This window comes from Tricharina praecox (genome assembly GCF_024521635.1).
Source record: "Tricharina praecox strain CBS 144465 chromosome Unknown BZA05scaffold_19, whole genome shotgun sequence".
In the NCBI taxonomy this organism is placed as follows: Eukaryota; Fungi; Ascomycota; class Pezizomycetes; order Pezizales; family Pyronemataceae; genus Tricharina; species Tricharina praecox.
In genome coordinates, this window is record NW_026250421.1 from 1 (window position 1) to 125,174 (window position 125,174).

General features: G+C 54.2%; 41 protein-coding genes and 1 non-coding gene across 42 annotated transcripts; 24 read left to right on the forward strand and 18 right to left on the reverse strand.

The window, feature by feature from the left end:
• Positions 1-111: 111 nt before the first annotated feature.
• BZA05DRAFT_314095 (uncharacterized protein) lies at positions 112-1,249 on the reverse strand (the record flags this gene model as incomplete). The annotated part of the gene is made up of 2 exons (XM_051480353.1): positions 112-989; positions 1,072-1,249. Coding segments are annotated over 2 exons (1,056 nt in total), but the record flags the coding sequence as incomplete, so codon positions are not given.
• A 1,540-nt stretch (positions 1,250-2,789) lies between these two features.
• BZA05DRAFT_403354 (Tim10/DDP family zinc finger-domain-containing protein) lies at positions 2,790-3,488 on the forward strand. Its single transcript, XM_051484192.1, has 4 exons — positions 2,790-2,957; positions 3,031-3,090; positions 3,163-3,231; positions 3,296-3,488. The coding sequence occupies exons 1-4, from the start codon at positions 2,895-2,897 to the stop codon at positions 3,392-3,394; spliced, it is 291 nt and encodes a 96-aa protein (XP_051337658.1). The 5' UTR covers positions 2,790-2,894; the 3' UTR covers positions 3,395-3,488.
• Positions 3,489-4,356: 868 nt separating this feature from the next.
• On the forward strand, positions 4,357-12,734 carry BZA05DRAFT_403355 (cell morphogenesis N-terminal-domain-containing protein). Its single transcript, XM_051484193.1, has 3 exons — positions 4,357-5,910; positions 5,967-8,879; positions 8,938-12,734. The coding sequence occupies exons 1-3, from the start codon at positions 4,651-4,653 to the stop codon at positions 12,421-12,423; spliced, it is 7,659 nt and encodes a 2,552-aa protein (XP_051337659.1). The 5' UTR covers positions 4,357-4,650; the 3' UTR covers positions 12,424-12,734.
• Positions 12,735-13,558: 824 nt separating this feature from the next.
• BZA05DRAFT_375881 (uncharacterized protein) lies at positions 13,559-16,949 on the forward strand. The gene is made up of 2 exons (XM_051481800.1): positions 13,559-14,140; positions 14,194-16,949. Exons 1-2 carry the CDS (start codon positions 13,817-13,819, stop codon positions 16,702-16,704), a joined length of 2,835 nt encoding a protein of 944 aa, XP_051337660.1. The 5' UTR covers positions 13,559-13,816; the 3' UTR covers positions 16,705-16,949.
• Positions 16,950-17,039: 90 nt separating this feature from the next.
• Positions 17,040-17,951, forward strand: BZA05DRAFT_403358 (PHF5-like protein). Its single transcript, XM_051484194.1, has 2 exons — positions 17,040-17,435; positions 17,560-17,951. Exons 1-2 carry the CDS (start codon positions 17,138-17,140, stop codon positions 17,586-17,588), a joined length of 327 nt encoding a protein of 108 aa, XP_051337661.1. The 5' UTR covers positions 17,040-17,137; the 3' UTR covers positions 17,589-17,951.
• BZA05DRAFT_91897 (uncharacterized protein) lies at positions 17,873-18,439 on the reverse strand. The gene has a single exon (XM_051488799.1). The coding sequence runs from the start codon at positions 18,309-18,311 to the stop codon at positions 18,009-18,011; it is 303 nt and encodes a 100-aa protein (XP_051337662.1). The 5' UTR covers positions 18,312-18,439; the 3' UTR covers positions 17,873-18,008.
• A 128-nt stretch (positions 18,440-18,567) lies between these two features.
• BZA05DRAFT_340209 (uncharacterized protein) lies at positions 18,568-21,650 on the reverse strand (the record flags this gene model as incomplete). Its single annotated transcript, XM_051480962.1, has 5 exons — positions 18,568-19,926; positions 19,960-20,883; positions 20,941-21,089; positions 21,164-21,276; positions 21,340-21,650. The coding sequence occupies 5 exons, from the start codon at positions 21,648-21,650 to the stop codon at positions 18,568-18,570; spliced, it is 2,856 nt and encodes a 951-aa protein (XP_051337663.1).
• Positions 21,651-25,307: 3,657 nt separating this feature from the next.
• BZA05DRAFT_91955 (uncharacterized protein) lies at positions 25,308-27,675 on the forward strand. Its single transcript, XM_051488800.1, has 5 exons — positions 25,308-26,530; positions 26,600-26,689; positions 26,740-26,798; positions 26,865-26,990; positions 27,049-27,675. The coding sequence occupies exons 1-5, from the start codon at positions 25,623-25,625 to the stop codon at positions 27,441-27,443; spliced, it is 1,578 nt and encodes a 525-aa protein (XP_051337664.1). The 5' UTR covers positions 25,308-25,622; the 3' UTR covers positions 27,444-27,675.
• Positions 27,676-27,884: 209 nt separating this feature from the next.
• BZA05DRAFT_446517 (uncharacterized protein) lies at positions 27,885-28,653 on the reverse strand (the record flags this gene model as incomplete). The annotated part of the gene is made up of 2 exons (XM_051487082.1): positions 27,885-27,970; positions 28,149-28,653. 2 exons carry the CDS (start codon positions 28,651-28,653, stop codon positions 27,885-27,887), a joined length of 591 nt encoding a protein of 196 aa, XP_051337665.1.
• A 278-nt stretch (positions 28,654-28,931) lies between these two features.
• On the forward strand, positions 28,932-29,771 carry BZA05DRAFT_91958 (surfeit locus protein 5 subunit 22 of mediator complex-domain-containing protein). Its single transcript, XM_051488801.1, has 3 exons — positions 28,932-28,989; positions 29,058-29,122; positions 29,191-29,771. The coding sequence occupies exons 1-3, from the start codon at positions 28,950-28,952 to the stop codon at positions 29,473-29,475; spliced, it is 390 nt and encodes a 129-aa protein (XP_051337666.1). The 5' UTR covers positions 28,932-28,949; the 3' UTR covers positions 29,476-29,771.
• Positions 29,596-30,375, forward strand: BZA05DRAFT_403371 (dihydrofolate reductase-like domain-containing protein). Its single transcript, XM_051484195.1, has one exon. The coding sequence runs from the start codon at positions 29,660-29,662 to the stop codon at positions 30,302-30,304; it is 645 nt and encodes a 214-aa protein (XP_051337667.1). The 5' UTR covers positions 29,596-29,659; the 3' UTR covers positions 30,305-30,375.
• Positions 30,376-31,693, reverse strand: BZA05DRAFT_375895 (Cwf15/Cwc15 cell cycle control family protein). Its single transcript, XM_051481801.1, has 4 exons — positions 31,401-31,693; positions 30,836-31,340; positions 30,549-30,767; positions 30,376-30,489 (listed from the first exon to the last, which is right to left on the reverse strand). The coding sequence occupies exons 1-4, from the start codon at positions 31,415-31,417 to the stop codon at positions 30,472-30,474; spliced, it is 759 nt and encodes a 252-aa protein (XP_051337668.1). The 5' UTR covers positions 31,418-31,693; the 3' UTR covers positions 30,376-30,471.
• BZA05DRAFT_355811 (ribosomal protein S5 domain 2-type protein) lies at positions 31,682-32,790 on the forward strand. Its single transcript, XM_051481395.1, has 2 exons — positions 31,682-31,902; positions 31,972-32,790. The coding sequence occupies exons 1-2, from the start codon at positions 31,739-31,741 to the stop codon at positions 32,711-32,713; spliced, it is 906 nt and encodes a 301-aa protein (XP_051337669.1). The 5' UTR covers positions 31,682-31,738; the 3' UTR covers positions 32,714-32,790.
• Positions 32,752-36,290, reverse strand: BZA05DRAFT_403374 (chloride channel). Its single transcript, XM_051484196.1, has 10 exons — positions 35,771-36,290; positions 35,507-35,713; positions 35,400-35,444; positions 34,924-35,344; positions 34,800-34,873; positions 34,647-34,746; positions 34,123-34,596; positions 33,724-34,075; positions 33,172-33,666; positions 32,752-33,105 (listed from the first exon to the last, which is right to left on the reverse strand). The coding sequence occupies exons 1-10, from the start codon at positions 36,156-36,158 to the stop codon at positions 33,046-33,048; spliced, it is 2,616 nt and encodes an 871-aa protein (XP_051337670.1). The 5' UTR covers positions 36,159-36,290; the 3' UTR covers positions 32,752-33,045.
• A 6,671-nt stretch (positions 36,291-42,961) lies between these two features.
• On the forward strand, positions 42,962-44,671 carry BZA05DRAFT_340193 (uncharacterized protein; the record flags this gene model as incomplete). Its single annotated transcript, XM_051480961.1, has 3 exons — positions 42,962-43,258; positions 43,379-44,266; positions 44,327-44,671. 3 exons carry the CDS (start codon positions 42,962-42,964, stop codon positions 44,669-44,671), a joined length of 1,530 nt encoding a protein of 509 aa, XP_051337671.1.
• A 3,484-nt stretch (positions 44,672-48,155) lies between these two features.
• BZA05DRAFT_92356 (major facilitator superfamily domain-containing protein) lies at positions 48,156-50,758 on the forward strand. The gene is made up of 6 exons (XM_051488802.1): positions 48,156-48,617; positions 48,766-48,890; positions 48,950-49,037; positions 49,151-49,236; positions 49,293-49,522; positions 49,589-50,758. Exons 1-6 carry the CDS (start codon positions 48,379-48,381, stop codon positions 50,507-50,509), a joined length of 1,689 nt encoding a protein of 562 aa, XP_051337672.1. The 5' UTR covers positions 48,156-48,378; the 3' UTR covers positions 50,510-50,758.
• A 2,226-nt stretch (positions 50,759-52,984) lies between these two features.
• On the forward strand, positions 52,985-54,816 carry BZA05DRAFT_92412 (Cys/Met metabolism PLP-dependent enzyme-domain-containing protein). The gene is made up of 3 exons (XM_051488803.1): positions 52,985-53,380; positions 53,472-54,008; positions 54,067-54,816. Exons 1-3 carry the CDS (start codon positions 53,249-53,251, stop codon positions 54,679-54,681), a joined length of 1,284 nt encoding a protein of 427 aa, XP_051337673.1. The 5' UTR covers positions 52,985-53,248; the 3' UTR covers positions 54,682-54,816.
• A 442-nt stretch (positions 54,817-55,258) lies between these two features.
• Positions 55,259-55,329, reverse strand: BZA05DRAFT_t231. Its single transcript has one exon. It is a non-coding gene; the product is annotated as a tRNA-Gly (tRNA).
• Positions 55,330-56,439: 1,110 nt separating this feature from the next.
• BZA05DRAFT_446527 (uncharacterized protein) lies at positions 56,440-57,098 on the reverse strand (the record flags this gene model as incomplete). The annotated part of the gene is made up of 3 exons (XM_051487083.1): positions 56,440-56,626; positions 56,719-57,006; positions 57,070-57,098. 3 exons carry the CDS (start codon positions 57,096-57,098, stop codon positions 56,440-56,442), a joined length of 504 nt encoding a protein of 167 aa, XP_051337674.1.
• A 1,628-nt stretch (positions 57,099-58,726) lies between these two features.
• Positions 58,727-63,514, forward strand: BZA05DRAFT_340181 (uncharacterized protein; the record flags this gene model as incomplete). Its single annotated transcript, XM_051480960.1, has 9 exons — positions 58,727-58,975; positions 59,059-59,272; positions 59,331-59,501; positions 59,562-59,872; positions 59,969-60,585; positions 60,700-61,191; positions 61,549-61,820; positions 61,977-62,251; positions 62,414-63,514. Coding segments are annotated over 9 exons (3,702 nt in total), but the record flags the coding sequence as incomplete, so codon positions are not given.
• A 798-nt stretch (positions 63,515-64,312) lies between these two features.
• On the forward strand, positions 64,313-65,022 carry BZA05DRAFT_403403 (DNA-directed RNA polymerase). The gene is made up of 2 exons (XM_051484197.1): positions 64,313-64,510; positions 64,578-65,022. The coding sequence occupies exons 1-2, from the start codon at positions 64,494-64,496 to the stop codon at positions 64,918-64,920; spliced, it is 360 nt and encodes a 119-aa protein (XP_051337676.1). The 5' UTR covers positions 64,313-64,493; the 3' UTR covers positions 64,921-65,022.
• A 438-nt stretch (positions 65,023-65,460) lies between these two features.
• On the reverse strand, positions 65,461-67,855 carry BZA05DRAFT_475315 (uncharacterized protein). Its single transcript, XM_051488181.1, has 2 exons — positions 66,939-67,855; positions 65,461-66,889 (listed from the first exon to the last, which is right to left on the reverse strand). Exons 1-2 carry the CDS (start codon positions 67,696-67,698, stop codon positions 65,862-65,864), a joined length of 1,788 nt encoding a protein of 595 aa, XP_051337677.1. The 5' UTR covers positions 67,699-67,855; the 3' UTR covers positions 65,461-65,861.
• A 125-nt stretch (positions 67,856-67,980) lies between these two features.
• BZA05DRAFT_355837 (armadillo-type protein) lies at positions 67,981-71,402 on the forward strand. The gene is made up of 8 exons (XM_051481396.1): positions 67,981-68,272; positions 68,340-68,401; positions 68,462-68,626; positions 68,683-69,032; positions 69,092-69,695; positions 69,758-70,814; positions 70,879-71,156; positions 71,216-71,402. The coding sequence occupies exons 1-8, from the start codon at positions 68,146-68,148 to the stop codon at positions 71,246-71,248; spliced, it is 2,676 nt and encodes an 891-aa protein (XP_051337678.1). The 5' UTR covers positions 67,981-68,145; the 3' UTR covers positions 71,249-71,402.
• Positions 71,403-71,571: 169 nt separating this feature from the next.
• BZA05DRAFT_475317 (uncharacterized protein) lies at positions 71,572-72,939 on the reverse strand. The gene is made up of 2 exons (XM_051488182.1): positions 72,542-72,939; positions 71,572-72,490 (listed from the first exon to the last, which is right to left on the reverse strand). The coding sequence occupies exons 1-2, from the start codon at positions 72,883-72,885 to the stop codon at positions 71,866-71,868; spliced, it is 969 nt and encodes a 322-aa protein (XP_051337679.1). The 5' UTR covers positions 72,886-72,939; the 3' UTR covers positions 71,572-71,865.
• Positions 72,940-73,093: 154 nt separating this feature from the next.
• BZA05DRAFT_403410 (Saccharopine dehydrogenase-domain-containing protein) lies at positions 73,094-75,111 on the forward strand. Its single transcript, XM_051484198.1, has 7 exons — positions 73,094-73,509; positions 73,563-73,783; positions 73,836-73,960; positions 74,017-74,044; positions 74,107-74,435; positions 74,485-74,538; positions 74,591-75,111. The coding sequence occupies exons 1-7, from the start codon at positions 73,272-73,274 to the stop codon at positions 74,868-74,870; spliced, it is 1,275 nt and encodes a 424-aa protein (XP_051337680.1). The 5' UTR covers positions 73,094-73,271; the 3' UTR covers positions 74,871-75,111.
• Positions 75,085-76,156, reverse strand: BZA05DRAFT_446535 (FAD dependent oxidoreductase; the record flags this gene model as incomplete). Its single annotated transcript, XM_051487084.1, has 3 exons — positions 75,085-75,304; positions 75,357-76,076; positions 76,131-76,156. The coding sequence occupies 3 exons, from the start codon at positions 76,154-76,156 to the stop codon at positions 75,085-75,087; spliced, it is 966 nt and encodes a 321-aa protein (XP_051337681.1).
• Positions 76,157-76,562: 406 nt separating this feature from the next.
• Positions 76,563-78,030, forward strand: BZA05DRAFT_403414 (pinin/SDK/memA/ protein conserved region-domain-containing protein). Its single transcript, XM_051484199.1, has 4 exons — positions 76,563-76,736; positions 76,801-77,251; positions 77,311-77,379; positions 77,434-78,030. The coding sequence occupies exons 1-4, from the start codon at positions 76,717-76,719 to the stop codon at positions 77,824-77,826; spliced, it is 933 nt and encodes a 310-aa protein (XP_051337682.1). The 5' UTR covers positions 76,563-76,716; the 3' UTR covers positions 77,827-78,030.
• Positions 78,031-78,152: 122 nt separating this feature from the next.
• Positions 78,153-79,742, forward strand: BZA05DRAFT_403418 (Alpha/Beta hydrolase protein). Its single transcript, XM_051484200.1, has 6 exons — positions 78,153-78,366; positions 78,424-78,476; positions 78,532-78,556; positions 78,619-78,701; positions 78,752-79,253; positions 79,309-79,742. Exons 1-6 carry the CDS (start codon positions 78,288-78,290, stop codon positions 79,593-79,595), a joined length of 1,029 nt encoding a protein of 342 aa, XP_051337683.1. The 5' UTR covers positions 78,153-78,287; the 3' UTR covers positions 79,596-79,742.
• Positions 79,743-81,496, reverse strand: BZA05DRAFT_403420 (CTLH/CRA C-terminal to lish motif domain-containing protein). Its single transcript, XM_051484201.1, has 4 exons — positions 81,297-81,496; positions 81,113-81,195; positions 80,697-80,892; positions 79,743-80,484 (listed from the first exon to the last, which is right to left on the reverse strand). Exons 1-4 carry the CDS (start codon positions 81,297-81,299, stop codon positions 80,038-80,040), a joined length of 729 nt encoding a protein of 242 aa, XP_051337684.1. The 5' UTR covers positions 81,300-81,496; the 3' UTR covers positions 79,743-80,037.
• Positions 81,497-81,638: 142 nt separating this feature from the next.
• Positions 81,639-83,821, forward strand: BZA05DRAFT_403429 (uridine kinase family-domain-containing protein). The gene is made up of 10 exons (XM_051484202.1): positions 81,639-81,873; positions 81,941-82,039; positions 82,117-82,244; positions 82,316-82,460; positions 82,523-82,565; positions 82,621-82,651; positions 82,707-82,789; positions 82,838-82,879; positions 82,928-83,247; positions 83,298-83,821. The coding sequence occupies exons 1-10, from the start codon at positions 81,823-81,825 to the stop codon at positions 83,691-83,693; spliced, it is 1,338 nt and encodes a 445-aa protein (XP_051337685.1). The 5' UTR covers positions 81,639-81,822; the 3' UTR covers positions 83,694-83,821.
• A 1-nt stretch (position 83,822) lies between these two features.
• Positions 83,823-84,790, reverse strand: BZA05DRAFT_375939 (ETC complex I subunit conserved region-domain-containing protein). Its single transcript, XM_051481802.1, has 3 exons — positions 84,443-84,790; positions 84,069-84,376; positions 83,823-84,016 (listed from the first exon to the last, which is right to left on the reverse strand). The coding sequence occupies exons 1-3, from the start codon at positions 84,676-84,678 to the stop codon at positions 83,907-83,909; spliced, it is 654 nt and encodes a 217-aa protein (XP_051337686.1). The 5' UTR covers positions 84,679-84,790; the 3' UTR covers positions 83,823-83,906.
• A 55-nt stretch (positions 84,791-84,845) lies between these two features.
• Positions 84,846-85,754, forward strand: BZA05DRAFT_92754 (mitochondrial F1-F0 ATP synthase subunit F of fungi-domain-containing protein). Its single transcript, XM_051488805.1, has 7 exons — positions 84,846-85,024; positions 85,085-85,087; positions 85,158-85,224; positions 85,296-85,376; positions 85,450-85,481; positions 85,548-85,581; positions 85,640-85,754. Exons 1-7 carry the CDS (start codon positions 84,962-84,964, stop codon positions 85,663-85,665), a joined length of 306 nt encoding a protein of 101 aa, XP_051337687.1. The 5' UTR covers positions 84,846-84,961; the 3' UTR covers positions 85,666-85,754.
• A 416-nt stretch (positions 85,755-86,170) lies between these two features.
• Positions 86,171-89,688, reverse strand: BZA05DRAFT_420140 (Hamartin protein-domain-containing protein; the record flags this gene model as incomplete). Its single annotated transcript, XM_051485627.1, has 3 exons — positions 86,171-86,301; positions 86,362-89,618; positions 89,678-89,688. The coding sequence occupies 3 exons, from the start codon at positions 89,686-89,688 to the stop codon at positions 86,171-86,173; spliced, it is 3,399 nt and encodes a 1,132-aa protein (XP_051337688.1).
• Positions 89,689-92,173: 2,485 nt separating this feature from the next.
• BZA05DRAFT_403437 (uncharacterized protein) lies at positions 92,174-92,641 on the forward strand. Its single transcript, XM_051484203.1, has 2 exons — positions 92,174-92,326; positions 92,396-92,641. The coding sequence occupies exons 1-2, from the start codon at positions 92,238-92,240 to the stop codon at positions 92,574-92,576; spliced, it is 270 nt and encodes an 89-aa protein (XP_051337689.1). The 5' UTR covers positions 92,174-92,237; the 3' UTR covers positions 92,577-92,641.
• Positions 92,642-94,934: 2,293 nt separating this feature from the next.
• Positions 94,935-96,200, forward strand: BZA05DRAFT_403441 (replication factor A2). Its single transcript, XM_051484204.1, has 4 exons — positions 94,935-95,034; positions 95,087-95,196; positions 95,257-95,364; positions 95,424-96,200. Exons 1-4 carry the CDS (start codon positions 95,031-95,033, stop codon positions 96,045-96,047), a joined length of 846 nt encoding a protein of 281 aa, XP_051337690.1. The 5' UTR covers positions 94,935-95,030; the 3' UTR covers positions 96,048-96,200.
• A 196-nt stretch (positions 96,201-96,396) lies between these two features.
• On the forward strand, positions 96,397-97,804 carry BZA05DRAFT_403445 (ribonuclease H-like domain-containing protein). The gene is made up of 4 exons (XM_051484205.1): positions 96,397-96,637; positions 96,730-97,220; positions 97,283-97,521; positions 97,573-97,804. The coding sequence occupies exons 1-4, from the start codon at positions 96,492-96,494 to the stop codon at positions 97,708-97,710; spliced, it is 1,014 nt and encodes a 337-aa protein (XP_051337691.1). The 5' UTR covers positions 96,397-96,491; the 3' UTR covers positions 97,711-97,804.
• A 176-nt stretch (positions 97,805-97,980) lies between these two features.
• BZA05DRAFT_403448 (Zinc/iron permease) lies at positions 97,981-100,107 on the reverse strand. Its single transcript, XM_051484206.1, has 5 exons — positions 99,740-100,107; positions 99,546-99,670; positions 98,799-99,473; positions 98,473-98,740; positions 97,981-98,415 (listed from the first exon to the last, which is right to left on the reverse strand). Exons 1-5 carry the CDS (start codon positions 99,801-99,803, stop codon positions 98,279-98,281), a joined length of 1,269 nt encoding a protein of 422 aa, XP_051337692.1. The 5' UTR covers positions 99,804-100,107; the 3' UTR covers positions 97,981-98,278.
• Positions 100,108-101,126: 1,019 nt separating this feature from the next.
• On the forward strand, positions 101,127-102,743 carry BZA05DRAFT_403449 (uncharacterized protein). Its single transcript, XM_051484207.1, has 4 exons — positions 101,127-101,419; positions 101,516-101,598; positions 101,662-101,743; positions 101,805-102,743. Exons 1-4 carry the CDS (start codon positions 101,215-101,217, stop codon positions 102,392-102,394), a joined length of 960 nt encoding a protein of 319 aa, XP_051337693.1. The 5' UTR covers positions 101,127-101,214; the 3' UTR covers positions 102,395-102,743.
• A 1,796-nt stretch (positions 102,744-104,539) lies between these two features.
• Positions 104,540-107,018, reverse strand: BZA05DRAFT_475330 (armadillo-type protein). Its single transcript, XM_051488183.1, has 6 exons — positions 106,491-107,018; positions 106,325-106,437; positions 105,943-106,190; positions 105,062-105,891; positions 104,805-104,993; positions 104,540-104,755 (listed from the first exon to the last, which is right to left on the reverse strand). Exons 1-6 carry the CDS (start codon positions 106,902-106,904, stop codon positions 104,639-104,641), a joined length of 1,911 nt encoding a protein of 636 aa, XP_051337694.1. The 5' UTR covers positions 106,905-107,018; the 3' UTR covers positions 104,540-104,638.
• A 45-nt stretch (positions 107,019-107,063) lies between these two features.
• On the forward strand, positions 107,064-110,962 carry BZA05DRAFT_403452 (DNA mismatch repair protein Mlh1). Its single transcript, XM_051484208.1, has 9 exons — positions 107,064-107,205; positions 107,262-107,441; positions 107,501-107,673; positions 107,726-107,819; positions 107,879-108,013; positions 108,078-108,279; positions 108,327-109,315; positions 109,544-109,705; positions 110,413-110,962. The coding sequence occupies exons 1-9, from the start codon at positions 107,092-107,094 to the stop codon at positions 110,659-110,661; spliced, it is 2,298 nt and encodes a 765-aa protein (XP_051337695.1). The 5' UTR covers positions 107,064-107,091; the 3' UTR covers positions 110,662-110,962.
• Positions 110,963-112,565: 1,603 nt separating this feature from the next.
• On the reverse strand, positions 112,566-113,908 carry BZA05DRAFT_426371 (uncharacterized protein; the record flags this gene model as incomplete). Its single annotated transcript, XM_051486007.1, has 5 exons — positions 112,566-112,787; positions 112,883-112,964; positions 113,083-113,118; positions 113,342-113,476; positions 113,694-113,908. 5 exons carry the CDS (start codon positions 113,906-113,908, stop codon positions 112,566-112,568), a joined length of 690 nt encoding a protein of 229 aa, XP_051337696.1.
• An 8,534-nt stretch (positions 113,909-122,442) lies between these two features.
• BZA05DRAFT_92966 (uncharacterized protein) lies at positions 122,443-123,558 on the reverse strand. Its single transcript, XM_051488806.1, has 2 exons — positions 123,269-123,558; positions 122,443-123,205 (listed from the first exon to the last, which is right to left on the reverse strand). Exons 1-2 carry the CDS (start codon positions 123,278-123,280, stop codon positions 122,558-122,560), a joined length of 660 nt encoding a protein of 219 aa, XP_051337697.1. The 5' UTR covers positions 123,281-123,558; the 3' UTR covers positions 122,443-122,557.
• Positions 123,559-125,174: the final 1,616 nt, after the last annotated feature.

The following is a 125,174-nucleotide window of genomic DNA, read 5'->3' on the forward strand; positions in this document are numbered from 1 at the left end:
GTGTGACCTCCCCCCGCCGGTAGCATCAAAGCCCACTGTAGTTTCCCCTCCACCGGTAGCAGCTAGAGTTACATTATTCATCTCATCCGGCTTCGGCTCATAATGCCTCGAATGGGCGGTGAAGATATCTCCAAAAGTCTCCTCGGCCTCGGGCCTGATAAAAGGAACAAAAACCTTTCTCCCGTCATCGACATGCAGGAAAACCTTGCTCTGCGAGAAGAGCACATCTCCCATATGCGAGGCGATGACATCGCTGCCGATGAATATGCGGATCTTCTCGCCCTCCTTCGATTTCGGCGCGCGCACCGGGAGGATCGTGAATTCTACCGTTAGACGCGGAAGTTTGGAGGGACCAGTGATCCGGGAGTGCTGTTGGACTATCGCGTCCGGGAGAAAAACCGCAAGCTCGATCTTGGAGTCGCCGGAGGATGTGCGGATTATGCGGTCTTGTAGGCCGAGATGGGCGACGAGCGACATCTCTATGGATGATCTAGCTGAGCCAGTGCAAAACACGGCGTATAGAAGTGGCTCGTGGGAGGATGGGGCATCTAGCCAGCAGCGCACCACTGCGGGGGCAGGGCCTACCCGTGGGGCAGATGAGCGATGTAAACACGAATCCAAGATATCGGAGCCTCTCGTCGGAGGTCGGAATACCGTGCCGTGGTCCCCCTCATACGAGGAGCTAGCTCCTTCGCCGAATGACCGCAAGCTCTGCCTGCCGTCGGACCGATTGTCCGACTTGTGTGAGGATGACCTCTCCGTCAGGGCGTACCCGCCGATGCCACCCACCGGCCGCTGGAAGTAGTCGCTGGTACCGGGAGAATCGTGGATCCAGTGATTTGTAGTGGCGCTATCATCAAATCGTACACTGTTTGCTCGAGAAGCTCCCCGCCTCGGAACGTCGACCTCATCGAGCTGTAGCCCGGACAAGGCAAGATTGTGCTGCTGTTCGTACACGTTGAAGTTTCCCGGTTCGGCGTTAGGAGGTTCTAATCCACCCCCATGTCAGTCCACCATCGACCAGTCCACCCTCCGCCCCCCCTTCTCCTGGAGGTGATACGCAGCACCTACGTTGAGAAAAAGTCGAAAGCGGAGCCGGAAATGGAGACGCCGAGCTCCACAGCGACCTTATCCGCGAATCGTCATGTCGTTTCTCCAGTTTGCCCAAACGCTCGGAATGCTGCGAGAGACGCTCTGCATGCTCAAATTGCGCCACCTTCAATAATCGGATCTCCTCCTGTAACCCCCAAGGGTCGTATACTCCAGCGAAGTGCGGAGGCTCCATCCCCAACGCCGCCGGCGGACCATAAAATTCCCCCCCCACTCCGCGCCGAGGGACGCCCTAGCTCTGCCGTATGCCCGCTGGATGATGGACCGAATCGGAAAGAGCTTGCGGATACGATCGGCGGAAGTTAGATGAGTAGTAAAATCGTTCGTAAAGCCAGCGGGGTCTTCGATCGGGCGGCAGCGGCGGCGGCGATAGTTGGTCCGAAGGTAGAGTAAGTGGTTAGTAGCTCAGTACAAACGAGCTCTCTCTGCACTGGCGAGCAATGGACGAGATCCACAAGCGAGGGGAGCTGTCGATGTTCCGTTGATCAACTGACGAAAATTTGGACGTAGTCAGTGTGTATCCGCGAGAGGAAGGCGGTGACGGTAGCGAAGGCAAGAGGTTTGGCCGAATGGACAAGACAAACTGGTCGCTTCCGGGGGCAAACGAGGTTGTGAAAGAAGGCGCACGAAGCTGGTTTCAAGCTCGGCGCGGGAGAGGCACAATGGAATTCTTTTCTTTCTTCTTTTTTTCTTTCTTTGGCGGAGACAATATCCAAGGTATGAACGAATGGGAGCCAGTGCCAGTGTCAGTGCCAGTGTCGAGTACTGTTATTGCTATTGATTGTTGGTGTCGTGGTTTATTATTGGGCGTTTGGCACTCTGGGGGTGATGGTGGCCGTGGTGAGGGAGGGTTGTGGGGGAAGGTACAGGGAAGTTGGTCGGTCTCTCCTACTCCGACTTTCTGAATTCCCCGCAGGGTCCACCTAGGTTTGGTTTCAACAGCTCGCCATGTTCCGAAATCAACAGGCGTTGGCTACGAAAATGTCTATAAAAATATCCCGAACACGAGCATTCCTCATCTTTGTTTTTCTTATCATACGGAAAACGCCCAGAAAGCAGAATGCCATCTCAACTTGCCGTCCGGTCACTGCAGTGGGGGAGTCCTTTCGGATGGAGGGAACTGCAAAGGGGAGTCTCGTATGGAGCGAGAATGCTCTCATCTCTGTCCGTTCGTCTTCTCGACAATTCCCATGCCGTCGTTCATTGCTCAAGTCCTGCCCAATAGGGTCGCCATATTCGCAACCCCGCACTCATCCGCGCGCCCATCTGAACCGGTTCCTTTGCTTTAGAACCACATCCGCCTTTATATCCAGCGCCGACTGGGCTCCAGTGATGCCAATTGCTGGAGGTCGACATGCATCATAATATGGAGTGGCCCCATCATCGCGCGGTTCCGCCTTACCAAACGATGCGGTCCTCTTTCCGCAGAATCTAGCTCCCGTCGTTGCGTGCTATCGATTGTCGATATCCTACATCTTGTGGGGTTTGTGGCGTCCGGTAGTCTTGCTAAGCTGGCTGATTCGGGTTCTTTTCATGCTCAGACCTTCATTTTGTGTTGGTGATGAGAGCGATCATGACGGAGCAGAGAGACAAACGGACAGCCGCACACCCCATCGACGGTCGACGGAACAAACCTTCTTTCTAGAATAGCCATCCAGAGATTCCAGACCCTAACCCTGCGGCCAAGCCACCCGTTTGGATTCTTTCTCATCGTCATCAACCATCCCACTTCCACCAACCCTCCCGTACTCCTCCACCACTTCATACTCAACACCACCGAAACCATGGAGAACGTATCCGGAATGTTCGGGCTGAACGGAAATCAGTCCAAGGAAGACAAGAAGCAGGTACTTTGGGGACCTACCTCCATCCGGGAGTGTGAGCATCTACATTTGCTAACCACGGTTGGTTGCGACACAGATGTTGATGCAGACACTGCAGCAACAGCAGAACATTGAGAACGCCCGTGTTCTTATTGATGTGCGTCTCTATTCCCCGCCAATCCCGCCATCCCCACTACTGCAACCGCCCCGCTGAGATCCGACAACCCAGAAAATCAACTCCAACTGCTTCGAGAAGTGCGTGCCAAAGCCCGGAAGCAGCTTGTCCGGCGGAGAGACCGTACGTCCACTACATCCTGTTCACACCGGGGGCGGTCCTTCTAATGTGGTGTTGGTTACGGTAGACGTGCTTGACCAACTGCATGCAGAAGTACATGAACGCGTGGAACGCTGTCAGCTCGGCCTACATCTTTCGGATCAAGAGCGACCCGTCTTCCAACTAGAATATATAGAAAGTTCAATTCGACCATTGTCCCCTTGTGGGCTTAATACTGTACCATTGTGCCCGGTCATTGGGATTGTGTAGGGAAAGGACACTGTGAACGATGCTCTGTGACTTCACATCTGTCCACGCCTATTTGATGATACATCAGCACGGACCCGAGTCTGCTCAGGTATTCTTGCTAGTTGAGTTCTCTAAACATTCGTCCGTTTCTCCGGACGACATTGCCCTCCGCCAGGTACTTGAGATCTCGATGGGCTCTATTAGGAATATGAAGCCAAAGCTTCTCCAGGGCTACAAGCAGCTCGGTAACCCGTTGACCCAACACATTCTTGGGTGAGAGGGAGTGAGGGAGAGAGATACCACCAATCGGTTTCGCATACTGCCTTCCAGACCAATCATCACCAGGATCGAGTCAGTATCTATGATCGAGCCATTGCTGGGACGCCCATACTATCCAAGTCTAGCTCCGACCATATTTTCCTGCAGACCGCGTAGAGTACATGCAGTGAGAGCCGGATGATTCGGCAACGGTTCAAGCTTTCCATGCAGCTTTAGTGCAGTGCAATCTGGGGAGTTTCGCGGAGGGCCGGCGGTTGGCGGCTGGCAACTGGCGTTAACGGCGCATGCTTCAACTTACCCCGTCCTCAAGTGTCGCGGCCTCTCGGTCCTGAAGACGTCAATTTTCCATCGCGGATGACCGGCTCTATGGTATGTTTTGTACTGGTGCAGTTTGAATTCGCATGTTGATACGGGTTTGAACGTTTGAAACGCACGGGCGAAACCCTCGGATATCCTCACCAAAGAAGTGGTATGTAAGTACTTACATAATGTACCTGACTTGTTCACCGGGTCCATGGCAGTTCGACGAGGAGACAGCCCGTCGAGCGACCCTCTGCTGGTAATCAAAAAATTCGTCGAATGGCCATTTGCACGAGGGGCGCTTGCCAATTGGCTGTTTGATGCAACACAACCGAACCCTGAGTATAGCTCATCCTTGCCTCTCGCTCAGCTCAACTTCCGCGCTATCCACGTGATAACCACTACTTCTCGGAACATCCCCTCCTTCTGCCAGCCTTGGAATTAGAAGTATCTTCAGGTACTTTCTACAGTCACCCAAATTGCCAGAAGCCTCTTGTCTTTGCTGGCCCGGATATTCAGCCTTTAATCTAATCCTTTCGTCGCTTGACGCCATAACCGTTTACCGCGAAACGTCATTGTCCTGAAACACACCCCTATCGACCACTGTCGCCAGAAATGGCCGGCGTTCACCAGCCACGAAGCCAATCCCCACGACCAGAAAACGGGCGGTTAGAACGACGCCCCTCAAACTCGGCCTACGGTTCATCCCCCCATGCGCACCACAGGCAAACGTCGATCGTAAACGGTGTGCCGCACAGATCCGCCGGCGTCCATTCTCGCTCGGGCTCGTTCGTCAACTCTCCCGCGACGTCGCCGCTGTCCCCCGCCACCCAAGATTCGATACACATGTCGCAGGTCCCGTCGACCCCAATAACAATGATGAATATCGCCAGCGTCAGCAACGGCGATGGCAGAGCACAGATACACCTCCCCCAGATACCCTCGTCGCCAGTTACCGCGCCCTCGACGCCCTCAGCTATCGGAGCACGGCCAGGAACATCATCAGGAGCGGGGGTCGGCAATAATATGGGCGCACAACCGACAGAGCGGCCCGGGTTGTTTCCGCAACATACTACGCCGGCGGTAATGCAGATACAGCAGCCTCCGCGGCGGCATCACCACTCGCATTCGCACCACCATTCCAAGAGCCGAGAGGAGGAGTGTAAGACCCCCGCCGAGTACGCGCTACACATACTATTCACCAATTTCGTGCGGCTGGCAGAACGCAAAGTCAACAGCTGTCTCCCGCCGAACCATCCTCTCGAGAAAGAGCCCGATGTCGAGAGCATATGCGGGCCTGGCGTGGATCCGGCGTTCGACAAGCTCATAGGCTCTTTGGGGTATATTGCTAGGCACAAACCGAAGCCCGTCATCGATAGCCTTATGATCTGGCGCAAGAGTAAGAGCGACGCGGCAGCACATCAACGACAGGAGTCGGCGGCGCAAGCTCGATACGCTTTACCGAGGAGAAATACGGAGCCTAACGGGCCGATGGATGGAAACCCGGCGGCGCGAGAAGGCTCATTGGTGGCGGACAGACGGACAACGGTTGCAATATACATACTTTGTCGGGTATTAATCGAAGTAATTGGGCAGACGACCCTAGATCGCGTTACAGAGGATATGGCGAAGCTGGAGCACATCATCTTCAACCAACTAAAGTCCGCAGATCCAGACGTTCTGGCGAGCTCCCCACTGAGATTGGCCAATTGGACTTTGTTTGGTCAACTTTTGGGCGTGATGAGCAGCATAGACTTTGAGCGAGTGACGGATCGCTTCTTTGTCGATCTCGAGGAGTGTGACAATGCGGGAGCAGCAACCAACGAAGCCAAGGTAGCATTAGTCGTGAAGGGAATGAGCTACATCAAGTTGAAGGTTTGTAACCCCTGTCTAGCATTTCGGATTGTAGTTGCTGAACTCTGTGTTTGAAGTTCTATCCGGAAAACGTGCTTGAGGAGTCTGCAGAATTCATGGTATCACTGGCCAAATTTTTTGCGAAGGCGCCGGGTCCGACTGTAAGGACCGCATACTGCGAGATCTTCACCAAGCTCCTTCTACCGGTCGCAGCTTCGGCTACTACGGAACTCAACCATCCGACTTGGATGGAGTTTGTAAATCTCTTGCATCCTAGGCTGAACGAAATGATGTCCAAGCCACGGCTTTGGCACACTGCATTTCCAGTGATGGGAACCTTGCTGTGTGTCAGCCCGTACGAAGTCTTCACTCAGTGTTGGATGCCTCTCGTTGAAACTCATCTTCCAAAACTACGAGATAAGGACAGATCAATGAGGGTTCCGATTGTGCAGACCTTGGCGCGCTTGGTGTGGACGTATCTTTTTAGATGCTCCGAAAATCTCAACGTCATGACCAAGAAGCTGGAAGACGTCATAAACATCCTCCTGAAGAAGGAGAAGAAGGAGAAGCCTCTTGTTACGGCGGAGAAACAGGTGGTCGAGCCCTGCATACAGCTTATCAGATTCATTGGGTTCAAGCACCAGGATCTCTGTTTCAGAACCATCATCTTTCCGTTGTTGAATGTAGACCTCCTTTCCGGAAGTCACTCGCTGAAGCTGCAAGATTTGTCACCGGAGGGCATGATGGTGGGGATCCGGGCATTTTTGGCCATAATGTCGGATCTGGAAAAGGGGGATGCCGGTCAACCGCCATTTCCAGTTACCTTTGCGTCGAGTCACTCCGAGAAGATACCCCCAACATCCACATGGTTAGCGAAGATTGAGGCGGACAAGAAGGATGGACTCAAAGTGAAGGTCGACCGCCGGTCACAGGCAGTCGCCATCGACAAACTCGGCGAAACGGCCAAGGAATACTACGATCGGTTCTGCGAAGTGCTGGGCAAGATCATTGTGCTCTGCGACAGCAACTTTGGGGGCCAGGTTGTTCTGGACGAACGGCTAGCTGGTCAGAAGACCCCCCTGGAGTCCAAATTTCTCTTTGGCAGCAAGGACGATGCTCTCACTTCCGCCGAACAGAGCAAGGGGTTCTATGACTTGCTGTGTGTTGCCATCGAGGCACTTCCGCGGTGTCTACCTCCGAATATACCATTTCACAAGGTAGTCAGCCTTTTATGCAAAGGGACGGCGCATATCGACCACAGCGTTGCGATAGCATCGGCAAATGCCCTAAAGAGCATCGCCAGGCAGTACAACTCCCAGCAAGTTATTATTGGTTTTGCTCGGTTCATTTTCGCCTTTGACGAGCGGTATTCGACAATTTCCGACGGTGGCATGCTTGGGAATACCCACATTGAAAACACCTTGAAACTCTACATCGAGCTATTGACCATCTGGTTGGAAACGATCAAGCAGAAGGTCAAACGATCACAGGATGCGGCTGTGGCAGCAATGAATGACTTGGATGCATCTCTGGACGATAGGGGACTCGGGAACCGTAGTGAGGAACTTGAGTATTCTAGCGTTCAGGCGTATGTTGAGGAGATCGAGTCCAATGGTCTCTTCTTCCTGTGCTCTCAGTCTCGAGTGGTCAGAAGGTTTGCAATTATGGTCCTCCGGCTCATCACCGAGTTCGATGCGGTTCTATCAGATGTGGATCCGAATCAGCCAAAGCCAGGCCATTCGCGACAGTCGAGCAGGTCTACAGCCATTGAGATGTGTCCAAGAGTGATCCACATCTTGGAAGGCGACTCTCTCAATGTTATGAATCTCAATGACGAGAATCTACCGATTGCTGAGCGGAGTAGGCTGCAACGCGAGCTAAAAGGATCGAAAATGAAGGACGCCTTGGTACACATGGCGGTCAGTGATAACCATTACGACTCTAGCTTATGGTTCCGTATCTTCCCTAGCTTGATTCGGGTCTGTGTCGAGCGTTGCCTCACCACGGTCGTGCTCTGTCGGGATTTGGTGTGCGGTCGGTTGCTTCAACTGCATCAATCCATTTGCGCTGCCGCTCAGTCGCATACAGCTCCCGCGGCGGGTCCTTTGGAAATCGCCCGGCCAGTACTGCGAACACTGCCTCCAACCAGTCCGGAATTGATGATCGAGCAATGGAAACTATACCTCATTGTAGCATGCGCGACCTTGACTTCGACAGACGGAGAAAGGACAACGCCTCAACCTCACACTCCACAGCACAACCGAATACCATCGAAGAACCAGACACCACTGGCTCCAGTTCATTTGGACCGTATCACGTCGGCCAGGGCGGTCTTCCAAATGGTGATTCCACTATTGGCCGTTGATAATCTAATGATCCGGGAGGCGGTGGTTTCGGGCCTTGGGAACATCAACATCAACCTATACAAGACGTTGATCGAAAGCCTGCAACCTACAGTGCTGAAATGGGGAACGGATGATAAGAGGGGGCGCGGAATCCACTCACCGAGAAGGAACCGTAGACAGGATCGGCTTCGCGCTGAGGTTACGCACGTGTTTCAACTGACGTCGCATTTTCTCCAAAAGGAGGAAGTGTACAAAGACATCTGGATTTTGAGACATATGGTTGCCTTTATCAAGGATATGAAGACCTTCCTGAACGATCCGGAGGTTCAGAATGATTGGGAGCACCAGAAACTTCGCCGGTACTTCTGCGGGCTCACCGAGGAGTTGTACGAGGGTATCAAGAGGACTGACAAGCCGGAGGTTTGGCTACCCTTTGAGGGGAGATATTCCATATTCATCCTGATGCAAGACTGGTGTGGTCATGGACCCAACTACCAGGTGGTCAAGGAGAGGGAGGATCTGATGCGGAGGTCTCTCATGACCCTCCAACGAGACCTTTCGGACCCGGGAACCCTTTCGGCAGCGATGGAGATAGAAAAGAGGAATCTGAAGATTGCTGCCTTGAGTGCTATGGCTTCTCTCTGTGTAAGTAGTCTCCTCCCCTACATCCGCGTCAGAGAATACATTGGCTGATGAAACGAAGGCTGGCCCTGTTATGGAAGAAGTCGGCGCCGGAAGCAATGCGATGCTATCGTTCAATTTCGACGAGCTTTTCCGATGGATCGAGTCAATCTTTGCAACCCCAAGTGATCGGACACATCGGATCGGTCGAAGGGCACTGAAGAATATCCTCTTGCACAATCAGAAGACTACTCTTCTCAACGATGCTATACGCTTGTGCTATGTCTACGAGTCATCGTCCAAAGCAACGCAAAGTTACTTTTCGGTCATTTGCGAAGTTCTCAAAGAGGTCCCGAATTATTTGGATGGCATATGGAAGATCATGACTCTATGTCTCTTCAAGCTCGGAGACGAAAATGCAGATATTCGATTGCAGGCCGCAAAACTGCTCAGAGTTACCGAGGAGGGTGAATTCGGCATGTCTCGTGTCCAGGATTTCGAGGTTTCAATATCAGACAAGACGGTGGCTGTGTACAAACGAGCGCAGTTTCAGCTATCGAAGACGCTTTCGTTGTATTACTGTAATCTCGCCGTCTTCGTCTTCTCGGAGCTCACAATGTTCTTCAATCTCACGGAAGGCAAGGCACAGCGTGACATCCTCCATGCGCTATTACCCTGGATCCAACAGATCGATCTTACCTTGGAGCCAAGCGGCGAGCTTTCACCGTCATCATATATGGTTCTCGCCAACCTTTTTGAGATCACTGTGAAGTTCAGCAGCAAGATTCATAGCGAGATCCAAGCGGTCTGGCAATCCCTCGCAACTGCACCATACATGGGCAACGTTCAGGTTATCCTTGATTTCATCATCAATCAAAGCTTAGAGCGCCGCGAACAGAGCTTTGTGGAGTTCGGCAAACAGATCATCGTTTTTCTGTCGGAGACTCCGGCCGGGACAAAGTTGGTGGAGGCTCTCGCGATCTACTTGCAACCTAAGCTCATGACCATCGCCATGCGTGAGCCCTCGCCGATCCCAGATGGATCAATGTTCCCCTATGTCGCCAATTTGAAGGAGGCTGTGCCAGAAGGCGGGAAGCCAACGGGTTTCTCGTATGGTCATCTTGCTATGATTTTGATGGTCGACTTGCTGGTTGGACCTGTGCCACAGATGGCGGACAAACTCACACTTCTCCTGCAAGTCATCTTTGTGCTGTGGGATCACTATGTACCCCTAGTTCAAGAGCAGGCGAAGGAGATGCTTATTCACCTCATCCACGAGTTGGTCATTCCGGTCCTTCACGATGAAGAACACCACGAACAACGCCATGCGACCCTCGAGTTCATCGAGACAGTCCGGCAGAGGGATTCCAAAACCCACTGGAGCTACGACGATATCTCTTCGATAGAAGAACGCGGTCTCCGCGTGCCGGAATCTATGGAGCATATGATTTCGTCTGTTCTGGAGATGTTTTCGATCTTCCCAGAGCTCAAGGGCCAATGGGGCAAGATTGCACTTAGCTGGGCTACCACGTGCCCTGTCCGGCACCTTGCCTGTCGATCATTCCAGGTTTTCAGATGCCTTCTCACCTCGATCGACCACGTAACTTTGGCGGACATGCTAGCGCGCTTGTCTAATACTATCGCAGATGATGTGACGGATATCCGGATGTTTGCGATGGAGATCTTGATCACACTCAACGCTATCGTCTCCGAGATGGACGGGGAGTACTTGCTGCAGTATCCTCAGCTATTCTGGGCAACAGTGGCCTGCCTGGACACGATCCACGAGGCCGAGTTCATGGAGGCTCTGAGCATCCTGGAAATGCTTCTCGATAAAGTAGATCTATGCGATCCCGAGAAAGTCGAATTCATCATGGCGGCATTCCCGCCTAAGTGGGTGGGAACATTCGAGGGATTGCAGGCTTTGATTGACAAGGGCTTGCGCAGCTCCGTGTGCCTAAAACGGACCATGAGGGTTTTCGACAAGCTCAATGGAATCCCTACGAATGACCTTATGGGGGGCGAGACTCGATTGCTGTATGCGACCCTGGCGAATCTTCCTCGGTTCTCGCAGGAGATGGAGGAAGGAACACCGGGGGAAGCTGTTGTGCGCTGCGCCGAATGGCTCAAGTTACTTGCGGAAGCACAGGAATCGAAATCATTGGCAAGAGTGATGAGACTCTTCTCTGCGCAGCAATTCAGGTCACGGAAGGACTTTATTCAGCAAACCGTCAACGCCTTGAGAGAGACCTTCTTCCCGGAATACGAAGCTCAGGCCCTCATCTTCCTAGTTGGACTGCTGTCGAACGAGCTCAGGTGGATGAAGCTTAAGACTATGGAGGTTTTGACCGTCGTCGTCCCTTACATCGACATGCGGAAGCCCGCTTTCGCCGGTGTCGGTGCAGACCTCATATCTCCACTCCTGCGACTTCTACAAACGGATTATGTCGAGCAAGCCCTCGAAGTTCTCGACAAAATGCTTACCATCTCTGGCGGGCCGATGGATCGCCACGTTATGCGCATGAGTATGGGTGGTCGCAACATCCGCAAGGAGTACGAAAAGACACAGACGCTATTCGGGGTTCCCGACGAAAGCGGCTGGGCTATTCCGATGCCCGCGATCCACGCCGGCATGACTAGAGACAATGTACACGCCGTCTTCTATACTTGTCAGGATGCCATCTCGGCAGAGGAATCCGGCGTGGACGCACCACAGACTCCCGATGTCCAATTCCACATGGAGGACTATTCCTACACATCGCTACCAGATCGTACGGCGACTATGCTATCCGAGGATGGTCGCGGCGAGGGAGGATTCAGCGATACGGTGCTTCGGCTTGGAGATCTGGACGAGTTCTTTGGTGGCCACGACACAGGCACGTCGACGGACGCGGAAGGCGAAACGGTCCCGCAGCTCTACGATACCAGGGTGTTTGCCATCCTCAACACTGCCTCCATGGTCCGCACTCCAAGCGTCGCTAGCTTCCAGGCGAGTTTCGGCGAATCAACGCTCTTCCCCTCCTCTTCTACTTCCACGCCCGTAATACGCGAGCGCACACTCCTTGGCGACGATAACCGCCCCGGGATCATGACACCAACGGCGTTCACAGCGCCTGCGCCGCCTCCGATCACTGGTGGTGGAGGAAGTAGCACAGCTTTCAGAGGGTATGCACCTTTCAGACCATCATCTAGTAGTGCTGCTGCCATCCCCCCATCCTCATCCAATCACTCTTCACCGTCGTCTTCTCTGTCATACCAAAGCAGCAACTATTTCGGCCAGAACCAGAGGTCATTGGTTAAACAGAAACTAGGTACTAGTTTTGACGAGGCGGCTGAAGCGTCCGATCCCGAGAGTTTGCCTGGTGACCTACGGACGGCGACGTCGACGCCGACGAGGGGCAGGAATAGTCCCGAGATTGGTAGTGCTGGCAGTGGCGGGAGCAGTGGCGGTGCTTTCCTGCTGGACAATCTCCTCGACAAGTTGAAAGACAGTAAGAAGGGGAAGCGGAGTGCGTCTCGTGGCGCGTATGGAAGACCGGATGTTACTAGTGTTCCGAGAGGCTTTTGATTGATGATTGATACTTAATGATGATGATGATTTGATGGATGGGCGAATGGTGTTCTCTTTTCTGTTTCTGCTTCTGCTTCTGCTTCTGTTTCCGGGTGATGATAATGTTGTCTGATTCATGATTTTGCTTCTTCTGCTTTTGTTTTCTCAACCATGTATGTATGATGGTCTTGTAGTTTTTCCCATTGATAAGATGATTCTAGAGGTTGTAATGCAGAAGCAGTGCGGGATTTCCTTTCTTCTTTCTTTGATAGATATGGTAATGGTTTTACGACGGGGGGATAGAAAGATGTAGTAAATATAACGTCGACTCATAAGATTGTCTCGAAAAGATCGAGCCCATTTTTGGGCCCTTCAGGTTGGAACTTGGCATCAATACCGACACCGGCCCTTTTTTTTAGCCCGGCTGTCCAAATTTTAGAACAGACCGTCGTAATTTTAGGAGATTTAGACCATCACTCGTGTGATGTATCTACGACCCACTATTTACGTTTAGACAACGGGACATTTTACGGTTTACCAGGCTTTTTTTTTGTTTTCCTGGCGGCCCTGGCGGCATTGGGGTGCTCAAAAGCTTGTTTCCCCGCTAATGTAGGCCTTCCGTCACTGGAGCTTTCTTTTGCCTTCTTCCTAACGAATTTGTACATAGCAGATACATAAAATTGACCCCGTTCCCCAGCATGAGGTTTTCCCGAGCCGCTTAGCCATCCCCGGGGCGGGCCGTTGGATAGCGACAGCTTGTCAGCTTCCCCTCATCTATATTTAGTCCCTGTAGGGCCAGCTCTGGTCGGAGCTTTGACTTTGGACGAGTTTCAGGTATTTGTGCGGTCTACCATTGGGGTCTATGACGATTTGGAACCAAGAACATATCATACTTACATTTACCTATACAGTCCCCGCGGGGCCATCAGCGATCCTGCACTGGATTGCTTTTCGATTGGTACTCTAAATGGCTGCTGCCTTCTGATGAAAAAAAACTAAAAAACAAAGACAATTCAGCGGTGTCCAATCACCGCTTCCGCTGACCGTTACCGCCTGATAAAATGTTCGCCGGTCGACCCCAAACAGCGTCGCACAGAAGATATGACACACGTATGTACGGTACTGTGCAGAGGAGGCCTCGTGCGGGGTGTGAGGGGAATTGGACAAAAGGCCAGCCCACCCCCAGCCCCCATTGCGGACGGTAAAACGTTCAGCATCCAGCATCCAGCAATCTCAATCAAGCACTCGTCCAAACCCTCACTTTCTCGACAAATCACCTCCAAGGCTACATAGATAGTCTTTCTGCCTGACCGACGCTAGAGCTTGAGCTTCTATATACTCTACTCGATATAGTAGATAACCAAGTACCTTCAGCCTTAGATACCCGTATTCACCCCGCACACGAGCAAAAATGTCCAACCTTCCCCCGACGGGCCCACGGCGTTTCACGGGCCCGTGCAGATTCTTCCTCGAAAGCTCCTGCAACTTCGGCGAGAACTGCAGGTTCTCGCACGACGTCGCTGCGGCGCCGGCAAATAAACAACAGCGACCACCACCACCACCGACCAGAGGTCGGGGTTCGGGACGGCGTCGTGGAAGGGGCGGCAGACCAGTGCCGACTGGAAATAATTTCCCGACGAACATGAACCCCACCACCACCGGGGCGGCGCAGCTAGAAATGGCGATCAAGGAGCTTCTGGTTGGTGTCAAGAAGGGGAAAGAGGGGGAGATAACGGTTTGTTTTCCCCGGTGTTTGATATGTGGAGGCTGTGGCTAATGCGGACTTAGAGACGGTTTGTGGAGCAGCCTCCACGGAAGGAGCCAGAAGAGTCCCCGCACCAAGACAAACTGATGGGCGGGTACATGGCGGTCCGTTTCGGGCCCGGCTTGGAAATCTTAACCATCCAGTCCACGGACGTAACCTCGCCTTCGGCGGTGATCGAGGGCCTACCCAAGAACACGTCGATGCAGGAGGCGTTGACTATCGCACGCGAGTTCAAACCCGATCTGCCGCCGCAGGCGGTGAGGACCTTTGTGCGTGGGGACAAACTGCAGGCAGTGGTGAACTATGACGACGTCCTCGTGGCGGATGCCGCGATCAAGGCGTTGGATGGAAGGAAGTGGAAAGATGGGACGCTGGCGGCCAGGGCGTTGAAACCCACGAGCGCCAGTGATGATGTGACGAAGATCCAGTGCTCCTGGTTTCAACCTGCCAAAGCTGCGTATCTGCAGTTCTCGCAACAGAGCGAAGTAGATGCTGCGGTTGCTACGGCTGGAAGGATCAAGGAGATTCGCGGGCAACGGTATAAATGTCTACCGCAACCGCCGCGGCCGGGGACCCGGTCGCACAGGGTTTTGCTGGTCGGATTGGATCGGGCGACGACTGAAGTTGATCTGCGCGGTATCTTCACTTTCGAGTCGCTCAATATGAAGGAACCAAAGTTCGATGTCTCCCGCGATGATGTCGTGGCCTATGTTCGCAGCCTCTTTGATGGGACGAAGATTACAGACTGGAAGATTGTATCCCACCCGGCTGACAGCAAGCAGAGGGTCCTGATCGATGTTGAGAGCGCCGACCATGCCAGAAAATTCTACCGGGAGAATGATGGCAAGAAGCATGGCTTCTTGGGTAACACCACACTGAATATCAATCTCTCGTACAACGCTACCTTCCGCATCCCCGTCGACATCTTCAAGGCGGTCAAGGAAGAGGTGGTAGCTCTGGAGGTGGCCGAGCGGACGAAGGAACGAGAGATTGTGCGCGCAGGAAAAGCGAAGGAGTGGGACGCAGGCGACGACTCGCCGGCCCGAGTTGTGATATACGACCGCTACGTGCCAGTAACGGTGCGGATCTTCGGCCGAGGTCGTCCCGCCGTAGTCCGTATCAAAACGGCCATGCAAAAGCTGCTCCGCGGCGAGATAGTCTGCGATGAAGACGGACGAGCCATGTGGAATCCCACACTTAAGGGAATCGATGGTCACAAGGTCATGCGCGAAGTCAAGAACCGTACTGGTGTCCATATCAATCTCGACATCAGGAGCAGGACCATGACGCTTTACGGTACGCAAGAGCAGCGACAAGCGGCAAGGATGATATTGGCGGAGCAGTATCGGCTCCTGCTGGGTCAACAACATGATATCCCTTTGTCGGGACAGTCACTATGGCTTGTGCATCGAGGAGGTCTGGCCGGGGTTCAGAAACTTCTCGGAGCCGACAAGGTTATACTCGATCTCCCGAACAGGCGTCTCACCGTTACATGCAGCCCTGCGGTGATCGAGGAGGTCAAACGCCTTCTGCGCCAGCCTGGGGAAATCCATCGCTATGGAGGAGTGATGAACGGGGATGCCGCCACCGGAGGAGGGGAAGACGACTGTGCAGCATGTTTCTCCCCGGCCGAGCAACCTACCAAACCTCCCTGTGGCCACGTCTATTGCAAGCTCTGTGCGAGCGAGTACATTAACTCGACGATCGATACATCGACCTACCCTATCGTGTGCTTCGGCAACGAAGGAAACTGCAAAACGCCGTTCCCACTCGCCTTTATCCGCAGCCTCCTCACGAATGCAGATATGGACCGCCACATCACCCAAAGTTTCTCATCCTACATCCAAACTCACCCAAAAGAGTATCACTTCTGCCCGACGCCCGACTGCGGAACCGTCTACGGCGTGACCACGACCGGCAAAGTCTTCACGTGCTCACAATGCTTCGTGGGGATCTGCACCACGTGCTGCACCGAAACGCACGACAACCAGACGTGCGACGAGTTCATGAGCGCGACCAACCCGGAGATCAGCGAGCAGCTGTTCCAAGGGTGGCGCGGCGAGCACGACGTCAAGAAGTGTCCGACGTGCAAGAGCTACGTCGAGAAGAACGAGGGCTGTCACCACATGACGTGCAAGTGCGGCCAGCACTGGTGCTGGCTGTGCTTCGAAACCTTCCCCGACGGCGACCAAACAATCTACGCCCACATCGAGAGCGCGGCGTGTGTCGCCCGCCAGCGCCAGCAGACGGGGCTGCCGCAGGAGCCACCGCCGCCACCGCCGCCGTGGGAGTACAGGGCGGATTTCTTTGCGGAGCTGGGGCAGGAGGGTGTGGCCAGGGCGAGGAGGGAAGATATAGAGCGGATTAGACACATCCGCGCCGCCGCCGCCGAGCAGGAGGACGCACGGCGGGAGATGGCGGAACAGTTGTGGGCTCGCGAACGCCTACGGCGTGAGAGGATACGACAGGCGGATGAGCAAGCGGAACGTGAAAGGAGGAATGCCAGCGGTGGTGGGTTCTGCGCAATCATGTGAGAGAGTACCTACGTTGTACTTGTACTCCGCCGCGCGCGGGGTGCCGTTTCTGTTGCCTTCGTACTTGCTCCCTATATTGATCGAGGTTGGAATTTTCTCTAGCTATCTATCTATCTATCTTATTTATTTTTTCAAATCTGTTGGGTGTGAATTTGTCTTGTTTTGCTTTTGGACCATTCTGTCTGTCTGTCCGGCGTGGCGATCTGCGAGGAATCTAGTTAGGAATTTGAGTTTTATATTGAGTCAATCATAGGCACTCACTCTACAATTAGCTCAATCACGTGCACGCGTCTTCACTCTAGTCAAGCCTTGGTCACTTTACCTTCACGCAACCTCACCACCAACAACACTCTCCACTTCACTTCACTTCACTTCACCACCACCACCCTCACCACCCTCCTCCACCCACCCCCTCACAACAACCACCACCACCATGTCCCGCCACCACCCTGACCTAGTAATGTGCCGCAAGCAGTCTGGGATCGCGATCGGGCGTCTCTGCGACAAATGCGACGGCAAGTGTCCGGTATGCGACAGCTACGTGCGGCCGACGACGCTAGTGCGCATCTGCGACGAGTGCTCGTTCGGCAACTACCAGAACAAGTGCGTGGTGTGCGGCGGCGAGGGCATCAGTGACGCTTTTTACTGCTTTGAGTGCACGCGACTTGAGAAGGATCGCGATGGGTGCCCGAAAATTATTAATCTGGGCAGCTCGAGGACGGATTTGTTTTGTAGGTGCTCCCAATTGCGAGCCCCCGGTTCCCAGAATTGCAGACTGCGGAGACGGTGGTGGAGGCGGTGGTGGAGGTGTAAGAGGGAGAGGGAATACGTGCTAATACATGACGCGAATTGCAGATCAAAAAAAGAACTTCAGGAATCATTGATACGACGACGACCACGACGACGACGCGTACGGCCGATGCGCACCCCCGGTGCACGAAGACTGCGGTGTACTACCTTTTACCTCCCCCGACACCCACAACCACCTACGACCTACGACCTACCTCCACTACCTTTCTGTACTGTACAATAGGCGGGCTCGATTTCGTTTCGTTTCGTTTCTCTGTTGCGGCCTATACTTTAGTTTTGGCGTTCATACTACATACCTATGTCATACCGTGGGCTCTAGGATGCGTTTTATACTGTAATTGCATGTATTGGTTGTTGTCTGGCTTCTCTTTGTATTTGCATACTTGCCATAGCCATAACCATAGCATTGAGCGGGATCAAGCATCAAGCATCGTTCATCACTCAGTCAATGCGACGACATTTGATACCTAGATCAAACCAACCATTTCCCCCCTCTATAGACAGTAGGCATACCTAAGTAGAGCTGAGCATGATTCGTACACGAAAAACGGGAAGGAAGGAAGAATAAAAAAAAGCACACAAACCACAACAACCACCCGTTCCCCATCGCCACGCCCATCGCCATCTTCGGACACAAAAAAAAGGTGTATATTACAACAAAAAGAAACGAGGAAAAAAAGAATGAAGGAAGAGAAGAAGAACCGCAACCCCAGGCTTGAAAACTGAAACAGAAGAACCCCCCGCCCCGCGCGCCTCCCGCACCCCGCACTCCGCCGCCGCCCCCAACTCGCTCCCATGACAAAAAGAAAAAGGATGCTGCAGCCGCTTGGTATAAGAAATTTACCCGTAAATGACAAACAGAAGGAAAATCAAAGGATTGTTGGTGGTGACGGACTAAACGGAAATTATGACACAAAAAAAAGCAAAGGGGATAAAACGCCATGGACACACACAGATCAGTGTCGTGTCCAAATCTAAATCGCGGAGTAGAGTACAGTGGGTGGGTGGTAGTATTTTCGTGTTGGAAGGGAAAGAAAGACAAAACCGCATGACCTATGGAGCATGATCGGAAGTGGGCGCAACAACAACCTCAATCTCCTTCTGCGCTGCTGCCACCTCATCGTTCTCAGCCCCATTCAACTTCACGATCAACTTCATCTCCTCGACCGCACTGCTGACTTCGGGCACCTCGGCTAGCTGCTCCTCTTTGGTGTTACTTCCGCGGCGACTGAAGGACGGCTTGTGGACCAACTGCAGTGTCGACGTCGATGATGTTCCCAATTCCACATCATCCCTCTTCGAGACCGTCGCCTGGCTCTCACGCCTGCTGAAGCTCATGGCGCTGTGCATGCTCTCAGTTTCGCCGCCGCCACCACCGTGAAGAGTGCCTGCGTCGGAATCCGCTTGGGTAGATTTGTGACGCTTGAGGCGGTCCTCGGGCGATATGCTCTGCCATTCGGAGCCGAAGGTGATGACGCTCGCCTTCTTGCCGTGAACCGTGAAGCTACCGGCAACGCGCGCGAGTCCTTCATCGGTACTCACCTTCTTCTCGGGTGTGACGGTATTCTCCTCGCCGTTGGACTTGCCCCTGCGATGGCCGATTCCCTGGCTCTCGCGTAGGGTACGCTGGAGGCTTCTGCGTACACTGGGTCGGCTCTCTCTGCCTTTGCCTTTGCCCTTGTCCTTTCCGCTCTCCCGGTCGTCATCATCCCGGTCGACTCCCAGGCTGGAGTGGTGAGATCTCGCTGGGCTGATCGATCGGCGACTGTCGGTGGTATCCATACTGTTCTGTCGAGAAGACCGACCAAGCATCCTGGCTGACGAGCCTGAAGGTGAACGAGGCCTAGGCACAGCGGACAACGCCGACTCTCTTCCGGTGCGTTCGTGCGGCGAGCCGGCGTGATCGCGATCGGTGGAGGGAATGCTCTTGTGACTGCTCGTCACGTGTGAAGAGCGGGACGAGACGTGAGACAACTGTTCGGTGGCCTGCGGAGAAAAGATGGCTTGTGTTGGAGTCTGTGTTCCGGAACCGGTATCCATGGTGGGAGAGCCGTGCGCGGACGGGATCGGAGATATACGAGACGATGGAATCGGTGTGGTGATGACGAGATCCCTCTTGACTTGTTCCTGCACGGTCTTGCGTTCTTCGTCCAGGTCGAGAGCGAGGATGTCGCGATGGCACCGCAGCTTCCACATCTCCATCCGTACCCACTGCAACTTGGCCGCGAGCGTAGCTGCCGCCATGACCACCTGTTCTCTCGTCCTGGGCTGGATCGGTGTGAGGATGGTCAAGTGTCTACCGTTCCTGAGATGGGTTTGCAGTTCCCGGTTCGCAGTGGCCAGACGCTCCTCCGAATCAAAGATCCTCTTCTGGACGACCTCCCTCCTTCTGACGATTATCTCGGCGGCCAGCTTGTGATCGATCCCCCCTCTGATTATCGATACTTCCCCGGTGGGTGTGATCACCGAGTGGCCGTTTGGCGATTGCTGAGCGGTCTCCATCCGCCGGATTCCCCTCAGGCGTTGTCCATCATAGTTCCCACCGACGACCCCGCGCATGCGCACACCAGCCGTCCGGAAGGTAGCCGCATAGTTGAGTTTTGCCAGCCAATCGTTCATTTCCACCTCAGAATCCGCAATGAAATACTCCTGGATTCCGCCGTGCCTGATGAAGGCGAAAGCATTCTTATGCTTCTTGTAGTTCTTATCCAGCAGCGCGACGGCATCGTCGGTCGATATCTGTGCGTCCGCCTTAAAATCCTCGAGCGGCGGCTTGAAGATGACCGGTGTACCAGGCCCTAGCTTGTGATGTTGCTCGTATTGATGCATCAAGCTCTTGATCCAGGTGATGTTGCGGAAGAAGTACAGCTGGGATCCCGTCAGGATGGCACCCCACTCGTGCCATGGACTCCTCGTCTTCTTCTTCTTGAGCTCCTTCCGCCAGAGCAGTCCGACTTTCGTCACCTTCATCTCCACGACTCCGGGATCCGCTTGCTCGGGATTTTCCGTCGATTGTTGCGTCATGAAAGCGTCGGGTCGCGAACGTGCCGAGACAATCTGCAGTACTGCCGACTTGAAGAAGGCATTGTGCAGGGATGTCATGTCCAGTCGGGAAGCGGTCCCTGTGTACGAGTACGGGTCGTCGAATTGCACGACATCCTTCAGGCTGGCCCGCAAAAGATCCAGTCGGTTCTCAATGATCAACAGGTATGGGTCCACCGGCTCTTTGATCCGCTTCCCATCATACGAGTTGACGGCACGGTGAAACATGCTCTTCTTCGGACGATGGGGTACGATCTTCTGGCCATTGATATCGAACTCATCTTCCAGGCGAATGAACGGAGTGTAAATGATGTTGGCATAAAAGCACTTGAGAGGAAATATAAGTCAGCTAGGTGCTCGAGTGATACATAGTGATGACACTACCTCCAGAATGTCCTTCGAAATACCCTCCTTGTCGAGGGCTCTCGAGGTGTTTTTGACATAATCCGCCTTCTGCATTTTGTGCTTGTTATTCTTGTTGAAGAAATCGGTGTGAAGCATAATCAACGAAAAAGCAATGTAATATGCTTGATCTGCGGGACGGGGAAATGATACTCAGCAAAGCTAATCTCCAGGGATGACCATGAGAGGGGGATATTAATCTAACCTCCATCCTTGTAAACGAAAGGATTGCATTCGTGATAACGGTCCGCAAACGCCTGCAGGACGCGGTCTATCTGTTGCGTTTCCGAGGGCAATTCGACTTCCATGAGAAGTTTTCTGGAAAGCACCAATCAGTAAACCGAAACACACGGTAGTAGTAGTTTCAAGGAGTAGACCCACCGTAAAGCCATATCCATGGGATCGTTCTCAAAGTCAAATGTTTCCATGTATGCCTTGAGCACAGCCAGGTGGAACGTATCACCGTTTCGCGCCAATAGCGAAGCCACAACGCTCTTGCTCATCGCTTCGAACAGTTTCGACAGGTATACGGGCGGGGTATCTTCGTCATTCCTCTCCGGGATGGATATCTCGTGCGACGCTTTCCCGGATGGAGGCGCCGAGAGGGCAAGTTGTGGCTGTGGGGAAGAGGTCCGTGATGTGGAGCTGGAGAACGGCGGTTCACTATCCCGCCGTATTCGCTCGAGCAACATTCCGCCGAAACTGTTCCTCCCTCTGCCTTCACCGTGCTGTTCCAACGAGGACATGGTCGAACTCCGGCCCCGTCGTTGGAGGCTGCCCGCCCTGAGCGCTGGGGAACCCGGGCTGGAGCGGCCGGAATTCGCCGATGCGATCGAGTTGGACCGCAGGACGGGTACACTGCTCGCCGTCAACATGGTAGAAGTCGACGCCGGGTTATCGAAAGGGCCAGTTTTGGTCGGGCTTCCCGGCTGAGACATGGAAACCATGGAATGCCGGCGCCCGGATGCTAGTGACCGGGGAGTGGCAGAGCCATCGTGGTCGTCGTGGGACGAACTCGCGCGGACATCCGAGGGCCGACTCGGCAAGGGGAGTGGGAAGAGAGGCGCATCCTTCTTCCTGCGTCGCGGTAGCCGGAAAAAGGTGGTGGTAGTGGTCGTGTGTGTGGTAGTGGTCGTATGGAACGCGATGGTCTGGTCGCCCGAACTGACAGTCGAACGCGAGGATTCCGAGAGCCTTGGAGGCGGTAAGGGTAGCGGTAGCGACGAACTCTGATCGTCGTAAGGCGGTGGTTCCGTGGTCAACGAAGACAGAGTGGACTGGGCGGAGTGAGCACCACTGCTGCCGTCGGGACGTTCCGGTTCGTCAAAGGTGACCCTGCTGAGTCGCATGCTCGAACTGTTCCTACTCGAGCTCTGTGTGCGCTGTTTGGACAACGAGCTACGAAAGAGGGGCTCGGTATTACTGTGCACCGGCGCCCCCGCCCCTGCCGCCGGCCGCTCCTCCTTCTTGCGCCACAAGCGCATGGTACCCGAACGTTTCGGCAGCACGGTCGACGACGAGGAGGATGATGCCGCCAAAGGAGACATGAGATCGTCGGTACCGGATGTCACGTCGTTCGTAGGAGCCGTGGTGATGATCGCGGGCGGGTGGGGGATGGGCGGAGGGTTCACGTCGCGTGCTCTGAGGCCAAGCGCGGAGTCGGAAGCATTTCTGAATCGTGAGAGACTGAATCGCGGGCCAGCCTTATTGGACGGAGGGGATCCGAAGATCCTGATAGCGGGGGAACCCTGGAGGCCCACCGTAGCTGCGGATTGCGGTCTGCGATCGGCAACGGCGGCGGTGGCTGTAGCTGTAGCTGCAGAGGGGGCGACGGTGGATTCGGTGGTCTCGGGAAGAGGAGGATGGCGTGGGATATGTTCGCTGGAGCGAGCCTGCGCTAGGGCTCTGATGGCATCGAGACTGCGACGCGCTCGAAGGTCGGTATCGCTTTTGCGCTGATTTCGCTTGAACATACTTTCTCGACGGTTACTTGGAAGTTGATCGATCGACCGATCGATCGACCGACTGGCCGACTGACTGGTTGACTGATTGGGAGTTGAGGGTGGAAGGGGGGGGTTCGACGAAGAGAGTATCTATGGGGGGAGGGGGGTTCGACAGAGTTCCGAGAGATTCAGGAATATCCGTGCAGACCTGTGTCACACGTGGGGTGCAGAGAATGAAATGTTTCGAATCGCTAAAGCGTGTGTATACCGCAAACGGCGATGTGGTCGCCGTCGACGTTAGCAGCAGTGGTGGTGGTAGTAGTAGTCGGGGGTCCGGGGAGGAAGGATTCGGAAGGGGGATATAGGTGGTAGAGGCAGTATAGTATGTAGTGCCCGGGGAATGGAGGGGGGGTGGTGTTGGAGGTTCGGGTTGGTCTCTTAGGACATTCCTGATTCTGATTCTGATGTTTTTTTTTCTCCTTCTTTCTTTCGTCTTCCGTTCGGGGTTCGAAAGTATCACGATTGGAATGTCAGGTTCGGTCTAGGCATACTAGGGGAGCAACGAAGAACGGAGGGTGAGGTGGTGAAGGAGACGAGGCGGAGAACAGACGGCGAGGAAATATCATCGAGATACGTGGGAGGACGAGTGTCAGAGCGAAAGGAATGTACGTGGGTTGGGGGGGAAGAGTGGGGAGGGGGGATATGGATATGGGTATGGGGGGTGGTCAGCCCGTGGGCGTGGGTGGTGGGAGTGAATGAGAGTAAAGGTGGGAGGAGGTGGAGGACGACGGGGATGGGGAAGCGGGAATGGGGGGAGAGGGGGGAGGTGCAGTGAGGAGAGTGAGCGAGTGTGAGGTCGAGTAGATACTTCTGAGTTTGGTTTGGCTGTGGTCCAGTCCCGTAGCTAAGGTAACTTAGGGCCGTTGAAACGGAAGGAGTAAAGGGACATAACTCTAACAGCAATTGCAGGTTCAGCCAGCCTGCGACCCCAACGCTCTCGGACAGCTCGTTTACCGGTTGACCAGGAACTCATACAGCAATCCAACTAGTTGCCGTCTAAGCTCTGCGCGCTTTCATCTCCCATCTCCCACGTCCCATCTTCCTCCTTCCGCTCTGTTCTTACTACATACCGGCATCCCATCGTACGCTCCACGTGCGCCGGAGACGGTCCGGCCACCTGTCCGCCGAATTGCAGCGTGCTTTCCACCTCGTCGAGACAAATCTTCACGACGCAAGAGTGCTTTCGGCCGGAAAATTGGTTCTCTCCGACTCGTTCTCGGGATGTTTTCCTGTTTCTGTTCCGGATCCGTGATGAGTGTCCAACTATCTGTAAATACGGCTGGGCATCTGGTAGCTGCGTACGTACGCACACCGTTCGATTGCTGACGTCAGGATCACAGTACAGCACAGTATCTACGGTACGATACAGCAAAAGTACACGTCCGGCGTTGCGGTGGAGAAGATATGTAGATAGAAAGGTAGGTGCTGTACTTGGGTGCCCGTACAAGAATAGGCAGAGCACCTACTACGATCTATAATACCCTCAGCCCTGTAGCTACCTACTCTCATACATACACACCCCGAATCCGAAACCTCCACAGCTTCAGCTCGCTTCATCCACGAGTTGGCAACGAGAGGCCGAGACACCCCATTGACCAACGCAGTAACGAGAGTGGGCACAGGCCCCTCTTCAAGGAGGGAAAGTTCTGCGCACCACCAGTAGATAGTACTCGTAGCGACTCTGGATACTTATCCGCAGTGGCCATCCAGCGTCAATGGGGACTCTCTTTACAGGTTTCTCCATCTCATAGGTACATACATACCTCCATACCTCCATACCTCCATAGGCACCTCTACGCTCCTCCATCGCCGCCTTGCCATGGGATGCACCGTCCAATGGGAAAAATTCGACCGAATAAGTTTAAACGGCCAAACGAGATGCGCACCCTCGGCAGTATCCACGTGCGGAGTATATACCTTCTTGGTTACCGGTAGTCTACCGTGGTCTAGACGGATGGATGGTGGATGCATGTTGGAACCACGGTATGATATCTACCGCCCCCGCCCCAGATTCTCCAGAGCTCTCACCCACCCTCCTTCCCGGCTTATCATCCAGAAGGCCGTAGTACAATACACGCGCATACGTAGCCCGTCTATGTGGAGTAAGGTGCTCTAGGCACCAACGTCCCGGGTAAAACGAAAACGGCGAATGAGGAGGAGAGAAAAGTTTGAAGATGGGGAAAGAGTGGGGGAGAGACAGCTGTTTGTTAGTTACCGGTGTGTAGAGCGAAATACCTATCGACAACTACCGGTACTATGGCACAGAGTCGGCTTCGCCCCCTCCCCTCTATGCGGAGTAGTTACAAGAGGTGATTCTGTCTTCGCACGGAGTAATTCATCAACGCATGTTCCGTGACACTCGCACTACCACCGTGTAAGCAGGTTTGCGGCTATGCATGAATCGCTAGAGTACATACACGGCTGTACTGTTGGAGACTAGAGTAGGGACTCATAGCTATCATACCGTAGTGGACTCTGCACAGTGCATAGGGTGCCTATTCTAAGCGCAGACCGTCGAATCGACGTCAACCTGACCACCGACCAGTTCTCCCCCATCTACATACGATCACGACAGCAGATACCTTCGGAGATCGTCCGAATTCCCAACAACGATAACAAAAACAACACCACGCCCGAGCATACCATACGTGCGCGCCCAACATGCAGCTGCGGCAGTGCATCCTATTCGCGGCCGCGCTCCTGTTCCTCGAGTGTGTGGCCGCCGCCACCCTCCAGAAGCGGGACATCCCATTGCCGCCGACCTCCGCCGGCGGCGCGGACAAGACCTTGGGCTGGACGGACCGGCTTCGGCGGATATTCCTGCGGCCCTCTGGGGCGGCTCCGCGCGGACTACCGGCGGGCGAGCGCACGGTAGCGGGAGCGGGGCAACAGGCGTTCTCGCACAATCTCTCACGGTACGTCAATGACGTCGTGTTGCGGTTCAACATTACCGGGCGCGACGAGGCGCAGGCGATGGCCGAGGCGGTGAACATGCTGTACCTCGACGTGTGGTCGGCCACGAAGGACCACGTCGATATCCGCCTGCAACGCGGCACCGTGCCGCTGCTGCTCGATCTGCTGCCCGCCAGCATGCACGACTCCCATACCGCGCTGATGCATAACATCGCCCGCGAGGCGCTCGAGACGTACCCCGGCGGTATGCAGTCGCCGGTCCCGCATCCGTCGGTCACCAAAATGTTTGAGCCGATCGGGAAGGAAAAGGCAGAGGCCCTATTCTTTCAGGACTATCGTCCGCTCAAAGTCGCCGTCGCTTGGATGAAGCTGCTGGAGTCCCTGTTCCCCGCACATGTCGAGCTCATCACCATCGGCAAGAGCTTCGAGCAAAGGGACATCCATGCGCTAAAGGTGGGAACCGCCCATCCCGACGGGAAGCAGAAGAAGGCCGTCATCGTCACCGGCGCCGCGCACGCGCGGGAGTGGATCACCGTGTCGACCGTGTCGTATCTGGCCTACTCCATGATCACGGGCTTCAGTCGTGGCGATCGCGGGATCGACAACATGGTGAACCAGTTCGATTGGATCTTCCTTCCGACTCTGAATGTGGACGGGTTGGTTGCATCCGAACACCCCCTTTGGAGGATGGAAAAAAGAACCAGCGATTGACGGGGCTCGTTCAGATATGCGTACACCTGGGAGCAGGATCGGCTGTGGAGGAAGAACAGACAGCCAACGTCGCTAGCGTTCTGCAAGGGAATCGATCTCGACAGGTAAGACGGGTGCCGTATCCATCCGCTCCCGAAACTTACACGTTTACCAGAGCGTACAACTTCCACTTTGACGACTCGCCGCAATCGTCGTCAAATCCGTGTAGCGAGAGTACGTTCCTCACCGTTGTACACGTACACCCCTTCGCCGTCACACAGCGATACTGACATGTCTCAGTGTTCCCCGGCGGCTTCCCGTTCCAGGCAAAAGAGGCAAAGGTGTTTGCCCACTGGGCGGAAAAGCTCCTCAAGAACGGCACCAAGATCGTCGGGTTGCTCGATCTGCACTCGTACTCGCAGCAAAGTACGTGTCCCTGTTGTTGCTGTCGTACGGAATCTCATGACCTCTGACCACTGCCTAGTCCTGTACCCGTACTCCTACTCCTGCGACGTACCACCGCCCGACCTCGAAAACCTCGAGGAGCTCGGCATGGGGCTAGCCAAAGCGATCCGCCTGCGATCCGGCGAGCACTACGAGGTGACGTCTGCCTGCTCTGGCACCGGCTTCGCCGGGCTGATCCCGGGCACGACGGGCAGTGGCAGCATGCTAGACTACTTCTACGGGAAGCTCCACGTCCCATTCACTTACCAGATCAAGCTGCGCGATACCGGCTCCCATGGCTTTCTCCTGCCAAAGGAGAATATCGTCCCGACTGGTGAGGAAATGTTTAGTATGCTCAAGTACTTTTCCCAGTTCCTCCTCGATGATGGGAGTCCTACCCTGGCGAAGGCGGCGAAGGCTGCGGATGAGCTGTGAGCTGTGAGCTGTGATGATGTGGAAATTTTGGGGGTGGGAGTTGTGCTTGCTTGCTTTTTGTTTGATTGTCTGCGCTGAGTCACTTGTGGACGCCATCGTCCCCCCCTCCTCTCACAAACTTGGGGATGTGAATGTGGACGGAGATTGAGATTGAGATTGAGATTGTTTTTTTTATTATCCCCGTGTACTTCACTTTCACTTTCCGTGCATTTATGAAGGACAACCATCACCCCCATCCTTGGCTGACGATGAATGCGGAGTTTTGCTTTGGGGGTGCGCTCATGTAACTATCGCGCAATTGTTGATTCCAATCTACCTAATTGAATCTCGATACTTGTTGGACTTGCTGGTCTTGTGTAGTCGGATCATGATTTGTCAATCGTGTGGTGGAACCGATTCGCTCTTGATAGTGTTTAGCTATAAGGGTCTACGAGCTAGAACTTAGGCGTCAGGCTCACCAAATATGGGCACGAATCGCCGTCTGATGGGAGAAACACCATCTTCATCGTCACCGCTACCGATCACCACTGAATATCACTCGCAACATACCCTCCTCCCCTCCACCCCCCTCAAGTCCAGACCTGCTGGATTCCAGGTACCACTGCATAAACAACCTCACCTCCGCCCATCACTTAGCCCAGCATCACCACTTCAACCTCCTCCACCACCTCCCGCCCTTCCCCCCCACCTTCCCACCCATCCCACCCTCCGTCTCAAACGCCGGGTTATAATGCAGTGGCTCTCCCCTCCTCCTACGTTCATTCTTCTGCGTATTACTAATCCTAGGCGTGTACGCCTCTCCATAGTACTCCCTGGCCTCGTGCTCGTTCAAATACCTTAAGATATCATAATCCGAGTCCCTCGTCATCGCGGCATCCCTCGCGCCCGTGGTCGCGCCCTCAACCTTGATCTTCCCGCCGGCGGCCTCGAACGCCGCGTATGAGGACCGCAGTGTGTGGTTCTCGAAGTCGGCGAGGTACACGGTGATCCGGCACGCCGAGATGGGAGCGGAGAGGAGGTGGGATAGACACAGTGTGTCGATACCCGCCGCCGGGCCCATGATGAAGTTGTGGGATTGAGAGACTGCGAGCTGGAGAAAGGGGAGGTAGTGGGTTTCGAAGAAGTGCGCGGGTGGCGTTATGGGCCCGGAGATGAACGCGGTAAGCGGCGGCGGCGGTGGGGCGGGCGCGGCAGAGGCGGGGGTGGGCATGGTTTGTGGTTTGTGGCGTGCGCGAATGGAGCTTCGTAGGGCTGATGGTTGTAGATACATAGCGTAAGGGTTAATGGAGCGCCGCAGCCTGCAGGGCTGATGGTTTTCCCACGCTCGCTCGCTCGTTCGGTTGCTGCCTGCCGGGGCGCTATGCAGACTCACAGTGTGCGTCCGCCTGTGATGCCACGTGATTGCGTGCCTGAACCAGGACGGAGACGGGCTCACTCGTGCTGGTAAACCTTTACATCACACATCACACACTACACACTTGACATCATACATCACGATTCACGACGATGAGCTACGATCCCAACGCTGGTTACCGCGCGCTGCAAGGTGGCATCCCCCTGCCCGCCTCCCCCGCTACGACGTACTACAACCATACTAACCCCCTCCCGCTCCAGGCCGCGTAAACGCCGACACCGAGACCCTCTTGAAGCGGTTCGAGAACATCGCGATGCTGGCACCGGTCCTCCCCCCTCCCCCTTCCCCCTCCCCACATATTCCCCTCCGCTCTCCAACTAACACCCCCCGCAGGTTGAAAACAAAGACAAAACCATCGCGGCAGCAGAAGCGTACCAGATCGAGACGCACGCGTCGTCGATGATCCGGGCGGCGGAGGACCTAGTGGCGCTGACGCGGCAGCTGAAGGAGGCGTGGTTGTTTGGGCAGCTTGGCGGCGGGTTTGAGGGCGGCACTACGGGGGCCGATGCCGATGCGGTGGTCGTGGGCGAGATGCTAAGGAGGAGGGGGACGGAGAGGGTTGATAGTGAGGTGGTAAAGGAAAAGGAGGGGGGAAGGGAGGTGGTTATGGAAGGTTGAATCAAGTACCAACGTGAAATGACCGGACCGTGACGCGTGGAGTTATTGGCCGTGTAAAGTACATTGACGAACGGCGGCGGCGGCATCGTTGAACACCGCACGCCGCAGAGCCCCACCCCACCATACACCCCACCATCCTTCCCCATCCGCCACCACCTCCACCACCACCTCCCATCACGCAACAATGACCACGCCCAAACCACTCACCCTCATCGTCGCGGCCACGGGCGCGCCCACGCTCGGCATCGGCCGCAACGGCGCGCTGCCCTGGCGGCTAAAATCGGAACTCTCCTACTTCGCGCGGGTGACGAAGCGGCTCCCCGGTGGGTCCGCCAATACAGCGAGCACGGCCCAGAACGCCGTGATCATGGGCCGCAAGACGTGGTTCTCGATACCGCCACGGTTCCGTCCGCTGCCGGGGCGGATCAACGTCGTTCTCTCGCGCGATGCGGCGCTGGACCTTGGTGTGCCCGGCGGTGCTGGCGCGGGCGCAACCACCGCCACGTCGGTGGACGATGCGCTCGCAAAGTTGGTGGAGCGCGGCGAGGCCGTCGGTACGGTTTTCGTTATCGGCGGTGCGGAGGTCTACAAGGCGGCGCTGCTGCACCCGCTCGCGCAGAATGTGCTCCTCACTAGGATCGATACGGAGTTTGAGGTGGACACGATTTTCCCCGTGCAGTTGACGGCCGAGGGGAGTGGGTGGGCGAAGGCGAGCTGGGAGGCGCTGTGTAAATTTGTGGGCGAGGAGGTGCCGAAGGGCGTGCAGAAGGAGGAAGGGGTGAAGTTTGAGTACGAGTTGTGGCAGAAGCAGAAGGCAGATGATGAGTAGCATATGTAGCGATGGATCATGGCCTCACGAGAACGAATCAACCCAGATGCAAGCTGGAATTACATATGGCAGTCTGGTCTGTAAAAAAATAATCACTCCCGAAAATGAACGTAGAATGGAATGAACGCTCGCTATGGTTATACACATTTATCCCACTTTCCGCTCCATCAACGGACGTACTTATTCTACACGAGTTGGTCAGTCGATGGTAGCCAGCGGTAAAGGAATCCAGGATCGAACTCACCATAAACTTCTTGTGAAAGTCGGATCTCAAGAGATCGTTGACAAACTCCTTCTTCTTGCCCCTCTCATCCGTACCGCGCGCTTGGTTCTTGAAGATGACGTCGTCATCCCATCTCCGCTTAACGTTGAAGTCCGCCGCAGATTTCGGGTTCAGCAGCGGGTTTCCTCTGGCGATATCGAACTCCTTCTGTGCTTCTTCGGCCTCTTGTTTCTCCCGCTCCTACCACGTGCCACCGTGTCAGCATCGCCATCCCCTGTCACAACAGTCATCCCACCAGGAAAACAAACCTCCTTCTCCCTCTGCTCCGCACGCTCTCTCTTGATCTTCTCCAACTCCCTCAGCAGCTCCGCAGTTTCATCCTCCTCGTCATCACTGTCCTCCTCCTCCTCACTACTGCTATCACCATCACCATCGCCGCCCCCGCCCTCGCCATCCGAGTCCGCATCAATATCCCTCGTCTCCTCCAGGATCTTCCTCCGTTTGACCTCTAGATCGGCCTCAGCCCCGCCCTCACCATTCTCGTCGACCGGCGCATTCTCGAGCGCACGCTTATTAGACGGGCTAGCAACACCGCCGTCCTTCTCCTCCACGCTCTTCCCCTTCCCTCCCCTTTTCGCGATCGCGGCCGCCTCGGCGACCAGTAGCTCGGCGCGTAGGTCGCGGACTTCGCTGTCGGCTGCTCCGCCCTGCCCCGGCTGGCGCGTCTTCAGCTTCGTGTGCGCGGGTAGCAGGCGTTGGTGGTACGCGGGCCCTTTGGGAAGCTCTTTGCCGCGCGCTGGGTCGAAGGTCGGTCTGCACGGTGGATGGGTCAGCGGGTTTGTGCAAAAATGAATAGATGGGTGGGTGGGTTACCTGTGGGCTGTAGTCATTGTTGCAAAGGTTACTGGTTGTGGTGTTGGTGGTTGTGGTGGGCTGTCTTAGGAAATCTAGTGGTCGATGGTGGTGGTTGTGTTGGTGGTTGCTGCTGTCGTAATTATGTGTCTGTCCTTCCGTCTTTCTGCCTGTCTGTCGCGAAAGGAAAGATCCCCTTCTTGACGGCTTTCCTCGCGTGCAGCGTGCGGCTGGCTTATGTAACACCGCAGTGCCACTAGCACCCTAGCTTTCCCTTAGCGGGAGCGAAACGAAATGGGTAGCATGTATAGTGGGACACCTCCGTCCACCACCACCACCGTCAACCACCACAATTCACAATGCCAAAAGAGCTCGACCCCTCCACAAACGAAAAGCTCTTCATCCTCGATGCGCTAAAACAGGGACACCGCCTCGATGGCCGCGATTTCGACTCCTTCCGCCCCCTGGAACTCACGTTCGGTCGCGAATACGGCCTCGCCGATGTGCGACTTGGGAAAACACGGTACCGCCCCTCAGAACCACGCATCTCCTCCGGCTGGTATAGTTGGCGACTAACACAGCCGGCCTGCAGAGTTCTAGCGCGAGTCTCAGCGGACGTCGTCCAGCCCTTCTCGGACCGGCCCTTCGAAGGGATCTTCACAATCACGACGGAGCTCGGTCCGATGGCCTCACCGGCCTTCGAGACGGGACGATCGACGGAGCAAGAAGTGCTTCTAGCACGTTTGATCGAGAAGTCCATCCGGCGATCCAACGCGATCGACACAGAGTCGCTCTGCATCGTAGCGGGGCAGCGGTGCTGGCACGTCCGGGCGGACGTGCACTTCCTGAACCACGACGGGGGGCTGGTGGATGCGGCGTGCATCGCGGTCGTCGCCGCGCTGCAGCACTTCCGCCGCCCCGATGTCAGTGTCGACGGCGAGCGCGTCACCATACATACCCTTGCCGAGCGCGTCCCCGTCCCGCTGTCGATTCTCCACGTGCCGATCTGCGTGACGTTTTCGTTTTTTGAGGGGGAGAAGATGGAGGACGCTGAGGAGGGCGAGCCGCTGTTTCTGATTGATGCTGCGCTGCAGGAGGAGCAGCTGAGGGATGGCGATATGACGGTTACTCTGAACAAGTTTGGTGAGGTCTGTCAGGTTGCGAAGGCGGGTGGATTGCCTATTGAGGCCGTGGCCCTGCATAGGTGCATGCGTAAGGCGCTGGTCAAGGTGGAGGAGATTACGGCGTTTATTGCGAAGAGGCTCAAGGAGGATCACGACGAGAGGGTCAGGAGGGATAACCTTCTGGAAAGTACGGCCGAAAATGAACGGTAGATCACCATAAATGACCATGGCGCGAGTGAGATCACACACACACACACACACACACACACACACACACACACACACACGTACAAGTCACGATCACCAGCACATTGCTCTACAATCCCCTCCATCTCTATTGCAATCTAAACCTAGCCCGCCGCTGCTATCAAAGGGGATATCAAATGGACAAACGAATACAGGAACCAGTGAAGGTGAATTTGCTGGCGAGGGAATAAACAAAGAAGACGCCAATGCTATGCCCAGATGCATTAACATTATAACCAAAGACAAAATGCATACTGAATCCTACCCGCCTAGCCCATGCTGCCTCATCCCCGCTCTCATGTTGCTCGACCCTCGTGCACTTCCTTAAGATACTTTACAAACGCCTTCTTGTGAACCTGCGGGCAAGAACTATATTAGCAATGGGAATACTCCAGAAACTAGGAATAGCCACAATAACATACCACGCCAGCAAACTTGCCATCCCGTAGGACACAGAGATACCTGAGCCCCAGCTTGGCGAAGCACTCATATACCAGGTCCATGGGAGAATTCCTCTCGAGGGCCATGGGGGCAGGATCAATGTACGGGGTAAAGTCCGTAGGATCCTTGACAGAGCCATCCTCATCGGAAGACAAGTAATCGTCTCTAGGGGCCATCAAGCAGAACTCGTCTTCCTCCTCACTCAGCCTATCGAGGCCGTACTCCAGATCGGGAGCGGGGATCAAGCCGACCAGGACTCCGTCGCGGAGGATGGGAAGCCCACCGTCGAGTTGGCCGGCTGATTGCAGGAGCTTCAGCTTTGCGCGGAGCTCGCTGGCGATGATTAGGGAGGACTCTGAGATGTCGATTACTCGATCCATTTTGAGACGTGGACAGATGTCGGCCAGGTGCGATGAGAATACCGGTTTGGACTTGGTGTCCAGGTAGGGATACGAGTTCAGGTCGGTCAGGAGGTCCTAGCGGAAAGATTGTTAGCACCGAATGGCCTCGAAAAACCTCACAGCAAGACTTACATAGATACTCAACGGCTCAATCGCATCAGCAGTCCACTTGGAGACAAGAACAGCCAACGAAAACGGCAGGACGTGATCCAAACTTCCCGTCAACTCGAACAGGATTACCGCAAGAGTAACGGAGAGTCGAGTGACTCCACACATCACAGCTCCAGCACACACCATCGCGTAGACTCCAGGGACGACGCACTTGCTAGGCGTATCGACTCCACACGAAGCGAATATGGCCGAGTCCGGGAAAATGTAGTAAGCATACTCGACGGTCAGTCCCACAGCGTGCCCCATGATACCACCGATCACCATGGTGGGAACGTAGACACCGGCCGGGACTTTCGTTCCGAACGTGATGACGCTTCTTGACGTTAGAAAAGACCCAAGGAAGGATGAAAGGTCACATACGTCAGGAAACTCTTCAGAGCAAGGGCAATCAGGAGGTAAATGATAGTGCCGGGTATCTCATCGGGCTTTGGGCAGAGTCCCGAGTTCTCCGAAGGGTTTGCAGAGCAGGGACTAGCAAGTTCAAACAACAGCTCACTGACTGCCAACCTCACATATCGGTTCCAATACGAAAGGAGACCGGTGATCAGAGCCACGAAAGCCAGCTCCCAGACTGGGTGAGACTTCACCAACTTGTTTTTCCTGAAGGTCGTTGCCCAGTACTTGCTAGCCTTGATGAACATGGCACCGTAGACTCCACCACAGACACCGAGGAAGACGAAGACGAACAGCTCGAAGAAATGCCAGTCTGTGACGTAACGGACTTGGAACAGTACAATCTTTGATGTTCCATAGGGATTCAGGAACTTCAGAGACAGTGCAGCCACGATACAGCAAAAGAATGTTCGGAAAAGCGTCTTCGCCGGGAAGTAGTAACTGCCACGGCTTTTAGCATGGAACAACTGGCGGTGAAGCACACTACCCACCTCACTTCCTCCAAACTGAACAGGACACCTCCGATGGGCGCACCAAAAGCGACAGCCACTCCACTTGCTGCACTCGCACTGAGGATCTCTCGTCGTTTTGCTACGTATCGATGAGCCACCGCATGAAGACACAGTTAGGGGGTTTTTATATACCGTCATTGTGGTTGTATTTGGAGAACAATCGACAGGCAATATTACCAACACAGGTAGCGATATGGACAAAGGGTCTATAGACGTCAGGAACAGCCGCACACACACAAGACGTACTGATACTGACCCTTCTTTGCCCAAGCTCATGCCGGAAGACACACTCAGGATCAAGGCGAAAGTTTTGACTACCAGAGTCTTCAAGCCAAGATATCCATGGAGAACGAATCCGGACAGAATAACTTTGACTTCCGCAACTCCACTGCCAGCGGCTGAGTAATAACTAATAGGCTCGGACATGACTGGTTCGCGAACAGTTGACGAATCCGAGCTATTCGGAGGAGCGTTGATCTGCGACAGGTCCTCATCCACCGTATGGATTTGGAGCGCACCCGGGAGCACTGTCCGGGTGGTCATGGTGAGGAGCGATGCCAGAGTCGCCAAAAACACGGTGAGAAAAACATATACGGCAAAGTCTATCCATTCCACGGGTGTTTCGGAACCGGCGATGAGTTTTGACCAGTGGTTCCACATGGGACAGAATTCGTTCGCTGCATCCACATTAGCAGGTTTCACCGGGCACTAAGGTTAAAGGTTTCCACGAACAGTCCTCGCTCAAGCAGCATTTCCTCTTGCTGTAATACCATGCATCTGTAGCGCAACTGTTAGCGGTGTGTGTCGAAGACAGGGATCGAGACGTCTTTCGCGCGTACTCGTGCAATATCCATCTTTGTAATCGAAAAGGACATTCTCCGTGACGTCCACAAAGAATGCCACGCAAGCCGTCAAGAAACCAATGATCGCCACCAGAATCCAGCCCTGCGCGCCGTCGAACCAAGCCCAGAGCTTTCCCCGGATATCCTGTCTTGCTCGTAGCGCCTTGACGCGATAGGCGTCTTTGATCGCATCGTTAATCCAGTCTAGGGCGTGTGAGTAACTTTATCCGTGCGATGGGGGGGGAGCACCGCGCCACGCACCCGTCGAAGTAAACTGATCGTACCACACGCGGTCTTCCAAGTACGGCTCGTCGCGCTTGTTTTTGAGGTCATACGACGAGAGGGCTTTCGTGAGGCGCTGGGTAAACGACGGCGCTCTACTAGCCCGTGCCGCCATGGGACCCAAGTTGGAGGACTGGTGACGTGATAACCGTGGACGCGGAGTGCCCGGCACAGACGAGTAGCTTCGACGATTGATAACATCGCTGGCACTCAGCAAGCCAGTGTTCTCGTCCGGATCGTGCTGGCTGTTTTGACTCCTATAACTCTTCTGCGATAAGCCAGACGGTCGGCGCCGATGGTGCCGGCCGGCGTGGACATCCGGGGGCGACGTCTCGCGGGACAAAGCCGATCCGCCTCCGTCGTCCATAGGTCCGTCCGTCGGTGACGTTACGTGCGAGCGAGGTGGGGTCGACGGGAGGGGTTTGAGCGTGGCTGGCTGGCCGGCTGGGTGACTGACTGACTGACTGACTGACTGACTGACTGACTGACTGACTGACTGGCCCGAGACTGGTTTAACTTTGGCGACGATACGCCTTTTTCGAACGTGTTCTCAACTTAATGGAACAGACTTAGAACCAAACTCAGAGGGACAAAAAGCGAGAGAGTGCTCCGGGCTGCTGATGCATCTAGGAGAGGGGTGTGGGTGGGGGGGGGGAGGAGGAGCGATAGCGAGTATATGAAGGGGCTGGCTAGGGGTTGGTTATTTGCAGAGCAGTCCCTCGGGGATCCGTACGGTATGTGAGGATATCTACTATGGATCTAGGTATAGAGTAAGTAAGTTATCGAGGCCAGGAAGGTAAAGTAAACAAGCTAGCTCTTTACTATTTAGCAGCCTTAGCACGATATGCCTGTCCCATGCACCCGTGATGAACTCTGAGTGGTGGATGGCCATGGCACATGGCAACCAGTTCTTTTACGATGCGCCAAAAACACTCCCCCCCCGTGCACGCAAATCGTTTGGGCATGGCCAGGTGCGCCGGCTACCAGCTCGCCCGAAGTAACCCCGCAGCGCTATGGATCCACTGGGCGCTCTTGGCCCGGGGTAAAAGACGCGGAGAGCGGAGAACGGGCGGAGAATGACGTCGACGGGCAGCCCCGGGCGGCAGCTCAGACCCGGACCCTGTCGAGATCACGTGCGGCAGCCAACTAGCCTGGTTTCGGCAGGGCTACAACATGCGATGTCACTCGGATAGCAAGCAATGTGAGGTCGATCGTGAGGACGCCGCCAAAGAGGGGCCTAAGCTTTCAAAGAGTCGATACCAAGCATATCCCTAGATAGCTATCACCGCCAGACTGGCGGATGACCGGAAAGATGCCTGAAGATATCCAGTGCAACATATTTACATCACATATCACTCGTGTTATCGGACGGTGGGCCCTATCATCAAGCGCAGATATTGCTCTTCCGCATGGAAACAATGATTAAACAAAGAAACGTAACTATTGCGCCTGCCCAGACACTAACCTTGTGCGGCCCCCACGGCCCGTTGCGCTCAACAAGCGAATACCAAGGAAGATAGGCGGTGATCGCGTGGGATACGGTACGGTACCGGTAGGCACCTACCATACCGTAGGTAAGTACTACTCCCACACATGGCGAAGGGTGTTGCGCATCGTCTTTTGCATAGCATATGTACCAGTCACGGATCTTAGCCACTATGCAACACCCGGACTCCACAGAAAGAAAGCCCTATGATATGACGAATGACCTTCTCCTTTCCATGCACGGCAGAAGCGCATGACAGTTCGTACGCACGAACCGGAAGCGAACATTCTTCACATATTTAATCTATGCACTCGCAAGCAAGAGCCACACTCACACACCGAAAATCTTCGTGTATAGCGTGCTTGGAATATGTAATAATGTCAAGACTCGAGAGCGAGCGAGCAGCGGAGCGCTGCACACGCCGTCCCATCTTTTTTCTTTTTTTGCTTTCTTTCTTTCTTATTGTTTTTACGGCGAGGGATGGCCCGCGGCGCAGCGCAGCCCTTTTTCCCTTTTTCCTTTTTTCCCAGCCGCAGGATTGCAGAAAGTTCAGACTGCATGTTGTTATGTTGCAGAGTGCCCGCCCAGCGCCCGCAACTAGCCCCCAGCATGAAAAATCACACCACATACACTACACTGCCAAACCGAAAATTATTCAAAGTCCAGACTCCGCGTAATATATATGATATGATATGATAGATGAACTGCGCTCCGGTCCCCGGCGCTTGTAACTATGTACGGTAGCACAGGAAAGATCAGAAGGATGTTCCTTTATCTGTGGCACCCATATTTAGATGTTGATGTTGCCGCGCTAAAGAATAACAGTAACGGACCACGGTGCGATGTGCACACTGCAGTGTGGATATAAAAAACTAGTGCGAAAGTGCTGCGGAGTCGATCAAAGATGGATTCGTGCCACCAGACCCTCACTTCGCTCGTCACGTGATGGGCGAAGGGTGCCAAAGGCGAGACAAGATCGAAGCGCTCTCGTATACAAAAAACCCGCTTCCTTGGTTGATTCTCAATGCACCTGAGCATTTCGATCCCGAGACTGTCGGATAACCCACACCGAGAAATTTGATTTTTGTAGGATCACGGCCTACCAGCCATGCCAGTCATGCCAGCGATAACCCTCTCGATCTCGGCGGTCTCAACTTTCAAGTTGAGCTTCATCTGCTGGCCACCCAACAAGCACAGCACTTCTTCAAGCCTTTCTTGCCCATCCCGACGTGGTAACTGCGATGCTCCATACGGTATTCCGGCCAACACTGAACGGGATCGCCCGCGGCTCGTGGCCCGTGGACTGCCAGTAGGTATCCTTCCCATTATGCAGGTACAACTGTCCATGATGGGTGATTGCATTCGCACCCTCATGAACGAACGGCAAGGCCGTGCATGCCGTGCATGCCGTTCCTCTCTCCCTCCTTAGCTTCGGTGTAGGTACATAAGCCGGCGTCCTACATACCAGATGTGGCGTAGTATGTACCAATGCTGGCTGGAACTTGGACTTCCCGACAGCCCGAAGCCGGGGCCCGGGGCCTTTCGCGCCGTCCGTCCGTTCGTCCCTAAGCCGAAGCCGCTCGGGAAGTTCGTATTCCTCAAATCTGTGGGTTCGGCATCGGATAACGTATCTAGGTATTAGTTGGGACCAGCGGGTGTGCCGAACTCACCTGGAAGTTCAGGTAGGTCGGTAGTGGCCATACTCCTCAATGCCGTAGAATAATACCCAAAGCCTGCGTCTATGTTGCTTCCGAATCGATCGGTAGGTGTACCTGCTCCAGCTACATTGCCGCAGTACCGCTGTCAACACGGACGGCTGAGTGCGCAATGTGCTGTAGAATATCAATGACGTGGTGGGTTAGGTACTTCGGATGTCGAGACTCGAACTACCGTACCCACAGAGTAGATTTGCTGGTACCAGTACGTACATCCGGGAGGAAAAGTAAGGAGGGATGTATGTAGGATATGATTATGTTCCGCTTGATTGCAAGGCTCGAGCTGCCTGAAGTAAGGGAGTGGTCCCAGACTCTCAGTATCCGAAGGGGGCTTATGCGTGTCGAGTGATAAGTATGATGTGGACGGTGTTTGCAGGGGCATCCGTGTGAGATCCGCCATGCTTGTTTGTCATGGGACGTAATCGCTACTCGAAACAAAGCCTTCCCCAACGTACTCTATTATTTATTGTGGAGACGGCAACAGCTTCAAGCCCTTCCCGCCCCCCGCCCTCTCCCCGTCCCTGTCGTTTTCATCCACACAAGGACAAGATGGTTTCTATATGGTGGCCCGTGGACCAGGAGGGTGACCGTTGCTTAAGTAGAGAGATAAAGTAGGGTTGCCACTCGTTCGCTTCTTTTTTTCCTTCTACATGCTTCCCCGCAACTCCTTCAGCGGTGGCGACTCTCTACTCGAGGCATCTTCGCGATGAGGTACTTCTTCCTACAGCTCCTGCATAAGTGCGAAGACACGGGTTTGTGTGTGTGTTTGAGCTGCGACAATCTTCTTCTCCATGATAGGTACCACGCTAATCGTCAACAGTTTTTGTTTACACCGCAGCAGCAGAGAGTCAGAGACATGATCGAACGCGAACCCCGGCCAAAAAGCCTCGAGTTTCATGATGAATGGGGGGCTCTGGATCATCCCGCTGAACTCGCCGTGATCGCGGATAACTACCCAGGCTACCTATCGCTTACTACATACACACATACATTGGATAACGAGCGGCCTCTCATCCCAAGGACAAACATGAGATGCTCTCCACACCGACATCTACATACAGACATACAGAGATACATACCGTACCTATCCAGGGAGTTCATCGGTGCGAACGGGGGGTCCAGTGACCACCAGCGGATGGCAACACCAAGCATTCGATCGAACTGCGCTCTTCGCAAACGCCCTTAGTGCAGGAGCACGCATCCGTGGGTATGGAATGGAAAACCTAGATAATGCTGTGTGCAGAAAGCTTCCAGCGGCCAGCAGGCAGCTCTCCATCCCCGATCCGATCCACACCCCTCCTCCCTGTGTTTGGACCAGGTTGGACGCAACGGTAGGTAGGTATCTACTATCCAGCATCCCCCCGATCCCCCAAAACCCTGCAACGATGATGCAGTTGTTGTCAAGCACATCCCCTGCGGCCCTGCCTGCGGGGAGAAGCTTCGAGCATTGGATGCCGTCATCTTTGTTTGAACCGCAACGACCGAAGTCGGGAGCGACGTAGGCTTCTCGTTCCAAACATGCAGTCGGGCATACGGACGGACGGACAGGCGGGCAGAAACATTAGGGGAAGCTGGGATGGAGATATTCTTGTTGCGGGTTCTGCGTTCATCCTGGACTTTCATGAGAAACAATAGGAAAGGCAAAACCGGTAAGCATACGAGGAAGAAAGCCTCAAGGAAGCACGTACTAGTTATACTCGGGCAACGCAAGGGGAGTACTATATACGACCTATAGCGCAGTGACTACAGCAGCTACGACTAACGAGGACGCGACGAAGAAACGCGGAATTGCCGACTCAAGGTGTCTTCAGTGCGCGGGTGGCTGTCGAAAAGCCGCACTGTGGTTTGGTTGGAGCTCCGGAATTCGGAAGGGCAACGGTGGGTTAAGTCCCGGTATTCCATGTGGGCCCGAACTCGAATGCGAACGCTCTGTTTGCAGAACATAACGATGGGGGTTCCTATAGCACTATGGAGACCGCTTTGTTGGTAGGCTCCCGTCACGGCGCCATGGCTCACGACATCTGACTAACTGGTTCCATCCAGGCCTGGGCAATCCGATGGCACCAAGCTGCTCTGCCGCGTCGGCGTGCTTCCGCCCCTCCATTGCCGAGTGAGAGGCCACCTACCGTGCCAACAAAATCTTTCGTCGTGCCGATAGCCTGATACATGTACGGCAACCAACAAGCACTAGTTACTGGCTGGAGAATCAGCATCCAGTAGCAGAATACCGGTAGATACGTGAACGTCTAGCCCACAGGACGACCACAATTCTCTCTTTCTTTCTCTCTCTCTCTCTCTCTCTCTCTCTCTCTCTCTCTCTCTTTTCCCACGCTGTAAGTCCCCGGCCACGAACGAGATTAAGACCCGAATCCACGAAGGGTTGCAATATCGGTTAATTCTCGCTTCTCTGCAACATCGACCACCAATCTGCGAAAGCGCCGTTGGCGGCATCACTGGTCTGGCACGACGCGCAAGAAGAGAAGGTGGTGCAGCTGGACGACGGTCGGTCGAGATGGAAGAGATCCGGGACGACAGGGTGTGTGTGTGTTTGGCTGGCGAGTGGCAGCGCTCTGGACCACGGACTGTTTCCCGCGGCCGAAACCGAGCTGGATGAGGGAAGCAGGTATGTGGTACCGTGGTTGACGGTCGACGGAAGGAGTGCGCATACGCATACTATATAGACGGGGAGCAAATCCTCATCGTCGGAGCGGGACCGTGAGTGTGTGACTTCTGCTTGCGGGCAGGTTGAGGGAGCTCGAAAGAAGCTGCAGAGCCTCGACAGAGCCTCGATAGAGACTGGTGTCTCACCAACAGCGGGAACCCCTGCCCGGCTTCAGGAAACCCTACGACAGCATCCTCGTTGGCTCCACTGCTGCACTGCAGCTTCTCGACAGTTCTGCCCCTTGCAGTTCGTCAGGAGAACTTCCAACAGCGCGCGAAGCCGACCGTACCAAGTAAGTACTCGTACCCGCCGGGCAGGCTCTCGAGAACACGCCCGTCAATAACCAACGGCCACGGCGGCATGGAGGAAAGCGCAGTGGAGAAAAGGAAAATGGAAAGGAAAAGGAAAAGAACGACAGAACAACAGAACAAAAGAGCGAAAGAAACAAAGGAAACAACAGAAACAAAAGAAAGAAACAAGAAAATGTGTCGGTCGGTGGTGGTGGCCGAGACGAAACCGAACAACTGGCATCGCGAGCCTCGCGTGGTCAAAGGCCTGGGGCCCATGGCCAGTCAACCGGACGTTTGTCCTCGCATTCTGGCCGTGCCTGCCTGGTGCTTCATCTCCGCTTCCACCACCTCACCTCACGTCTACCCACACGTAGCGATGTAGGCTCATGTCGCCCCCACAAGTTCTCCACACACAAGCCCCTTGGAAATTGCTCTAAGCAGTTTGCGTCACTGCGAAGAGCATCATTTTGTGAGATAGTGGGATCTGTGGCACCCACATACGGTAGGTTGGCTGGTCACCGGCGCGAACGTACAGTATAGAGTATCTAGTACACATCTGGAGCATACACCATCCGCATGCTAGGTAGATACATATCCTATCGATTCCCTCCCTCCCTCCCTCCTCCTCCTCCCCCAGAATCCCGCCCACCACCACCACTACTACCACCACCCTTTGGCACCACCGCACCTCCGCAACCACCGCACCTCCATATCACCGCATCACCTCGATCCCAAACGGCCAAACTCGAATTGTGTGTGTGTGTGTGTGTGTATGTGTGTGCGTGTGCGTGTGTTGTTTCACGTCAGAGCCTACGACATTGCTCATCACCACCACGCCCCAATCATTGGGCCACGAAGCGCCGATTGCACCGATACGGCCTCAACTTCGGTCTCTGGGATTGGGTCGCTGGGACTGCCTTCTCGCGCTCGTCATTGGTCGTCCACCATCGTTCATTCCACACCTCCGCACCTCCCACAACACCAAGCTGTTAAACGCCCAGCGTATAAATCCGCGCAATGCCTGCTACGACAATTCCCACCCCGAAAACACGCGGATCGTCCCGGGGACATGCCCCCGAAAATCCAACAACAGCAGATTCTTCGTCGCAGAACATCGAGATACAGCGACAGTCCCTGTACGGAGTCGTCAATTCCTCGACCGAATCCCTTTGTACTGGGTACATGAAGGTCAACTGCTTTACCGGTACGGGTTCCAGCCGCAACGACAGCGTCCGTAGCGCCATGAAAACAGCAGCGAGCCCATTGATGGACTGCACTGACTTTGACAGTCTGCCTCCCGCGGTAAAAAGAAAGGTTAGTTTCGCGATCGCGAGAGAGATGCGGACTGAGACATCCCTAGAAGCTTTGGATATCCCTCGCTTCGCATGCATGGGACTGTTTTACTGACTTTTTCGTTCGTTTTTCTTGCTTCAGTATTTCTCCTCGCTGGAAAGATTACGATTTGCACAACACTCGGCCGCCCCACCGAAGTCAAGCGGGCATCTACGAAACCTGAGCAGTGCTAGTGGGAGGCTTATGGGCTCCAGGATGCGAAGTAGGCCATCCACCGATAGCTCGCGCAATCAGTTCCGGAAACATCGCAACGCGGCGGACGCGTTCGTGCTCTCTCAGAGCGACGCCCAATGGTTTTTGGAACTACCGGAGAACATCCGAAAGAAGCACTTCTCGAGGGAAGAGCGCATATTACTGGCAACCAAGTGCGAGAGTATCATTGTGGATGCCGCAGACGAGACCCTATACAGAATGAATTGCCGGCCAAAGAGCATGGATAGCATATCGACGACATCCGATATAGGCTCACTGTACCGGCCTTCATTCGAGTCGGACGTGATAAGGGCTAGGGAAGAGATGCGAATGTCGTTCCGGTGGATGGAGGAGGACGGTGACTTAGACCTGCGCCTTCAGCCGTTCCAAGAACGCGAGGTGCATTCGGCGCCGCCACCGAGGAACCGGAAACGGCGCACTCTGTCGCTGTCCTCCAAGAGAACCAATAGCTCGTCCTCCACCGCGACCGCGACAAGCTTAAGCCGACCGTGCCTGAGTCGGCGTGCTGCTTCCACCCCGAAGTCTTCTGGCGCGCCGCCTTCTTCGGCGTTCTCGTGCGATTCCGAGGCCACCTACTATCAAGACCCCGAGGCACGACTTAAACTACGAGTATATCTCGCTTCACCCCAAAAATTCGATGAGGCCATCGAATTTGGATTTCCATCTCAGACCGACGCGCATAACTTCTTCAAACTGCACCCAGGCATGCCCACCATCCGAAGAGTACCACCCGAAGATTCGGAGGACCCATTAATCGTCGACGATTTCTTCGCCGAGTCCGAGGACGCTGCGGAGCTTACCGACGACGACGAGGAGGAGGAGGGGGAGGATGCGGAGGAGGTGGCTGAGGTAGCCGACACGGTTCCCGAGTCACCGATGCGAATGCGAAGCAGTGGTTCGAATTCCTGCAGGGCACTCATTCCCGTGATTTTGGATCATTACCCGCACACTAGCCCGGGGAATCGCGAGATGACCTTGAAAATGACGCTCACGCGGAAAGACCTGAGGGATGACGATGGCCGCCACGCGAGCAGGGACGGCGCCCTGGCATTGGAGGAACTTCCCCCGGAGGGCGAGCAATGCAACGTCGATTGGGATGCCATCGACAAAGAGTCGGCATCAGGCCTCAAACGGCTCTGGCGGAAGGTGAAGAGGCATTGACGACGACAAAATATTTTCTTCCAGTTTCGTCTCGCCGTTTTTTTTTCCCAGCCTTGTAATGGGCAGCACACGGGGGAGCGTAATTTGCTATTCTCTGTTTTTTTTTTGTTTCCTATCCGTTCATCTTCATCTTCATCTTCAATTTTACATGGTTGGTCATCTGGGGGTTTTCGGAGCGGGAGTACAGCGTTGAATCTTGATGTTTTTGGTCTTTTTTTTTTGTGTTCCTTCCTTCCCCTTCTCATAAGTACTTTCTTTTTAACTTTTACCTACCTGCCATTCCATATTCTCTCGGAAATCATCATCATCTCTCCTACAGAAGATGTCACTGCCACACGTCACTCATTGCGCGTTCGGTCGGTTGCATGCATGCCTTGCTTAGCACATTCCACTCTTTTGCGTATTACTCTACGTATTCCGCCTTTCCTTTGCTTTGCTTTCCTTATCTTTTGTTTCCGGGTTCGTAAACACAAAATTACGGCGCTTTTCCGGTCGGTCCTTCTTCAGGTTGTTTTTATTTTTCGATTCTTTTTGTTTTCTTAGGCAGATTTTCATATGTGTTGGGGGAAGGTGGGTGGGCTGGCGGGATGGTACTGGTATCGGATGCGGATGGGGGTTAGGTATTCTATTCTATTCTATTCTATCGGTTGTGTGGGTTGTGGGGGAAAGGGAAAGGGAAAGGGGAGTTGAGTTCTTTTGGATGGATGGTCCCGAGCTCGGGAGGTTGTGTTGTATGTACATACATAAATGGACAAATATCTCGGACGTTGGTGCTTCACAGTTATCATACTCGGCATTGTCATGCTCGGTACATCGCAGTCGGTACATGTTACTCTATTTACCGTGAAAAGAGCTCGGGTTCGAAGAATCGTTGACATCTCCCACGTGGGGCGGTGTCGGCGGTGTGATCGACAGGCAGACAGGTCGAGTCAACGCTATATATGATAGGTACGGCAGTAAGGACTTGCACCCATCAACCATGTCTGTCGTCGGGGCCATCACCATTACCATCCACGTTTGGCTTGCCGTTTGCACACCTACCGCACTCAACTAGTACCTAGAGCTATCCTGAATACGATCCCCAGGGCCCAGTGGAGTTGCAAGCCACAGGGTCCTTCTTTCTCCACTCCCCAGGGTCCTGTCCCCACTCGCACCCACTCGCACCCGCGCACCCGCACTTTTTGGTTTTAGTTTTGGAATATCACTTCTGCTTTCACACTTTGTTCCACACTTTGTTTCTCACTTTTTCACTTCTGGGTCACATCGAGTGGTTATGTACTAGTTAGGCTCGGGGGTAGCATGTGGATCCCTACCATAGCACCGAGACTAACTGCTCCTGCTCCTGCTCTGTAGTAGGTACCGTACTCTACTGGTACATACTCCGGATGGAGGCTGCGGCGGCGGGCGGGCGGTCGGGCTGAGAGTCTAAGACCGAGTGAACCACCACAACGCCCAAGGCATGATCTGCTACGGTACTACGCCGAATGTCATGATCTGCTACCGGTACTCTACTATATACAGTACAGTGTGATGTCCGAGCAAGATGATAGATCGATGTCGTGATTTGCGTCGTGTTGAGATCCGTGTTGAGATCCGTGTTGAGACCTCCGATCGAGACCTCCGATTGGGCGCGGGTTGGGCGCGGGTTGGCGGGTCGGTGATGATCACGGATGGTCGGAGCAGGCGGAGGAGGGGGAGGGGGGAAAGGGAGGGTTCAGACTCGTCACTCGTGGAGGTGATGGCTGCTGCTGCGATAACCTCTTATGTATGTCACTTATACACACATACTCCAAATTGGGTGAAGACGGAGGGCTTCAATCGTACGACCGACTAACTATCTGTCCGTCGTAAAGCCCACAACCACGGCGTCCCACATGGTCAACTGGTCAACTGGTCATATGGTCTGGCTCCAAACCGGTGGCTGCTCTATAAGACTGTAATCACCCACCTACATGTACCCACCCAGCACTGTAGTTAGTCGATTGTGGAGACATCGAGATCAGCAATTTCCTTCGTCCTGGCGCCATACATAAGTATGCATCCGAGCGGCTTCTGCACTTGGCACACGGTGGCGGCGGTTGTCGTGGTTAACCAACCAATACCATCCAATACCATCCAATACCAAGGCGTTGCTATAGGTAGTGTCGGGAAGTTCACCTCCGAGGGGCCTCGGGACTCCGGAGAGACGATGGATGGAGGATGGATGGAGGCTGAGCTGGTTGTGTGTGTTTTGTTTTGTTTGTGTGGATTGGCGATGGGTGGATGGGGAAGGATGTTTGTTAGTTAGTCGGGGTACGGTAGCTAACGTGGAGGGGTGAGGAGCAGGGAATCGGAGGATGAGGGGGAAGGGGAGACGGAGGACGAGGACTGTTCCTTTTAATCGAACTATGGGCACCTGGCAGGCCCTCCATCCATCCCTACCTACGAATGTCACCGGCCATCAACCCTTCAGTCTTCAGCCGGCGTTCCCATCCCATCACCGCAGCATCTACCTACCTAGGCACGTATTTACCGTAGCAGCTCTCGCTCGACGTCCAAACCCGGGCCCAAACTCGGCTACCCATATAGCCGAACGCATATTGGAATCCAATAAGTTGCTACATAGAGCAGTTACCGAGCAGAGTGCTCGGATCACCAGTCTTCTGTCGGCGATAGAGTGGGGGTTCAATCTCGAGAGTCGAACCCCCCCGGCCCGACCCGGCGCCGGCTCCGTCATACATCACTACTCGGCGTTTCTGGATTGCTTGCGGAATGTACTGGTACCTGTGTATGGTGTTCGGATGTCCGTCGAGACGTGGGGACTGTTGCGTGGGATATGGCCGAATTCTTGTTGTCGCAAGTTGGAACGGGCGTTGTGGTCGGGGGAAGGTTGTTGGTAAGTTCTCGGTTCGGAGCAGCATTGACTTTCGACGATGGGATACCGTGGTTCGGATGGAAGAATATGTAGAAGACTTGCGGATAGGTATACTTGGTACTATGTATACTTGCCACCGTGCAATATCGGTTCGTCCCAGGCAACGGCACCCCTCATGTGCGCGTCATCAGGGGTTTGGAGTACCGGTAGCATCATCACGCAACGTTTCGTCTCCCGTCGAGTCAGAAACGCCGCGACGTGGTTGACCAGGTACTATGTAAGGCATGTTACTGTACATATGTGTGTACGGTACATATCGGTTCTGTGGTTACTCTGCAGGCGAAACGCCCTGGCAGGACTGGTGATGCTACTCTAACTAACGTAGATTTGATAGTAACTGTACCTAGCAGTGCCGCCAGATAGCAGACGCCCTTCAGGATTCCCCCCCTGAGCTTCCCTGCACCCCTGGCCAATGGCTCAAGGCGTCCAGCCAACCGTAGCCCTGTTGTGCTTTTTGGCCGCCAGTTTGCCTCCTCCTCCCTGCCCCAAGAATCCTGCTACGCCTCTGGTTACGGACACCGTTCGACCAAACCGACTTCGATACACAACGCTCATTTCAACAACCCCCCCACCGAGGGATAGTTACCTACTCCAACGACGAGGATCGACGTACTACACCAATACAGCAATATGATCTCTTGATTGGACTCGCTCTCTCAACACACTCATTTAAAACTATAACACTCCTTACAACAAATATCACAGTCCTTCTTTCTCTCATTTCAAAAATCAGTTGCGCCGGTCGCATTCTCGGAGTCGGGGTTCTATACATACATACAATAACACAGTCCTTATGTCGGTTTTGACGCTTTGCAACACGCGATCGCTCGGTGCACATGCGGTGGTGGTGGTGGATGAGGACTCAGGAGAGCAGGCTCTGAGGTCTTCGTGGGAGGGGGGATACGACGACGAGTACGAGGACGATGAGGAGGAGGAGGAGAAAGGAAGGGTGACGCCGTTGGCAGACGAGGAAGGATCAAACGTGTCGACGAAACAGCTGGCCCTCATCTACTCGCTCCAGCTCGCAGAAGCGTACGTCCCACACTGTCTCTTCGCATTGCCTTGCACAACACCACCACCACCACCACCACCACCACCATATGCTCCACTGCACACTCCCCGGGTTCTCGCGCTTGAAATCGGATGCACGAACCAAAAACTGACAACACCCTGAACACAGCATCGTGGCGGCCAGTTTACAGCCTCAGCTGTACGTGCTGCTGAGGAGCGAGAAGTGCGGAAGTGTCAATTCGGCATACTATACGGGACTGGTCGAGGCCATCTTCGCCTTCGGCTCGCTAGCCGGTACGTATTCGGCTTGCTTGAATTGGTTGGGGCCGCTTCGACTGACGACGATTATGCAGGTCTCTTCTGGGGACGGATTGGCGATCGACGAGGTCGCAAACCGATAGCGCTGATTGGCATGCTCGGACTCTCGATGTCCTGCGTAGCGTAAGGACCACCACCACCTTTATCATCATCATCATTCCTCTTGCGATGATTCGCCCGGTTGTTTTTTCTTCTTTTTCTCGGCATGTGCTCACATTGTGGTGATCGCGGTGTAGCATGGGATTCAGTGACGGCATCTTTACGTGTGCGCTGATTCGCGCATTTGCCGGTGTTATGAGCACGTCTATTCGGGTTGCCATGAGTATGTGGTTGATATTTCCCTCTTTCGGGTGAACGGTGTGGTTAACAATCATGCAGGCACCATGGTTGGAGATGTCAGCGTCTCGTCCCGTGCCAAAGCGCGCAACTTCTCCAGATTCCCATTGATATCCACCGGCGGAGTCATTGGCCCGCTCCTACAGGCGGCCCTTGCGCATAGAGCCGGAGACAGCGCATTCTGGCAGAGATTCCCGATTCTGAGCTCCCAGCTGGCATGTGCCGGTCTGATGCTCGTGCTATTCCTGGTCAACCTGGTGCTTCTGAAGGAGGTATGTACTGCAGCAGTCTCCTTCGATAAGGTTATCCCCCGAGCGGTCATGCTAAGCGATGTATAGACACTCCCGCGAGCTTCGGAAAGCGATCTTGACGAGGAAAAGCAAATCTTCACGTTTGGCCGCCGCAGGGGCAGCGAATCCTCTGATGAATTCGGCGAGCAGGACGCATTCCTCGGCCAACACACCAACAAGAACACCAGCACCACCAGCACCACCACCAGGATTACCGAATCCAACGATACGATTCAGCCAATCCGTCTATCGGATATTATCCGTGCACCCAGCTTGATGCTCATCGTTGCATCGTACTCGTTTCTCTCGGTGCACTCTGCGTCTTTCGATCAGCTGCTGCCACTTCTGGGTAACTCTTCGATCAAGCACGGCGGTCTCGGATTGCCATGTGCGTTCATTTCGCTGGTGGTTCTCTTTTCCAGCATCGCGGCCGGTGTTGTGATCCTCAAGTTCTTTGAGAGGTCGGTGCAACGACTGGGGCTCCTGCAGTTGTTCCGTCTCTGCAGCTGGGTCTTCCCGGTCATCTACATCCTGACGCCCCTGCTCTCGAAGCTGGCACAAGGATCGCAAGCGGGAATCATCGTCGCGTCTGCCACTTCCGTATTCGCCAAAACCCTAGTCACTAAGTTCGCGCAGACACTCGTGCTCGTGCTCGTGACCAGCGCCTCGCCAGACTCCTACAGCCTGGCGACCATCATGGGATTCATGCAGTGCGCCAGCGTATTCCGCAGTCTGGCGGTCGCGGGCACGGGAGTTGCGTTCTCGCTCAGCGACGAGTTGAGCATTCAGACCACTAATTACGGCCTGTGGGGGACCATGGCGGCTATGAGTCTCGGCGGCGCCGTGGTTGCGTACTTTGTGCGCGATCATCCAACCGTGAGGGATTACCGCGACATCCTCAAGTGGGAGGTCTGCTACGATTCTTCAGAAGACTTGGGTTACGTGAGTGAAAAGGAATCGGAGGATTGAGGCGGGGGAGGAGAGGGGTAGTCTTGTTTGCAATGTATGTGTGTATATATGGGGGGAACTTTTGTTGTGTAAATTCTGTTTCGATTTTTTAGGTATATCCTTTTCTTTGGCGATCCTTCTCCTGCGAGCATTCGCGTTTTTTTCAATTGCGCGGTTTTTCTTCTTCTTTTTTCTTCTTTTTTCTTCTTTTTTTCGTTTGTTTGTTTTTTATCTCTACTATTTCTCTCCTTTGATTCCCCATTCGTTCTCCTTTCTGTGTGGTGTTGCTTGCTTCCCTTCCCTTCCCTTCTGTTCGGACGCTCCTTTGTGTTACATATCAAATACCATCTCCACTGTCTCTCTCGACTCGGCTCGGCTCGTTTGGAAAGAATCGATTGATCGCCTAGGGTGCGTAATCCCTCGTGACGGATGGTAGGTAGCATACATGGAGTCGTGGACTCGACAGAGCCCGTCGAGCCGGGAAGGTTAGGATGTCCCGCACTCTGGATCCACGACTGTCAAAATGTGGGAATAAACTCGCCGGTCGGTCGGTTGATCATGAGCAATGTCAAACATGCCGTCAAGGTTGAAATGTACCGTACACAGTGTACGTAGTGTACCATACGTAGTGGATGTAATGTAAGTGTGGTGTAAGTGTGGTGTACGTACAGTACATGTATGCCGACGATATGCGCTGGCCGTCCGTCCAGTCCAGCCAGCCGGGCGCACTCATGTATGAATCTACAGTACAGATGTATCATATGTGTATGCAGTGAGGAATGGCCCCCGTGCGGCGTGCGGCGTGCGGCGTGCGGTATGTAGAAGTAGGCTAGTACCGGTACTCCGCCGTCCATCCCATCCCTTCCCATCCCATCCCAGTGGAGCAGTATCCGGCGAGCGAGCAAGCGCGGTACTGCACTGCACTGCACTGTGCAGTGTGCAGTGTGGAGGATTATTGTTGTTATTTTGCTTGCTTGCTTGCTGGCTTTCTTTCGTTCTTTTCGGGGCGGGCATCCGGTTAGGTAGAGTACTCTAGAGTACCGTATGTACCCCACATGTATGTAGATAGAGTAGAGTAGAGCATCGTGCTTTCGAATGTATTGGCAGAGGAGGAGGAGAGACAGTTCCAGTTCCACATGGGGGCGGGAGGGGAGGGGGGTATGTACGGTATGTAGGAAGGCGAATCTTCAGCGGAGAAGGGATCAACGACAAATCTACGGGACAGAGTGATTGGCCGCAGAAGCAGTCGGCGGATGGCCATGCATGTAACGTAACCTACTATATAGTGCTCTACTACGGGAACGGATGGACCTGCATACGGACGGAGAGAGCGCACAGCGTGGGGCAGCTGTGCGGAGCGGAGCTGCGGAGGGGAGGGAGGACACTGGAAGAAGCAAGACGATGGATGGATGTGTGGATGGATGTGTGCGCGTATTGCGTTGATTCCTCAGCCGCCGAGGGAATGATTTGCCTGGTGTGTGGTATGTGTGTGTGAGGGTGGGGCGGCGAATGGGTGGGTGGGTGTGTGGAACTCTTTGTTTGCCTCGAATTCGCCATTTATCATCGGTATTATTATTATTCAGGCCCGGAGCCGGACGTCACCGAGCATGCTTGCTTACTTCTTGGGGACTTCCTGCTCACTTGCTCACACCACACACACCACACACAGGCGACTGGATTATGATTGCCAAGCGATGTGTTGAATAAGCAAGCAAGCAGGCAAAAAAATCAATGTGGGCAGGAAGCCCCGACGGAAGGAAGGTAGGAGGAAGGAAGGTGGCAGCATGATGGATGGCCCATGGATGGATGGGATGATGTATTTGTAAGTCGATGGCGACATCTCGAGTATGAAATTGTGAATACTGCTTGCGTGGGATTTTCACGAGGGGGCGGGGGGGGGGGGGGGCGAGGGGGCTCATTGGGGTTTAAGAAGGGGGTTTAAGAAGGCCGATCGAGAAGGACCGGATTGAAGGCCTCTCTCTCGTCTGCTCTGTTCCCATCCATTCGCATCTCATCTGCCTCATCGCCGTCGCCCGCCGAAGCCCGCTCCGAAGCCCGCCAAACCCTCCCGTCCCCGGTATATAGCTTCCCCAGATCAGTAGTTCGCCACCACTGCCACCACCGCCACCGCTGCCACCACCGCCACCGCTGCCACCACCGCCACCGCTGCCACCACCACCACTACCACCGCACCGGCTTCCCGCAGGCAAGCTAGAGTAGCACCCGCGCATCTCCCATCTGCCTTTACCCTTTCCAGTGCCATCGGAAGCGTATCCAAGTAGAAGAGGAACAACGAGAACGAAAGAGACCTTGCACAATATTATTCGACTATTCTAGAGCTGCCAGCTGATCCTCAGCCCTGCGAACAAACGAAAGGACCTCCGAACGGAGTCGGAAGCGCTACCGGCAACCCCACCACCATAAAATTCAACCCGCACTCAACCGCCACCACCCACTCCTGCTGCCCACCACCACCCACTCCTGCTGCCCACCACCACCCACTCCTGCTGCCCACCACCACCTCCACCTCCACATTTACCTCCACCCCCCCTTCAACTCCGTGCTCACATAAACTCGGAAGTACAAGTATCTGCGAGTCCCGCCCACTGCTCCTCGCTAGAAAATAATTCCTCATCTTCTACTCGTTACCACCCCCACTGAGCTCGAGCATACAACCATCTGCCTCTGCCAGCTCCACCACTCCGACAAATCACCCCCACCAACCAACAACAAGCTTTTACTCGTACTATACAGCTCGAAATGACTGTCCTGCCTATCACTCCCCCCTCCGAGACCGAGCCCCGCTTCCAGAAGGACGTTCGTGGATTTGGAACTCGTGCCGTACAAGCCGGTGCCCCTCACGACCCTGTCACCGGTGCTGTGATCGAGCCTGTAAGATACCCAGATCCCTTGCCGCCGCCGCTGCACGATCGATATTTGTTTCACCACACGGAAAAATAAAAACTAATGCTCAGCCCCACAGATCTCGCTGTCCACCACCTTCGCCCAGACATCCCTGGGTCGTCCGATCGGTGAATATGAGTACACCCGCAGCTCGAACCCCAACCGTAACAACTTCGAACATGCCGTTGCTGCCCTTGAGAACGCCCACTATGCTCTCGCCTTCTCTTCGGGCCTTGCCGCTATGGCCATCACGCTCCAAGCCCTCGCTTCCGGCTCGCATGTGATCTCGATCGCGGATCTGTACGGTGGCACCCATCGTTACTTTACCAAGATCGCACACACGCACGGCATCCGAGTCTCGTTTACCGGCTTGATCGAGGTCGATGTGAGACGGCTGCTCGAGGAGAACCCAGACACGAAGCTGGTCTGGATCGAGACGCCGAGTAACCCCACACTCACTCTGGTCGACATCCAGGCCGTGGCCGAGGTCGCGCACGAGTACGGTGTTTACGTGGTCGTCGACAACACCTTCCTGAGCCCTTACGTGCAGAATCCGTTGGACCACGGTGCTGATGTGGTGCTCCACTCGGTCACCAAGTACATCAACGGACACAGTGTAAGCTTCGAACCTTAATCGACGATATGCTTCGTGTTTACTGACGGAACCGGTATAGGATGTTCTGATGGGTGTCACCGCATTCAACTCGGCTGAAATCAACGAGCGCATGAGCTTCCTCCAGAACGCCATCGGTGCAGTCCCTTCCCCCTTCGACTGCTGGCTCGCCCACCGCGGTCTCAAGACCTTGCACCTGCGCGCCCGTGCTGCGAACGAGAGTGCAACCGCCATTGCCGCGGCGCTCCAAGCATCCCCCAACGTTCAGTCCGTCAACTACCCAGGCCTGAGCTCGCACCCCCAGCGCAAGATCGCCGTCAAGCAGCACCGCAAGGGTATGGGCGGTGGTATGCTCAGCTTCCGCATCAAGGGTGGCCGCCACGCCGCCGAGCGCTTCTGCCAAATGACCAAGATCTTCACCCTGGCCGAGAGCTTGGGTGGTGTCGAGAGTCTTTGCGAAGTCCCTGCGGCGATGACGCACGCCGGTATCCCTCGAGAGTCCCGCGAGGCTACTGGTATCTTTGACGACCTGATCCGCCTGAGTGTGGGCATCGAGGACACCGACGACCTAGTCGCCGATATTGTCCAGGCCGTCGACGCCGCCATCGAGCTAAGCTCCGATGAGACATCCTCGGGCTCTTCTACCCCATCCGATGTGGTCGAGTTGGTCGTATAGAGCGGAGCGGTGTGTGGTGTGTCGTTTGTGGTGTCTGGGGCTTGTGCTTCCGGCTTCATCCTGGTGTGCATAGCATTTGCATATATGTTTTCCCTTTGCTTCTTGAGGTGTAACGTTTGAAATGCGGGCAAAACTTTGTCTTTGTCTATAGACGTTTCGTTTGCTGGTTGTTTTTTTTCCTTTTTCTCCTTTCACTTGGACTGTTACTTTTGCTTTTGCTTTTTACATACACTGTAGTGTATGATCACGGCGTTTAATGGTGGGGATTTTTATAGTATAAGGGAGGGAATTATGTGAAATGGATTGTATTTGACTGGAAAACTTTGAACTTTGTGCTCTGCCGAAACGAATGTTACGATATGCATGCATGGCCAGGGTGTTCCCCGCAATATCGTGACGAAAGTTATGTAAGAGCAACCTGTACCCCGCAACAGGGCAGCAGGGACGGACGCTGCGCTCATGCGCTCCCCATGCAGGTGGGCTCTACGGTAGGTGGCTAGCGGGATGAAGGGATGGGGAAATGAAAAAGAAGGGAGTGATGTCAGCGATGGGGCAAAATAAATGTTGCGCGAGTGAATGCATCCGTCGGGAGTCGAACCCGAGCCAATTGCTTGGAAGGCAATTATCCTACCGTTGGACCACGGAAGCAGATGCTAACCTGGCGGAGAAAGCTGTATCAACGTGCTTTGGGGACTGCTACCAGTATCCACGGGGGAAAGGCGGCTTGCTGGACTTGTTGGATTACAGGATGCTTGCGCCCTTTCTGCTGGCGAGTTGGTTGGTTATAGTAGTGCTGGCTCGTCGTCTTGTTATCCATCCGGTTCATGGCTTGAGGTTCATCGTTCTGTTCTATTTGCTGATGGTGTTCACTGTTTGGTCATAACGACGGACACATACCGTAGTAGTCTCGTCCCCCACCCACCCCCCATAGTTTTATAGGGTTTGATGAGCGATTGCTTGCGACCTACTACCCAAGTACTAACTTACCAGTAGATCATGATAATCAGTACTCCACTTTTGCACTCACTCCGTTTCCTCATCCACTGTCCGACCCGACTTTTGCCAGGCAGTCCGTCGTGGCTTCACCCTGCCCTTCACCCTGCCCCCCTCCGCCCTGGTTTGACCAAAAATACCCTGCATGTGTTCTACTCTCCTCTAATCTATCCCGGAGCATACCAAGGAAACAAAGCTACATGCATGAGAAAAGAAAGGGTCCGCTCCGCAGCTCACACCTCCAAAGTCCGCATCGCCCCTGCCTCTTCATCGGCAGATGCCAGGAAGGAAGGAGGGGTGTGCATTTTGCGGAGGAATAGTGGGGGTGACCCCCTTCCCCCTGCTCCTCAACCGCAGCGCCATCCTCCCCCTCATCCTCTACGCCTGTCGTGTCACCCCTTCCATACCGGATGGACTACATGGTGGAAATGTGACTTCGAGTGATGCTTCATGAATATCCATAACAAATCGGCGAAGGATCGGTGATATGTACGCGAGACTTCCTCGGGCGTTGTTTTTCACGGGTTGTCTTCATATCAGCCAGTGATCAGGGCAAAGCGACGGTGTAACTTATGCGTGAGCCGCGTAGACTCCCTATCGGCCGAGCCGTATGTGTGTGTTGTATGGTGGTAATTGTACAAGATGATGATGCTACATGCCTCCCCAGCCCAGCCCGAACTCCCGCACAAATTCAGTCCCTGTAAATCCCCTCCGCCTGCGCTTCCGTGTTCAATTTTCCGTCCTCCTCCGCCCCCATCCCCGTCTTCACCGCACACTGATCTCCTTCTCGACCTCGGTCGTGGTAGTAGTCGACTTTTCGCTGAGCACCTCGGAGGCGAGCGCCTTGAGCCGGCTCCGGTCGGGATTCGGCTCCTTGTACGCATACGGCCCCAGCGTCTTCTGGCTGATATCGCGCTGTTTCTCGAGTGCCTTCCAGAGCTCATTATCCCAGCTGTCGTCGCACACGTATCAGCGCCCATCCCCCGTCCCCCATCCCCATCCCCATCCCCCCCTCTCCCCCATCCAGGTTCAGGTGTAACATACGGACTCAAATCCTCCGGCTCCGCGGGGTAGACAAACGGCTTTACGAGCTCGACGGTCATCTTCTTGACAGCCCTTGGGCGCCAGTAATCGACAGCCTCGGGGCGCTCCGGCCGCGTCCGCTGCAGCTTCTGCTGCACGATGAACGAGCGCACGTTGTAAACGTCAACATCGTACACGTTCTTGAGGTAGTCCCGAAGGTCCAGCTTGTTGATGTTCAGCGGAACGACGAATTGCGCGAAGTTCGCGGGCAGGTGCGGGGTTCGCACGAGCGAGATCGTGAAATTCGGGCTAATGGGAGGTGGGGTTAGTAGGGAGGAGGGGGAGCGGGGGGGGGGAGGGACGGAGAAGTACAGGTAGACGGCTTTGGTTCCGACGGGCATGGTGGGCGTGGTAAGTGGGTGGTGGGTGGGATGCGTTGACCGGAGGTGTCGTTTTTTGCGGGATGCACTGCAGGGTAACGATGGTGGGTCATCGGGTGGCACTCGGTTATGGAGTCGGCCCGGTTGGATCGGGAGGCGGGTGGTTACGTAATCATCCGTGCTACTGTGTATGGTCGGGAATGGTACACAGGAGTACCGTATGAGCTGAGTTGGGCTCACTGTTTTGGTCTTCTGGCTTGCGCAGGCCGTGGGGGAACGAATGTCTCGACTCCGGTGCATCGGTTGACGTGCCTGGGAAATCATCAGAACAGTGTGTAGATAACTTGAGGCAACTCGCGACGATAGTACTACATAAAGGGTGTAACCCGTCGTGTTTGAGGTATGTCTCTGTGTGTTCGGCTACGATCACGATTTGTGACATCGCCGTCTCACGCATGCGCAACCAAAGCGTTGGGGGGTGGGTCGACATGACTCTTCAGAGCCATGGTTGACCACGGAGGGGAGAGCGGAGGCTGAAAGGTGAAACCATGCGATATCGGTCTGTACCGAAATCACTCTATTCCCCTGATAGCTGCCATGAACTCCACTCTACTCTAGAATCCAGATACGTCAAGCAGCCAAGAGCGGCACATGGAGCTTCGATTAAGATGGGCGCACACGTTTGATTGGAGGCCGGCGTCGAATGGCGGGCCCATCCTGCAGCCCAGCGACGCATCGAGCAAGCGATTGCTTCCCCTCCACTTTAGAGTAGATCTCGTCCCGCACATTAATCATTAATGTTCCAGCCTCCCGCACGCCCCGTCCGCTCGCTTGCTCACTAGACGTCTGCTGCGGCTCCTTTCCTTGCCATCGCCGCCTTCCAGCGCCTTCCGTTCCATTTGTTTGTTTGTTTGTTTGTCTGCGGTTTGTTTCGGGATAGAGCGTGAGCGGCGCTGCATTCAGCAGAGTCATCGCCTGTGATTCCGAGTAACTCCACCTTTCAATATCCACGCTAAGCCCAAAGTTCCAGCGTCTGAGCCGTGCGGCAACCAACCTCACGCACTCCACATCTCCTCACCCGACATACGTCAGATCGTCCAGCTCTCTCCCCCCAACCTCCCACTTCCCACAAACTCCACGGTCCCCACCCAATACACACAACTCACACGCACCCAAACGAATCCTCCGTAATAGCGTCGTCCTGTTAGGAGTACAGCACACGAGCACCCATCCAGCAGACCTGGCGGTTACGTCCAAAGTACCTCCATAGGTACGTCTCCTGCTTCTCCGTATCTCCAATAGCCCCCATCGGATCCGTCTGTCGACGCCGGCAGGAGGGTGGTACTGTGTGTCGGCGAGGGGGAGAGTTTGCGGCGATGGCGAGGGGCGGCGATGCGCGTGACAGCAGCAGCAGCAGCTCCACACGGGCTGAGCTGGGGTCCTAATCCCCGCCGCCGCTTGTGTGCTCTCTCCCGATCATCCCGCTTCCCCACCGAAAGATCCTGCAGGACTCCCCCAATCCCTCCCTCCCACACTTCCACCTTTCGCGCCTTATTGCCATCTCTCACTCTCTGTTCTCTCACTCACTCTCTTTCTCTCTCTTTCGACTTAGCAGATCACTGACCTTGCGCTCATCCGCGCGCCAATCGACAGAACCGAAGATTGTTATGGCAGATTCGCATACTACTCGAAATGTGGAAAGCCCTCTAGTGTGGTCGGTTGTCGATCCCTCGACGACCGGTGTTGATGCAAGCAAGTCTACAAGCACCTCCGACGCCCCTGGCGACAGCCCTTCAAACACCACAGCTTCGCCGAATACCAATCCTACCACGAGCACGACCACCGATTCGTCGAACCCAGAGATCCGTAAAAACGATGGACAAACAGAGACTGGGGGAGTGGTGGATGAGATGGTGAGCACGGGCGACGCGCATTGCACTTTGTGGTGGAGGAGGGGTTGGTGCTGACCAGATTCGTGAAGGGCGGAAATCTCGACAGCAAGGACGGTGCGCGATCCGGTGAAGTGGGAAGTGATGTCGACAGATCGGGCAGTGCTTCGCCGACGAAGTCAGATCGCAAACTGGCCACGAAGAAGCTCTCGTTCAAGCCGGTTTCGCTCAACAGGGCGTTTTTGGGGGATGCGCCAGCGACGACCGCTGCGCCAGCTTCAATGAGTTCTGCACTCCAGTCGAAAGGTACAGTAGAACTCCCGATTATCACGTCCGGAGCGATTGTGTTGACACTGCTTCGTAGGAACCGGATTGAGCACGGGCCTGTCCCTGGCCGCACCACGACCCATTGCTACATCTAAGCTGAAGCTCACGCGGAGCGGCAGTTCCTCGCAAACCTCCAGACCAACCTTAGGATCAGGAGGCATTGGTTCAGGTGGTGGCAACTCTCAGCCGGTCTGGAACAAGAATCAACGTATGTGAACGCTTGCGCTCTGTATTTCTGCGGTCCGCGGAAGAGACTGACATGAAATAGCTACACCTCCGCCTCCAAAGAAGGAGTTCACCGATGAAGAGCTCAGCAAGAAGTACGGAATCCATTTGGCTTCGAGACTTGGCTCCGACGACACGACAAACAAAGAGGCGAAATGGGCAGATATTGACGACGATGACGATGACTGGGTCCCCACAACGATCGAATGGAACGACGGCATGAAGGCTACCATTCCAGATGCACCTCCTGCCGTACCGACACCGGAGCCAGTAGGGGAGCCAGCCAAGGAACCGGTGAAACCACCAGCGAAAGAGCCAGCCAAGGAACCGATCAAAGATGCAATTAGAGAGCTGGTGAAGAATGCCCTCCAGCCGCAATCGTCATCTGGCAAGCCATCAGCTCCCGCTCCGACCAAAGAGCTGTTGACTCTGAGCTCGTCGGGACACAAGACGCTCGTTACCCAGAAGCCCGGCACCAAAACGTTGCAGACTACCCCAGTTCCACCCACTGTTCGGCAATCACCATGGGCAAAGCTGCCGCCTATCAATCCGGCACCACCTGTTCAAGTTAGCCCAACTTTAAACTCGCGTCGTCCTCTGGATAATGCGTCCCATCGTGTGGAACGAGAGCCACCTGTGGTCAGGGAGGTCTCTGCAGAAGTCTACGATCGCTCATGGCGTGACAGGAATGGCGCTCAAGGCAACAGAGAACTCTTCAATTCACAGACCGGCAAGATGGAGCCCGTTCCGGATGATCGTAGGCCCGCCCATTCGCCGGTTCCCAAGCCAGCAGTACTTCAGAGGCCAGCAGGACCGCCTCAACAATCAGGAGGGCCTGCTGAACCATCTGCCGCTTTCCAGACTGGGCGCAGTAGCCATCGCCCCGACGACTTTAGACGTAGAAGGACTTCATCTAACGTAAGTGGGGGCAGCGGAAGCGTTGGCCGCAGACTTTCATTCACACGCTTTGCGGGTGGTGATCCGCCGACACCGGACGACATGGGGTTTGCCCGCGATAGGCCCATGTACAGTAATCCGTTCGATGAACATGGACCTCCGCAGCGGCAGTATGGTGGTTACGGATCCCATCACATCCAGCCTCCGTTCCACCAGGGGCACAAGGAAATCTCACCGACCATTACAAACGCCTCGCCAGTGCCACGATTAGTTGTTCCCCACAGCCCAGTCCCTGTTCCCCCGCAAGAGGAACCGGAAGCCCAGCCGCAAGTACAGCCCGAGACGCAGCCACAGCCACCTCAAATCCCAGAAGAGTCCGCGGAAGATCTGCTCGCTAAGCAAGAGCGTGTCATGAGGGAAGCACGCGAAATGGCGCGGAAACGGAAAAAGGAAGAGGAAGAGAGAGAAGAGGCTGCGAAGAAGGAGCGACTACGGGTTAAGCTTGAGGCGTTAGAACGGTTAGATAACGAGAAAGAAGCTGCTCGTAAGGCTGAGGAAGAGCGAGAGCGAATCGCTAAGCAGAAGCAAGAGGCGGAAGAAGCCGAAAGGCGGCTTGCCGAAGAGCGAGAGAAGGCGCTAGTGCGGGAGCGGGAGAGCGCCAAGGCAACTGCCGAAGCTGAAGCTCAATTGCAGTCGAGACAGCACCAGACGGCAAGCTCGCGCAACGACCCCTCACATTCCATAGTGCCTAGCGAGCGGTCAAACTTTGCCGAGAGGTACGTTCGGCGGCCTAGCTTTGCCCGCTCTGCAGCACATACTTCAACCTCATCTCCTAGCTCCCTTCTCTCCCAACCTCAACCAACTCAACCCTCATCCACAAACCCTACTTCTTACCTTTCCTCTTCTACAACCACCACTTCCTACCTTCCCTCTTCCACAACCTCTACATCCTACCTTCCATCCTCCACAACCACAAGTTCCTACCTTCCATCCTCCACAAACACTACTTCCCACCTTCATACTTCGACCTATCGTCCACCTCATCTATCCCCTCACTCTCCTACCTTGTCCAACATGTCTCCAAGCTCTCTCAACGAGAATCCCGTCGGAAAGCGCAACAACAGTATCGGCAGCAACAACTCTGGAAACAACTTCCCTGGAAGTAACAGCGGCTACCCAAACAACAATCGCAACCCTACCTGGAAGAGCGGTGCGACTAATCCGAGAGGCAACAACAACACTCAGTGGGGCTCGTCTCAATCTTCTAGCCCTTGGGGCGCAGTTGGCGATGGATCTCGACCTGGTGTAAACAGCGCCAACAACAACATGTCCGGTAACGTCATGAATAACAGTAACAACAACCGTCCCGTCTTCGATGGACCCCGTCCCGGTCATGATGGATCTCGTTACAACAACATCAATAATGGCAATAACAACAACGGTCTTCGTTACAACAACAATCGCGCGAACGGCGGCAACGGCGGCAATGGCTACAATAACCACAACGGCGGAGGTGGATACAACAGAAACGGTGGCAATGGATACGGCAACAGGCACAGAGGTGACCGACACAGCGACCGCCGCACTCCTTCTCCAACCAGTGGCCCACTGGGTGCGATTTCGAGAGACGACCGTGATCAAGCTGTCAATCGTTGGAACATGCTTCCGTCGCAAATTGACGCCGACGCTGCGGCTGCTCGCGAGATTAACCATGCGGCTCGACTTGCCCGCGAAGCCGAAGAGGCTGCGACCGGTATCAAGAAGCAGACTCCAACAATCAACTACGATATCGTTGAGGAGTTCAACGAATATCAGCTTGACGAGACTGGACCCAAGGTGGACAGAGCTCTCATCGCAAAGACCGTCAAGGAACGTAAAGATATCGAAGATTCGAAGACGGCCATCGAGGCTTCCCAAGTTGGTGCCCGTGTCACTCAGGTGGACAGAGCTCTCATCCCGAAGACCGTGAGGGAACATAACGATATCGAAGTTTCGAAGAGGGCCATCGAGGCTTCCAAGGTTGGCGCCGGTATCTCCCCGAGCGAAGAAGTCAACAACAAGCTTGCTGCTATCCTCATGGCTCACAATCATCACCACCGCCAGCATGACGAAGCTGGATCCGAGACTCACAAGATTGGGAAGCTACCCGAGAATACCATTGCTATTCCAAAGGGTCCTGCTGGCACCAAGCCTTCTCGCTTCTTCCCTACACAGGCCAACAAGACAATCGCCGAGCACATCGCCGAGCACATGAAGCAGAACGAGGAGATCGCCAAACCCGCGGACGCCAAGCTTGGTCAGGCAGGATATCGCAAGAACGACAATCCGGTTCAGCGATCGTTCTCGCCACCTCCTCCGATGTCGGCAGACCATCCCGTCCATGGTGCGACCAAGATCGCCCGTGTTCAACTTCCGGGCGGTGCTGGCATGCACACAGGGGGGGAGGAGCCGGGCCACAGTGGCACAATGAAGCGCTTCGAAGAAGTTCAGCGCCGAATTTTGGCCGGTGTCCCAGGACATGCTGCTCCCGCCGTGCTCGGCCCTCCGGGTCTCTTCAAGGAAGGACGTGATCGGATGACGGTGGCCTCCAAGCCATCGTTTGACGATACTCCTGAGAAGCAGCTCAAGGTACCGACCGTGTCGTTGCCATGCAAGGTCGAGGAGTCTGCCGGTGACGTGAGCATGGTCACCGTGCTCGACAGTGAGGAGTTCATCACGGAGTTCTTCCAACAGGACTTCGGATCAACTCCGAACGTTAGGATTCCTCGGCCGGCACATGGCTTCGATGTTCCCGCGGCAACCAACGGTAGAAATACCGTCAAGAGAGCTGCCGTCAAGGACGGAGTTCAGTCTGTGCCGTTGTACCACCCCTTCGGATTCAAGGACTTCACCAATGGGCAAGGTGAAAAGTTCATTCCCATCCAGTTTCCTGGAGGGATCCGTAAGGAGGTGGCCTACAACGGGCAGCTGTTCTTCCCCGGAAGCGGTAGTGGTGGTAGCGGGGACAAGCGGGGCGGCAGGGGGTTCCCGAAGAAGAGGGGCGGTGGGCGCGGGGGGTACGCTGGTGGCTTCGGCCGGAAGAAGGCCCCAGAGGCCTAAACGGTTGTCTGGAGGCGGGAGGGGGGAGGCGGAGGCGAGCGGGCGGGCGGAAGGACGGGCGGGGCATTGGGACGCTCGCGTCCATTTTTACCAATAAATTTTTTTTCCTTTAGTTTTCACTTCGTCTTCTTCTGTTCATTTTGTGCACTTTGTTTTCTTCATATTTTTACGACGGGCTAGGGATGGATGGGGGAGTTTCTTACTGCTTGCATGCGTTCCTTGTTTTGGAGAGGTATCATTGTCGGAGTACGGATTTGACTGGGGCAAGGGCGCATCTTTTTGTGTGATTTGCTATGGTCATGGCTGGGCCGCCATGAGGAGGTCGAGAGGCGCGGCAATCGGGGGAGTGTGTTTTTTTTCTTCTCTTTTCTTTCCTCTTTCATGGCAGCACAGTTAAGTTACCCATATAACGCAATGTACCTAACTCCTATGATATTGGAGGAACCGGCAAGTGGAATAGCATGGCATATTGATTTGATCATCTACATACGCATTGTGGTTTTCTATGGGGGAGGGGGGTTGTTTTTGCCTGACTCGAGGAGTAAGTTGGATACCGTTTCTGATTTCCATCCGCTCGTATTTTCTGCTATTTACTACCGTCATAAACGAGTGGGTGCGTCTATGACAACCAGATACTCGAGACTCGAGAGTCGAGGCATGAAGTGAGGTCGAGATATGCGTTGCACTGGTTATCCGAGTACAGTTAGAATGGCTGCACGTTGTGTTACACGAGCCGACTGCCGGTGCTAGTACTAGTAATAATTAGCCCTGCCAAGTTGTCAGTAGATAGAACGTTAAGCTTCGACCACTGCGCATGCAGGTCCGTCCGCCGACTTCACCCCATCCTCGATAACGACCACCCATCCTCCTTCCCACCCACACGACCGACTCGCCACCGTCCCTCCCGACACGGTAATATTCCGCCCCGCAGCATCAATACCCACCCTCATTCCGAAGACCACCCTCACCCACCGCCACCATGAACGCGCCGGACCGGTAATCCCCCCATCCAACCACGCGTCCCCGGCACCCCCACTAACCTTTCCCTTCCTACCGCCCATAGATTCGAGCTCTTCCTCCTGGGCGACGGGGAGGCAAAAGTAACGATGGAAGCGGACACGCGCCAGCCGAACACCGCGATCTTCACGTTCAACAAGGAGGACCACACGCTCGGGAACCTTCTTCGGGCCACTCTGCTGCACAACGAGCACGTCATCTACAGCGCCTACAAGATCCCCCACCCGCTTTTTCCAAAGTTCGAGCTGCGCGTGCAGACGGATGACGATACGACGCCGAAGGAGGCGCTGCTCCAGGCCTGCCAGGGACTCATTGCGGATTTGCAAATACTCAGTGGGAAACTCACTAGGGAGTGGGAACTCAATAAGATCGCGAGGGATACGACATAGTGCTGCGGACGACTTCTGCTGGGGCTGGGGCTGGGGCTGGGGCTGGCGCGCGCGGTTGTAAGGGAATTGAGGGGTCAGAGAGGTGGGCTGGGAAGACGGGCGACGATTTGATGAATACGATATGGGGGATTCCCTTTTTTCTGGCTTCTTTTCTTTTCTTCTTTGCATTTCTTCTGTTTCTGTTGAATTCCATTGGCTTTTCCTTTCTAGCTACAATAGACGACACAGATGGACATTGATCTTGCGGTTTGGCTGTGGTTGGTTCACAGGTTCGAGGGAAGTCAATTGGAACTCTCGTCCGAAACCGAAGAAGCCCTGGGCTGGGCTATAATAATGGAGTCCGGACAGGTAAGGATCATTAGAACAACAGTACAATTTTTCTACACTGTGAACGCACGTCTTGGTTGGGCTGGGATGTACCTATTCGCAAAGCGCCACTATTGAAGCCTCGCAGTAAACTACCTATACGTCTATCTACCGTGAACGATAGCGTTACAGTAGATCGTGCCCTCTTGTTCCGCCTTACAGTCGTCGGTCTTATTTCCATTGACTCAGGGGTTTCGGAGGACCCACTGGGCGCAGCGAAGTCGAGGACGGACGGCCTCGAGGGAGCGAGCCGCCGCGATATAGTAGACGAGGCGAGAGCCGAGTGTAAACGAAGCGGAGTGATCTGTGGCGCGAAGCAGCCACAATTTACAAACCAGCAACCAAAGACCCAGGCGAAGCAATGGGTAAAAAATATACAGAACGAAGAGTGGACTCATGGAGGACGCTCAAAACAGTAAAAGATATAGCCCAGTTCCTGATAAGAATAATAAAAGCAGCAAAGAATGAAACCCCCAAACGCCAAAACAATCCCTCCCACATTGAATGAGCCCCCTCCCCCGGGACCTCTCTCACAACAAAAGTACGAGCGAATGGTATCCTCCTCCGCGCAAAGGTTACAGAACCACCTTCCCATCAGCATCACAAAACAGATCATCCACCTCAAACGCCCTATACGGGGTAGTGGGGAGATGGCAAGTCGTAATACTATTCCTGTACGCAACCGCGGCATCAATGACCGCGTCACTATCCGTAGGCTTGCCACAGACATCGCGCATTTCGATCTTCGTCCACTGCGGCAGATCCGCCTGCGGCAGGAGCTCGAGAAACGACTTCTCCAGTAGCCGCGCCTCGGGCTTGCTGCGGCCGGCGTGCGACGGGATTTCGCTGTGCACGCGTGCGAGCGTCTCCTTGAAGCTGGGGTAGAGCATGGTGTAGCCGCGGGCGCGCGCGAGGGAGGTGAAGGTCGAGTGCCAGCTGCTCGTGAGCGCGGCGGGGAGCGCGAATGTGGCCGGCGCGGGCGCGGTGAGGTTGCGTTTACCCGGGTTCGACGGGGGGTTGAGGATGTGTGACAGGTAGGAGTGGAATTCGGTCCAGTGCTGCGGGAAGAAAAGCGCTGCGCGGGAGGTGGGGAGGGGATAGAGGAAGGGTGCGTTGGTGTGCGGGAGGGCGGGGGAGGAAGCGCCGGTGAGATCCGTGGGTGGGGATTCGAGGGAGATGCCGTACAGCGTGCTCGCGTCGGTGGATTGGTAGAAGGAGTAGCGGTATTCGAGGGTGGTATAGAGAAGGTAGTGGCAGTACCATTTTGACAGTTCGGTATTGGGGTCGAGGAACAGAACCGAGTGGTCTTCACTCAGAGTGTAGAAGGACTCGACATAATTGCGGGCAGCCGCTTGCGGGTCATCTTTAGGGAGTAGTGGCCGCTTGATGCTGATCCGGGACTGTTCTGGGAAGCTGTAGCTCCGTAGAAAATCCTTCAGGAAGGGGTGGATGGGCACGAAAGGGTCCAGGACGATGGTTATACGCTTTGGATGGTGCTCTTTCGAGGGGTAGTAAGCATTCTGGATGGATTTGAGGAGTCGCTCGAGATTGCCCGTGTGTGTATCGGCGTGTATCACGATCTCGAAGGTAGGCGTGTGCCATGCTGCGACCCATCAGTAGGTGGATTTTACAGTTAGACCAAACGATTTTACCATTTAGTGACCCGCTGTCCAACCTCGTGAGCCACTTCAGGTCATCCACAGAGTTCGCGCCCAGCTCAATCAATGTCCTCTTCATCTGCACTGACTTTTCCCTGACAATCTCTAAAAACCACTCTTCCTCATTTAGTGTATCCACGAGGAAAGCCTGCGGGTATATAAACTCGTTGATGTGCCGCAGCGCGCTCTTGGTCGCGACTACCCTCCTCTCCGCCGATAACAGTTCCGCATTATCAGGGCGCGCATCGTGGAGGAAGACCCTACAGCCCTTTGTCTCGTCGTACTCATCCTCCTCCACCGCCGGCAATCCATTGATTCTCCGAAAATCATTCAGATCGAAAGTATCAAACCCCATCAAGGCTAGGTGCACGTTGCTGCGCCTGTATTCCGCCATGTCGCAAGCAATTCCCGCCATCTTACTCGCCGCCGTCAAGTTTCCGGTCACAAACACGACGTTACGATTCCATTTCCTTGAGGCGCCATTGCCGACAACCCGCTGGAGCGTCGAGTAGAGGTTCGGAAATCGAAGCGGGATAAACGGTTCGGGGGCTTTGAAAAAGCTGCCGGCATCGGGAACAGTCCATCGTGTGGCTGAATGGACGAGGAAGTAGACGGTAGCGAGCACTACGGCCCAGCAGAGATACGTAGCTCTCCTCGTTCGGCGCGGCAGTCGGAAGGATGATGATGTTGCTGACCGCGAATTCCAATCTTTCTCCCACTCAAGATCGTCGCGGTCAAGTGGGGGAGAAGCCATCCCGGCCCAGGTGGGTACGACGTTGGCGGTTTGTCCGGTAAGAAGGACCGATAGGTCGTGCTGAAGCCGAAGAAATAAAGGCGGAGAATGTGTTAGCTATTTCTTGGTGAGATGCGCGGATTTTGTGTGGAGACGGTCGGTTTGACTGATCGACGTTAATACATTATGCTGCTGTCTTGCCTCGTTAGGAACAGAGCTCCTGCTGAGTAACCTCGTCATTAGTGCGTAGCCAAGCGACTACTCTCAGCGTTCCCGCCGCCGCCTCTCCTCCACCACAACTCAACCCAACAACCCCATCACCACCAAACAATCTACATCCATCATCAACACATCTCGAATCCCATCGACACACCCCCGCGAACTTGCTTTTGAACCCCCGAGCTTCCCTTCAGTTCCGATCCACAGCAACACCCCACCCACGAACCTTACCCCCACTACACTGCCGTCATGGCGAAGGAAGCGGAGAAACCCACCGACAAGGGCAAGGGAAAGGTTGTCGACGCTCCCGGGAAGGATAAGGCCGCAACGGGAAAAGATGGTGATAAGAAGGACAAGAAAGATGAGGTCACAGAAGGTGGGCGAACAACGGCGTGATTGGCGGTGCTGCGGTGGTGCTGCGGAGCTTGCTAACTCGCCGACAGAGCTGTCCGAGGAGGACCAGCAGCTCAAGTCCGACCTTGAGATGCTTGTACAGAGGTTAGAGGTTTGTTCGGCTGCTCTAGCTTGTGATGCGGGCCAATGCTGATACCTGCGACTGTCTTAGGAGGGCAACAAAGAGCTGTACAAACCTTCGCTCGAGCAGATCAGAGACTTCATCAGGACGTCGACGTCCTCTATGACAGCCGTTCCAAAACCACTCAAATTCCTCCGTCCCCACTACGACACCCTTACAGCTCTCCATGACAAGTGGGAGGAGGGTGAAGACAAGGTGCGTTGGAAGCCACAGACGCCCCCGCTTCCCTATACACTTCTGACGGTGTCTAGGTTGCATTCGCCGACGTCTTGTCGGTACTGGGCATGACATATTCGGACGAAACCCGACTGGACTCCCTAAAATACCGACTCCTTGCGCCAACGAAGGATCCCGGCGCCTGGGGCCACGAGTACGTAAGGCACTTGGCCCTCGAGATCGGTACCGAGTATGCGAGGAGGGCTTCCAGCGACCAGTCTGCGAAGGACTTGGTCGACCTAGCTTTGTCGCTGGTTCCGTTCTTCCTGAAGCACAATGCCGAGGCAGACGCTGCCGATCTCCTCTTCGAGGTCGAGAGCATTCCCAAGATTGCCGATTTCGTGGACGAGAACACCTATGCCCGTGTGTGTTTGTACATGGTTAGGTATGTTTTCCCGGACAAAGTGGAATCACAGTCATTCTTGATGCTCATTGAAATTTCAGCATGGTGCCGCTACTCGCAATTCCGGACGATACCACAACCTTGGTTACGGCGCACACGATTTACCGCAAATACGGCCAGCTGGCGCAGGCTATGACCATGGCAATCCGCCTCAACGATGTGGACATGATTCAGCAGGATTTCAATGCGACGGAGGACTCGGCGCTCAAGAAACAGCTTGCTTTCTTAATCGCACGACAAGGGATTGCCATCGAAACTGATGATGAGGAGATTGCCGAGTGTCTGAACAACGCTCGTCTCTCGGAACACTTCCTTGCTTTGGGCAAAGAGCTCAACATCCTCGACCCCAAGACACCCGAAGAAATCTACAAGTCACACTTGGAAAATACTCGGGGGCCTGGAGCTTCGGTGGATAGTGCAAAGCAGAATCTTGCCAACAGTTTCGTGAATGGCTTTATCAACGCCGGTTTCACCACTGACAAGCTCATGCTCACGGACGAAGACAGTAACAGCTGGGTGTACAAGAACAAGGATGCCGGTATGTTGAGTGCGACGGCTAGCATTGGAATGATTCACCAGTGGAACGTGGAAGTCGGTCTTGGTGTTATCGACCGATTCGCCGAAGCTCCGGAGGATTACATTAAGGTTAGATTTCTTTTGAGAACTGTGTCTTTCTTGTCCTGGGTAGCTAATCACTCGTACCGCAGGCTGGAGCCGCCTTGGCTGTCGGAATTGTCAATTCGGGTGTGCGGTCAGATTCGGATCCCGCTATGGCACTGCTGTGCGATCCGCAGTACATCCACAGTGAAGTTCCTGCAATCAAGAAGATGGCGGTCATGGGACTTGGCTTGGCGTACGCTGGATCGCAGAAGGACGACCTGCGGGAATGGCTCCAACCGATCTTAGCTGACCCCTCTTCGACCCTCGAGAGCTCGGCTATGGCAGCATTGTCGCTTGGTTTGATATTTGTTGGTTCGGGTGACGGTGACATCGCTGGATTCATTTTACAGGCCATAACGGAGCTCGATGAGACGCAGCTCAAGGACAAATGGAGCCAATTCTACTCCCTTGGGTTGGCACTGCTGTATGTTGGCAGGCAGGAGGACGCGGACGCCACCCTGGAGGTTTTGAAGGCGGCACCACAGCCAATTGGCAAGGCCACCGGCGTGCTGGTCGATGCTTGCGCATACGCCGGCACCGGAAATGTCGTGAGGTATCAGAGCTTGTTAGTGCTCTGCAACGCGCATATTGATGCCGATGAAGACAACAAGGGTGAGGATCTGTACCAGGCTTACGCTGTCCTCGGAATGGCTCTCATTACCATGGGTGAGGATATCGGTGCTGAGATGGCTCTGAGGGCATTTGGACATCTGATGCACTACGGTGATCCCGTGATCAGAAAGATGGTTCCTTTGGCCATGGCTTTCCTCAACGCATCAAACCCCCAGATGAAGGTGTACGACACTCTTTCCCGGTACTCCCACGATAACGATATCGATGTCGCAATCAACGCCATCTTTGCTATGGGTCTCGTCGGTGCCGGTTCCAACAATGCTAGATTAGCACAGTTGCTGCGACAGCTGGCGAGCTATTACCACCGCGACCCCAATGCCCTCTTCATGGTGCGGATTGCCCAGGGTCTGCTCCACATGGGCAAGGGAACTCTTAACATCAATCCCTTCCACACCGAGCGAAGTGTTTTGAGTAGAGTATCTGTCGCATCTCTGTTGACGGTGCTCGTGAGCTTAACGGATGCCCAAAGCTGTAAGTTGCACCCACCCCGAATACTTTATGACGATATGTGCTAATCCGCGATTGTGCTTTCCAGTCATCTTGGACCAGCATCATTACCTTCTCTACTTTATTGTGCCGGCGATGCATCCCCGCTTCCTGATCACCTTGGACGAGGACATGAAGCCACTGCCTGTTAGCGTGCGAGTTGGACAAGCGGTCGATGTCGTTGGGCAAGCTGGTCGACCAAAGACGATCACCGGATGGCAGACACACAACACGCCGGTGTTATTGTCGTATGGTGAGAGAGCTGAGCTGGAGGACGAGGAGTATATCGCGCAGAGCCACACCCTGGAGGGGCTGGTTGTACTAAAGGTAGATATCCCTCCCATCCCACTTCTTTGCTATTGGCAGACATTAACAACTTTGATTAGAAAAATCCGAAGTGGCAGGGCGCGGAAAATTAGGACAATTGGACTTAGTATGGCATTTGTGTTCACGAATAGATGTGGTTTTTCTCTTCGCGTTTTTCTCTAGTTGTGAGGGTGATCGTTCTCACTTTGATGCTGTAAAGTATTGTCCTTATGAGGTATAAACTTTCCCTGGAACGGACACTCTGACATTGTAATTTCTGGGCTCTGTGAAACCCGAAACATCAAACAACTGACGGCGTAAATATATCCATCACATTCTTTCACTCGGATTTTCACAACATCGTGAAAATCCAGAGATTTCAGTGTGAGGTCGCCATTGTCTAAATAAGCCGTATGCGACAATAAATTAATGTTCTCTCTCCCAAAGACCGATCAAAGCGGGGTGGCGTGCAAAATGCCGCAAAACCAGGCAGTGCTATTCAATGGCCTCACTCAATCGTACTATGTAGCTACAAGCTATTGCCAAACTGCCAACTGATCGCTGCTACCGCCCTCCTGTTCCAGAAGCATCAACACCTCAGAAGACCAAGTCATCGGGTGCCCTCCATATCCGAGCAACTAGGCAATCGAGTGTCAACCATGATATCAAGAATTCGCGTCTACCAACACACCAAGAACTCCCAAATGACCCCTCAAGCTGGAGTCCCACATTATTTCGCAAAAGCACCCCCAACACTGCCAATGCTCCGCCGCTTAACAGTTCCTCTTCCACTTAGCCAGGTACTCTTTGTGTTAACCACCCTCTTGTTCGCTGGCGGCATCATGATTTTGCGCGCTTTCTTGTCATCCTGCAAAACCTTGACACTCACGGGGCCCTTCTTGAACTCCATTTTCGCCTTCCTGGCCGCTCGTTTCCTCCTATTCCTTTCTGTCTTTCCTGACGAGAGCTCCTCGTCAACCATCATGCCGTCGCCCTCAAAATCATCAAAATCCAAGCCATCTTCAGAATCGCCCTCGTCGTCAAAGCCGAAGTCGCCGGCGCGTTTATGCGTCCGCGGCGGGGGAGATGGGCGGTCGGCTACCTTTTCCAGGAGTGACGCGGGGAGGAGTGTTGGGCCTTTGTTCTTTGACGTGGTGGTGAGTTGTTGGTCCGCGGGGGTTTCGTCGCCGTTGTCGGGGGTCTTCTCCTCGTCCTCCTTCTCTTCGACAGCGGGCTCGGGAACTGCCTCGACGGTCTTTGCAGGTGCTACTTTTCGTCGCTTTGCTGCCGATTTTTTCTGCTCTTTGAGGAGTGTTTCCCGCTGTTTCCGCTTCTGTCGGGCGGCCTTTTCCTGGCTGAGCGTCTGATCAGCGGGGCTTGTCTGCAAGCGCTGCAGAATTCCTTACACTTCGATCGCCTTTTTGGCATCTTCCTCCCTCTTTTTCGCCGCCTCTCGTCCCGAGCCCATGGTCACAGCCTCTGGCGCATCATCGTCGGAGTCGTCCTCATCCTCCGCTTCCTCGCTGTCTTCGTTTTCCGCCTCTTTTTCCTCATTGAGCGCTACACCGCCGCCCACTGTAATATCCTCCTCCTCGTCCTCGTCCTCGCTATCGAATCTCTTGTGGCCCTTCGGCTTTGCCTTTCCGGAGACTTTCCCGTCGCTTTTGGCGCAATTGGTTGCGGCAGCCGCAACAGGTTCGTTTGCCGTGCTCTGACGTTGCTTCTGCTGCCTCCGTGTGGTTGGAGCCATGTTTTCAAGGGCAGTGTTGGAGTAGGTTTCAGTTGTGATGTGTTGGTGGTGGCTGTTTTTTTTTAATAGAGAGAGCCGAAGTAGAGAGCTTTTTCTTTTAATTGCGACCCCCAGGGCCAAGACTTCACACATCCTTGCCACAATTCTTTGAACCTTCTGCTTAAGAGGAATTGATTAAGGTTCCTGCCCATGTATTTCGTCACTCACGGGCAGCATCCATACCAGTATCGTCCCGAGTAACAAGCCAACTCACGCTCTCAGACAAACACCTGGCAACTAATATCAACCCGTCGACAAAGTAAGGAAAATCCGAGAATCTCCAGCTTTCTCTCGCCTTCCCACAAATAATTCTCTCATCAATCGTTAGCACCTTCAGCTTCATCACAATGGCCCAGCCCCAACGCCAGCAACGCCAGCAACAGCAGCAACAGCAGCCGCAGCGCAACAGAAAATATGATCTCGTCGTTTTCGGAGCAACAGGTTACACGGGCAAGCTCACCAGCGAACAGGTCCTACAGGGCACGCCCTCGACTCTAAGATGGGCCATTGCCGGCCGCTCGCCTCAGAAGCTAGAGCTTCTAGCTCACGAATACAACCGTCTCTATCCTGACCGTGTTCCCGTTGGTGCGCTCGGTATTGGTTCTCGGGCACAGCATTGTCAGCTAAACATGTGGTAGAAATCTACATTGCCGACCTGAGCGAATTCTCTGTCGAGCGTCTTGCGTCGTGTACCCGTCTCCTCATCTCTACTGTCGGCCCATTCATCAAATACGGAACTCCGGTGCTGGAAGCTTGCGCGGTCTACGGAACCCACTATGTCGACTGTACCGGCGAGTACCCGTGGGTCTACGAGATGATCAAGAGGTGCCATAAGACCGCGAAGCGCAAGGGAGCGATCGTATGCACTTTCTTCCTCGCAAGGCTGTGGCCGGGCAGTTCTGATGATGTAGATTATCCCACAAGCTGGGTTCGAGTCGGCGCCTATAGATTGGGGCACCTATGCTCTAGTCAAAGCTGTGAGAGATGAGCTCGGTGTCGGCGTCACGGATGTTACTTTCTCGGTGCACAATTTGAAGTGAGTGCTCGTGTGTCCGATATCACACCCGCAACGGCTGACGGAATAATTTATAGGGGCCAGTTCAGCGGTGGAACTGTCGAGGTTCGATACATTCCTGCACTTCGCGTACTGGATCGACAATTTCAACTGACAGCTGTATGTAGACGGCAATGACGGTGTTCGAGCATGCCACCCTCCAGGAACTTCACGAAGCGTCGCAATTCGATGCCCTCTCGCCCATCAAGGGTCCCGAGCAGCCTTTCCGCTATCCCATCCGCAAAGATGAGGACCTTGGACTCTTGACGTCATGGATCAACAATTCCGGTGACAGATCGGTCGTGTTCCGCAGTTGGGGCTTGTTGGATGGCGGCAAGTACTATGGCGAGCAGTTTACGTGGAAGGAGTACATGAGGGTTACCAGCTACATAACAGCATTCATCTGGATGTTACTGATGAATGTGGCTGTCATCATTCCGCTCATCTCACCGCTGAGGTTGCTCCAACTATTCCTGGCAGGTGTAGATCCGTTCTGACAGAAACAGATGGCTTGTGAGGAAACTGTTCCATCCCGGTCAGGGCGAAGGCCCAAGTGAAGAGTAATGTGCACAAGTTTCCAGGTGTTGGAGCAATCGCTGACGAAAACTACAGAGCACGCCGCACTCACAGCGTTGAGTGGCGCGGTGTAGCCATCGCCGATGAGGATACGGATACGCCTCGCAAGGCATTCGTCCGAGTCCACAGCACGATAGACGCCTACACTCTGACCGCCGTGTGCCTGGTGCAAGCTGCCAACAGCATCCTGTTCAACAAAAACACCATGGCCGCCGAGATGGGAGGAGGTATTCTGACGCCCGCGTGTTTGGCATCTCCAGAACTTTTTAGGCTACTCGATCGTGCGGGACTCAAGATCGAGACGAAGATTATCTAGTCTAGGAGAAGTAGGCTGCGGAGTTTTTTAGAATCGAGTTGCTTGTTGCTTGTTATACATATCATAATCTGCTCTTTCTTTGTGCCAGTGCGTTCGATAGAACACGGATGGCCTCGTTTGCTGAGCCCACGGAATTCTGGAAGCTGCAATAGGGAAAGGTGGTGCCGTCAGTAGGGAGAGGTTGACACGTGCTCGGAATGGATGAATGAACGACTTACCCTGTACCGCCATGGCCATAGTGATGGCAGATGATCCTTTCCCGCCCGCCTACATTGACCGGCTCGATCTCGATACGAATCCCGCCTTTCCGGGCCGGCCGCCGGCCAATCTGCGATTGAATAACATCGAACTTTCCGTCCACCAGCAGCTCCGGTGCAAGCAGTTTACACCGCTCCAGAATCATCTCGGTCAAGTCTAGGTCGACATTGTCGCTCCTGTTTCCATCAGCGTCCGCGAAACGGGCACGAATCATCATGCCGTACATACCAATCATCCTTATCCTTCGAAACCCCCAGAATCGTCCCCTCCCCCGGCCTCCTGAGCACTGCATCCTGCCACCCACTCTTGGTCTTCCTGAACTTCACCGCCCGACACTCGCCCCGCACCAGCACCGTCTGTCCTTTAATAGGATACACCTTTTCGTCCCCCGCCAGGATCCTCGCGCCCATGCCCGTACAATTCACAACCACATCCACATCCGTCCCAAAACACTCCTCGAGTGAGGCTACCTCCCCCCTCACCGTCACCACGCCCAACTCTCTACACCTCTCCAGCAAGTAGTGCATATACCTTACCGGATTGATAGCAAAAGTAGTATACTGCACGCCGCAGCACACGCCGTCAGGGAGCTCCTGTGATTCCAGGACCCTAAAGTCCTTCACGTAGTGTTTCCACACGAGTGCTTTGAAGTCATCCACCGTCTCGTCCGTGTGCTCCTCCCAGTAATAATACGATGGGGTCAGCGCGAGTCCCGTTTCCGCCGCCGCGGGTGCGTGGGAGCACAGGGACAGCCAGGATTCGTACGTCTCCCGGTCGGCGCGCTGCACGAATGGGTCCGCGCTTTGGCTGCGCCAGTGCGCGCCCGCCCGCGGCGAGGTGTACGAGAGCGACCAGTCGCCAGGGAAGTGCGCGGCGATGAGAGTCACCTGTGGACGCTGCGAAGTGCGCAGGAGGTGCAGCGCCGTTTGCAGGCCGATTACGCCCGCGCTGCTGAGGTTAGCTGGGGTCTGTAACTACATGGAATGGGCGTGAGGGAGGTACCCGAGGACTACTATGTGATCCGGCATTGTGGTGAAGTTCCAGTGGGTTGGAATGGGAAGTGGGGGATATGGATGAGGACTTGTTTACAGGAATTTACTTGGACACCTGCAGGAAGGAGATCATGACGGGGATGGTGGAGGAGGCTGAAGGATGGTGGAGGAGGCTGAAGGATGGTGGAGGAGGCTGAAGGATGGTGGTGAATGCATGTGTGCAACTACTGTCAGTATACTAGTTACTTTATCCCTTCAACTATATTTCTTCCCCGATCCACACCTCATAGCCTGTACGAATAAAAAGCACAAGTACAATGTATTTGGAAACGCCGTTTCTTCGAAGGGATTAACGTTTCGAGTGAGTTTCCGTGCACCATTTTTGAGCCTCTCATCTCACGCGGTCGTCGCTTCTCTACTATCAAATACCTGGGTGAGCACTACTTTTATACTCCTCCATCCCACACCCTGCTCGAAACAAGCTTCCCCAATTAAACCCAACCAACCACCACCGCCGTCCAAAAAATAGCCCGTCTCCACGAACCCAAACGCGACACCCACACCACCCCCGCTTCCCAGGACAACCGGAAATACAGATGGACGACGGAGAAGCTGTGTATGTGCCCACGCGACTCGGAAACCGAAACGCGAGTACAAGCTAATGTGAAAGGCGAATGCAGAACAATCGCATCTGCAGTCGTAGTGCCCGAGCACGATGATGCTATGCCCTCCGGCTCCCCCGAGCGCTCGAAACGTCGATGGCCAGGGGGAGCAGCAGTAGAAGCCGAGGCACCAAAGCGACAGCGACTCTCGGACGCGGGAGTCGGCGGCGGCGAGGCGGGGGAGGGGGAGCCGGACACACGCGAGAACCGGAGACAAAAGCGGATGGAGGAGGAGAAGAAGCGGGGGAAGCGGCTGTTTGGCGCGCTGCTGGGCACGATCGGACAGTTCCAGAAGGAGACTACTACTAGAGGCGCGCGCGCGGCGCAGGTCAAGCGGAAGGAGGCCGAGGCGAAGCTGCAGGAGAAGATGAAGGCCCAGACGGAGGAGATCGATGAGCGCAGGAAGAGGGAGGATGATGTTGTCAACCTGAGGAGGAGGGTCGAGAGTAGGGACTTTGAGGAGCGGGCGGTAAGCTGTCCCTGAAGGTACCGGAACGGGCGAGGGGCCGGACGACTGACAGCTCGTAGATGCACATACGACATGCCAACCTACTGGCACAGGCGAACGTACTGGCTACAAGGACAACACCGAAGTTGGTATGTTTTCGACGGCCGGGGTTGTGTCACCGAGTGGGACTGACTTTCGAGTAGTTTTACCTTCCGTGGAAGCTATTACCGTCAGATGAGGAAGCCATCAGGTCGCAGATAGAAGCCGCAGAGGAGACCACCAGGACCCAGGAAGACGCCTTCCGAAAACTACGGGAGCAGGACGAGATAGACATGCAGGCGGCGGGAGGACTGGATACCGTCGCGGACAACCTTGATCCGACAATCGATCAACCGGATATCTCGATCCACACACCGCCGCCCCACGACGATATCGCTGAGGAGTTGCATGATGGAGAGTTGGGTGCGCAGACTGATGGACACGGCGAGAGCGCTGATAGAAATCCGGTGGCTACCCACGAAGAGAGGAGAGACTCCGACATCGGTGATCCGGTAGACATCACCGATGATGGTGGGGAAGACACCGTTATATATTAACGGAACTACGGGAAGACGGCGACAGGTGGAGAGTCGTACCGAGACATGATCTTACAAGAGACATCTCAGGACTGAATGTACATAGTATACCTAGTAGCACCATTGGTTCGTGGATCCGCTGCCAGATGCCACGAAGTCTCTGTTAGTAGAGGACAGGAGTTTGTACCTATTCCACAGAATATTTAATGAGTTGGATAAAACATGATACTGTCGGCCCCGTAGAACGAAATTCATCCTTCCCAATGCAAAGAAAACTTCCCGTCCCGATTTGACATGGCCCCCGCCGATCGCAACCCCGCGAGGGTATCACGAGCAAGGTGCGGCATCTCCAACTCTGGTGCCGAGGGCAAACATGCATGGGATATATAAACACTCGGCAAAGAGCCACCGGTTGAAGATTCCCCACAGCCTCACCTCATCTCATCTCATATTACCTTGCTTAGCTCGAGCTCAAGCTCGCCATGCCTTTTGAACCGATTCGTCCAAAGGACGACCCCCGTGTAACTCATGAGTTTGCTGTCCTGAATGGAAGGAAGTACCGTAAGCTCTCCCCCTCGCTCTTGCTGTGCTGATTGCACAATTGAGGAACCTCTGCAGATTACGTCCATGGGCTTCCCCAGCAACAGCCACCAAGGGCAACAATTCTATGCGTATGTCCTCCCGCATGAGATGTCAATCCGGGTTGACTGACCGATAACTTTAAAGATACATGGATTCCCAGACCTCTGGTGTACGTCCCCCACTCCATCCCAGAGCCCCAGCGCCTTATAGACTGATGTCTTCATCCACCAGACTCATGGCGTCACGTCATACCCGGCCTGCTGGCAATGGGCCTCCGAGTTATCGTGCCAGACATGATCGGCTACGGGCAGACGGTTCGTCGTCCCTCCCGCCGTATCTCAAGCCGTCACTAACGCCTTAGCAGGACATGCCAATCGTGACCTCCCCCGAATCCTACGCGGCATACAGCTGGAAGTCGTCCAGCGACGACATGGCGGCTTTGCTCGCCCACCTGTCCATCCCGCGCGTGATCCTTCTCGGCCACGACTGGGGCGGTGCGATCGTCTCGCGCATCTACCTACACCACCCCGACGTCGTCTCCTCGATCATTTCAGTGTGCACGGCGTACTACCCGCCCATGCGCGAGTACATGCCCATCGCCGCGGTCGCGCGGCACATTCCCAGCTTCACGTACCAGGTCGCCTTCTGCGATCCGCAGACCGAGCGGGACGTCAAGACTCCCGAGGATATCGGCCGGTTCCTTCGCGGGATCCACCGCGGCCTCGGAGATGGCTTCGACGGGAAGATCCAGGTCACCGCCGATTTCATGAAGGAGCTGGGAGATCAGCCGCGCGGGAAACTCATGACTGAGGAAGATTTGGCGTATTATGTCGAGCAGTACTCGAGGAATGGCATGCATGGACCGCGTGAGTACCCCCCGACACCCCCGACACCGATAGCCAGAAGCTAATGGAAAGAAAGTCAATTGGTATAAATGCCGCTACGAAAACTACCTGGATGAGAAGGATCTCGAGACGGCGACCATCGACGTTCCGTACCTCTACGTAGCGGCCACGCATGACATCGCCACGCCGCCGTCCATGGCTGCCCTGCAGAGCAAGTTCATACCGAACCTTACCGAGCGCTCGCTGAAGGCTAGCCATTGGATTCCCGAGGAGGCGCCGGAACAGCTGCTGGAGATACTGCAGGAGTGGTTGGGCCGCACGGGTTTTGGGTCCCATGCGGCTGTCGATGAGCCGAAGCTTTAAAAGAGTGGTAGTGGTAGTGGTGGCGTATGGAGAGGGAAAAGTAGTATTTGCACTTGTGGTGACAGTGGTAGTGGATGACTTGGCTGTTGTTTTGGAGCTTCCCACATTATGGAAGAGTCCAAAAGGATACTTGTCACTGGTTTCGTACACTCGGCCTCGTGATGTGCAAAAAGTGAATTTTAAATTCATTGTAAAGGCGTGTATTCAAGAGTAACAAAAAAGTACCCATATTTTATGGCCCAGAGTTTCGTGTAGAGATCCTCTGCAGCCATAGAAGATAGCTTCAACGCCAGCTAGCCAGTAATTCGAAAGCCCAGATTATATACAGAACACCAAGCAAGGAAGCCAACATAAGAGCAAACGCCAACGCAGCGCTGTATCGTGAAAGAGACTCAAACACGCCATGTAATGAGTGCGGGTGCAAAAAGAGGCGAAAAGAAGATTATGAAGTCATAGGCTGATCAACAGTTCCAATGTCCAATCCCAAATCAAGGGGTGGAAGTTCCGAGCCTTTCCTGGTGGCCCTCGCGCGGTCTTCACTCCACGCCCGTAGCTTGATGAGGCTACGAATCTTGGGTTCCTTCGCCATCCCTTGAGCCTCCATGATGGTCTCATTGACTTGTGCAGCTACGCGACGTCTCAGAGCCGGATCCATCAGCTCGGCCAACGGAGGAGCAAGGTTATCCTTGGGAAAACATAGCAGAGCCATCGTCCGCTCGAGGTCCTCCAAAAACGAAGCATTTCCGGGAGCCCTGGGTGCAAGATGGGTGGTTGCGAATTCAAGGGCAGGGGTGATGTCGCCATCGGGTGTGGAGGTGCACTTGCGGATCAACTCAATGAGCTGCAAGCGGAGGAGGGAAAAGTGGAGCGAAGGGTCTGTATCCAGTATCTAGTTCATGTCAGCTTTGATGTCTCAATCAAATATCGAGATCAAAAAAGGTAATGAGGGGTGTTGCTCATATTGAAGACTGAAGTTTCGGTTTACGTCTCATCACCGACCCGAAGGTCTGAGAGTGGTGCATGATAAACATTTAATCCTTGCAACGGGAGGGTATATGCGGGCAGAAATGCAGAGGGAATGAATAAGCGTAGGTTACTGACCTCAGGATGCAAACAGTTGATCCGCTCTATCGCCAACTGTATGTTGCCACAGTGGATGTCGTTCCGAATGTTTATCCTCTCGTCCATAGCCGGCATGTCAGCATGAGGCTGAATGCCAGCCTCTTTGGCGAAGTTCATGGCAGCCTTCTGATATCCTTCGTTGATGAGATAGTTCATGACCAGATGGTTCAGGTGACTAGTAATCGTTGTTAGCCAAGAAAGTTCAGGAATAAAACTGACAGCATCAACGAAGTGGATGGGAAATCCAGGTATCAGAGACAAGTTAACATATTCTCTAACATGGTAATTTCAGAGAGATTCCCAACTTGATTTATACTCATCCTGTAGGACGGTGGGTCGGGTGAAGTGCAAAAGGGATAGCCGAAAGAGAGCAAAGGAGTGGGATGAAGGCATACCTTTTGGAAACATTGACCTCGTCCACCCTCCGCTCAAAGTCAGAGGCATAAGCCTTCCGAGTTGAAGCAGCAGCACGAGAAGCCTGGGACCCATCCTCATCATCGTATCAGTGCGATGCTCGAGACATCGGTGCAAACACAAGGCTGAGAGGCACTCATGATCGCCCAAGGACAGCGAACTGACCATATTGGACAAACTCGACGATGATGTGACTGATAATGAGGGGGCGCGTATCCTCGTGAAGAGGAGCCGGCAAGAGGCGGGCGGGCGAGGTCAACCCGAGGAGAGAAACAAAAAGGAAGATTTGTTGAGGTGGGGGTGGGATGCGCTGGTTTATGTAGGAAGAGGGTTTGGCCGATTATAGGTAGTGCTGTGAAGAAGAGATCAAAGTTTGTCAACTAGCCCTTTCCCAGAGCTATCGGTGCCAAGCCCGCCCTCAAGTTTTAGCCGCCAACCCTAACCCTCAGTCACGGTGACCACCGGCTCGTGCTCACGCGACCGCCACGTCTCGGTACATCTGGTACTGAGGGACTCGGTGCTCGTCAGGTAACAGCATGCAGATACATGTACCCTCGTGGCCGCCTGCCGCATAACTCACCTTAACTATCACCCCTCCACAACTCGTGTCGTCGAGTACTTGTGCTTCTAGGCGCAAGTAGAAGTTCTCCAGAGCTTCCATATCCGTCACCGGCTTCCAGTCAGGAACAAGATGTCGCCTACGGCACCTGTACACTACAGTCCTCCATGGGCCAACACGCATGTGAGAAGCCGTGGTAGAATAAGCTCCGTATTTTTAGTTCATTGGCTGACTTTTCCTTGTAATAAAGATCATCGGCATCGCCGGCTCTAGTGGCTCTGGAAAGACATCTCTGGCAGTCAAGATTGTTGCAGCGCTCAACCTGCCGTGGGTTGTGATTTTATCTATGGTATTCCCCAGCAGGGACATATATTACTTGCATGTCGATCCATAATACCGCTGCTAAGCATCTGAACCTCTTTAAAGGATTCCTTCTATAAAACTTTGACGCCCGAACAATCGAAGCTGGCTTTTGCGAACGAATATGACTTCGATGCTCCTAGTTCCATAGACTTCGATATTTTGGTCGAGAAGTTACGGGATCTGAAGCAAGGGTTAGTTGCAGCTTCAAGAAGAGGGGAATTGCGTACTGTTGACTATGGCTGAACCCCGTTATCATATGCAGGAGGAAGGCGGAGATTCCGGTGTATTCCTTTGAGAAGCATCAGCGGCAGCCACAGACGACGACTATCTACTCGTGCCACGTATTGGTCCTTGAAGGCATATTTGCACTCTACGATCAACGGGTTTTGGATTTGCTAGATATGAAGGTCGGGACATTTTCCGGTATAAACGTTCCAAGGAGTATAAAGCTGAGGTGACGGTGCTCTAGATCTATGTCGACACTGATGCGGACGTCTGTCTGGCACGAAGGCGCAAGTGCCCGCCTGCCCATTTTGTTGGTATAATGCACTGACCGACACTTCGTAGTGGCCCGTGATATCAAGTACCGTGGGCGAGAGTGTGTTCCCTATCTCGAGGATAAAGCTCGGTCATGAGCTGACACCTTCCTCTAGACTGCAGGGCGCAATCAAGCAATGGATGACTTTCGTCAAGCCAAACTATGAGCTATATGTCGAGCCACAGCAGAGGAACGCCGGTCAGCAACTCGCCCATGGAAGCCTCCTTCTGAACTAACCTCGAGCAGATATAATGGTACCAAGAGGCATAGAGAACACCACCGCCATACGTTAGTGTCCAGGCTCGAACCTCACCCTCTACTAACAATAAGCCATAGAGATGATCGTACGCCACATCCAACGGGCTCTCCTCAAGAAATCTGACGAGCACATCGCCTCCCTCCGCAAACTGAACCAAGGCTTCGAGGCCGAGGAGCCCCTGGCACCCAATATCAAGGTTCTCAAGGAATCCAACCAGTTGACAGGAATGCACACCATCCTGCATAATCGGGACACACCGCGCGAAGAGTTTGTCTTCTATTTCGACCGCATTAGTACGTTATTGATTGAGCGGGCCATGGACCATCTCGACCATGACTGCAAGGAGGTGGAGACGCCGCAAGGGTTGATGTACAAGGGTTTCACGTTGCGGGGAGAGGTAAGCGGACCGTAAACCCCGAGCGAACTGACCGGTTGACATATATGAAGGTCAATGCTGTGGTGGTCTTACGATCTGGCGGCACCCTCGAAGTAGGTCTCAAGAGAGTGGTGCCTGACGCAAAGATTGGCAGGATACTGATCCAGTCGAACGCACGAACCGGTGAGCCAGAGCTACACTATCTCAAATTGCCTCCAACCCTACACCAGCACAGTGTCCTCGTGCTGGACCCACAGATTGCCTCGGGAGCTGCTGCTCTAATGACCATCACCGTTCTGAAGGATCATGGAGTGAAGGAAGAAAACATCGTTTTCGTGACGTACTTGGGTAGTGTTGCTGGCCTGAGAAGAATGTCCAAGGTCTTCCCCAAGGTCCGGATCGTTATTGGAAGGATCCAGGATGCGTTTGAGCAGCGGTGGATTGATGAGAGATACTTTGGATCATAGGTGACGAATGCATTGGTTCATACGACGTTCGTTACTGTTTATTCTATGGCTGGATACCAAATCCGAAGCTCGCATTTCGATGCCGGCAGGAAGAGGGCAGATACACATGTAAATGAGGAAATCAAGCATCCGCATATTGGGTTTATTATATACGTTCTACTAAATGGGTAACTTCTAGAGCCCCCCACAAGTAAAAGAAAAGACTGAGGTGATCTATTTAGTCCGGATGACCTTCAACTTCGACGGCGAGTGCACGAAGTTGGCAGCGTATGACTTCGACCTGAACTCTCTGACGTTGGGCTCCTGAACGAACCAATCATAGCCTACCCCATGTCAGCATATGCCATCCCACACTCGCCCATACGCATTGCATACCCTGCTTCTCAGCAAAGTGAATAGCATCCTCCTTGCTCTTGAAGAACATGTCAGTTGCATGCATAGCATCACCAGTCGACTGCCAGCCCATCAGAGGGTTCTCCCATCGGTGACCACGGGTGAGAACATCCCAATCCATCTTCCACTGCCTCCCTTTCCAGTTGCCGGACTGTGTGGCCGTCTTGGCAGGCTTGTAGATGCGGACTGTTCTGGACTGGAGCTCAACGGGGGCACCGGAGATGACGCTCGCGGCGAGGACATCGTCTGGACCGCGATCCTCCGGGAACGAGGGAATGGGCGAGTACGCGCTGTACCCCGCTCGCTGTCAGCAGCTGGTGGCGGTGCGTGAGGATCGTGTGAGGTGGGGGTGTTACCCGGTGGCAGAGTCGATGGGGGTCTGCGATGCGGCCCAGGGGACGGAGGCACCGGCGTTGGTCAACTCGCTAGGCTCGGCGTCAGCGGAGGGGGCGGCGGTCGTACGTCGCGGCGCGACATCTGTCGTGTTGTCGGTGCTGGTGGTCTTGTGCCGGATTGCGACGATGGGAGCTCGGACGATCGGCAGGCGAGCGGCGAGGAGAAACCTCGAGGATGTAGTGCGGAAGAGCGACATGATTCCTGTCCGCAGCAGTTGTCGTTGTTGTTGTGGTGGAGTGGAGAGGTTGTGGCAGCGGCGGGGGTTTAATGAACGTTTTGGTGAATTCAAGCTGCCTTGTGGTTGGCGGCTGTCGGGGTCAAGCAGGAAACGCCGCATGTGGCTTGTGAGCTCTGACTAACCGACTTTTTCCGGGAACCATCATCATCTTCGCTCCCATACGCCCGCTTGATCCGCCCGCCCTCCCACGTTATCGAAAACTCCACTCCACTCCTCCCGTCGACCAACTAAACTCGCCGCAATGTCCATCGTCTTCCGCCGTGGTATTTCCACCATCATCCCTCCCAAGGTCGCCTCGCCGAACGTATGTCTCCCCCGCCCCCCCCCCCTCCCCGCATGTATGTGGCTAACCAATGACCCGTAGGCCGTAAGCCATACCTCTCCCTAGCATATACACACCTCGCAGCGCTCAATTGACACGCTTTCTCCGTCCACAGATCGGGGCCGCCAAGGATGCCGCACGCATGAGCCGTGTCGTGGACTTCTACAGCAAGCTCCCCCGAGGTTCGTGATTCGTGATCCGGCGGCGCCACCTCCGCACCGCGAGCAGTCAACTGAGCGCAGTATGCATACAGGTCCCGCTCCGGCCATCAAGCCTTCCGGCCTCCTCGGACGTTACCAGGCCCGTTACTTCGGCGACAAGCCCAGCGCCATGCGTATGTCCCCCCCGCTCCGCGCACCCGGCCCGATATGTGATCGTAGATAAGGGCTAATCAGACTTGTTCACAGCGCTTATCCACCTGATCGGAGGTCTTATTGCGGTATGAACCGTTCCGCGCTCCTCCGGACACCCCTCAGTCCAGCGTACTGACAAAACCATCTCACAGATCGGATACGCTCAGCAATACTACTTCCACCTGCGTAAGTCCTTCTTCCCATCCTTCCCTCGGCTATATACGGAACTGACAGTGCTCGACAGGCCACCACAAGAACAACGCTCACTAAGCAGTCCCCCGGAACCGAAATTGTAGAATAGTTGGTCGGTGGAGTCGGTTCGATGAACAAATGATACAGATTAGATTTTGACAGACCCCCGAATCATCTAGTCCCGTTTCCTAGATCTCCCGAATACTTACCCATAAAACAAGAAAACCCCCCCGTCTACGGCAGACGAACAGCATCATTACACTATCCCAATCAAACATACACGCACGCACGTCCCAGCGTGTGTACTCAAGAAGAAATAGTAGAGTACAAATGAAAGAACAAAGGCACGAGAGTGTAAACAAAACCGCACCGTAGTACATAAGACCATAAAACAAAAAAGGAGGAAATAAACATAACATAACATAAAGTAAAAACGCCCCAAATACAACTCCCATCACCAATCAAGCTGTATTTAACCTTAAGCCGAGTAAATCAAATGGAAGGAGTATCGAATCCAAACGGTCATCCACAAAGCTACCTTTCTTTTCGCTCTCAGACGGAGAGTGAGGATGCGAAAAAGGGATCAAACAAATCCCCTTATACCCGCCAATCCCGACCCAGGCGAAAACCTAGATTTCTTCTTCGGCTTGGGTTCCTTCGCCGCTGGTGGTTGCTGCTCGTCCTCCTTTTGTTTCTTGCCAACATTTTGAACGCCTAGTTAGTAGGAGATTAGACCCGCCGTGCAACCAAATAAATCAGGTGTTGAAAACTCACCACCTCTACCCCTGACCCTCACTTCTGATCCAGGCTTGATCTTATCTCTCCTGGCCCGTTCCGATGAGGTGGTGGATTTGATGGTCCTCATACTCCGCGCATCATCAGAAATGGTTGTGCCGACCGATCCCGACCCGGAGCCCATTGTTGCGGTGGCGATGCTGTCGGGCATCGAAGGTTGACGTCTCAACTGGCGCTGCTGGTCAAAGTAATCCCCTCGTTGATGCATAGGCTCGGGACTCATTTGACCGCCGTGACTGGAGTATTTTGGAGGATGGCCTGCTCCTGGCGACATCGGACCACCTGAGGAGGCAGTCGGAGGCCGGTAATCTCGCATGCTACCGGAGTACTGAGCGTTGGAGGACTCGTTGAAGCTGGAATGCGGGCTCATGGAATCTTCCGAAGGTTGATACTGTCCTCCCTTGCGGTACGGGTCAATGCTGCGTCCACTGTGTTGCTGGGGATTGTTGCTCTCGCTATCCGAAATCATATCGGCGTATTGAGAGTGCATTATGGACTGCGGCGACATAGGGTTACGCATCGAGTCCATCTCTTGCTGTGCTTGCAACTCGATGTACTTGATCTCCAGCTCCGTGTACTTCTGAAGCAGATGGTTGTGAGCCTTCTTGAGACTAGACAATCGTGAGTTGGCTTGTGAAAGGGCGTTGTCGATCATTCCCTGGAACGCCTGGCCAGGTGGCGGCGGTAGAGGATTTGCCATTGAGCTGATGCGCGATTCTAATTCTGAAATCTTGCCTTCATAGGCCCGTCTGACCTTCTGAGTCTCTTGGTCCCTAGCCGCGAGCCTCACTTTCATGCGCTCCACCTGCTGCATGGCATTCTCCTCATTATGACGCTGCATCTCAAACTCTTGAGATTTCGCATCGTAATCAGTGAGCTTATTGCTGAGATGGTCAACAAATGTCCTAAGCTTGTTAACCTCTTCGATGTTGGCGTTCAAGCTCTGCAGCTTCTGGCGCGACCGCAAGCCCTCAGCCTCACTGTCTTCCAACAGTTTTCGCAGGTGATCCGCCTCTTCCCTGGCAGCCTCCAATGCTTTCTTTGTCGCCTCCTCGTCCTGTCTCCACGCTTTCTGCTCCTCGCGCAATGCTCGGATCTTGGCGCTCAGCTCCGCCTCCCACTTCTTCGCCTGGTTCTTACTCTTCAACGCCTCCTGTCGTGACGCAGCATACGCTTTCTTGGCTTCCTCCAGTTTCGCTTTGAGGGTTTTATTCGTGTTGATCAAGTTCTGAGTCTCCGCTTCGGCCGTGGACTCCTTTATGTGCTTTCGCTGGAGGTGGCCAATGTGCGAGAGGTGCTGTTGCTTGAGGTAACGCTCGAAGTTCAGATCGTTCTTAAGAAGCATGACTTCGCGTTGAAGATAGGCAATCGTTCCCTGTGTATCAGTGGGCGCGGGACGAAGAGCAGGCGACCTAGGCATGTTGCTGTGGTCCAACGACTGCATGTAGGCACCGAGACGTGGTGACGCCGTTGCGCTCCCTGGGTATCCTGGCGGAGGACCTGAAGGATGACGGGCGACCACCGGAGAGGGTGCAAGCTCCTCTGAGCGCTTGAGATCGTGAAAGCTCGCCTGCAACTGCTCCTGCAGATTGAGCATGTCCTGGATATGTGACTCATCCGTGGTACCGAAGGTGCTGGTCGGAATCGTCGGGCTGTCGGGCGCTTTGGGATCCCGTGAAGGGGGTGTCCTTGCAGTCGTATCTGTAGTTTCTCGTCGCTGGTGGAACAGTCCCATAACCCTATCATTATTGGCGGCCGACGATGCATTCTCTGGCCAGTCATTGTTGGCGTCGTCGCCATAGTTTGACGCGTATTCATCGCCCTGAGACAGGAGACTGTCGTTGGGAATATCTTCCGTCGGGATCAATGACTCTGGAATGCTGGACCTCGTGGAGCTCTTCTGTCTGGATCGCGAAGCACCGAATGAGACATTGTTATTGACCAGCCCGATACACTGCGCCGTAACATCCGCCGGTTCCACCCTCATCCATCGGCTCTGATCGCTCAGCTCCGTCTCCGCCGTCAAGGTTAAGAAGTTAGGATGGAGAGTGTGGCATTGTCGGTAAAGTTCTGTCCGTTGACGGATGGTTTCTTCTTCGATATCCAACTGGTCGATATCCTGGTAATTGACTCGCTCCAAGAACTTATACGGCTCTCGAATGAAATTGAGAAAGTTGATCGGGTACAGGCCGTACAGAAAACTGAAGTAGTCGCCAACATCAGGCGTCGTGGAAGTTGCGGTCTCGAAAGACGAATTCAGCTTTTGCCAGCCGTCACCATTAATACTCTCCTCGTGCCTCTCAACCGAGAGAGGTGTTCCAGTCCTCGAGTACGCGTCCATTCCGGGAAACCGATGCTCGTCCAAGCGGACAATGCCGAACTTATCCCAGCAGAGAACACGGGTGTACACGACGAACAATCTCGGAAGATAGGCACCAAGCGAGTTGCAGAGATGCGGCATGAACATGATCAAGACAGTCAGGGCCAGCGAGATAACCGTAGTCGAAGTGTCGTTCTCCAGGCACTGCAGAAGATGATCCAGCAACGGGGTCTGTAAGACTTGGTAGAGATGAGGGCCCTGAAGCCGGACATAACTACACAAGAGTCCCAGAATCTGAAGCCTCGACTCCTTCTGAATGATGAAGGCATCAACTTTCCCTAGGAACGCCTTCGGCTTTCGTTTCCCGTACGCCAGCAATAAAGCCTGCACATTGTCGGACACGAATCTGTGTTTCTGTTCCTCCCTGATTCCCGCTCCCCTGTCCGATGAAGCCGTCAATTTCGTCTTCTCCAAGAAGATTTCGAAAAGCTTGTCCGTGAAAACCGAAGATGCCTGCGCTTTTTGTCCCGTAGGATCATCGTCCTCGTCGTAGGCCAGCACGCTCAAGACTATTGCTCGTGCATCCGCCGCAATCGCTTTCGTCTGTCCCATTGAATCGAATGTGGGTTTTACTAATATATCCCACCATTTCGACAACTCATCCACCCCAAGAATAGCCGGCCGAAGAGCGCGGAAGCAGGCAAGGAAAACTCCGAGCTTCTCGGGAACTCCTTGCACTCTTGATGCGTGGATCGTCAGAAGTTCCTCGTGGAGCCGTGCTGAGTCGTGGCCATCGATGTCGACGTGCCGGTTGAGATAGGTTTGGATGACATTGAGCACGTCATCTGGCAGCGTATACGAAGGATGCGTCACCGACAGTGCTCCATTGAGCGTCTTGACAAGGTCTTTCAAAGATCTGTACACAGATATATTTTAGCGCCGGTCAGACCACAGGTAGTTGATGGCAATCCATACCCTCCCGACATTGTGTCTGTTGCTATCTGTGTTTTTTTTGATCCGGTTGGGGTTGGTGTTCCAAGACAAGCCGCTTGAAGCATACAGATGACGATATCTCGGGAATCTGGTACTAGCTATCTCTTCTTCCCTTTCTCATGCTACGATACCCCAGACGATCCCCAGACGAGGCTGCCGCTGCGCTGCGCTGATGTGGTATTAGCCGCTCGTTCGTTCGCTCTTGTCGAACCGTAGGCGGGAGTGCGCAGGCAATTGTAGGTGCAGGATCGCACGCCGTCAGCAGACGTTCCGATGACGAAATTCCGAGCGCGGTTGGATGCGGAAAGTGACGTTGTTGCAAGGCGGGGAAACCCAGGAGTTTAAATTCTCGTTTCAGAAGGCAAGACGGCTGAAACTTTTAATACGATGTAATGCGTAGGTCCTAGCTATGTACGAGTAGGCGAGTATGTAGATGGGGAAAGCGTGAGAGGCCGCGAGGTTTACGGAGAGAGGCAACCAGGTATCGGGCCGTGCCTTCGAACTCAAAAGAAAAACGTCGATCTACTCTAAAGTTAGCTTCCTGTCCCAATAGCTCCGAGGCGAATCGGCGCGGCTACTGACCGAAGAAGGGCAAAAGTCGCAGCAGGCACGGAAAGCTGCTGGTGCTGGGAAGGCGTGTGATTGACAACGCAGTGTGTCCGTCTGCCAGATTCCGGGACTGATTATTGCGATCGCGGGAGAGAGAAAGAGACCTTAGGTGGAAAAGAGGTCTAGAAGTATGGAGAGGTAACCCAGGTCTGGCGAACCGCGGAGCTGGCCTGGTGTGGGGGTGGGGGGGCAACTATCTAACGGAAGAAGCCCGATGCCGTGAATCGCCGGTTCAGAGCTGGGTCCCAACCAAGGACGTTTAACGTGGGGCGCCGAGATGCGTTGCTGCGGTGATGCGATGAGGTGGGGGGAGGGGATGATGAAAGGTGAAAGGAAAAGAAAAGAAACGACCGCAGTGGACAAAAGCAACCCACAGCCCCCCGACAAAACTCCTTTCTTCTGTGCTCCCCTCCCCATCTCACCTATCGCAATTGGTATTCTTCATATCTATCCGGAGAAGAGTTTCCTAGTTCGCAAGGCACCAATAAACCGATGCAGAAGCCCAGCAAGATGGGTCAAGGATGGCCATGGACCAGCTACCTACGCTTCCCTACCGATCCGCACCGTCATCCTAGTGAAGGGTTGCGCCTGTCCATCCATCGTCAGCCCCTCCATCAAAAGGAAAGCAACCGAGCAGTCAGGCAGCCGGCAATCACATTACTCGGAACAGGGGCGGGAGGGATGCTGCAGATATCTACATCTCACGAGTGTTGAGTTTGCTAGAGCTATGTACCCATACATACACATGCTTACACTGCCGGTAAGACACGGGTCACGACATGGGTATGTCCCAGGAATTAATCGCTCTAGGTGGACCGTGCGGACGCAAAGGAAGAGCTTCAAGACCCGATTTCACGCTAGCGTGATGGCTGCAACTGTAGATAATCCTAGAGACAAGACCTCAACTTTGAACGAAGGCCTAGAGAGGAATTGCATTGACGAGGAACTCCCGTCAACCACACCTGGTTACGCTGGACACGATGGAGTATCTACTCTATGTATGATACTCGCATGACGATGGCCACACTGCCGTTGTGCCACGGACCATCCAGCTGTTTCTCGGCCTCTTTCTCCTTCATGTGCATCATATTTCTCGTGTTCTCGCTCTCACTTTTGTCCGTCGGTCCGGACAAGGGGTTCAATAGATGGCGATGCTCTGGCGGACAAGCCACGGGATGTTCATAGGTGAATAAGTACCGTACTTACCAAGGTATCTACCTGCCTGTGCGCGGTGTGGACGAGCAGCATGAGCATGTTATCGCCGTTCAAGGTCTGGCGGACCTACCTACTCCACACCGGGGCAAAGCGCACTGGTGTGGGGGTGTCCGCAACTTCCCGTCCGGCTACCTTATCAGCAACTATCGATACCGAGTCCTGGGGTTCTCCCCCCCTCCCCTGAGGCACTACTGGAGTACTAGGAGCTGCCAATAAGTGGTGCCTCACCACCATTACGAATTATAAGCGCAGATAAGCTAGTCTATATTAGGAGCGCATTAAGCCAGATACATTGAAGTGAGTGAGTGGTGGTGACTAAGTTGTATGGGGGGAGAGACGCTAAGCTGTATGGGGGAAAAACTGGTGAGGCAGCACTTACCCTTACACCCGAGTACTGGTAGAACTACCCCTTTCGGTAAAGATTCAGAGCCAATCAACCGTGGGAGGGAGGTTTTGTCGACCACAGCCGCGACCTGCATTTATCTACTCATATAGCCGCATGGCGGGCTATCCTGAAATCGAAGTTCAGAGTGCTGTGACTCCGTCAACGAGAATTGCACGTGGTCAAGAGGCTTGGGAGATCACGATCGGCAACTTGGTGCCAAGGGGAGGTGTGTGTGTCTCCGCCTCATAGATATAAGGCAGCACTCAGCACTGTACTCTATGTCAACTGGTGTCGACGATGCCTGCCCTGTCACCATAACCCCCTATCAATCTAATGATCTCCAGAATGCGTCTCGCTTTAAGGCGTCACAGGCACGTAATTGCGTGGTTGATTGCCTCCATCAACGTGGCCGCAACCGGGAGGTATGATACACCGTCACCCATAGTTATGCCCTAGGAAGCGGCTAATTTTGCTTCCACATGGTCATGAAGTATTTGCAATCCTTCCTTTGGTTATGGGCATCCGTCGGTCCGCCGGTGCCTGACCGGAAGCCTTGGGAACAGTGCTCTAGTGGTCAGCGGTTGCTCACACCAGGGTAGAAACTCCCTGCCGATTCTCGGTTCGGGAGGTAGGTACTCCACCGGAGAGGTAGGTACCAGGAGCTGCCAATAAGTGGTGCCTCACCACCATTACGCATTTTAAGCAGTAGTCTATATTAGGAGCGCACTAAGTCAGATACAATGAAATGAGTGAGTGGCTGTGACTAAGTTGTATGGGGAAAAACGCTAAGCTGTATGGGGGCAAAACTGGTGAGGCAGCACTTACCCTTACACCCGAGTACATACCATTATTGCTGACAAGCGGCCCGTCCCCAACCTACACATTACCCGGATCCGGGATGGGGTCTGTATAATCCTCATGGCTGCGGCGTCTGCCCCCAACTCCAACCATGAAGTCAATATGTACCCCACTTGCATAAGTGGTTACTCTACTTTACCGTTGGGTATGCAACTGCAAACGGCCACCTCCAGGCAGCATCCAGTCGTCCTTGTGGGGGAACTGTGTTCCGGTCTTTTCTCCGGTTCTTTCCCGGGCCTATACTATACAATATACCTCTCCGACCTTGGAATCAGAGATGAAACGAGGGTTAACCTGTCACGAATCGCATGGATATGTGCCGCCTATACTTATGGACAGTATCTACATGTTGGCAGTGGATGGGTTGTGGCGCCGCGGTGTTATGGTTTCTCTCCTAAGCTTCACATACGTACTCACTTGGTTAACTCCTTAAAGGACGGGCAAGGTTGTGTCGGAACTCTTGGAGGCCCGACGTCAACGTAGGTAGAGTACGGTACCTACTGGCCTGATGCGGTCCGAATTGACCCTGGGATGGGGCAAAAGTGCACAGCCAGTAAGGTTTGTATGTCGGTCTGTATGTATGTCATATGAAAGCGCTTGGACTCGATGCTTTGCTCGTCTGCATTTATCCCGTGTTGTTTCTTCCTCGGGTTTCTCCTTTGCGTCTGCCTAGAGACATCGCCATCATCTGCTAGTAACCTCGAATGGTCGAATAGGGAAGTCAGTCTGTAGTTATAGTACCCAAGCAATCACAGCTCAGTGTGAGGCGCAATATGCGCCATCCGCGTATCCCAGAAATAATCAGCACTAACTAAGGTCCCGCCCTATGTGAAGTATTGTACATAGTAGGCCCACACAAGCCGAGACAAGCGGCCGTTGTGCTGTTGGACGGATCCGGTGAGACGAGCACTGGGGGGCAGTGGGGCTGGCACATCCCATCCGGAAGCAAGGATCCAGCCACGGCTTCCCTGGCGTAGGGCCTGGGACCCTGATCTGCCGTCACCTATTCTCCCGGGACGTTCTCGAAGGCTTACAGGCAGGATATGTTTCATCTGTAGGTGCAGTCCGTAGAAGACCCACCCACCCACCCACACTGGAGGCCGTATGTAGATATGTAAGTACATATGGTGGACTCGTCGGCATATATGTACCAAGTATGTGTGTATGACTTCCAAGGGGGCAGGTGTCTAATATCCGAGCGGGTATCTACGTACGATACTACCGGTACCGTATGTATGTAGAGTAGGTACTTTACGGAGATATCCGTGGGTACCATCATCGAGCGCAGGAAAACGGGTTGGTCTCCATGTGTCCGGAGAATGTTTACTATCCAACGTCCACCGCGAAGTTGTTTTGTTTCGCCAGCCGGACTTTCTTTTTGATGCCGAGGACTCCTAGCTCCAACGCATGCACGGAACCAAGGGTCGCCGTCCATACGTGGCCTGAAATCCACTCGCCTCGCCGTCCATTGAAGCGAGACTGGCTGTCCAGCTTTGCCGTCGTGGCGTCTCCGGGATTAATTAGACCGGTCCGTTGATTAGTTGCATTGGCGAGCACTCGATCCGTGATCAAGGATCCGAGGGAAACATTGTTCCGAATGGGGGGATGGGAGCTTTCTTTGGCCAGAGTCAGGAGCAGAACGAACTGTGGAGATGAGCGTGAGCCGAGGATCAACAGAGCTAGAGTAACCAGGTGTGCGGCATGCGCGCGAGTGCGAGTGCGAGCTGTGAAGAAGTGAATCCGCATGTGGCGAACGGCACCGGTTTCACTATGGCCCAGCGCCACAGACACTATGCCCGCAAGCCACGTTGTGCGGGACTCTAGAACACCATCGATCGGAAGTTTCATTGAGAAACAGGACACCCTGTACCAGGTACCTAGGGGTGGCCAATTGTCAGCTCCAATTCTTGGTCCGGCCGTTCCTGCAGACTCCTATCTTCTCTGGTGCCCCGTGCTCAGTCATGTTTGGCACGGGCCTTTGAATGCCGACGGATATTTCGACATCCGAAAATATTGCCGGCCCGTCTGCGTTGTAGTCAGTGATCCCCGGTGAGTGTTGTGGGAGATGGATGCGAGCGGGAGAGGGAAGGAGGGGGCGGTGGAGTTCAATGTTACCCGGGGGACACGTGCTACCCATTCCTCTCGCGTTTAGTGACTCGCGCCACCCCAGACCACACCAACCATCGACTCAAACGCTCAGAACCCATAATCTTCCACAATCACACGCCATCCATCACCTCTCTTCCAAACACCATTTAAAATCACATAATGAGTAGATAACCTCTTAAACACAGGGCTCCGTTCTTTTTCTAATCGTTGTTCAGGTTACGGCGGCGGCAATGATTACCAGTCCTACGGAGCCAGTGGAGGTGGATTTTACACAGGCTCTCAGGCCGGTGGAGGCAGCCAGACAACCCCGGGAAGTGAGGCAAAGGTACAGCTCATCCATGGACATACCAGTTGAGACAACCCATTGATACTGATTTCCACTCAGGGTCGAGGCTCGAATACGTTGCGTCCAGTCACCATCAAACAGATTCTCGAAGCTACCCAAGACCTAGCCGAATCGCCCCATAAGATCGACGGTATCGAGATAAGCCATGTTTGCCCCTCCTAACCTCTCTCTCACCCTGTGGTCGGTGGTATTGATAGCTACCTCAGATCACATTCATAGGACGCGTGCGGAGTGTTGCCGAGCAGACCACCAACATCACGTACGTGATAGACGACGGCACGGGCACGGTAGACGTGAAGCAATGGGTCGACGCGGAAGCTGCCGCAGAAAGCGGTGCTGCGCAGCAGATGAACGGGCAGTACGTGCGCATTCTCGGACAGCTCAAGTCGTTCGGCAATAAGAAGCATGTCGGCTCCCACAAAATTCACGCCGTCACTGACTTCAACGAAGTCGCATATCATCTCCTTGAGGCAACCCTTGTCCATCTACAGCTCACTCGGGGCCCGCCACCGGACCACACTGGTGGTGCGGCTACGTCCGCGTATGGTCAGCAGGCTAGAAGTGGCGGCGATGTTGTGATGGGCGGTACAGGCGGAGATGTGGGAGGACCTTCTCATAATTTACCGTCGGAAGCCTCCCGCGACGCCAGGCTTGTCTTCAATGCCATCAAGGCGGCGTCGGATTCTGCCGAGGGCATCCATTACAGCGTCATCAAGAACAAGAGCCAGCTGTCCATGGATGTCGTCAACAGTGCTGTGGAGGAGCTGTTAGGTTTGGGAGCCGTCTACACGACAATGGATGAGTTCCATGTGGCTGCGATGGAGTTTTAGGCTGTTTAACCTGGTGAGAGGAAGGTCTCATGAGATGATATACCTAATACATTAGCTCTTCATTCACATCCCCATTACTATGTAACTACTCCATAGTGACCCATTGAAATCATAGACTGTGTTGGGAGCGAGCAAAATAATAACAACACTGAGTGCAGTAACTTCGTCTCCCCAGCCTTTCGCCGGACCACGTAGATAATGGTATGCTTTTCGCAAGGGTCTACTGTATATCCCGAGCTGGACTACGTTACGACTTATCAGAAATAGGCAAGCCATGACGTATCTATGGGTATAGTTACTGCGTGATGCCGTATGAAGACGGCAGGGTCTACCAGGCAAGCTAATGAAATACGATCCAAACCTTTTCTGCGTATGTAACCTACTGTACCAAACCCGCACCCACTCAAATCCCACGAGTCCGCATCGCATCTCCCCACACGAAGAATGGCCATGCCAACGGGCCCTCTCTCGAGCAACTGGGAACTCCTCCGCAAGCGCCTCGACGCCGCCGCACCTCCGAAACGCAAACCCGCCGTCGTCGCCGCAGTCGAAAAGGAAGAGCCTGCAAAAAAGAAACTCAAGCGCCGGAGGTAAAGAACTCTTTTCCCCCTCCACCCCGACATATATACCCTCCCCCGCCCCCGCGCGCGCACGACAGTTACTGAGAGACAGTGCGCAACAGAGCGGATGACGGCGCGGACACCTCCGTAGCGAAAAAGTCGAGAGCGCACAAAGACGCCGCTGCACCGCGGAAACGCACGGTCAGCATGTCCGCATCCACCGCGGCGGACGAGAAGACGCCGGCTTCCGGTATATCGGCGTCGCTGGCGCTGTGGGCCGAGAACAACGACATTCCAGCCGAGGACCTGGCACGCGCGTATGGATTCCCGCTGAACACGACCAAGGTTGCGACGGCGGCGCCGGTCGATGGCGCGACGCTCGAGCCCGAGGAGGGAGGTGCCGCGAGTAAGACCGAGAGCGGACGGTATGTCGCCATGGATTGTGAGATGGTCGGTGTGGGCGAGGGAGAGCATGAGAGCTCTGCGCTGGCGAGAGTCTCGATCGTCAATTTCCATGGGCATTGTGTGCTCGATTGCTTTGTCAAGCCGAAGGAGAAGGTGACGGATTGGAGGACGTGGGTCAGTGGTGTTTCGCCGAAGGATATGGTTAATGGTTAGTCGCCTGGAGGAGGAGGAGGAGGAGGATGAGGAGGAGGGCGCTGACGACGACGACAGCTATAACGTTCGAGGAGGCGCAGAATAAGGTGGCGGATATACTCGATAGCCGGATACTCGTTGGTCATGCCATCAAAAACGATTTGGAGTGTTTACTCATTGGACACCCGAAACGGGATATCCGCGATACCAGTCGACACCCGGAGTTTCGCAAGTATAGTAAGGGACGGACGCCCGGACTGAAGAAGCTTGCCAAGGAGATTCTGGGGATCGAGATTCAGGGGGGGTCGCATTCCAGTGTTAGTACTCTTCTCGGGACAAGATATTTGGACATTGCTGACGATAGTTAGATTGAGGATGCGAGAGCATGTATGCTTCTGTACCGTCGGTTCAAGGAGGACTTTGAAAGGGAGCACCAGATTCACTTCCCGAATCAACCGAAGAAGTCAGGCGGCGGGAAGAAGAAGAAAAAGAAGAGCAAGAAATGAGTGGCGGTAGTGGTGGAGCATTCTGTATATACCATTTGAAGGCGCTCACCGGCCAACGTGAGGAATAATCAAGAACCGCCATAGCTGATGGACGTTCGTTCATGCGCATTGTCACTCGAATTTTGTCCCCCTTCGAGACCACACGTCCAGATATCAACAGTGACTGTCAACCCAATCAAGTGGGTGAGTTTATTGCTCTACGGAGGACAGCTGTCAGAGAGATCACCATCGCCGATAGACATTCATGATGCATACCATCATATTTTGTCACCTACAATGTGCATTACACACCACCACCCAACGGGTACTCCGCACTGGGGAGTGTTTACACACGGTGCAAGGGACGGTTGTATCGCGAAATTGCGTGATGAGTATTCTCTAAAAAAGGTCCCGATGTACCTACCGTGGGACTACAAAAAAAATGACCGTATGTAAAACAATTGCCCAGTAAAAAAACAAAATCCCCCATCCTCATGCAATGGCGCCGTAACGTGATCAATCATGAAAAAAAACAAATGTACAGAAAGAAAAAACACTCGCTCCGTCTAGTAGGTAGTCCATTACCTTCTCACTGCGCTGTGATGGCGGACGAAAATCCCATGATGGCCATCCCAATGAAGGCGAAGATGAAAGACAACCGCGAGCCGTGATGTAACCGGATCGCCTGCGAAAACAGTTGGAGGCCAACTGAACACATGATACCAGCTGCGGAGAGGATCAGTATTTTTGTTCAGTAGGTAGAGGTGCGGGGGTATTATTTACCAGTTACGGAGAACAGAATACCATAGACGGCGTAATTGATCTCAACGTCTCGCCCTCGAATGCTGAGCCATGCGAAGAGCGCTCCCATAGGTTGGGCAAGGCCACCCAACAAACTGGCCCAAACGACGGCTTTTGTGCGAGATCCTAATGCGAGGAACAACGGGAGGGACATAGCGAAGCCTTCGGCTATGTTGTGGATGAACAACGCAATGAACACGTTGAATCCAAGTGTCGGATTAGCATGGTTCGTGGCGTAGGTAATGAAACCCTGCACAGTACAAATTAGCAAGATGCTCGTGAAATGTCTGCGTGAGATTGGAGCATGCCTCGGGAAACTTGTGGAGGGCGATGGCGATTGATGTTTGAACGCCAATACTCAGGAACTTATTGTTTGGGACATGGTGATGTCCAGTTCCATGTTCATGGTCGTTATCATGGGAGTGCGCCGTGTGGTCATGTTCGGATACATTTGGGTGTATGTGCCCATCGTGCATGGGATGAATGTGCGAATGGGTACGCAAACCTTCAGTCGAGGATACACTCTCGGATACACTCTCGGAAGCCGCCTTCTTGCTCCGGTCTATACTACAGAACTGGTCGCAAGGGTGGTCGGAGTAACCGTAACACTTTCCGCTGGCGCAATGCTTTTTGAGGAACGACCGAGCATATCTAATGGTCGGACGGCGGTCTAGAAGCGGCGTCGTCTCTTCGTCGTCCGATAATTCCACTGTCGTGGTGGTCTCGGGAAGCACATCTCCAGTCTCCAGCCGGGAATCGTGTAGTCCACCGTGGGAGTGTTCTCCGCCCACACTACCATGGTCTTCACAAGTGACGATCGATGATGGCAAGCAACGGTGAAGCAGCTCAGACACGACCTGTAGCCCGAGAACCCCCGCCAGAAAGAACCCGACAACCGCGAACTGTGCCTTACTCGCTGAGTATTCGTATCGCGAAAAGTAGCTCCTCGCTTCTGGTAGTAGTGTGACTAACGCGCTGAAAAACTAGAATCGCAGCATCAGCCTATTTCCCTCGTCCACGAATACTCGTGCAAAGTTTTTTTCTTTGCATCGTACCATCACACCAAAGCTCAAGCTCAGCGATGCGGCGAGGAAGGTTGTGCTCTGGCGAATGTTGAACGAGCGCCATCTCGGGACGACATGCAGGATGATGTCAAGGTTGATAAAACAGGCACCGAAAACTGGAAGCAGGTACACAGATCAGTTTACCTATCTCACGATGCGTGGAGAATTTTTGAGGAGAACAGTACCACATGCCAGTCCGCTGGCCGAAGCCAGAATCCAGCCCCGCTGGTCGTTGGGGATCACCGTCATCGCGGCGACTGCAGGTTTCCACTGGAGAAGCAGCGACAGGGAAGCCTGGTTGAGAGATGAGGTCGGTCAAAGAAGCGTCGAAGGGACGCGGTCTTCTCGGTCGGGGGTTGGCGGGTATTTGGATGAGGAGAGGCAGAGAAAGAATCAGAGAATCTAGGTGAGGATGGAACTTCCTCTGCGTGTAAGCACAGCAGAAGGTGGTGGAGGAAGGCAAGTCGGGTCGCTGACGGTGGGCTGTGGGACGCGACGGCGAGCGGCGGACTCGAGTTGCATCGATTTGGGAGGATTGGCGACAGGGTTTCAGGATGAGCGTGGCGGATGTAGTTAACCAGCAAGGGACTCAGGTAAGCCAGCCGCAGTCAGCCGAGTTCCGGCCTTTTTATCGTACATACGAAGATAATGTGTGGGCAGAATTAAATGGAGACCACCGAGGAGTGGAGAGAATCTTGAGTGATCTTTGAAGGGTAAATCATATTTACTGACTCGAGCAATAACTGCGCAGAACGAGAACCACACCACCAGAAAACCAGCGGATGTAAACTCAGCGCACCTGTAAAACAAGTACCTACACTTGAAGTCAACCGCTCGAGCGGCTTTTCATGAACATCTACTGAAGGACACTTAAGTGTGGCTGTCCGGTCATATACATAGGCCATTGAAGCATTCGTCTCGGACATAGTTCGGAGTTTAAGAAGATCTTCTTAGTGGTATCCTCTCTGTGAATCCCTAGTAATGTATCTGTCGTTGCTATCTGGCCTTCCTTCCTTGGATTGAATTGCTGCAACTTGGCCGGCGAGGCTACATACAAGCTGTCAAGCTCCCATTCTCTTGACATCGTTCTTCTGTCTGCTTGGTCAGGCCGATCCGCCTACCCCTAATTTCGCCCCCTCTTCCATTTGCCTCGACTCTTTACTCCTCTTCTTTCCTACTGAATTTTTTTAATTTCTTTTTAAGCCGCTGCTCGCACGGCTCGCCGCTTTGTCCTCACCATATTTTACCTCCTTTTCTCTCTGCTTTGGGTTGGTCGACTGCTTCTGCCACAATCTGCCACCACCGACACAGCCTCACTCGTTGATATTTCGAGTCATATCTCATGTCGCTTAGTAACCAACAGAAGGGACGCATGCGTGTGGTTTTCACCACCAGATTTATATTGAGAGCCAGATCTGCTTTATTATGTAGATTCAGTGATTTGTCCAACATGGGCAATGTATCCGAGCAACACCATGTAGTATGTAGATATGAGATGTGAGTAAAGCGGTCCACCTGATTCCTACGTAGCTGGGATGGAATGGCCATGCCCCTGCATCCACCATGAGGCTCTAACCACCCAGACGGCATCATCCCGCCGTTCGCTTCCCCGGACACAACATCCCCCTCCCCCGCAATCTTCACCCTCCACCTCGAAAACATGTCGAAAACCACCCTCGGTCTGATCGCAGCTGCCAGCGCGGCCACCGGTGCCGCTTGCACCGCAATTTTCCTCTCCAGCAGAAAGCCCGCGCCTGCGCCCGCACAGCCCTCGCCCCCGGCAAACATTGCGGCTGGGTTGGCGCGTCAAAAGTTAGAACGACAGCCTTCTACCTTGGTAGACCCCGCCGGTCTGTTTCGATATGGTGTGTTTGTACCGCCGAATTTCTTCGACACTTTTCCGTCTCCATTCCTCCATAGTCACAGAACCGGTTTACTGATAGACGGTCCGTGTGGAATAGGCTTTCCCGGCCCGGTGAACGACCTCGCGACGCGACACGCCCTCATCTCCAGTTATGACCGGCGCACTCGGAACCCGCACTGGGTAAGATCTCGCCCAGCCCAAGCGCAGCGGGTTGGGATCGTCGTTGACTCTCGCGGAATCTAGGTAGTGGAGCACATCACCCCCGAATCACTAGCCACCAAGGGCGGAGACCGCAAGCACAGCCAGTTCCTCGAGGATGAGTCCGGTATACCTTACGCTTGCAGCACGCTGTGCCCGACTGTTGGTTGACGTGCGGTGATATGTAGTTCCGGAGATGTTCCGCGCAAAGCTGCACGACTACTTCCGCAGCGGCTACGACCGCGGCCACCAGGTTCCCGCCGCCGACTGCAAATTCAGCCAGGAGGCGATGGATGCCACCTTCTATCTGACGAACATGTGTCCGCAGGTCGGCGAAGGCTTCAACCGCGACTACTGGGCGCACTTTGAAGACTTCTGCCGCCGGCTGACGACAAAGTACCCGTCCGTCCGCATCGTCACCGGCCCGCTATACCTCCCCAAGCAGCACCCCGATGGAAAATGGCGCGTCTCCTACGAGGTCATCGGAAATCCCCCAAATATAGCCGTTCCAACACATTTCTACAAAGTCATTGTTGCCGAGGACGGTAGCACAAATGGTCCGGTGGCGGTTGGCGCATTCGTGTTGCCGAATGCTCGCATCACGAATAAGACCCCGCTCACCGAGTTTGTTGTTCCGCTCGAGATAGTGGAGCGTGCGAGTGGACTGGAATTCTTGAAGGCGCTTCCCAACGCCAGGATGAAGGAACTATGCCAGGAGATTCAATGCGACATCACCGTGCGAGAGTTCAACAACGCGAAGAAGGCTGCGAAGTTGTAGGTAGCAGACAAATGGACAGTATATGATAGTCAACCCAACATGCTTTAAGCATTTGAGTTCGGAGCGTGCATGTATTTCCCCATTGTTTTTTTCCACGTTGGACATGAGAACCGGATGAAGCGGTTGAGCTATTAGACTTTCCGCAGGTGGTCTCTCCTTCGGCTTTTATCGTCCGTCCGGATCTGGTGCATATTCAAGAGCTTGGGGTGTGAGATGATAACGATCCAGAAGTTTAATCATAGAAAAATGTACCCCAACTGAAAGGAATTCGTAAATGTATATGCAGTGACAGCACATGATTGCTGCAGCCAACCCAGTACATAGTAGGGCCCAGGGGGTATACGGGGGCAATATCGCGGTTCCTTGCCAGAATATTTTCGATTTGTTCGCCAATGGAGCGGGCGACGGGGGAAGGAATGCAACGTGCCGTGGCCGTGATGTCCCGGTGGACAAGTGAGGGTCTTACTGTATCAGGGCCTTCCGCATCTACTATATCTACCTGCGGGGGAGAGTCCCGTGAGCTGTCACAATCGAGAAGATTCAAGAGGGACCTACCTATCCACCCTGACGCAATCATGTCAGTTTCTTCGGAGGCCTCCCGAGTCCCTTTCCCCACAGCGATCATTTCGCCGAAAGCCCGGTAGTCCGGGACACCCGTTGTTCGGGAACCCAGCGATGCTGCGGCAGAACCAGACCGGGGGGAGGAGTTTTTTTTTCTCACTCGCATTATCCTCCGAATCCCGGTGCAGCTGGCTTTTGTTTTGTTTCATCATCATAGCATTCGACCTTAGCAGATCATGGCTATATACACACATCCGGTTCCACCTCACTGTCTCTGACTGCTGGCCGCGAGCTCGATGTGGGTTCCCTATTGCTCTCCGCCCGGCCCATCCGCGCATAAAAAGGAAAGACGGAAAGAAAGAACAAATGAGATGACAAAATGGAACGGAAAGGAAAAGCGTCAGTCTTTCTCAACACCCCACATCAAAGCTCCCTTTCCCAGCCAACTCCTCCAGCTAGTTTAACGCCTCATCTCTTCCCGCGTATGCCGGAATCTCCGGCCGGCTCGCCCGTACACTTTCCTCCGCTCTTGCTCTCACCGAGTCCCAGTCTATCACTCTGTCCGGGCCCGTGCGGCTGGCGGGAGTTCTTCACGGAGGTTGGTGGCGCTCTTAAACGTGCTCGAGTGATCGGAAGGGTTTGTCCTAAGTTTCCAACGGAGGCGAGGGGAGCGTAGTGACATGTCGGGATTCAAATTTCAGAGACGGCCGTGGGGCGGGGTGGAGAAGGTCGTGCTTGGTGGATGTGAAGGTGGAGGTGGAAATGATGACAATGTCGGAAATCGTCACGAATCACGATTAGCCGGCTGGAGGTGGAAATGAGTGGAGAGAGAGAGATATCTTCCTTTTTATTTCGCATGCAGCCTATCTAGACTATGGCGAAAAGGAGATAAGTGGATGTGGAGCGAATAAGAGTCCAGCACCCGGGCAGCGAGTGAGAGATGTGAAACTCATAAACCTGCCAACAGTTTGGCTGTTCAGCTAAGTGTTAGTAGCTTATCTTATACCAGCCAGACCGAGTAGTAGCGCCATGTACGGGCAAAGTGAATGGTGGGTGCAAGACCTCAGACAAGGTGAAAGCCGCGAACTGGTTATTCAGCAGTTGGTTTTGTGCAGTTCTGTTGGTTCAAGTTGAATGGCTGGTGCAGTTTTCTTTCGAAATCTCAGCCGGTTAGACAATTAAAATGCTTTGAACTGGTAATGGCCTCTGGTCCACCCAGACTCCCAGAGGGGGAAATCTGAAGTTGAAAGATGAGGGGCGATTCATCAATTATCACACTAGACAAACTCGACGGTGTCCTTGTCAAGCAGAAGTGCTGGCTTGCTGGAAAAGGTCTGGTTGGTACGGGAATTCAATGACAGTAAACCCGCCAGCGGAGAACCGGGGATAGGTGGAAGTCACATGAGTGATGAGAGGACTCGAAGAACGGGGATGGGCAAACGCGAGCGGTAAGAATAGATAAAAGGTTTGCTACGTAAACAATATCATCCATACAACTAATTGTTACTACTGAATTGTGTCATATTCACGATTATTCTCCGGTGAGAGAGTAAATGAAACAATATGGATCAAACTAGAGTGAGTGATGAGAGTCGCAAGATATATTCATAAAATATCACTCTATGAACGAAAACGTTTTGGTACCCATTAAAATTTCCCAGATTTTATTATGTTGATGTTGCTTTACGCCAGCTTCGCCTGCTCTTTCTTCTTGTAGGGAATGAATCTGGTCAGATTCATCAACGCTTCGTCAGCGCGTAAGCGGAGCTCGGGGAACCTCTTTCTATCGATCCTCTTAACCTGGGGACATGTTAGTATTGAAAGATAGGTGAGTACGAGTATTCCTTACCATAGTTCTGATCCCAGGAAGATCTGCTTCGAGGTGCTTCAGGAATTGCAACTCCACGAAGACTGGGCGATCGTACTGGTACTCGACATCGGCGTAGATATCAAAGATGGCGTTGAGCGCTTCGACAACAGCCGGCGCTGGAGTTAGTGGCGAGGCAGTGATCAGCCCCATAAGGAAGATTCCGACATCCTGCGTGGAGCCAATCCGTTAGTAAAGATACGCGCTGGTACTGCTGCGTCTGGGGCAAGGCTGCAAACCTTGTTCACATCGATTCGGTCCTGTGGCATCGCAAGACACCCTAGGATACCCACGCACTTTGTGCGCAACTCATCGGTGGTTGCAGCCTGGTATAGGCTGATGAACGACTTGTGCAGCACCCCACCCTGCAGGTCCAATACGCCTTCCGACGCCTTGGCGACGGCCCAGGCCACACCAGCAACTGCGTCCGCGAGAGCGATATCGGCAGTGTTTGCGGTCAGGACAGGAGCGATAACAACATTCCAGATAGTCTTGACATGGCTATGCCATTTTGATGATAGACGGGGACGTGAGGTTATAGCAGCGTCGAGCGTCCAGGCAATATTGTTTAACGCCGCTAGCGCACGGAGCTGGATCTTGGTGAGGGATGCGGGAAGAGAAGGCTTGCAGAGGAGGATTACGGCCGGCGTAGTCGACTCAAGCAGGTATTGCAGGATCTTGTCTGCGCCACTGTAGAGGTCTGAGCTGTCTTCCACCGTTGTCATGTCCATGTCTTCTCGCAAGTCCTCAATGTCATCGGCCATCTGCTCATCCTCGCCGTCTGATGGGGCGTTCTCATCGATAAACTCTGGCTCCGGGTTTGCGGCCGGTGGCACTGCGTCTTCGAGCTCATAGCCTACCGAGGTTGCAATCGATGCCACTACTTCGAGCGCGATTTCTGCGGCGCGGAGCCCCGCCACGTCGTCGGACGAAGCGCGTGAGGGGTCGTACGAGGTAACAACGTAGGAGGCAGTGTTTTTGATGTAGGAGGTGAGGTTGGGGAGTAATAGGGCATCGGTGAGGTCTGTCTCGAATTCCGTTGGTGCGAGTGAGAGATTGTGTAAGACAGCTAATGATTATCAGCAAACAGGTCCAGGCGTGGCCACGAGAGAATACGAACCGCATGCACACATCTGTACCATGGGAGAATTGTCGTCCTTGAGCTGGATCAATTGTGGGACATATTGAGATTGCTCTTCAATTATCTTTGACGTGAGAGGATCGTTGTCTTCGGTCAAGGAGCTCAAGCATTGGATCGCAATCGATCTGATTTCCTCCGGCACGCTGATTCCAGGCTTTAGGAGACCTAGAAGAATGGGAAGTATGTCGATCTTCGATATTGCGTCCAGAGCCTGCTCACTCTCCTCACTGGAGATATTTCAGCATCACCACATCATCACATCGCCGCATCGCCGCAACACCACATCACCGCAACACCACATCACCGCAACGCCGCAACACCACCATCAGCAAACAGAGCAGTTGGCGCTTTCCCTACTGACCTTAGGCATTTCAGAAGACCGATAACACTCTCCGTTAAGGACCATATATTCCGTGCCGTGTTTGCGTCCGCCTTCGAAGGATCCAGCGCGATAGGCTCTATACTCACAGCGAGCTGGTGCCATTAACTCATGTCTACATCCACACCAAAAAAGCGATGACGCAAACCTTTTCTAGAACTGCCTTTATTTTAGAGAGCACATCTTTCCTGTACATGTTTATACAATGATCGTAGCCCTCCTCCTTCGCAATAATATAGAGGGCGCGCCACGCCAGCACCACCACATCCTCTGAAGTGTCGTGCACCGAATCGTCCATGAGCTTCGCCACGATCCTCTCCTTCAGTAGTAAGAACCGACACGTGTCATCTCCGAGTAGTTCGGTGCATGCTCTTGACAGAGCAGCTGCGCGGTCAGCCGCGCTGGCAGAGCCCAGACTTTTGATGATGGGGAGGATTGTGGATTTGTGGAGTGCATCAGTTTGCGGAGTCGCTGGAGGTGCCGGTTTCTTTGGCCGAGCGCCGGTGGGGTCGCTGGCCTTGCGAGCGTCAGGTTTTCTGGGCTTTTTTGTTGCTTTCCCCATGGCTGCGGATTCGTTTTCGAAGAGACTGCGGGGGAGGAGGAGGGGGATTGGTGGAAGCGGGCTCTGAACTTTTTTTTTTGTTGGTTGTATCACCTGAGACCAGCGCTCCAAAACTGCAAAGGAAAAATTTCCCCTGCCGCCAAGAGGTTACACAGGCACGTGTACGGAAAAGAGCTTGTACGCGAGAATGCGAAACTACGCGTCTCCCCAACAAGCTCCCGTTCGCGTTCACTATCGCCCACGAATCACACCTCACGCCTCACGACACTGCACTAAAATGGCTACTCCACAACGAATCAAGGTGAGCCGTGTTGGTTCTGCACCGTCCGGCGCATGTAGCTGACATTGCGCGGCCAGGCTCTGGACCAAAATGTCGTCAACAAAATTGCCGCTGGCGAGATCATCGTAGCTCCCGTCAATGCGCTCAAGGAGCTGATCGAGAATTCGGTGGATGCTGGATCCACATCGATCGAAATCGTCGTCAAAGATGGAGGCTTGAAGCTACTTCAGATCACGGACAACGGCTCAGGGATAAATGTTGCTGCCCCGTTTTATGTCTCCTATGGGATGACCTTGCTAAGCTCTCTCGTGTTCAGCGTGACGACCTACCAATCCTTTGCGAGCGGTTCACGACATCAAAGCTCAAGGCCTTCGAGGATCTCACGTCGATAGGGACGTATGGGTTTCGCGGCGAGGCGCTGGCCAGCATCAGTATGATTGCACATCTGACAGTCACCACGAAGACAAAGGACTCGAACACTGCATGGAAGTAAGGAACCCCAAACGTCATACTCGTATATTTGGTATTGAAGCGAGCACAGAGCCGTATACGCCGATGGAAAGCTTGCACCCCCGAAGCCTGGACAGAGTGCAGATCCCAAACCTTGTGCTGGTAGGCAGGGAACGCAAATTACAGTACGGACAATCCACCCATTACGTCGACTCCGCCTAGTTCTAACAGTGGAGACATTCAGGTTCAGGATCTGTTTTACAATACTCCCAGTAGACGGCGAGCGTTCCGGAGTACGTCGGATGAATACCTCAAGATCCTGGATGTTGTTGGTCGCTACGCGGTTCACTGTGAAGGAGTGGCTTTCTCGTGTAGGAAGGTATTTTGGCCTGCCGTTGGTATACGCTTGTAGGGCATTGCGCTGATGGGGCCTGTCTGTACAGCAAGGCGATGGCGGCGTTGGCCTGTCCACCACGTCCACTGCCAACGTCGTGGAACGTATCCGGCGTATTCACGGGAGCGCAGTCGCCAACGAAGTCGTCGAATTCTCAGTATCGAACAAGGCGCTGGGATTTAAGGCGAAAGGGATGCTGAGCAATGCCAATTACCACGTCAAGAAAACCACGTTGCTGCTCTTCATCAACGGTAGCCTTCACTCCCTACCGACATCTAACCCTTGCTAACGGACTCAGGTCGCTCGGTCGAGTCGTCGGCCATCAAGAAGGCGATCGACGCGACGTATTTGACGTTCCTTCCCAAGGGCGGGCACCCCTTCGTTTACCTCTCCATTGAGATCGAGCCCGACCGCGTCGATGTGAACGTACACCCCACAAAGCGCGAGGTGAACTTCCTTCACGAAGACGAGATCATAGAAAAGATCGCCGAAGCGATACAAGAGCAGCTCGCAGCAGTCGACACATCGAGGTCGTACACCTTGACGCAGACCGTGCTACCTGGGACACAGCCACAGTCTGTTGTAGCCTCGCGCGTTGGCCAGGGACGACAGCAAAAAGATGCGAACCCAAGCTTCAAGCCGCCTACGACCAAAAAGACCTATGAGAACAATACTGTGCGGGTTGACCACCGCGATCAGAAGATCACATCGATGCTGCTGCCCGCCGTCCGCGACCCCGGCGGTGTCGGAGGAGGCGCAGAAACAACCGAGTACGAGTATGACGACGGACGAGAGTGGGAGGAAGTTACCTATTCCACCGTTAAGACCCTACGGAAAGCAGTTCGCGAATCCGCACACAGCGGCCTTGCTGAGTTGTTTCTCGGCCACATCTATGTGGGGCTGGTGGACGCGCACAAAAGGCTCGCCGCAGTACAACACGGTGTCAAGCTCTACCTTGTCGACTATGCGGCCGTGTGTTACGAGATGTTCTATCAGATTGGCCTGTCGGATTTCCGCAACTTCGGGCAGATACGTTTCAACCCACCACTGTCGCTGCGCGAACTTCTCCAGATTGCTGCGGACGAGGAGCAGGAGTCGAGAAACGCCCAGACCGGCGGAGCGACACCGGCGGGGAGGCCTAGTAAGCCGGGCCGCAGCGATGACGGCGGAGAAGACGGTGGGGGAAGCAGAGATGACGATGATGTCGTGATGGGTGACAGTGACACACCGTTGGATCTGCACAGCAACAGCCACGACGAAGGATTTAATTGGGAAGGTGCCACTCAGGTATGAGCCACCCTCAGCCGCAGCCGCAGCAGTCCTCTCCATGCAGCCAGCCCGCGCAAGCCCGCATCCCCCCAGTGCCTACCCTATTAAATTGTTTATTGGAAATCAAAAACATCCTTGCACGCGCGTGGGCGATGTGTGGTGTGGTGATATCGTGGGACGGCTTTTGTTTGGCTGCGAGGGTTCAAGGCAGCAAAGCACATCGTTGACTCTGCATGGTGCATACAGATCGTCGAGAATACCCTCAGGAAGCACAGAGTAATGCTTCGCGATTACTTTTCGCTCGAAATCAACGATGACGGCGAGCTGGTAAGCCTGCCACTGCTCCTCAAGGGATACATGCCCTCTCTCGGAAAACTTCCGGCCTTCTTACTCCGACTGGGTCCCAACGTGAGTAATCTTTCTTTCTTTATTTTTACTTTTTTATTCCCGCCTTATTTTTAAGCTTCTTCTGGAATTTTTTGACGTTGCATTGTTCTTTGCATTGTTCTTTGCATGGCTTCGCTTGTAGGAGGCGGCAAGCCGGCGCCGGGCGCGGCGCTACGATCGTGCGTCTGGTGTTTCTGTTTCGACGGCGTCATCGTGCATGACATGCCGGCCGTCTCCACCATTCGCCGCGTTCTCGGTGTTTCCAGCTCGCGCTCGTCTCGTCTCTTGCAGGGCCCTCGTGCCATGCGAGAAACACATGGCAGCGAAACGCGGGCCGAAGAAGAAACGACACCTTCCCCTTGCCACTTGCCTCTCTCTTACCTAACTCCACATGACACACGCGTTCTCTGCTCTCCCGCCTCCCCCAATGTCCCCGGGCAAGGGTTCGGAGAAGGGGGGAAAAAGCAAAACGCCGCCGTCGCCGTGTTCGCACTTTTTTTTGTCTCGGTCGCTGTGAACGCCGCGGTCTACAAGCTACGCCCTACATTCCACGATTTTTTTTCTCTGCATTTATGTATGTCTCGGAAACGTCAGACGAAAAGGCATCTACCGAGACATGTTTCAATGCATCCGTTCCGCTAGTCATGCCGTTTTTTTCTCCTTTGCTTTTCCCTCATCGCTGTTCCGTCCGTTGTCTTGTTTCTGACACATGCATCTACGATATGTAGGTGGTATGGAACTCCGAAATGGAATGTTTCCAGACGTTTCTGCGGGAGCTAGCGCTATTCTACGTTCCCGAACCCATCCTCCCAAACTCCGAAGAAAAGGAAAAGGAGTTGGCCGTGATCCTCGAAACCGTCATCTTCCGGGCGTTCCGGAAGCGGCTCGTACCGACGACTGAGCTCTTGGCCGGCAACACGGTAACGGAGATTGCGAATCTGAAGGGGCTGTATCGGATCTTTGAACGGTCCTGCTAGCTGCTATGTGCGGTATGTAGAGTGTGCCCTGTAGCTGCCTAGATTGTTTTCGGGAAGGGATGGGATGCGGTGGGAAGGGGATGGGAATGGGACCGACGGCCCGAGGTCGATGTGGAATAAGCAAAAAGCTATGTACCGACCTACCGACCTACCGACCTTATACCTAGCAAGCTAGCTATCTTTTGTTTTTCTTTCTCTCATGTCAGCCCCAAGTTCCAAGTTCCAACATCCTGACTCCTGACGCGAACGGACGGCAAGTGAAGTGAGGTGAGGTGAAGTGAAGTGAAGCAACGCAAAGTAGAAGTAACGCACGGAGCCCAGTCAGCCGCATCCGTCTGCTTGGAAAAGTTGGGAGGGATCTGGTTAGGGAGTTCATCCCCCCATGGAAAAAAAACCCTCCTCCCCACCCCCTGCCACCGATGAACCAGCCATCCAGCCATCCATCCAGCTCCGTCCCGTCCCCGGCAAAATGCGCATTCGCTGCGACGCTGCGATACTGCTGCAAACAGCTTAACTTCCGGTCGAAACATCAAATATTGGACGAACAGTGCAGTCAGTGCTGTGCAGCGCAGCAGTGCAGCAGTGCATAAGGGCATACACGCATGCATGCATATGATTGTGAACGAACGCGCGCCCAACTACCCCCACCCTCCCCGATGTGATGCATGGCCCCCTTCCTCCCTTCCTGCCTCCCTCTCTCCCTCCCTCCTACCGTCCGATGCATACCCCCCGGGGGCCGGAGCAGACAGGACCCACAGGGCGGTAGTTATGTAGGCACTTGGCTGGGTGCATGGGATGGGATGGATGACTCCTCCTCCTCCGTTCACTCCGTTCGCTCCTTCGCTCCTTCTGCCTGCCGCTCTCAGGGCTAAACGAGGTTTCCCAGGGCCAGGTATGCATGGGGATGCATGCAGGCAAAACTCTGAAACGCGTGCAATCCTGGAACTCGGGAATGGAAGGCAAGGAAAGAAGCAGAAGAAAAAAAAGAACAGAACACGAAACAAAGTTGCCCAGTACCATCACAGTTCGGTTGGTTTGGTGAGAAATTTTTTGTTACTTGCAATGTGTTTGATACCTCTTGCTAGCTAGTACCCTATGTATGTACCGGCAGATACCAATCTTCCCCTTCCCCTTCCCCTGACCAAGGCTGAAGGAGGCCCACCCCCCAAATCCCATCCCATCCCATCCCTCCCCATGCCATACCCGGCCTCCACATTATTCCTCCTCCGCATTGTTTCCTTCCTCCGCTCTTTCCCCTTGCCTGGCCCCCAACCGAATATCCCATCCGTCTCCCATCCCAAAATCCCTATCCTCCATCCAATCCCGGTTCTATATTACAGTACAGCAAGTATTGTACCCACAAATTAAAAGATGTAGTAAGGGAGAAGACCCCCAAAAAACACCTCCCATATCATCCTGCCTTTCCGTCGAGACCAGTCTCTAAGGAAGAGGTAGGGAGAATGGGGGTGAGATGACAAGAAAAGGAAATAAACCAAAAAACATTCGCCTGTGAAAAGAGCTGTCTCCAAAAACCGACCGAGAGGTATCTATGATGTAAAAGAGAAAGGAAAAAAATGAAAAACTGTATCCCCGATGTCTAGTAGCCCAAGCACGAATAAAGGAAATCCCAAGGAAATAAAGAAATTCTAAGTCGAAACGCCTGATATCCGGAAAAAAGGAAAAGGAAAGAAAACACCGTGTTGTCCCCGTTGTATGATATTATGTACTCGCCGAATCCGAACCGACGGATCGACCAGGAGGGTGGGAGAAGCTGTATGTTCTGCCGCGCGGATCTATTAATGTACAATCCCTCCGCTGAGAGTGGTGTGTGGTCGTAAGAAACGTGAAATCGAAAACTTTTTTGAAGGAGACGAGGCTGAGGAGCCGTATTAGGTGGATGTGAATTATGAGGAGCCGAGTTTCCGTCCGGCTGTCGACATTCTTCGTCCGGTCTTCTCGTTGTAGACCATCGGGGGTCGGATCATGATGTCGAGGGGAACGGGCTTCTCGGAACCGGGACCGAGCTCGACACGGCTGTGCTTGATGAATCCGAAGCGTTGGTACATCGGAACGTTGCGAATATGACTGCTCTCGAGGTAGCAAGGAGCTCCACCCTCGGCGTCGATCTATTGCAGAGTGTTAGTATTTTTTCTTTTCTCTTTTTAATGGCGATGCCTGCGAGTAGGCAGGGGTAGGGGGAAACAAATGCTGGTTACGGTACCTTATTCGTCACGTGCTCGACGAGCTTTCTAGCGTATCCTCGACCCCTGGCGGAAGGTGTAACACCAATGTAGACAAGGTACCTGCGCAGAATTTTCGTTAGAATCTTCTCTTGCAGGAGATGAAAAAGCCACATCCAGTCACAAGAGTCATGGCGACAATAATGTGAGATGATGGGAGAAGGGGCGGAGGGAAACCAACCAGGCATCGTTATCTGCTTCACCCAATGCGTTGACCCTGGAAACAAAAAAGACACAATGTCAGCCAACGGAACTTGTCATGTTGTGCAACCACCACGCCTCGCGTCCGGAGATCCGGCCGCAACGGTAGAGTAATTATTTTTGGCACGGCATGAATCATGACGGCTATCGAAGGGAATGAAGGGAATGAAGGGGGGGGGGGAGCACAGTGGGTAGTGGTGGGTAGCGGTGGATAAACTGGAGGTAGGGCTGCTACTTACTTGGTCTGATGCAACACTTCCATGAACTCGCCGAAGTACCGCTTCTTGCCTTCGGCGGTCAATTTGAACCACAGCCTCCACATGCCGGTGCGAGCGATCGTGAACCAATCATCCATATTTTTTCCGGGAGGCATCCTGCATTCATCACAAGAGAGAGTTAGTCACAAGGATTCGATCTCAGCTGGTTCCGCTCGCTCGCGCAATCAATCAATCTATCTCTTTCCCAACTCTTACCGGGATACGACCTCAACCGGTAGAAGAAGAGGCAGAAAGCGGCAGAGAGGGTTGGAGATAGAGAGTGCGCGCGAGCGAGATGAATGGATAGTGGCCGGTAGGGCAAGCAACAACGTACCACAAAGCAACGCCCTCGTGATTCTCGCCAATGCTCAGTACCAAGCCATTGTGGATATGCGCGCAAACGATGTACTCCAGGATCTCCAAATGCAAGGGCCACAGCTGTTCCCGGGTCTTGCCGCCGTTATCTGGTACGTCGAGAAAGTAGAAGGCGACGTCGTCATCGTAGAAAGCTTCGGCGAGTGATCGGGCACACGCTTTGTAGTCCTCCATGCCGCATACTCGGACTTTGTCGCTGTGATGCGAGAGTTTTTCCGAGAAGATTGTTGTCGTCCAGGAGATGGCGCTTGTCCGCGTCATGGTAGCCATGTGGGAGGTTGGAAAGGTTGAAGGGGTGGATTGAGTGGTTGAGTAGGATCGAGAGGGAGAGTGTATATTATATGTATACTGATATATATAAGTTTACTTGGGTACTCAGGTGTGTATAAGTATTGATGGAGCTTCAAGTGAGGAGGAGCTAGCCTATGGTAGCGGGCAGCAAGGTAGAGGTGGAGGGGGTGGGGAGGGAGATGTTTTTGGGGAGGGAGGGGAAGCTTTGTGAGTATGAGGGAGAGGCAGAAACAAGGAGGAGGAGGAAGCTCCTCTATTTAATAAGTAAGTGGGAGTTTTGTTTTTTGGGGGCCGTCGGAGAGAAGGCTAGCGTGTGCAGGAGTGCAGGAGTGCAGGAGAAGTGCGTGTAGGGGTAGTTTTGGGGGGGAGGGGGGTGTGGTGGGATATGGGATGTGGTGGATGTGGTGGGTGGTATGGAACCAGTGCTTGGGGAAGCTAGCGAGCATGGGGGGAGGGGCAGGGGAGGTGGAGGAGGGACGGGGATGGTGGGAGTGAGTCGGGAAGGGAGCAACGTCGGGGGGTATTCAATAAAGCAATAGGGTGGAACGTCGGGGGGTGTTGTTGAATGAACAAAGCGAGAGAGCGGCGAGACATGACTAGAGGCGTGCTGGGGTACGGTAGCACACTTTCTCAGTCCTAGGTTCGAGCACACTCTCGCTCACCAACAACGAGCCTGAGGGCCGCCCGGCCAGCCAGCCAGAAGCCGCGGCCAGAAAGGTAGGGACGCCGAAGTGGAGGCCGGGCAACGGGGGAGGGGTGGTGGAGGGGGCTTGGTGGATGATGGATGAGTGGATGGGTGGATGAGAAGGTTGTCGTTGCTTGCTTGCTGGTCGCTTACTCCGTGCGCGTAGTGCGTGCTGCGTAGATGTGCGTGGTTGAGATCAATCGGTGCTCAGTGGCCGTGGCCGGACCCGCCGGAAAAGCAGAAAGAAAGAAAAGAAAGCGAAAGAGAGAGAAAAAAAAGCACAACCAACGGGCCTGGTCCGGCGCATTGGTTGCTGGAGCAGAGCATAGTTGCCGCACGGGAAGACACGGCTAGCAGTAGGAGTGGAGGGAGGGAGGGAACCGACCGCGCGCGCAATCGGTTACATACGAGGAACAACCTCCCCCCACCCACCCCATCAAAGCGACGGGAAAAGAAAGAAGTCGCACAATTCCTCACGATTGCAAAAGGCTCCCTCGACGACGACGACGACCGACCGGCCGCGGTGATTCGTCGCTCGGATTCCGGACGCTCAATCACTGGTCCACCGCCGCCGCCGCCGCCGACGACGACGCCGACGCTGCTGCTGCCCTGCGCTGCCCTGCGCTGTGAGTACGACGCGCTAGCAAGCTACCCAACTCTTTGATACTCTACTCTGCTTTACTACTCTAGCAGGCCAGTCGTGGCCTGGCAGACAAGCAAGCAAGCAGGCTGGCAGGCTGGCAGGCATGAAGCATCGATCAAGAAAAAACCCGCCCACTCACCCTCGTACTCCATACAGCAATAACACTGCTCTACCACCTAGTACTCTAGCAACCAACCCTCCGCGCGCCGCCGCCGCCGGCGGTCTCGGACCTCTCCAGGCAGACGGAAAGCATGGCTAGGCGTACAGATCGATCCTAGAGTCATGTATGTAGATTACCCTTGAGCTACCTACCGTACTACCACTCTAGTATGGGCACTATACTACTACGGCGGCCCAACAGCTCGGGGCGGCGTCAGATTCAGATTCGATATGTGAGTTATGCCACTAACTACTAATGCTTAGCTCAAAGCCACAATCTCAGTTACATGGGATGTGGTGAAGGTGGTGGTGATGGGCGTAAGTGTGGTGAAGGTGGTCGTGGTGGTGGTGGTCGTCGTTAGTTGGATAGTTGGGTACACATTTATTCACTCTAGTTGGTTGGTGGTTGCAACTAGTGGTGGGTGGTGGTGTGGTTGATAGCTGTGGGCGCCTGAGGATGTCGGTTTGGTGATGGTGATCATGATGAGGATGGATGGGTGGTCAAAGGTATCGAGAAGTATCTACGGACATGCCTCTCGGGCACCAATCGATTCCTCACCCAGCAAACGAATGCCTAATGACGCAGGTTACGCACGTCGCAGCCAGTCAATCCCGATGACCACCGCAGAGGAAAGAAAGAAAAGAAAAGAAAGTAGCCATCGGTCACACGACAAGACGAGTTCGTATCCATCTCAGGGCGGCGCAGTATCTTTGTAGCTATCAGTGCACGCCGGAGCTATGTTATAGTACGGTATGCATGGTAGAGAGTGCATTGGAGCTCGTGGAGGAGCTCTCAGCTCTCAGCTCTCAGCTCTGTCCACCCACCAATCCATCCACTGGGTCAATCGGTTCGCCATACGTCGCGTCACACACCGAATGGGAAGCCACCCATGGCCCTATAACGCGCGCTGCCTTGCTTTCCCGCCGGGATCGGCCCTGGAGGGGATGAAGGGATGAAGGGGGGGTGAGGGCCCGAGGGACCGAAGCGCGAGGATGCTAGCGACGGAGGTGTTGTCGATAGGAGAAACGTTGGGATATAGGAAACAAGGAGCGCAAACTAACTAGGGAGGTAAGTAAGTTCTGTAGGTAAAGTAGGCAATCCAACTGGAGTTAGGGATGCGTTGCTGTTGTGCGTAAGTACTCAGGCAGGTACGGGACTCGCGTTCTTCTCCTGGACCCCCAAACTCGTAACCCAACCGCCAAGGGGATGGGAGGGGGTGGGTGGGTTCCCGTTCATCGGAGTCGGCGCTCGTTGGTGCAGCACAAGGATCGTTTCAGCCATGCCAAACCAGGCGGGAGCAATCATCACTTTTGCCTTCTGCTTCTCCTTGCCTGCCTGCCTGCTTTCTTGCCATCGCTCGAGCCTCTTGACCCCTACTTCCGGGACCTCGATTAGCCAACAGAAACAGCCCCGATCGCGGCGAAAAAGGGCTGACACTCCACAGTGGAGCGGTACCCACCGTACGGTACACCCGTGAGTGTGCGTGTGCGTGTGGTAACTACCGGGGGACCATCATTGCTATTCTAGAGTCTAGAGTCTGGAGTCTAGAGTCCATCGTGGTTATACTCTCCGAGCATGAGAATAGCAACGGATACGGTGTGATTATTGATACACAGGGTCCCAGCCGCGTCCCGACGGGCAGACATCCGTATGGTCTCGGTGGAACATTAGCGGAGCCACCACAGTGTCGGAGGTCGGTGCCCGTCCCACAAGGCCGGCGTGCGGGCGAGGTTGGCGGAGCGGCGGAGCGGCGTGACGATCGGCCGTCATTGTCACCAACAGCGTCATCCACTCGCACATCATCTCATACGTGCGTCCCTGACCGCACATCGGCAGAGAAGGCGGCTGTTTGGCTGGTTGGTTACCTGGTTGGCTGTCTGACTGGTTGGTTGTCTGACTGGTTGGTTGTTTGGCTGTTTGGTTGTTTGGCTGTCCGCCCTTCTGGCTGATCACCACCCCCCCTTCGTTTCTGCTTCTTGTTCTTCCGGTTCGCTTGGAACGAGGGAGGGCGCGTTCCGTCGTTCCAGTCGACTTCCCGACTAGCCGCCTGTTAGTTTCTGCCCACTTTCTGACTCCCTCCCTCCCTCCCTCCCTTCCCACTCCACCACTCCACCAGCTCCACCGGCGGTTTCCCATTGCTGCCCTGGCTCTGACCGACTAGAGCAGAGTGGTTAGAGCTGTGGCTGGCTGAAAGTGCCGTGCTTTGGGCACCCGGTGCTTCGGACACAATCCCTGCCTGCTCAGCCAGAGCTGCCACAACTGTGGGAACCACAGAATCGCAGGTTAGTTAGTTACTAGTACTAGCACCTGTTAGTTAGTGATACTCATACATGACCAACGGCCGCCACGCTAATCGGTGCCCTAAACTCTCGCCAACAAGCCCGAAACGGGCCCAATCAACTTCCCATCGACACGGTTGTGTTGGAGGAGAGCCCCATCCCCGGTCGACTCGGTCTGGCTTGCGGAGATTGCTGTTTATCATATCGCTTTGCCATCTAGCCAGAACGGGGTGGGGTGGGATGGGGGTGGGAGTGGGATGTCTGGGGTCAGTCGCCATCCATCTCCTATCTTGCCCCCCAGGGGAACAAAAAAAAGAAAGGACGAAAGAAAAGACGGGATGGAAGAAGCACTGGAGCAAAGCGAGCAAAACGGGGCAGAAAATAGAAAGAGCGGGATAAAGGAAACCCCACAGGTTTAAAAAAAGAAAAAGAAAAAGAAAGAAAGGAAAACCAGGCGTGGGATTGATATTCTCTGCACCAGCTGTCACTGAGCTGGCACAAAGAAAATAGCAGGAAAGAAAAAAAGAAAAGCGAAAAAGGCAAAAAGGCAAAAAGAAAAAAGGAAAAAGGGAGTAATGTTCCGTTGATACGGTAGATAAGACGTACATTTTTACATTCCCGAACACGGCGGGCGGGCTGTGGGCGGGCTGTTGACGGGGTGGGGGTGAATGTATGCGTTGTGTGAGTGTGTGTGAGTGTGTGTGATACGGGACGGCAACATGGCACAAGGCCCGCAGCCTTACACCTAACAGACGCAAGTTCCCGAGAAAAGGGCGCGAGGCGGCAAGCCGTTGGGGCCCCGGGACCCCCGGGAGTGTGTGACAGTGTGTGTTCCTCGGCGAATGTTCCGTGCAGCCAGCCGCAACCAGCCTCCTGCACCTTACTTACCCAGCCACAACCCAGGCAGCACGCATACGAGCGGAAGGGCGACAGCAACCCAACACTCCAACATCCAACATCCAACACCCCAACACCAATACACCAACACATAATACACCAATACACCAATACACCAATACATACTACACCAATACAGTACACCCAAACCAGGCGGAGGTATCCATGATGGACGGCCGCCGTCGCTGTCACCGTCGCACTCGCACTCGGACGTGGCCGGTCAACAGTTAACAGTGAACATGGAATCGAGGCGCAATCACCGCTCCAACGCTGCACGGCAGGTCAGTCATTCGGTCAGTCATTCGGTCAGCCATTCGGTCAGAATCGAGTACATACATACATGCATACACACCTAGTTGGACGTCTGAGTGGATGGGTGGATGATTGGGCGAGTGATTCATCATCGGCATGAACAGGCATCTCTGTGCCTCGGAAGGCTCCAATCGGGTTGATTGTTGAACAGCAGTCAGGGCGGCTATGCGTCAGGGTATGGACCGGGAACTCGAGAGTCGAGTTTCGACGGCTCGGACGAAGCCTTGGCCCCCGTCCCCGCCCTCTCCCTCGAATATCCAATTATTATTCAACACGGTGGCTGTTGCGCCGCAGCAGTCGACGTCGTGCAACTCTCGACATGTGCAGGCAGGCCAACTCGGAACGGAAGCTGTCACGATCGATCAGCATTGCCGCACAACCACCAGCACCACCGCCGCCCGCCGCGGGCCTGCCAACATCAGCCAGCTACTACTACTACTAACCAAGCGCTACATAACTAACTACTCTATAGTAGTCAGCCAGCTAGTCAGCCAGCCAGTCAGCCAGCCAGCCAGTCGAGGCCTTGCTCGGACGTGCCGTCCCATGTTGCCCATCATGTCGCGTCGCTTTGTCGGACGGCGGAAGTACACAAGTACATGTGTACATACATGACATGTGCACTGCACTGCACTGCACTCTGCGTGCCGGTATCCCAAGCACACGAGCGATATCTGCTGCAAGACTGCAACCGGCCGCCAACCAGCGCCGCTAAATATGGATACGGATCAGCGCTGGGAAAGCCAGCTCTTGCCGTCAGACTCGGGAGCGTGGTGATGATGATGATGAAGCTGATGACTTTCGGGTCCCACTCGAGGGTGGCATGTGGATGGAGCGACCATTCTAAAGTACATGTATCTACTTGGTTACGTGCCCAAATAACCATGTACTCTCATGTACTTGGTTATATATACAAGTAACCACGTACTCACATGTACCCACCTACTTAATGTAGGTACAAAGTACCCAAGCACTCCGACTCGGGTAGGCGATAGATTGCGAGCCGGATCATCCAGCTCCACTGTCCAGATTCCACAATCCAGATATGCCTCCCCCAGCCCTTGCCTCTAGAGTACTCCACCTTGCGCCTGCATCGACCCTCGCCCACACACAGGCACACCTTCCGTTCGTTCGTCTGTCTGTCTCTTCTAGCCTGGCTTCCAGAAGCAAGCCCCGCAAAAATAACCCGCCTACATCGAGTACTCAATTATTACTCGCACCATTGCTCTCAACAGGTTGCATATGACATGTCGAATTGTCAAAAAAAATATCGAGTATACACATGTCACACGAGCCGCACAAACAGATCGGCGAGCCATTGAGAATTTGGGATGCCGTTGTGTTTCACGCCTTCGCTCCTCCGTCGTCATAGGTGCTCAATCCCGGCCTGCCGCCCTCGCGCCGGAACATTTCAAGGGTCATACCGATGTACATGTCGATCGCGACATCCGAAACGACACTGCCCTTCTCCCACCCCCTCGCTCCGGAGAAGCACCTCATGCGGAACATTTCGTCGCCTTCCTTTCTTCCCGTGGCCATCCCCCCTTCCCCCATCTCCGGTCCCTCACATCACATCACTTCACACATCACTCATCACACATCACACATCACACATCACACATCACTCATGCACACACGTAGTTACCGCGCTCCGAACCATCACTTTCGACGCGCGCACATGGGCAGGCAGGCATCTCTTTCGCCTTCGCATCCAATTCGAGATCCCCACGAGTCACGACGTTCATCAGCAGGCACAGGCACAGGCCCAGCAGGAATGCATCCTCTGCTTGCTGTTTTTTCTTCTTCTTCTCTTCTTCTACTTTCTGCTGCGATTGAGGATCATGCGTTAGAGTGCATTGCAGGAGCGGCGGCGGCGGCCAGGCAAGGCACATATGTTGGGTTGTGGGTATGTACGGTAGGTACTCTATGTACCTCCATGTACTCTATCTGCTCAAAGTCCTCATGGTACTCCCCTCATCGTCATCATAGTTCAATGCCAGCCAGTCCTGGTCAGCTGCAGCCCTCCTGCACATGCCCCGGGACGAACTGGAGAGGAAGGAGAAGGAGAAGAAGAAGATGCCGAAGAAGCAGAAGAAGAAAGCAAGAAAAGAAGAAGAGCGAAGCTTCATTCCTTCCTTCGTTCCTCCCTTCGTTCCTCCCTTCGTTCCTCCTTCCCCCGTTCCCCCTTCCTACTCGACCGTTGCGACGCTGGACACCCTTACCCTTGCAAGCCCCGCCATGCTCGAGGTACTCTACATATCCACCTATGTACAGCAGCAGCAGAGAACTGGACGTCGCGATTGATCTTGGTATCTAGAGTGCATTTCGCTGGGTACATACATGCATGGCTCCGGCAGCAATGGTCGTCGATGCAGCAATACATAGCAGTAACTAGGAGCTCCAGCAGCAGCAGAAGCAACAGCTCGCAGTAGTCGTGCCGATAGGAGGAAGGTCTTACCGCGGTCGCCGCGGCTGCCAATTCGTACATACGTTCGTCCGTTCGTTCGTCATCCACCATGCGCGGCAGGCAGGCACCATCCACACACACAGAGAACAGCAGCAGCAGCACACAGTCAATCAATCGTCGGATGGAATGATTGATCGGTGGCGTTGGATGCGAGAAACCCTCATGGCCATCAATCCATCCATCCATCCATCCATCCATCCATCGCATCGCAAACCGGTATCATACTATCATATCGTATGTACGGTACATGGCACACGCATACGCTCATCCAGGTCGTTCGCGCGCTCGCTCTCGAGCCCCGTCGAACCATCTGGCTGTCTGTCTGTCCGCCCGTCAGTCAGTCAAGTCCGTCCGTCTCTGTGGCGGTCTGTCGTGTAGCGCATGGTGGCTTCTTCACTCAACCCCAGTCGAGTACAGAAGCACATATGTACGGTACATGATGTACGGTATGCGTTCGATCGGCCGTTCCGTTCCAGGTAAACGTTTGCAGCGGACGTCGGACATATGTGCCTACATGTGGGATGAGGCGTCTGTAGAGTATGTATACTCCGGGAGTGAGGTGGGGTGCTCACTGCTCGATGCAGGCGAATGCTCCGTCAGCGCGCCTGGGGGGAGGGGGGGGGGGGGCGCCGACTGTCTCTGTCTCGTTTCAGGGTTGCATACACTTTCGGCGTTTCTTCTTTACTTTGACGCCCGGCGTGTTTATAGTGTTTCCTTCCCTTCTAGAAGACTGCCGTTTCTCGCCACTTGCCGCACCCCATACATAGAGTACTAGGTTGGTGGAGTACTCTACTTTGTTAGAGTACCGTAAGTCGCTTCCAGCGCGGAAATTACTTTGTTTTTTCTTCAGATCGCTGCGCCGAGGATCTTTTCTTGTTTTGTTTTTCTTTTTGTTGTTTTGTTTTTTCTCGGGACCCCCCGACCCCGACCCCGCCTGCGCGCGACCGTCCTCGACTCGAACTTCTCCACCGCATCGACTCGACTCGAACATTTTTCCCCACGGGACCACCACCGCATCGACTCGACGAGCACGAGGGGAGCACGAGCACGCACGCACGTATTCATCGGACGAGCACCAGCACCAGCTCACACTTAAAAAAGAAATAAAAGAAAATAAACTTCCACCCAAAGAGGCGATGTCATCACCCAAGGTAGCAAGAAACCCACGGAAAAAAAGAAATATACAACTGCACGCGCCATCCGTAACGGAATGCCGATGAGTGTTCGGGAAACCCCAATCCCCAAAGCCCCAATACCCCAGTCCGTTCCAGAACGAAATCCTTCCTCCAGCGCCCCAGCGCGTTCTCCCCCCCTCCAAAAGCCAATACATCCAGATCCAACCCCACCGACCGTCCGACCGACCGAGAGCGCCGTGCATGAACATACATACATAAACATGCTTGAATGCATTGCATGAAGGCTTGCTGCAACTAATGCCGAACCACGTCTACGTATCGTAGGGTAGGTAGAGTACGGTGCCCTCACTGCAACTGCAACGCAACAGCAACAGCTCCCCTCCTGCAGCCTCATGGCATTGGCCTTCCGTTTCGCTTCTGGAAGCCCAGCGCGCGATAACTGGATTCTGGAATACTGGAATACATACACACGGTGATGTGATGTGATGTGATGTGATGTGATGTGATGTGATGTATGTCTCTCTGTATGTAGGTGAAGAGTGGAGAGCGGAGAGCGGAGAGTGGGGAGTGGAGAGTGGAGAGCGGAGTATGCATACATACACACCTATACATATACTTATAAGTTATGCTTGCTGTGGTATACATATACACACTGTGGTATACATACATATACACGCATTCCGCCATGGCCCGCCGTATGGTCCGCATGGTCCGTATGGCCCGCATGGTCCGTATGGCCCGTATGTACATATCATACATCTCCCACTCCGTCTCAGGATTCGATTTCAATCTGATTCGGTCCGGTCCGGAGCGGGCGGGGCGGGAGAGGGGCTGGGACTGGGGGGTAGGTACCGTATCTGATAGCGGGGGAGGCGGAGGCGGGGGAGGGGCAGGATGCTTGAGTCAGACTATGCGTGATACGGGAGCGACTCGCTGGCAATGGACATTGGATTCTCACTCGTGCATGCTCGTCGCTCGCATTATCGTCGTACATACATACGGTAGAGTGCCAGAGTACTCCAGGCTCCAGGCTCCAGGCTCCAGCAAGTGTCCACTGCCCTCTGCCCATCGCCCACTGCCCACCGCCCACTGCCCACCGCCCACCGCCCAGAAAGTCAAACTACTCCGGCTAGCGCTGCACAGCAGCAGCAGCAGCAGTAGCATCAGTAGCAGCAGCAGCATCAGTAGCAGCAGTGGCTGCTATCGTGGCGCGCCGAGTGGCCCGGTACTTACACGCATGTATGTCTTTCTTTCTTTTTTTTTTTTTTTTTTTTTTTTTTTTTTGGGGGGGGGGGGGGGGGGGGCGGGAGAGATATCTCCCCTCCCTCCGTATGTATGATATCTTCCCACCGCATGATACCTCCCCTCCCTCCATTGCTCCATTGCTCCTCTCGCTTGTCCGGTCCCGTCAGGCCAGCCCTGCTCGGCTCAGCCCAGCTTGTCCTCAATCCGTTCCGACACTTTTTTTTTTCCCCTTCTTTTTTTCCTTCGCTGTGGAGCGGAGGAGGGAGGGGTGTGGAGGGGAAGAGTGGAGGGGATACAGTACGGTATGCGCGAGGGAGGGATCTAGACAGCTGTTGTCTTCTTCGATTTTTTTTTGATTTTTTTTTGGTGGGCCATCTCGTTGTGGGCATCGAGAAAGAGCAGGCTGCGTATGTACTGCGTGCTGCAGTGCTGCAGGTTGCACTCTACGGTACCTAGGGTGGAGCAGAGTACTATCTGTAGAGTAGGGACCTTCGATGAAGTGCGTTCAATGTACTCTACATCTACATTCTTGTTACCTACACATACATCCACACACACACATGCACACACACATACATGAACGAAGGGATTGACTGACTGGGAGAAGTCCGCAAAGTAAGTACGGTACACTAACTACGGTACTCTACGACACAACACGACGACGTCGGCGTCCCATTGGCGGCTAACGACCGGGTTAGCCCACTAGCCCTCTAGCCCACTAGCCCACTAGCCCACTAGCCCACTAGCCCACTAACTAGCCAGAGACATACATCATCAGCATCAGCATCAGCAGCAGCAGCAGCATCAGCATCATCACCACCGACGACACCGACGACACCGACGACGACGACGAAGAAGAACCCGCACGCACGCATGGTAAGTTGTAACCAACCCCCCCTCCAGGACTCGGAATGCGGGGAGCCGTAGTTAGCACCGGTAGCTACATACATACATACAGCGCCTGAAGACTTACTTAGGCACATACATACATGGTTGGGTGGTTAGCGGAGACTCATTCACTCACTCACTTCCTCACCGCTCGCGCTCACCTCCCCTCCTGCCCTCCCCATCCAACGCCCAAAGCCTGGCAGGCTCCCCCGATCGTATGTACCACTGCAAAGCCGCCAGCTATCGACGCTGGCGATCCCGATACTGGGTTGGCCTAGGTAGCTACCTAGCTGTCTACCTAGCTGTCTAGCCAGAGGAGCGCGATAATCCCGTATCTCTCCGGATCCGCTCCCGTCTTACTGTACAGTACAGTACATGCACAGGTGGGACCGAACGACCGACCGACGGGGTGGATGGGTGGGTGGGAGTGGAATGGAATG

Bases quoted from the DNA above. Each gene is read 5' to 3' on its own strand.
- BZA05DRAFT_403354 (XM_051484192.1), top strand. From the start codon at position 2,895: ATGGAGAACGTATCCGGAATGTTCGGGCTGAACGGAAATCAGTCCAAG. The intron at 2,958-3,030 runs GTACTTTGGGGA...GTTGCGACACAG, and splicing joins CCAAGGAAGACAAGAAGCAG to ATGTTGATGCAGACACTGCA. The intron at 3,091-3,162 runs GTGCGTCTCTAT...CCGACAACCCAG, and splicing joins ACGCCCGTGTTCTTATTGAT to AAAATCAACTCCAACTGCTT.
- BZA05DRAFT_403355 (XM_051484193.1), top strand. From the start codon at position 4,651: ATGGCCGGCGTTCACCAGCCACGAAGCCAATCCCCACGACCAGAAAAC. The intron at 5,911-5,966 runs GTTTGTAACCCC...CTGTGTTTGAAG, and splicing joins TGAGCTACATCAAGTTGAAG to TTCTATCCGGAAAACGTGCT. The intron at 8,880-8,937 runs GTAAGTAGTCTC...GATGAAACGAAG, and splicing joins GTGCTATGGCTTCTCTCTGT to GCTGGCCCTGTTATGGAAGA.
- BZA05DRAFT_375881 (XM_051481800.1), top strand. From the start codon at position 13,817: ATGTCCAACCTTCCCCCGACGGGCCCACGGCGTTTCACGGGCCCGTGC. The intron at 14,141-14,193 runs GTTTGTTTTCCC...ATGCGGACTTAG, and splicing joins GGAAAGAGGGGGAGATAACG to AGACGGTTTGTGGAGCAGCC.
- BZA05DRAFT_403358 (XM_051484194.1), top strand. From the start codon at position 17,138: ATGTCCCGCCACCACCCTGACCTAGTAATGTGCCGCAAGCAGTCTGGG. The intron at 17,436-17,559 runs GTAGGTGCTCCC...CGCGAATTGCAG, and splicing joins CTCGAGGACGGATTTGTTTT to ATCAAAAAAAGAACTTCAGG.
- BZA05DRAFT_91897 (XM_051488799.1), bottom strand. From the start codon at position 18,311: ATGGGAGCGAGTTGGGGGCGGCGGCGGAGTGCGGGGTGCGGGAGGCGC.
- BZA05DRAFT_91955 (XM_051488800.1), top strand. From the start codon at position 25,623: ATGCAGCTGCGGCAGTGCATCCTATTCGCGGCCGCGCTCCTGTTCCTC. The intron at 26,531-26,599 runs GTTGGTTGCATC...GGGCTCGTTCAG, and splicing joins CCGACTCTGAATGTGGACGG to ATATGCGTACACCTGGGAGC. The intron at 26,799-26,864 runs GTACGTTCCTCA...GACATGTCTCAG, and splicing joins GTCAAATCCGTGTAGCGAGA to TGTTCCCCGGCGGCTTCCCG.
- BZA05DRAFT_91958 (XM_051488801.1), top strand. From the start codon at position 28,950: ATGAGCTACGATCCCAACGCTGGTTACCGCGCGCTGCAAG. The intron at 28,990-29,057 runs GTGGCATCCCCC...CTCCCGCTCCAG, and splicing joins TGGTTACCGCGCGCTGCAAG to GCCGCGTAAACGCCGACACC. The intron at 29,123-29,190 runs GTCCTCCCCCCT...CACCCCCCGCAG, and splicing joins ACATCGCGATGCTGGCACCG to GTTGAAAACAAAGACAAAAC.
- BZA05DRAFT_403371 (XM_051484195.1), top strand. From the start codon at position 29,660: ATGACCACGCCCAAACCACTCACCCTCATCGTCGCGGCCACGGGCGCG.
- BZA05DRAFT_375895 (XM_051481801.1), bottom strand. The intron at 30,768-30,835 runs GTTTGTTTTCCT...GGCACGTGGTAG, and splicing joins CGGAGCAGAGGGAGAAGGAG to GAGCGGGAGAAACAAGAGGC.
- BZA05DRAFT_355811 (XM_051481395.1), top strand. From the start codon at position 31,739: ATGCCAAAAGAGCTCGACCCCTCCACAAACGAAAAGCTCTTCATCCTC. The intron at 31,903-31,971 runs GTACCGCCCCTC...GCCGGCCTGCAG, and splicing joins GTGCGACTTGGGAAAACACG to AGTTCTAGCGCGAGTCTCAG.
- BZA05DRAFT_403374 (XM_051484196.1), bottom strand. From the start codon at position 36,158: ATGGACGACGGAGGCGGATCGGCTTTGTCCCGCGAGACGTCGCCCCCG. The intron at 34,076-34,122 runs GTATGTGACCTT...AACGTCAAGAAG, and splicing joins GCTCTGAAGAGTTTCCTGAC to CGTCATCACGTTCGGAACGA. The intron at 33,667-33,723 runs GTAAGTCTTGCT...TCTTTCCGCTAG, and splicing joins TTGAGCCGTTGAGTATCTAT to GACCTCCTGACCGACCTGAA.
- BZA05DRAFT_92356 (XM_051488802.1), top strand. From the start codon at position 48,379: ATGTCGGTTTTGACGCTTTGCAACACGCGATCGCTCGGTGCACATGCG. The intron at 48,618-48,765 runs GTACGTCCCACA...CCCTGAACACAG, and splicing joins TCGCTCCAGCTCGCAGAAGC to CATCGTGGCGGCCAGTTTAC. The intron at 48,891-48,949 runs GTACGTATTCGG...ACGATTATGCAG, and splicing joins CGCCTTCGGCTCGCTAGCCG to GTCTCTTCTGGGGACGGATT.
- BZA05DRAFT_92412 (XM_051488803.1), top strand. From the start codon at position 53,249: ATGACTGTCCTGCCTATCACTCCCCCCTCCGAGACCGAGCCCCGCTTC. The intron at 53,381-53,471 runs GTAAGATACCCA...TCAGCCCCACAG, and splicing joins CCGGTGCTGTGATCGAGCCT to ATCTCGCTGTCCACCACCTT. The intron at 54,009-54,066 runs GTAAGCTTCGAA...GAACCGGTATAG, and splicing joins AGTACATCAACGGACACAGT to GATGTTCTGATGGGTGTCAC.
- BZA05DRAFT_475315 (XM_051488181.1), bottom strand. From the start codon at position 67,698: ATGGCTTCTCCCCCACTTGACCGCGACGATCTTGAGTGGGAGAAAGAT. The intron at 66,890-66,938 runs GTAAAATCGTTT...GATGGGTCGCAG, and splicing joins GGACAGCGGGTCACTAAATG to CATGGCACACGCCTACCTTC.
- BZA05DRAFT_355837 (XM_051481396.1), top strand. From the start codon at position 68,146: ATGGCGAAGGAAGCGGAGAAACCCACCGACAAGGGCAAGGGAAAGGTT. The intron at 68,273-68,339 runs GTGGGCGAACAA...ACTCGCCGACAG, and splicing joins GAAAGATGAGGTCACAGAAG to AGCTGTCCGAGGAGGACCAG. The intron at 68,627-68,682 runs GTGCGTTGGAAG...GACGGTGTCTAG, and splicing joins GGGAGGAGGGTGAAGACAAG to GTTGCATTCGCCGACGTCTT.
- BZA05DRAFT_475317 (XM_051488182.1), bottom strand. From the start codon at position 72,885: ATGGCTCCAACCACACGGAGGCAGCAGAAGCAACGTCAGAGCACGGCA. The intron at 72,491-72,541 runs GTAAGGAATTCT...TCAGACGCTCAG, and splicing joins GCCAAAAAGGCGATCGAAGT to CCAGGAAAAGGCCGCCCGAC.
- BZA05DRAFT_403410 (XM_051484198.1), top strand. From the start codon at position 73,272: ATGGCCCAGCCCCAACGCCAGCAACGCCAGCAACAGCAGCAACAGCAG. The intron at 73,784-73,835 runs GTATGCACTTTC...CTGATGATGTAG, and splicing joins CGAAGCGCAAGGGAGCGATC to ATTATCCCACAAGCTGGGTT. The intron at 74,436-74,484 runs GTTGCTCCAACT...TGACAGAAACAG, and splicing joins CCGCTCATCTCACCGCTGAG to ATGGCTTGTGAGGAAACTGT.
- BZA05DRAFT_403414 (XM_051484199.1), top strand. From the start codon at position 76,717: ATGGACGACGGAGAAGCTGT. The intron at 76,737-76,800 runs GTATGTGCCCAC...AGGCGAATGCAG, and splicing joins ATGGACGACGGAGAAGCTGT to AACAATCGCATCTGCAGTCG. The intron at 77,380-77,433 runs GTATGTTTTCGA...ACTTTCGAGTAG, and splicing joins CAAGGACAACACCGAAGTTG to TTTTACCTTCCGTGGAAGCT.
- BZA05DRAFT_403418 (XM_051484200.1), top strand. From the start codon at position 78,288: ATGCCTTTTGAACCGATTCGTCCAAAGGACGACCCCCGTGTAACTCAT. The intron at 78,557-78,618 runs GTACGTCCCCCA...TTCATCCACCAG, and splicing joins TGGATTCCCAGACCTCTGGT to ACTCATGGCGTCACGTCATA. The intron at 78,702-78,751 runs GTTCGTCGTCCC...ACGCCTTAGCAG, and splicing joins TGATCGGCTACGGGCAGACG to GACATGCCAATCGTGACCTC.
- BZA05DRAFT_403420 (XM_051484201.1), bottom strand. The intron at 80,893-81,112 runs GTATGCCTTCAT...AACGATTACTAG, and splicing joins GAGGTCAATGTTTCCAAAAG to TCACCTGAACCATCTGGTCA. The intron at 80,485-80,696 runs GTCAGTAACCTA...GACATGAACTAG, and splicing joins TCAACTGTTTGCATCCTGAG to ATACTGGATACAGACCCTTC.
- BZA05DRAFT_403429 (XM_051484202.1), top strand. From the start codon at position 81,823: ATGTCGCCTACGGCACCTGTACACTACAGTCCTCCATGGGCCAACACG. The intron at 81,874-81,940 runs GTGAGAAGCCGT...CTTGTAATAAAG, and splicing joins CTCCATGGGCCAACACGCAT to ATCATCGGCATCGCCGGCTC. The intron at 82,790-82,837 runs GTCAGCAACTCG...AACCTCGAGCAG, and splicing joins GCCACAGCAGAGGAACGCCG to ATATAATGGTACCAAGAGGC.
- BZA05DRAFT_375939 (XM_051481802.1), bottom strand. From the start codon at position 84,678: ATGTCGCTCTTCCGCACTACATCCTCGAGGTTTCTCCTCGCCGCTCGC. The intron at 84,377-84,442 runs GTAACACCCCCA...AGCGGGGTACAG, and splicing joins CCCATCGACTCTGCCACCGG to CGCGTACTCGCCCATTCCCT. The intron at 84,017-84,068 runs GTATGCAATGCG...GACATGGGGTAG, and splicing joins TCACTTTGCTGAGAAGCAGG to GCTATGATTGGTTCGTTCAG.
- BZA05DRAFT_92754 (XM_051488805.1), top strand. From the start codon at position 84,962: ATGTCCATCGTCTTCCGCCGTGGTATTTCCACCATCATCCCTCCCAAG. The intron at 85,377-85,449 runs GTATGTCCCCCC...ACTTGTTCACAG, and splicing joins CGACAAGCCCAGCGCCATGC to CGCTTATCCACCTGATCGGA. The intron at 85,582-85,639 runs GTAAGTCCTTCT...AGTGCTCGACAG, and splicing joins GCAATACTACTTCCACCTGC to GCCACCACAAGAACAACGCT.
- BZA05DRAFT_403437 (XM_051484203.1), top strand. From the start codon at position 92,238: ATGATCTCCAGAATGCGTCTCGCTTTAAGGCGTCACAGGCACGTAATT. The intron at 92,327-92,395 runs GTATGATACACC...ATGGTCATGAAG, and splicing joins AACGTGGCCGCAACCGGGAG to TATTTGCAATCCTTCCTTTG.
- BZA05DRAFT_403441 (XM_051484204.1), top strand. The intron at 95,197-95,256 runs GTACAGCTCATC...ATTTCCACTCAG, and splicing joins CCCCGGGAAGTGAGGCAAAG to GGTCGAGGCTCGAATACGTT. The intron at 95,365-95,423 runs GTTTGCCCCTCC...TAGCTACCTCAG, and splicing joins ACGGTATCGAGATAAGCCAT to ATCACATTCATAGGACGCGT.
- BZA05DRAFT_403445 (XM_051484205.1), top strand. From the start codon at position 96,492: ATGGCCATGCCAACGGGCCCTCTCTCGAGCAACTGGGAACTCCTCCGC. The intron at 97,221-97,282 runs GTTAGTCGCCTG...CGACGACGACAG, and splicing joins GCCGAAGGATATGGTTAATG to CTATAACGTTCGAGGAGGCG. The intron at 97,522-97,572 runs GTTAGTACTCTT...GACGATAGTTAG, and splicing joins AGGGGGGGTCGCATTCCAGT to ATTGAGGATGCGAGAGCATG.
- BZA05DRAFT_403448 (XM_051484206.1), bottom strand. From the start codon at position 99,803: ATGACGGTGATCCCCAACGACCAGCGGGGCTGGATTCTGGCTTCGGCC. The intron at 99,671-99,739 runs GTACTGTTCTCC...ACCTGCTTCCAG, and splicing joins GGCCAGCGGACTGGCATGTG to TTTTCGGTGCCTGTTTTATC. The intron at 99,474-99,545 runs GTACGATGCAAA...CTGCGATTCTAG, and splicing joins GCTTGAGCTTTGGTGTGATG to TTTTTCAGCGCGTTAGTCAC.
- BZA05DRAFT_403449 (XM_051484207.1), top strand. From the start codon at position 101,215: ATGTCGAAAACCACCCTCGGTCTGATCGCAGCTGCCAGCGCGGCCACC. The intron at 101,420-101,515 runs GTGTGTTTGTAC...CGTGTGGAATAG, and splicing joins CGCCGGTCTGTTTCGATATG to GCTTTCCCGGCCCGGTGAAC. The intron at 101,744-101,804 runs GTATACCTTACG...GGTGATATGTAG, and splicing joins GTTCCTCGAGGATGAGTCCG to TTCCGGAGATGTTCCGCGCA.
- BZA05DRAFT_475330 (XM_051488183.1), bottom strand. From the start codon at position 106,904: ATGGGGAAAGCAACAAAAAAGCCCAGAAAACCTGACGCTCGCAAGGCC. The intron at 105,892-105,942 runs GTTCGTATTCTC...GATAATCATTAG, and splicing joins GGTACAGATGTGTGCATGCG to CTGTCTTACACAATCTCTCA. The intron at 104,756-104,804 runs GTAAGGAATACT...ACATGTCCCCAG, and splicing joins TTCCTGGGATCAGAACTATG to GTTAAGAGGATCGATAGAAA.
- BZA05DRAFT_403452 (XM_051484208.1), top strand. From the start codon at position 107,092: ATGCGAAACTACGCGTCTCCCCAACAAGCTCCCGTTCGCGTTCACTAT. The intron at 107,206-107,261 runs GTGAGCCGTGTT...TTGCGCGGCCAG, and splicing joins CTACTCCACAACGAATCAAG to GCTCTGGACCAAAATGTCGT. The intron at 108,014-108,077 runs GTATTTTGGCCT...CTGTCTGTACAG, and splicing joins TGGCTTTCTCGTGTAGGAAG to CAAGGCGATGGCGGCGTTGG.